Source organism: Rhinolophus hipposideros (genome assembly GCF_964194185.1).
Source record: "Rhinolophus hipposideros genome assembly, chromosome: 20".
NCBI classification, from domain to species: Eukaryota; Metazoa; Chordata; class Mammalia; order Chiroptera; family Rhinolophidae; genus Rhinolophus; species Rhinolophus hipposideros.
In genome coordinates this window covers 23,048,506-23,173,750 of record NC_138066.1, presented here as the reverse complement: position 1 = coordinate 23,173,750, position 125,245 = coordinate 23,048,506, and the positions used below count along the sequence as shown (strand labels likewise).

At 47.2% G+C, this 125,245-nt stretch overlaps 6 protein-coding genes across 33 annotated transcripts; 5 read left to right on the top strand and 1 right to left on the bottom strand.

The window, feature by feature from the left end:
• Positions 1 to 3,731: 3,731 nt before the first annotated feature.
• On the top strand, positions 3,732 to 16,906 carry ZNHIT3 (zinc finger HIT-type containing 3). Of its 4 annotated transcripts, none has more exons than XM_081029859.1 (9): positions 3,732 to 4,266; positions 4,593 to 4,889; positions 5,526 to 5,869; positions 6,875 to 6,987; positions 11,107 to 11,324; positions 11,433 to 11,464; positions 13,420 to 13,506; positions 14,500 to 14,583; positions 16,379 to 16,906. In XM_081029859.1, the coding sequence occupies exons 5-9, from the start codon at positions 11,239 to 11,241 to the stop codon at positions 16,558 to 16,560; spliced, it is 471 nt and encodes a 156-aa protein (XP_080885985.1). In that variant the 5' UTR covers positions 3,732 to 4,266; positions 4,593 to 4,889; positions 5,526 to 5,869; positions 6,875 to 6,987; positions 11,107 to 11,238; the 3' UTR covers positions 16,561 to 16,906. The 4 variants fall into 4 exon arrangements, with proteins under 4 accessions (XP_080885985.1, XP_080885986.1, XP_080885984.1 ...); XM_081029860.1 differs by having other exon boundaries at positions 4,148 to 4,266; positions 4,593 to 4,697; XM_081029858.1 differs by lacking the exon at positions 3,732 to 4,266 and adding an exon at positions 8,054 to 8,247 and having other exon boundaries at positions 4,822 to 6,987.
• On the bottom strand, positions 16,767 to 48,474 carry MYO19 (myosin XIX). 8 transcript variants are annotated; one of them, XR_013992050.1, is made up of 27 exons: positions 48,267 to 48,474; positions 47,460 to 47,615; positions 46,124 to 46,274; positions 42,968 to 43,106; positions 42,482 to 42,630; positions 40,848 to 40,961; positions 35,199 to 35,331; positions 34,485 to 34,554; positions 33,847 to 33,949; positions 33,139 to 33,235; positions 32,922 to 32,998; positions 31,491 to 31,581; positions 30,870 to 31,041; positions 29,145 to 29,218; positions 28,280 to 28,401; positions 27,969 to 28,082; positions 27,547 to 27,723; positions 27,041 to 27,193; positions 25,884 to 25,991; positions 24,870 to 24,940; positions 23,054 to 23,154; positions 21,880 to 22,074; positions 21,205 to 21,371; positions 20,975 to 21,104; positions 19,265 to 19,350; positions 18,527 to 18,829; positions 16,768 to 17,605 (listed from the first exon to the last, which is right to left on the bottom strand). XR_013992050.1 is itself a non-coding variant. In XM_081029844.1 (26 exons), the coding sequence occupies exons 3-26, from the start codon at positions 46,133 to 46,135 to the stop codon at positions 17,477 to 17,479; spliced, it is 2,892 nt and encodes a 963-aa protein (XP_080885970.1). In that variant the 5' UTR covers positions 46,136 to 46,274; positions 47,460 to 47,615; positions 48,267 to 48,474; the 3' UTR covers positions 16,767 to 17,476. The 8 variants fall into 8 exon arrangements, 4 of the variants coding, with proteins under 4 accessions (XP_080885970.1, XP_080885971.1, XP_080885972.1 ...); XR_013992051.1 differs by having other exon boundaries at positions 21,880 to 21,984; XR_013992052.1 differs by having other exon boundaries at positions 21,880 to 21,928.
• Positions 48,475 to 54,915, top strand: PIGW (phosphatidylinositol glycan anchor biosynthesis class W). 5 transcript variants are annotated; one of them, XM_081029855.1, is made up of 3 exons: positions 49,401 to 49,504; positions 49,623 to 49,681; positions 49,937 to 54,909. In XM_081029855.1, exon 3 carries the CDS (start codon positions 49,949 to 49,951, stop codon positions 51,458 to 51,460), a length of 1,512 nt encoding a protein of 503 aa, XP_080885981.1. In that variant the 5' UTR covers positions 49,401 to 49,504; positions 49,623 to 49,681; positions 49,937 to 49,948; the 3' UTR covers positions 51,461 to 54,909. The 5 variants fall into 5 exon arrangements, with proteins under 5 accessions (XP_080885980.1, XP_080885983.1, XP_080885979.1 ...); XM_081029854.1 differs by lacking the exons at positions 49,401 to 49,504; positions 49,623 to 49,681 and adding an exon at positions 48,475 to 48,626 and having other exon boundaries at positions 49,937 to 54,915; XM_081029857.1 differs by lacking the exons at positions 49,401 to 49,504; positions 49,623 to 49,681 and adding an exon at positions 48,887 to 49,139.
• On the top strand, positions 48,490 to 85,703 carry GGNBP2 (gametogenetin binding protein 2). Of its 5 annotated transcripts, XM_081029852.1 has the most exons (15): positions 48,531 to 48,626; positions 57,045 to 57,240; positions 63,886 to 63,966; positions 65,258 to 65,511; positions 67,698 to 67,796; positions 71,890 to 72,015; positions 72,107 to 72,220; positions 76,922 to 77,131; positions 78,225 to 78,399; positions 79,508 to 79,702; positions 81,735 to 81,882; positions 82,254 to 82,379; positions 82,462 to 82,610; positions 83,157 to 83,405; positions 84,456 to 85,703. In XM_081029852.1, the coding sequence occupies exons 1-15, from the start codon at positions 48,580 to 48,582 to the stop codon at positions 84,657 to 84,659; spliced, it is 2,373 nt and encodes a 790-aa protein (XP_080885978.1). In that variant the 5' UTR covers positions 48,531 to 48,579; the 3' UTR covers positions 84,660 to 85,703. The 5 variants fall into 5 exon arrangements, with proteins under 5 accessions (XP_080885974.1, XP_080885978.1, XP_080885976.1 ...); XM_081029848.1 differs by lacking the exon at positions 71,890 to 72,015 and having other exon boundaries at positions 48,490 to 48,626; XM_081029850.1 differs by lacking the exons at positions 48,531 to 48,626; positions 71,890 to 72,015 and adding an exon at positions 56,352 to 56,531 and having other exon boundaries at positions 76,922 to 77,125.
• Positions 85,704 to 87,164: 1,461 nt separating this feature from the next.
• On the top strand, positions 87,165 to 95,353 carry DHRS11 (dehydrogenase/reductase 11). Of its 7 annotated transcripts, none has more exons than XM_081029838.1 (7): positions 87,175 to 87,459; positions 90,109 to 90,318; positions 92,677 to 92,771; positions 93,436 to 93,565; positions 94,213 to 94,305; positions 94,522 to 94,587; positions 94,713 to 95,352. In XM_081029838.1, exons 1-7 carry the CDS (start codon positions 87,313 to 87,315, stop codon positions 94,752 to 94,754), a joined length of 783 nt encoding a protein of 260 aa, XP_080885964.1. In that variant the 5' UTR covers positions 87,175 to 87,312; the 3' UTR covers positions 94,755 to 95,352. The 7 variants fall into 7 exon arrangements, with proteins under 7 accessions (XP_080885963.1, XP_080885964.1, XP_080885959.1 ...); XM_081029833.1 differs by having other exon boundaries at positions 92,632 to 92,771; XM_081029837.1 differs by lacking the exon at positions 94,213 to 94,305 and having other exon boundaries at positions 87,165 to 87,459; positions 94,713 to 95,353.
• Positions 95,354 to 96,164: 811 nt separating this feature from the next.
• Positions 96,165 to 102,307, top strand: MRM1 (mitochondrial rRNA methyltransferase 1). Of its 4 annotated transcripts, XM_081029828.1 has the most exons (8): positions 96,263 to 96,948; positions 97,146 to 97,239; positions 98,929 to 99,061; positions 99,163 to 99,282; positions 99,494 to 99,655; positions 100,250 to 100,407; positions 100,521 to 100,550; positions 101,228 to 102,307. In XM_081029828.1, exons 1-8 carry the CDS (start codon positions 96,386 to 96,388, stop codon positions 101,486 to 101,488), a joined length of 1,521 nt encoding a protein of 506 aa, XP_080885954.1. In that variant the 5' UTR covers positions 96,263 to 96,385; the 3' UTR covers positions 101,489 to 102,307. The 4 variants fall into 4 exon arrangements, with proteins under 4 accessions (XP_080885956.1, XP_080885954.1, XP_080885955.1 ...); XM_081029830.1 differs by lacking the exon at positions 100,521 to 100,550 and having other exon boundaries at positions 96,165 to 96,948; positions 101,730 to 102,307; XM_081029829.1 differs by lacking the exon at positions 101,228 to 102,307 and having other exon boundaries at positions 100,250 to 100,599.
• Positions 102,308 to 125,245: the final 22,938 nt, after the last annotated feature.

Here is a 125,245-nt window from a genome sequence, read left to right as displayed (position 1 = left end):
ATGGATGAAGTGGAGAACAGGGAACAGGAAGGAGGTTGTTGGAGTGAGCTGAACACTGGAAGTTGGTCTTTGAACTTTCTCTGGGGCTTTAGTGACTGTCCTAAGCTTTCTCTGCCCCTCTGTCTTCCCGTCTGTCTGTTTACTAATATCCAATTTGTCTGCCTCTTGGGATCACTACCGTGTTTCCCCTGAAATAAGACTGGGTCTTATATTAATTTTTGCTCCAAAAAGCACGTTAGGGCTTATGTTCAGGGCATGTCATCCTGAAAAATCATGCTAGGGCTTATTTTCCGGTTAGGTCAGGGAAACACGGCATGACATTAGTCATTTATCTATTGCCATGGCGGCTACAATATGGGGCTCATCTGTGGGGGTGGGGTGGGTTTAACCTTCTCATCTCGTGGAGAACTGCCCATTCTTGTCCCTCAACGCTTTGTCCCTTCAAGGGGCTGAGCAGCATTGCCTATCTTCAGACACTCATCCAGGGTGCACCAGCAGCCACCCTGGATGAGGAGAAGGGGCAGGCTTCAAGAGTCCAGCCACGTGATTCACTATGCACTCCTTTGCCTCGACTGGTACCTCATCTCTCTCCCCCCGAACTGAGGCTTGGCTGATGTTAAGGAGGCATGACAGGGTCCTGTGCTGCCATGATGGTCACCTGTGAGATTCTGGGACAAGGCAGAGCATGGTGGGTCCAGGGTGGGCTTGGTCCTGGGCACCAGTGCAGCCCCCTGGCTCCTCTTTCTGGTGCCCTACCAGCCCCTCTTCACTGGACAAGTTTCTGCCCCAGGAGCTACACCCAGCTTCTTCATGCTGCCCATCATGATTATGCTCAACTTGCTGGGCAACTGTCATTTACTCCTTCAAGGGCATGATTCTGGATTCCAAGTTGCAGACTCCTTCACTGGGGAGAGCTGATTTCCCCGCCTGCCTGGACATTAGGTAGCGGGAAGCAGGTGTAGGCATCCGTGGAAGTTGGGGGCCATCCAGAGTGGGGGGAGAGGCATCTTTACTGTGGGGAAAGTGTATGGGAGGAATTCCAGGGATTGTCTCACCAAGCCCGTTGAGGTAGCAGGGCCTGCTGGGTTTGGATGCAGGTGAGAAGTTGCATTCCTGGAAAGTAACTGGACCCTCCCCAGGTCCCCACACAACTCATAGGACAGGTCAGAAGGGGGCAGTGGAGATGCCCATAGTGTGTGAATGATGACTGGTCCCAGAATGAAACACAGAAATTCCTGTGTACTGTTCACTGTCCTGGGCCACGTGGACCTTGGACAAACATTGGTCCACCTTGGGCCTCCTCAGGGAAGCTCAGATATCCGAGGCAATTCCAATTTAAACCTGCTGAGACAGACAAGCACCCTTGAGAATTATTAGGCCAGTCTGGACTATTCCAAGGTTGGGAATGGCATCCGCAAGGTGGGGCTGCGCTGTGTTCTCCGGCGGCAGGGCCCAGGACGCTTCAGCACCACGGGCTGGACAGCGCCTTGGGGTTGGCGGGAGGTGCCATATAGGGATAACTGGCCTAACCTCACAGCCAGAGCTTCTCAAGGGCGTGTGGGTTCCGGGGTGGGCCTTGAGCCTGCGGCGGGCCAGGTACCCTTGTCCTAGTGCGGCCCGGAGGTGACCCGACAAAGGAGGGGAGGCATTTAGAGACTGCGCAATTTGTGGCTCTCGGAGGGCGAGAGCAGGAGCGCACGTAGGAAGAAGAATACTTCACAGGTTGGGATCCCTTCAGGGGGCCGGGTTGAGGCTACAGGTAACGCCCCATCTCCGGAGTCTGACTGCTCAAGACCAGTCACAACCCCCCTGTCGGGACTTATCTCTGACCAGTCCATGTCCCAAGACTCCAGGACTCAGAACCTCCTGGGTTGGGTCTGCCCAGCTCGGGGGGAGCGGGGACGCTCATTATGCGCCCCACTCCCTTGGTGTGGAGGTCACTGGGCAGGTCACTGCACTGGTCTGTGCCCTGCTCGGTTTCCCTACCTCCACCCCAAGGAAAGGCACCAGATGGGCTTCTTCCCACCGCCCCGGCACCCACTCAGTGCCGGGAACCCAGTAAAAGCAGCTCCGTAATTATATGTGGGGACCAGTTTCTTCTTTCTTTCCTCAGCGAGGATTGCCTGGGCTGGAAAGCAGGGCGGGAGCGCAGGTTCCTGCACTAGGCAAGGCTGGTGGCGCTGCCAGGCGTGTGTCACATGACCCAGCCACCCGCGCCAATCTGCATTAGTGAGCGTGGGGACTGACATTGGCTGGGTGCCGGCCACGGAAGCCGCGCCTCGGGTTCACTATAGCGCTGGGCTGCAGGCCCAGAGAGGGACTGCGAACCGCCCTAAGCCACATAGCAAGGCAGGGGCTTTGGGAAGTGTGGGGCTGTGGTCGTCTGTGGTGCTTCTCTGCTCCCAGCTGGAGCTGTGCGAAGGGATGGACACAGTCAACTGAGGGCTCCGAAAGTAAAGTGAAATAAAGGAGAAATGAGTGGGGGAGGAGGGAGAGACAGAGACAGAAATAATCTCAAAAGGTGCAGGCAAACCAAACTTCCTTCAGTTGCCTGAGCCGGTGTCCGGGACTGAGATGGAAGGCCCGTCTGCTGGGCCCTGATCTTAAAAGCGTAGGTGTTTCTCCAGGCCATAGGGTGTTTGAGAGTTGTTTTTAAAGTAATTTCTGACTTTGGTGCTGCCTTCAGAATGAGGAAGGAAGAAAAATAGTGTATTCAAACCTTTACAGTAATGCTGGCACCACTGCAGGGGCAGGTTGCTAATAGCACTAGTAATAACACCTTTATTTTTCTCATTTTTCTGTTTGAAGCTGAAATGATTAACAGCTGGTTCCTGGTCAACTCGGAAACACACCCAGAGGCTGCACACGGCTGCCCTCGCCACCAAGCATGGCAGAATGGAGAGTATCTGACTGTCCAGCAAGGAGAGTAAAGGAGGGAGACTTGGCTGAATTTTCTTTCTTTATAGAAATAAAAGTTCTCTGGGCTGAGGACAGTATACCTGAAATGTACGAATGCCATAAAAAGACAGGACTGGTAGCAGTAAAATAATAGTCGTATTTGTGCAGTGCTTAATAGTTTACAACAATGTCCGTACTCCTCACTGTATTTCTCAAACTGAAACACTGCCGCTCAGCTCCAGCCTCAGTCTGTGAGGAATCACTACAGGTGATTTCATCCTGTTTCCATGCAGAATGAAAACAATGCTCACCTTTATACGTGCTACCTCAGAACTGTCATGAAGATGAAATGAGCTACACAAGGGTTGAACACTGTTACTATCTCCCCGCTGAAAAATCAAATCCACTGACCACCAATGTCAGTTGATGACATGATTGAGGTGAGGGCTGGAGACCCACTCAGTCCGCCAAGTCTCCAGCCCTGTGGAGGGCCAGTAGACGAGGTGCTCTGTAAACACCTGCTCACGTGAATCCCCTGTGCTTTCAGCGTGGGCAGGAATTGCCAGCACTGCCGGAAACCCGCATGGAAGTTTCTGAAGGGCAGAAATGGGCCATGCCCTTGCTATGAATGTTCAAGACCTCTTTTGTGGCACTGAGAGGGGCTGGTTTCAGAGCCTGGTGAGGAAAGAGTGAGGATAGAAGATACACAACGGAAACACTTTTAACAAAGCTGCTAAATTATTGACATTATGAAGGCTGAGGCATGAGGAAAACATTCCTTTTCTTAACTAGGCTGGGAACTAAACTTTTGAACTTTCCAGTCCTATGTCAATGCCTGGGCATTTATTTACCTGTGGATAACTCTCTGATTACCCCCAAAGGACTCGGGACATGCCCATCCTTCAAACCACTGGCATCTATCATCCAGATCACCTAGTATCTGACTAATGACCATCCTGGACCAACCTGAGGGCTAAGAATGCAGGACTGGTTATTCCCAAGGATGTGGCTTTTACTATAAGAACTCAACTGTTTTTTCTTTTTGGGAACACTTCTGGGTTTTTGCTTAACGGTGTTTCCAGTTTGCCAAGTCCAAGACCCTTCATCATTTATTTCCAGCAAAGCCTCCAGACTCTTTGAATTCATTTGATACTGGCAACGTGCATGACCCCCAGGAGGTATTAAAGGCTGGCTGGGTGACTGGGGTGACAGCCCACTAGTAACGTGAGCTGGGAGGAGCCCCCGGCAGCAGCAAGGTGACCCAGGCCAAAGGCAGCCTCCCACCGAGGCCCAGCTCAGGGGAACGGACAGCTCTGGCCAGGCCCAGGGAGACCCAGAGCCATGACTGAGAAGGCTCCTGCCAGCAGGGTGCGTCCCTCACCCCCTAAACCACCCTCTGCCTCCCGCCCCTATTTTTCTTGTCCTGAATGATGCCTTTAGGCTGCTCTCTACTATCACCCCTGAGGACACGTGATCCCACACCTGGTGCTCAAGCCTAAGGAAGCTGCTCCCTCGTGAAGCCTTGGTTCTCGACTCCCTGCCCCAGCCCAAGTCCCCTCTCCTCTTTCCTTTCAACTTATTCTATTTGAAACCCGTTTCGAGGTTGGTTTGTTTGAAGTCAACCAACCCACCTTCGTTTTCCATTGGCTTTTTTGTTTTTGCAGTGACAGCTGATCTTATTTGTTTCTCCACAGGATGAGTTTCAGGATTGCACTGCTCTGGAAGAAACAGAAAGTTCAGGAGCACATCACGTCCGTTTTGGTGACAAGGCTGCACCTCCCCTCTGAGCCCGCATCTAGGTGGGAGCATGTGCAGGAGTAAGGGATGTGGAGATGGATGTGGAAGAATATCAACGATCGAAATCCAGGCCACTATAAGGGAAAGCATAAGATCAAACTGAGACCGGCAGAAGACAGGTCAAAGGAGGCAAAGCTGCTGTCTTCCCAAAGGGAAAGAAGGGGTCACAGGTCCCAACTCCAAAGCCTACTATGGTAGACGACGTTAAAACTTAAGCCTTGAGAAGAATCCTCTTTGGTTTAAACCCTGCCCTCCAGACCCACTGTCTGCAGTGTTATCTCCTCCATGTCTCTTCTGGGCGGATTCTCTGCCTTCCAGGCCCACTCGGGTGGTTATAACGTCCCCATGGTTTGCATGAGAGTGGCTCTCTGCTTGGGCCCTGTGACTGTGCTGGGTCTGTGCTGCGTGCGTGTGTGTGTGTGTGTGTGTGTGTGTGTGTGTGTATGAGGTGGGGGCACCCCTGAGGCATGAGTGGGAGCATTCTGGCCCACTGAACCGGAGAGACAGCCATGCCCTTTGAAACTGTTGTGTCCTGAGGGCCCTTGTACTCGGGGCTGCGGTGGGAGTGGCAGCCCTAAGGATCTCTGAACAGCTGTCAGGATCACTCTTCCATAGTCTAGAAGAATAGTGCCTGGCTTCTGCTGAGATGGCTGACCCACACTAAGCTGATCAAGTGGTTCCTTGGCCACACCATTTGTGTTCTCAGTTTTTGCGATGTGGTTAGGCTGAGAGTCCTTTACGTCCTGCTTCGTTTTTGCTCAGCAGTTTTAGTTTCTGCTTCCCTTTTAACAATTCTTTCTTTAAGTCATTTCTCTGTTCTTGCATTTCAGTATAAGCAGTCACGAGGAACCAAGCCACACCTTCAACACTTTGCTGAGCAATCTCTTCAGCTGAACCTCCAGTTTCATCACTTGCAAGATCTACCTTCCACAAAACACTGGAACACAAACACAAGTCAGCCAAGATCTTTGCCATTGTACAACAAGGATCGCCTTTGTGGACATGAGAACATCCAAACCTGAATTGTTATAATAGTTTATCTGAGCTAAACTGACAACATGCCAGGAAGCAAAGTCTCAATGCTCAGGAGAAAGACAGTTTTGCAGTTCCTTTTGTACATTTAGAATTAAGGAGGGAACATAAGAAAGACAATGTTGAGGTGGGAGAAAGCAAGGTAAGGATAGTTAACAAAATTATGTGCTCCCTTGAGGGTGGTTATCCCTCTGTGGAGTCTGAAAAAAGAGAATTACTTCTGGCATTACAAAGGTATGTTAACCTAGATGCACAAAAACAATGGACAGGGCTTGCTGAAGGCAAAGAGAAACCTTTTTATAGGGGTGTCACTGCCCACCATGACCTGCCCAGTTAGGAATTTTATGATCAGGTCACCCTTTGAGGTTACTTTCAGTCACCGAGCTTGTACATACCCCCTTTTTTGTCCACACCTTTTCTCCAGTTTCCAGTAATGTGTTCCTCAATTCCATTTGAGACCTCGTCAGAATGGCCTTTACCATCCATATTTCTACCAACTTTCTGTTAAGGATTACCCATGTATTCTCTAAGACAATTGGGGCTTTCTCCATAGCTCTCCTCTCCTGAGCTCTCCCCAGAATCACTTTGTAAGGTCCATTTACGGCAACATAGACTTTTTCTAGCATGTATCTCAAAATTCTCCTGGCCTCTCCCCATTACCCAGTTCTAAAGCCTCTTTCATATTTTTAGCCATTTGTTACAGCAGCGCCTCACTCCTTGTATCAGTTTCTTTCTTAGTCCACTTGGGCTCCTATAACAAAAATACCATCAAATGGGTGGCTTACACAACAAACATTTATGTCTCACTGCCCTGGAGGGTGGGAAGTCCAAGATCAAGGAGCTGGCAGATTCAGTGTCTGGTCAGAGTCTGTCCCCGGTGCATAGCTGGCTGCCTTCTCACTGTATCCTCACAGGGAAGGAGGGTAGGGAAGTGCCCTTGGGGGTCTCTCTATTAAGGGCTCCACCCTCCTGACCTAATCACTTCCCAATGGCTAATTTTAGCCATTCTAGTATACGTGTGTTAGGTAGAAGGTAGAAAATGTAGGAGGAGGAGGGATGGGAGGGGGTCCCATAGTGCCTACAGAAAAAGCCCATAACTAGCTTTGATTAACTGCCTCCAGTCACGTGTCTATTTTTACAACAACAGGTGACAAGAGGTGGTCTGGAGCAAAATAAGGATCTGAGTCAATAGACCTCCAACCATCTTAGGAGGTCACGCCCTCCCGTGGAAGAGCATGCATCACTTTTCCCGCCAAATCAGTAAGTAACTCCCTCACCCCACCCAGCAGACTATAAATCCTCAGGGACAAGGGCTCTCTCTCTCTCTCTCTGGCCCTCTAGCTCTCTGGCCTTCCAGCACTCTTGCCCTCGCTCTCTCCTCCTTTCTCTTGCTCTCTCCTCCCTCTGCCCCTCTGCCCCGCGCTCTGCCTCAGCTAGGCCTGTTCTCTTCCCTGAGAATGTATCACTAATACTGGGGACCTAGGCTTCTCTCTCTCTCTCTCTCTCTCTCTCCTCCCCTCTCCCCAACCTTGGCTCCCCAACCTTTTCCCCAAGAATGTTATCACTAATACTGGGAGCCTGTGTCTCTCTATCACCTTGGCTAGGCCTGTTCTCTTCCCTAAGAATGTATCACTAATAAACTGTGCTTGCATATTAATCAGATTGCTGACCTTTGATTCTTCACTGTGTTGGCAAAAAGACCCAAGACTCCCGTAACATGTGTAGTGATTTCATAACGTGATTTTAATTTCCATCTGGAATCATTTTCCTTTTGCCTGAATAACTTTCTTGGGAAGATCTGCTGGTGAAGAATTCTTATGGTTTCTGTTTGTCTCAAAGGTCTTTATTTTGTTTTTAGTTTTAAAAGATGGGGAAGGAAACTTGGGGTCCCTGAGCAGAGTTCCTATGCATCTCTGCCATGTGGGAGCTGGAGATGAGTTAAGAGGTTTGTCCAAAGCCTTGGCTCCACTCCTACTCCACATGGGACCCTTAGAGGCCTCTTGGAGAATCTGGTTCCTGATTCCTTTGATCTCTGTCCTATGTGGATTTGCAAGTGGGAGAAGGTATGAGAAAAGAAAAGTGTGGGGTTGTGGGTGGTAGGGTGAATCTATTCATGAAACAATGGTGACCTTTATTGTCTACTCTCCCAGTAGTTGTGGGACAGTGGATAATGCAATTATTCTCTATCCCTTTTGTTTGGAAGTTCTTTTTGAAGTCTAACTGTAGGTCAAACTGTGATTGTCTAGAGCTGGAGAAAATGTCATTTCATGACTATAAAATAGCATGTGGAGAGTTGGAAACCAATTACTTGCGTCCACTCCACCAGAACCTCAGGCCTCCTTTGACTCCGACCAGCAACCTCACACACCTGAACATCTGAACTACCAGAGGAGAAATGGAAGAGAGCAGACGAGAACATAGCAATAGGTCCCCTAAACCCCATCGTGCACACTAGTGGTGCTGGCCCTGAGTCCCCCGTGGCCTGGGGACGGATGGAGGTGTTAGAGTTGCAGATATAAGGTGAGATTTGGCAAGGCAGCACAGAGAGCCCAATGTCGTCAACCCCCGGCCTCTGATAGTTCAACATGTAACCTATGTGGGTTGATTAGATTGATTGTCTGCCCCGTCATTGCATCGGGGGGAAGGGGCAGGGCAGTGGCGCATGCCCTAGTTAGGAACCCAAAAGCTTCCAAAGTGTGGTTAAACTTTCATCAGGCTAATGTGGGTGGCCAGCTTCCAGCTGGATCTCCACTCCTTGGGGCTGCCAGGAAGAGTGGGGCAATGGGCGCTAGGGAACTGCCCCTAGGCAGTCAGTTGCATTTGGAGCCCTTGCGGGAGTGGGCCTTGCTTTCGTGGAGGCCTATGGTCGCCTGTTTCCGCACAGCGCTCTTTCCCACTGCCTGGCCATGTTCACAGGGAGGGCCAGCGCCTGGACTTACTCATGCCTGCACGGGGAGACAGCCTTGTCTCCCACGCAAGGTCTGTACCAGCGTGGCTACACCAAGGCCAAGCTCAGCCTGAAGCGCCCTCTGGCGGTGCTGGGCACCGGGCCCGGGCGTCCCCGCGCATCTCCAGGCTTTGGAGTTGGCCCCAAGCTCCGCTCACCTGGAATGCTCTGGACAGCGCCTGCCAGGTGTCAGAGCTCTGATAACCATTCCGTCTCTATCATTATCTTGCCTCTCTCCAGGTCTGGCTCTGTGCCTCAGGCTGACGCTAAGGAGACATGAGGCAACCTTAGACAGTTGCTAGGACGGGCATGGTGGGGGTCCAGGGAGAGCCAGGGGGCCGTCATGAGTGGGTGCATCAGTGTGGACCTCTAGTTGCTGGGCCTGGAGTCATACCTGTCTTCCTTCTCGGAACTAGCCACTGTCCAGAGGATTTGGACTGGGCTTGCCTAGCTTCTTAGAGTTCCCAACCTCATTGCCATCACAGCTGAGCCACCTCCTCTCCTGGAAATTGGAGCAGCAGGGGTGTGGCTATCCATGGAAGCTGGCTGTCTCCCAGAGTAGAGGGAGGGCTATGTTTACTCCATGGAATATGTATGGGAGGAACTCTGAGAATTTTTTCTTTTTTCTGGAGTCACCATTTTTGGACCTGAAGGTAGGGGAGTCAGCGTGGTTTGGATGTGGGTGGGGTGTGGTTGAGTCCAGAAAATTGTGGAGACACTCCATGGCCTCAGCCTCCAAACACAAGTCACAGGAAAAGTCTGGAGCAGGCACTGGTGATGTCCATAGTGGGCAAATTTCTACTGGAGCCAGACAGGGCATGGGATTCAAGAATGGCCTGACAAGTCACTGACCTTCTCTGGCCTATCCAGATAAGCATGGACCTTCTGGGATGATTCTGGTTCAAACCAGCATTGTCACAACTGTTGAGGAAAACAAGGAACGCTGTAGATTATTGGGTCAGTGTGGATGCTTGGATTTCGGCTTGGGTCCTGGTTGGAGGTTGGAGGCAGGGGCAGCTGCATGCCAGGGCAGGTAGAGAGCCAAAGGAGCCAGTGCTGCTTCAGCATGGAGGACTAGAGAGTGTCCTCTGGACAGTCTGGTAAAGCTAGAGGAGGGATGGCTAGTTGCCTGATGCCCAACCCCACCCAGCACAGGTCACAGAGGCTGACAGCAGAACCCTTTCAGAGAATCCTGAGCTCCTGTACCCTGGCTTTGAGGGACTTGGAGCCTAGGACCTGCGCTCATGGGATTGGGACCAGAGTTCCAGGAGAGTTACAGAAATGTTGAGATATCATGTAAATAACTTTTCGTAGCACTTTGTACATGGTCTCTTCTCTGCCTCACAGCAGCTCAGGAAAGTAGGCCTAAATGTTCACTCTAATAGATGAAGGAGCTCAGAGAGGGTAACCAATCTCTCCAAGTCACACAGCCAAGGAGAGATTTGAGCTAAGACTCAAATGGCGGCCTTGGTTGTAGCAGATTCATCCCACAGATGACAGTCTGGTGGCCCCGTAGAGTGGTGGGATCCTGAGGGTTGATGGGCCAACACAAAGAGAGAGGCATTTAGGGTGAGGGTGACTGATAGCCCAAAGAGGGCACTGCTCATGTAGGGTGGGAGCCCTGATTACGCTTGCCCATGCTCAGGGATTCAAGGAAGAGCAGAGCTCCCAATAAAACGTGACTTTGTCTATTCCTAAAGCCTGAGTTGGCATTCAAGGCCCATCACACTTCACCTATCTGGATTCATTAGGCCAGGATCCCCACTTTTGGACCAGAAGCCTCTTCCATGGGTAATCTATCCCCCTCAGGGCTGGGATTAGCGTGAGGCAAGTGAGGAACCTAGTGTGCAAAATGTAAGAAGGCAGCTCACTCTCGGGGTCATGCAAGTGCAGGCTAGCACCACATTACCTTAAGACTGAGTCTCTTCCCTCTCACCTCTCTCTCTGCCTTCACTCTAAGCCTTAAGCTTCCAGGGGGGCAGAGACAGCCTCTGCTAATCTCCAGGTGTCCCCAGCCCAGTATCTGGGCAGTGGAGGGCTCACAGTTGGAGCTAAATGGACGTTTGTCAGTGGCCAAGCCTCATCTTTCTCTTCTGTGACAAAAAATGGCCTCAGCTGGGAAGGGCACGTGTGTTTCACGTGATCTAACCCATTCTAGTTCGGCCAGTGTTTGGACTTCTCATTTGCTAGAGGTAAACAAACGAGATGTGTTGGAAGAACCCAATGTCGGTCCAAGAGTCATAAAGTCCAAGCCAGAAGGTAAATGACATTTACATGAGGGTCAACAGAACTGAAAAGCAACGATGACTTGCTTGAAGTCACATGGCCGCGTAGGGACAGGGACAGGGATAGGGCTCCACAACAAGTTCTAGTGACCTAATTTGATGCAGCTACTGGATGCACATCGAGTGTATCGACTTTCTCCTTATCAGGCCTGGAACAATGAGCAGGATCAATCAATTGCTTTTGCCTGCGAGTTAGTGCTGCGCGCTGATTGGTCCTGGTTAAGGAAGCGGAAGAAAAGGCGCGCGTGCAGTGAGTGGAAGCGAGGCCGGTGAGAGATCATGGCGTCGCTCAATTGTAGCAGCGTGGTCTGCGTGATATGCTTGGAAAAGCCCAATTACCGCTGTCCCACCTGCCGCGTGCCCTAGTGAGTGCCGGGGATCACGGGGGGGGGAGGGCAACAGGAAGGCGGGGGTTGCGGGAGGGTCCTCGCGGCTTTCGGGACTGACGCAGCCTGTGGGTTCTGTTGTTACAGCTGCTCCGTGACCTGTTTCCGGAACCACAAAGGTAAGGTCCCCGCGTCCCAGCCTCAGCCCCGGGCCCTCTCCGCGTGCGGCGCAGCCCACGTGTCCCGCCGCGGTCTCGGGGACGTGGGTCCCTCAGGCCGCGCTCCCTCCCGGCCTTGCGCCCGAACCTGCCAGATCCCCGGGGGGACCTCTGCCTGCGAAGGCTTCTTCGGATTTTGAACAATCAAAACCTTTCTCCTGCTCCGCCTTCGACGTACCGTCCCTTTGTCTTCTTTAAAAATAGTCGACCGATATTTCCGGAAAAGCCTACCCCAGCTGTTTCTTCATCTTAGTGTTCCGACGCTGCCCCTCACCATTTGGCAGGTTCACAAAACCGTTTTTTTTTTAAATGTCCTGTTAGAAACAATAAGGAGCAGTGCGCTTCGCTGTTAATGTCAAGTGTACTTTTTATTTTATTTTTTATTGGGGAACAGTGTTTCTCGAGGGCCCATCAGCTCCAAGTCGTCCTTCAGTCTCCTTGTGGAGGCGCAGCTCAGCTCCAAGTCCGCGTCCAGTCTTAGTTGCAGGGGGCGCAGCCCACCATCCATGCGGGAATTGAACCCGAAACCTTGTTCAGAGCTCATGCCCTATAACGAACTGAGCCATCCGGCTGCCCCTCAAGTGTACATTTGATTAATGACGCTCCAATCTGATGCCTCTTCTCAACCCTCAGAGCCCTGCCCCACAGCCTCCTGATTGGTTGACGCTTACAGTTCCTTGCTTGTTGTTTGCCTCTCGTTCCATCCCCTCCAGTCTCTGGTTCACAGCACCTCCAACCCCACGCGCTTTTTTTTCTAACATCTCTGGAGCATTTCAAAAAGAAACCTTTCAACTAAAGATAGGAAAGAGCTAGAACTGGAAATCGGGTTGAGGAGCTGGGTACGAAACACTTCCTCTTATTCCTGCAGCCCAATGAGGGCCCTCTCAGAACCCCTAGGGTAGTCGCCAGTGAGCTCGTGGCTGTATGGCCCTGCTTCTGCCACGGGGAATTGTCTGAAATGTAAATCTGAGCAATTCACTCCCTTGTTGAAAACTCCAGTCTCCCTGGCAGAGGAGGTCAGTGGTTCTTAACCCGGATGTTGCCCTCCCTAGGGAGATAGGTTTTCACAGTGTTTTTGTTACAGTAGCTGAGGAGGGGTCCCTGGTCCTTCTGGTTATTGGTATTCTAATATCCTCCAGTGTGAGACTGTCCTACACCATTAAAGACCTTTCCACCCTGAATACAGTAGTACCCTTGCTGAGAGATACCTGTCTTGGGAAGAAAGGTGAACCTGCTGTATATGGCATTGTTTTGTTCCTGCTTTCTCCACTTGGGCCCCAGCCACCTGCCAGAGCTGCCCTGCCAATCAGCTGGCAGTTGCTCATCACCATCTCCTTGCACCCAACCCTGTTTCAAGGGTCCTGTCCAGCCATAGACCTTTCCCTCTGCCAGGGATGCTCTTTCTGCTTGGCAGCGCTTCCCCGTCCAGGACTCTTCTTGGGCGTGTCTCCAGGCCCTCGCAGGTGACTTAGGTCAGCAAACCCTTCACATCCGTCTCTCGCTGTCATCCGTAAGACTAAACCCCTTTGAAGTGGGCCTGATGACTTTCATCTGTGTATTCCCAGGGAGCATGTGGTACATGCACATTGGTGTCTGAAACTGCTGAGAAGATAGTTTGATGCTAATTGAAGTCATTGTGCCACTTAATTGTTAATGAAAGCCCTGTGAGATTAGACAGACAAGGAAGGATGGGGACAGGTCCTAGGGGCCCATGATGTCTTTTGCCAGGTTCAGCGTTGCTTTTTTTTGTTATACTGCCCCTTTTTTTGATCTCTCACTTCCTCTACATCCAGTTCCACCCCACCCACATCCCTTACTCCTGCACATGCTCCCACCTAGATGCGGGCTCAGAGGGGAGGTGCAGCCTTGTCACCAAAACGGACGTGATGTGCTCCTGAACTTTCTGTTTCTTCCAGAGCAGTGCAATCCTGAAACTCATCCTGTGGAGAAACAAATAAGATCAGCTGTCACTGCAAAAACTAAAAAGCCGATGGAAAACAAAGGTGGGTTGGTTGACTTCAAACAAACCAACCTCGAAACGGGTTTCAAATAGAATAAGTTGAAAGGAAAGAGGAGAGGGGACTTGGGCTGGGGCAGGGAGTCGAGAACCAAGGCTTCACGAGGCAGCAGCTTCCTTAGGCTTGAGCACCAGGTGTGGGATCACGTGTCCTCAGGGGTGATAGTAGAGAGCAGCCTGAAGGCATCATTCAGGACAAGAAAAATAGGGGCGGGAGGCAGCGGGTGGTTTAGGGGGTGAGGGACGCACCCTGCTGGCAGGAGCCTTCTCAGTCATGGCTCTGGGTCTCCCTGGGCCTGGCCAGAGCTGTCCGTTCCCCTGAGCTGGGCCTCGGTGGGAGGCTGCCTTTGGCCTGGGTCACCTTGCTGCTGCGGGGGGCTCCTCCCAGCTCACGTTACTAGTGGGCTGTCACCCCAGCCACCCAGCCAGCCTTTAATACCTCCTGGGGGTCATGTACCTTGCCAGGCTCTGAAAGCAGCTCCTCCTGGTGCCACCCAACAGGTCTTACACACTCCTAGTAAGGGGATAGCCCCTTTCTGCTCTTTGAGAAACTTTGTTGGGTTCAGACAATGCCAGTGATTTCTGCCTGTACTGAAAGCATAGGGAGTTCATGTTAGCAGGTTTTTATAGAGCACACCTAGCATATTGGCCCATCAAAGAGCTGGAGCCATGGTGAGGGAGGGGGCTCAATAAGAATTGGCACAATCAGGCTCCAAGCCCCCAAACCACAGGGCAACATACTGAGTGAGTGTGTGAACACTAGGCTGCACGTGTGGTGTTCTTTCACTTCCCTTTCCTGAGAGAGGCATGTTGGTATAGTCACAAGTTCCAGAGAAGAGGTTATTTTTGTTTATTTTATCTAGACCTACTTGCATCCCTGTTGCTGTCATCTGTGTGCACATTTTAGCTATTGGAGTAGTTAAAATCTGGCACCTGGGCTCGCTTTAATAAGCAGTCGATTGCATTATATACTCCTCAGATGATGACGACGACTCGATAGCTGATTTTCTCAATAGCGATGAGGAAGAGGACAGAGTTTCTTTGCAGAATTTGAAGAATTTAGGTAAGTCGTGCTGTGCTTATTCTTTGTCAGCCATTGAGATACATTTAATCTTTTGTATAGAATGTGATTTTTTAAAAATTTATTGGGGTGACAGTTGTTAGTGAAATTACATAGATTTCAGGTGTACAATTCTGTATTACATCATCTATAAATCCCATTGTGTGCTCACCACCCAGAGTCAGTTCTCCTTCCATCACCATATATTTCATCCCCCTTACCCTCATCACCCACCCCCCAACCCCCTTACCCTCTGGTAACCACTAAGCTATTGTCTGTGTCTATGAGTTTTTGTTTCTCATTTGTTTGTCTTGTTCTTTTGTTGTTTCTGGTTTATATACCATATATCAGTGAAATCATAGGGTTCTCTGCTTTTTCTGTCTGACTTATTTCACGTAGCATTTATACTCTCAAGATCCATCCATGTTGTCACAAATAGTCCTATTTCATCTTTTCTTACCGCCAAATAGTATTCCATGGTGTATATGTACCACAGCTTCTTTATCCATTCATCTATCGAAGGACACTTTGGTTGTTTCCATGTCTTGGCCACCGTAAACAAAGCTGCAATGAACATTGGAGCACACGTGTCTTTATGGATAAATGTTTTCAGATTTTTTGGGTAGATACCCAGGAGAGGCATTGCTGGGTCATATGATAATTCTATTCGTAATTTCTTGAGGAACCTCCACACTGCCTTCCATAGCTGCTGCACCAGTCTGCATTCCCACCACCAGTGTATGAGGGAGAATGTGATTTTTAAAGTTATTCAGTACTTGAATATGGCATGCGGAGCCCTTCCTCTGGCCACATGAATTCATAAACAACACTTCAGCCTGCCTATGGGGCCGTTCTCTTTGCCTGGCATCATACTGGCTTTGTGGGTTTGCAAAATTCTCCTTCAAGGCTTGATTTGAGTTTTCGTTCCTCATTTAAACTTTTGACCTTTTGACTGTAAGACCCTTTTTCAGCTTCCTATGGTGCCTTGTAATATACCACTCACCAGATTTTATGGTAATTTGTATCCCTCACCAATTTGTAGGGGAGAGACCTGCATTTATTCCCATGTTTCTAGTGCTCAGTTCATGGTCCAGCCATTAATGCAGACTGGGTAATCCCTGGACATAGTTTTAGAGGGATTCAGGTGTTAATAATACCTAGCATTTTTGTAGGACTGCTCAGTCAGGCCCAATAGCAGTTCTGTTACCTGTATAATTACTGGGCCAGGGTAGTTCCTACAGGTGGGCATTATTTTCATTCCCATTTCACAGTCAGCATGACAGGTGGTGCTTTGCACCCAGTCCCACGGCAATGATTAGATTGAGGTTGGAGCTGAGCTGGGACAGGTGTGAACAATTCTGTAAATTGGAAAGCATCATAGATGTGAGTGTCAGGTGACTGCCACCTGTCCTGCTTTGTGCTGGAGCCTCATTTAGAGTATTTGGTATAACTGTCCTCACTACTGAGAACCTTCACATCTGTAAAGAAAGAAATCATGGCAACAGGCTAACGCTGTTCTCTGTATTTGTGCTAGTAAAATACTTTTTCTTAGCTGAAATGGCATAAAGTTACAATATTTACAAAGACACCAAGAACAGGAGTGTGATAGCATTTAACTTGGAAATCATTTGCTGCTGATCTCACCCTGCTTATGTGAAACATTGGGGTTAATTTGTGGGTTTAAAGGTTAAGTGGATGCAGCATCCTTCATGTTGGTTGTATTTGAAACATTTAGCTTTCAACCATCTCCATCTCTTCGCACTTGAACTCAGATTGCGTTTCTTTCTTAATGTTTAAGGGGAGTCTGCAGCTTTAAGAAGCTTACTGCTTAATCCACATCTCAGACAGCTGATGGTCAGCCTGGATCAGGGGGACAACAAGGCCAAGCTCATGAGAGCCTGCATGCAGGAGCCCCTGTTTGTGGAGTTTGCTGACTGCTGTTTAAGGATCGTGGAACCACCCCAGAATGAGGAGTTTTAAGATGGATTATGTTGCTGCTTGATCAGGCATGTGTTTGACTCTCAGAACCTGCCAGCTGGTTGGTGCCCTAAGCAAGGGCGGTGATTTCCAGGACCAGACCAGCTGCTGGAGGGTAGGTCACGCAAGGCTTCACCCCCATCGCCGTGGGGCTCAGTGTTAGGCAGACGGGGGTACTCAAGGTGGCAAATGCTTTATGGAGAGAAACTTGACATTCAAATGGTTGTTTTTATTTATTTTTGGTAGTTAAGGTAAATACCATAAATGATATAGTTTATCAAGTTTCACACCCATTGGAGTTAAAACTTGTGCAGTGTTTCTAGTTACTAAATAAAACCAAGATATGGTGGTTCTGTGGTACATGGCATTGTTCATCATCCTTGGTTCAATATCTAATTGTTTGAAATTAATCAACATATTAAATAGTAAAGTTTTGTTCCTTTTTAAGGAGCTAAATGCAAAATTTCCCCCAGCCAAAATCTTAAGAGCTGATTTCAAGCTGACTTCCCGTTCCCTTTGTGGGGAAATGGTGGGGGTCGCCCCACTGTAGTGATGGACAGTCCTCAATCCTGTTTGATTAGAGTTGGATCAGCAAAGGTAGTTAAAATGGGAATTTCTTGATGGCCCTGATGTTTCTTAACCCTGGTTTGGTAACAGCTAATCCTGACACCTGTGAGTGCTTGAGATGAGATTGGAGCCCTGGGCCCACTGGTGGATTCACGGCTGCAGCCCTGGTTTTCAGGCAGGCGGGAGCCATTGCTCTCACACGGACCTGGAGTCTTGGAGTCGCTGTGGGAATAGTTTGGCAGCTGTGTGTTGATTAAATGTCATTGGCAAGGTAGCTGGCAAGAAAAGGCCTTGTAGAAACAAAGGCGCCATGGATCATCCAGCCAGGGTAAGGACAGAAGGTGAGAAGAGATCACACGTGGCCCAGTTTGTGTCTTTCCAGCAGAATCTGATTAAAGCCAGTAACACTGTAGGACGAAGGGTCAGGGCAGATGTCAGCATAGCGCAGTGGAGACTTTCTGCAGTGAAATTTTATCGAGCCCTAGGGAGAGAGAGAGGCAGTTAAGCCGAGTTCCCAGGACAGCCAGGGCCTAAAGGTACTTCCCAGAGCGAATGCTAGGAATCTAGGGAGATGGGGCCAGGTGAGGACTGGCAGGAGCGTCACGGCAGCAGCAGGATTGAATTAATCAACATCTTTTTCTCCTTATTCTAAAACATTGGCAAAGTCCAAAGTAGTATTAAAATATAAAAGTTCACATCCATTCTGTGTGAGACAGACGAGGAAATACCCCACTTAGGAGTATCACCTGTCAGTCTTGTGACTGCTTAAAGTTGGCAGATCAGACATTTACATTTCTGTTTATACTCGGGCTAGCCTGCGTGTGGTCGTGGCAGATTTTCCCCAGATCAGGGCCTGTAGTAATTCCTCTGGTACGGAAATGCAGTATTTCCTTCTACCTTGTCAGTCACTCAGTCCTTGAGTATTCGCCTGTTTTATATGCTGGCTGGCTTTTTCCCTGGCGCCCATAATATTAAAACAGAGCACTGGGACTACTGACTCCCCTGCTTGTCATTCCCACAGCTGGAAACGGAGATAAACCAAGTGACACAATTTGAGGAATACATGGTGTCAAATCCAGTGCCATTGGAGGGGATACACGGTCATCACAACCCAAATTTTTTGAAAGTAGGACTAATTAAAAGGAGATGCTAGAACATTTAGAAGCAGTTTTTAAAAAGGGAGAAAGGGCTCTGGAAAATTCTTTTTTGTAATGATGGCACTAATCCAGGCCTGCAGCCAGGTGAGAAGCTCAGGCTTCTGGTTTCCTGAGCAGGGAGGGTTAGGACTGCTCTTGTCCTCCTGCTGTGGACTCGGGCTTTGCCTCCTACCTCCCACAGTGGGGTGTGGGGGACCCAGTGCTGTTGTGGGCGGGACCGCCATCCACCCCATCACACGACTTACCTGAGGCAGCGCCCGGATGGACGTGACTCCAGCTTGTTCTTGTGCTGTCTGGACGGGGTAACTACTGGGGCCGCTGCTGGGGAGCTGGAGGCAGGCCCAGACCACCAGTTTCCTCTGAAAGCCACGTACCCCCACGGCCGCGTTGGCCAGGACCAGTCCCAGGGGCCAGAGGCGGATTATTGCCCCCAGTAGCTGGGTCTGTGCCTGTGGCAGCGGGAAGGCACTTAGGGAACGGGGAGCTTGAGACAAGTATTTTTCTTCCACACCATCCAGTTCGTTAGAAGCAAGAAAGGCCATTCTGATCTTAAAAAGAGAACATCACTTTATAGCTATCAATTTATTAACTTTCTCAATGGAAACCAAAATTCTCAGTAAGTCAGCTTAACAAGGTGAACTGCAGGGCACCTGGCCGCGAACAGCTGGATGCCTTAGCTCGACTAGCTGTGCGGTAGCACTTTCTACCCAAGGCAGCTGTGCTTAGGCCGTCCGTGTGCTACGTTAGTAGCCTTCCTGAGACCTAATAGACACAGTGTCAAGTTCACTCCTTTAACACGTACAGTTCCACGGTTTTTACTGTGTTCCCAGAGTTGCTCAGGTCACTGCAGTGTGGTGTCATGCCTTTTCTATACAAGAGGAGCACGAGGCCACCCATTTTGCAGAGGCAGGGCCCGCATCCCAGCCTGGTCCATCTGGTACCAAAACCTCCACTGCCAACCCTGACTTAAGTCAGATACTTACTCTCCACTTGTGCCACGCGCGCTTGATGACCGTGGCAGCTGTGTGCAGCCTCTGGATGTGTTTCCGAGTTAACCAGGAACGAATGGCTAAGGGGTTTGCCCCAAACAGTAGAGAGAGTAAAATGTCGTTAGAGCTCTTGGTGACCGACACCGCAGCAACACCAGAGCTGCTGTAAAAGTTTGAAACAGTCTTTTTTCCGTGAATGGCGACCTTGTGCCCCTCTATACTAAAGTCAACGCACAGCAGAATTGGCTCTGAAAACCCCCGACTGCCCAGACTTGGAGGTAACTAGACATTGAAGGACAGCTGGGAGCAGGGTCACCTCCCACCTCAGGCTTAGTCTGGGACAACACCCAGGGAACGAGAGGGGTCCGAATTGTCTGCATCTTTTTAAATTACTTCTAGTTTTTGGGAAATCCTTGCTTAGGAATCCATGAATGACATCACCATACACCGCCATGCCGCTAAAGGTAATAACTACTAGATGGTGGACTGATCATGTGACAGTTTGAAATTTCAGCATTTTCTGATTCTTTTTAGTACAATCATACTCAGAAAAAGGGCTGTTCCATTAAATACGAATATATTTGTGTGGGGACAGAGGCCCAGAGAGCAGTTTCCAGGCTCGGCCTCATGTGGACAGGAGCTGGCTCGGGTAGTAGATGGCCGTCAGCTGTGACTCGTTGGCCGTCAGCTGTTGCCGGTGAGCCACTGGCCGCGGATAGAATTGCGGCGGCTGCGCTAGCAAGCGCGGACTGCAGTTAGCACGGGGTTGGTTGGCAGAGAAGCGACAGCAAATTGCGCATCATGTAGCTCCTACTTCCTGTGTCTCGCCCGGCCGCCAGTGAGAATATAGTGGTGTGACTCCCCTACCTATGGCTCCGTGGATGTTCCTTTTTGGCCTCACCGTGTCCTGCGTTCTTATGCGGGGAGTGGGAGCTTAGACCCCGCCTGACACCCTGCATGACAATTTGGATTCTAGAAAACCCAAAAGTGTAAAGATATATAAAAGTCACCTATTATCTCACCAACTCAGATAGTTCTACGGTATTTCCTTACCCAATTTTTTCATGCTTACAAACAAGCACACCTTATGCAGGTGGCATCACCCTCGATGTGTAGTTTAAAATGCTCTTTTGAAGAGTATTAAGACACTCTTCAAAAAGACTTCCTCGCTACGTCGTAAGGATGGTCCACAATACAGCCATGACTCCACCACTGTTAGCTATTTGGGTGGTTTCTAGTATTTGTATTTTTAAAAATGAGACCGCTGTGGACATGGTTCATATATCTCTTCCTTTGATGAATCAAATCTTGTTGGTTTTTACCTTAAACTCATTACAAGCCCTTGAGCCCAGCAGGTAATGATTTGAGTTGTTATAAAGGGAAGGAAAGGTGGTATAAGTAGCTATGAAGGTCTGGGAAAGGGGAATTAAAGGCAAATGTTGACCCTCCACTACCTACAGAGCGCCCTTATTAGTGGTGTGACCTGGTTTTCACTGGACTGGCAAGAACTCGGGGTGAGGTGGACAGGGGCTTTGAATCCCAGCCCACCAGAGGGACATGCACCAACGTCTTGAGGCTGGGACACTGTGAGCTTTGGTATACCGGGACTCAGGGAGCAGCGTTTCAGAGGAAACGTATTACGTGGTGTCTGCAGTCGTTGACAGCCTGGCATGAGGGCTGTGTAGCTCAGAGACCCACTCCTACCTGCCTGGAGGAGCACAGCTGCCTGCCTCTGCCTCTCCTGCTTGCGCTGCTGGTGTCGCCTCCAGCTGCCCTGGATGCAGCGGGCACACTGGTCCAGCACCTGGGCGCGCCCGTGTTCCAGAAGCTCCAGCTGGGAGAAGGGGTGTCCACTGAGGTCCTCAGCCTCACCTCCCCCTGCCCTGAGCACAGCTGGCTTCTGTCATCTCTGCTCTCATCCCAGCCCAGCTTACCGTGGAGTCAGTCATGAACACCTTGGTCCTGCCGCAGTGCACCGAGGCTGGCGTGGCCTCAGCTGGGCCACCAGGTGTGGCTGCTGCCCGAGTTAGAGCTGGCAGAGAGTGCAAGATGTCCTGGAGTAGAGGTTGCAGTGTGGGCGCCTCGGCATGTGGAGACCATTCTAGGGGAGGGGAGACGGGTCCCATCAGTGCTTCGTCATCTACATACTTCTGTGGCCTTAAGAAACTAGTTCTGGGCTCCCCAACATTCCACAGGCTTCTTCCCTATTCTTGCCTCTAACCATTCTGACCTTGCTTTTTTTGCGGGAGAACAGAGGCAGCCCCCCTATTGTCCGTAAGGCGTCTGACTATTCTGAGGAGTCTTGGCAGTGTCACTGGCTGTGCCCTGGACTGGCCTGCAGCCTCCATTCTGTGGGTCCCTTGGGCAGGGTGAGGGTGGCAAACGTCACCTCCTGCCTGGACTCCAACCTGGAATCCCACGCTGCTCAGCCAGCATTTGTTTCCAAGGCCCCAAACAGGGCAGCTGGGTCACCCCCTCCACCCGACCCCTTACTCCCCAACACGGATGGGAAGAGGGAAAACAAATGCTAGGTCCATGGGGGCGCCGCGGGTTCCCCTGCCGGCCCTTCTGCATCTCACAGGGCTGATTCCTGTAGAAGGAGCATTTACCTGAGGACTCTGAGCACCTTTAGCTGCCCAGGGCCTCGCTGGAGACAGGCTGCCAAAGAAGACGCCGCAGACGAGAAACAGCAGAATCAACCAGGGGCCCGGGGACTTGGGAAAGAGGCATAGAGCAGGAGAGCAGACCATGGAGAGCGCAGGAGAAAGTGGGGAGAGAGGGTGAAAGGAAAGTGACAGAAGTGCCTAAGAGGGGAAAAACAGCAGAATTGTCCCGGCTGGGTCTGGTGGGCCCCAGGGTAAGGATACACGGATGGGGCGGGGAGCAGCTGCCTCTGGGCCAGGGGGGTGCTCGGCACCCCATCCTTGGCCTCTTTTCCCTCCATCTGTACTGGGGGCTTGTCACTCACTGCCACACCCTCGGTAATAGACACATGCCCACAACCCCCAAATCAGGGCCGTAGGCCAGACCTCTCCTTTGAGATCAAAGCTTGCCAAGTGCCCCGGCAGAGTTCAGCAGCTTCCCAGACCTCTTTTTCCCACTGGCCAAGGACATTATTTATTTAAATAATTATTTAAATTAATTTCCTCCTTTCCTCTACCTCTACGTCTAATCAGATGCTTGCCCGATCTAACCAGTTTCTTCCCAATATTTCCTATGCCCATATCTTCTAGCTTCTATCTACTCCAGCCAACTTAACAGCCCTGGCCTACCACATGGTCCCCAGTGGTCTCCAGAAAGCATGAGGCTGACATCACTCCCTTCTTCCCTACCATCTACCCAGAGAAAAAAGTCAGCTTCCATGACTGGGCCCCACTTGTCACTCCAGCCTCACCTCCCTCCGTTCTCTGCCCTTATGAGCCGGCAACAGTGAATGGCCTAGAGTTCTCTCATACAGTGCTGTCTCCTGCCTGTAGGCCTCTTCAGATTACTTCTGTCATGTGGAGTGCACTTCACCTGGCTAATCCCATCTGTCCTCAGATACCACCTCTTCCAGGAAGCCTTCCCTGATTGATATCCCCAACACCACCCACAGCATCCTGTTCCTACTATCTGCCTCTGCCTTTCCACTTTCCCCAGTCTTTTTTGAGTCTGTTTCCCCATCCACCAAGAACCATGGGCTGTATTTTATTTACATCTGAACCCCCAGCCCTGAGATAACCCAGGGTAGGTGCTCAGTAGATTGTGGCTGAACAAATGACTTAACAAGTGGTCCCCACTCACCTGAGCGCCCTTCATCAGATGGGTTGTGAGGAGCCGGGGATATGCGAGGACGGAGCCTTCTCAGTAATTCATATCGTTCCACAAAGTTCTGGTGAGAGACCCTGGAAGCCAAAGTAGGTGGAAGAAGAGAATGAAGTGACTTCATTCGTGAGCCAGGCACAATGGTTGGGGTGCCACAGGGGTTTCTGTATTTAATCTCAACAGCCCAGCGAGGTGCTGTCCTGACTGCCCACTGAGTGGACACGGCGGTAGTTCTGGAGAGATTACTAGGGTCACTCAACAGGAAGCCCAGGAGACATTTTAAACCGGGTCTGCCCTTCCTCAGCCTTGGTCTACCAAAACACAACGTCTCGTCCTTTTAGTAGGGGATTTGCATGCTGCCTCCTCCCAGAGGGGCATGCAGGCCTCTGGCCTGGACAACTGGGTCACTCCTACTTCGCACTCATGCTCGGCGCTCTGACCCCACAGCCTCCTCTACTTCCTCCTGATTTCTTTGCTCCCCTTCACGGCAACACTTCTCTAAACAGCTGGTGACATTTGATATCTATACTTTCTCCTCTGAGTCTGGCTTCTGTCCCCAACACTGCACCAGTGTGGCTCTCGTCATAGCCATCAGCAAACACCATGCCCCCAAACCCTGAGGTCAGGGCTCTGACCGGCGTCTGGGTAGCAGGTGCCCAGCTGACCCCTCTCCCTCGCAGAGTTCTCTCTCAGCCTCCGGGACACCATGATCCTGGCTTCTTCGAGTGATCGTTGCTGGTTTCTCATCACCCCCCTGCCCCCGCCTCAAAATGTGAGCATTCCTCAGGATGGCCTGACCCCTTTTCTCCCCCCTGGGATTTTCTCCTTGTTCATGGTGTTAGACCCTCCAGTTCTCAGATCTGCTGAGCACCAAGCCTGTCTCAGCTGTTTGCAAACCCAACCCTCCCACCCTCCAACCTGGGCCTTCCCTGACCATCCCATCTCAAGGAACTGTTCCCCGATTCATCCATTTGCCTCCGACAGAAGCCTGGAAGTTGCTTCTGCAGTCTGGAAGTTGACTGCTCCCCTGCCCTGTATCCCACGGTCAATCAATCCACAGTCCTCTTTCTGTCACAAGCCGTACTCTCATTTTACCCACTTCTCTCCATGTTTCACTGCTGTCACCCTCGTCTGGGACACCATCTTGCCTGTACACCTGCAACAACCTTCTCACTCATCTCCCTTTTCTCCTGACCCTACATCCCACTTTTACAAGGCAGCTATGGAATATGAATGAGAGCACAGCACCCCCAGCCCATAACATCCAGTGGCTCTCCCAGCACTCAGGACAGGCTGCAGAGTCCTTGCCGGCCCGCCCCTCTTTCCCTTCCTCCCAGTTCTCTGTGCTCCAGTCACTTTAGCGCCTCACAGTTCCTAACCTGGGATGCTCTCCTGCCCTCACCCCCAAATCTTCCCAAGTTGGCTGCTTCCTTCCCACAGGCCCAAGCTGCTCAGAGGGCCCCTCCCTGACCAGCCCAAGGATCCCCTTCACTGTTAGTTTACGTAAGAGCATGTTTTGTTTCTTCCCCAGCACTGATTATACTTCTTGTTTCCACTGGGATGTATGCCCCAAGAGGGCAGAGACCCACTGTCCTTATTCACTGATACATACCAGAAACAGTGCCTAGTACAAAACAGTGCACAGAAAGTCAATGGATAAATGGAAAACAGCCTCTTAAGTTGCAGGTGGACATCTGCAGACCTGCCTCTTTCTCGTCTCTAAATCCTGCTCTTGTTGGGCCTGAGTCCCGAGCTCCACCCTGGCTCTGCCCGCTGCGGTGACGGGCCCACTCACCGGATGGGGAAGCCGGCAGCACTGATATGGATGGTCTCCACGAGGCCACAGGCCTCTAGCTGGCTCAGGACCTGCCAGGGCGGGGAAACAGGGTGGGGACAGGCAGCATGGGGCCAGCAGGCCAGAAATGCCACTCCTTCTGTGGCCCTTCCAGCGTGGACCTGTAGGCTCTTCTGAGGCTCAGCAGATGGAGGTATATGCTCCGGGGCCAGGAGAACTCAAGGGACCGCGAGAAATAGCTCCCTGCTAGAAAGAGTCCCAGTGGCCCCAGGCAGGTCCCCTGACCGATGCTTCAGGTGCAGCTGAGGCGGGGTCCTGGCTCTGTCTCACCACTCCCAGCAGTGCAGAGGCTCTCTGCTTCATAATGCAGCCCAACCCAATTTCTCTCTTTAGTTTTATTTTTTGCAGGCAATCAAGTGTGTCACAGCTGAGAGGCAGAGGAGGTTATATTGTGAAGATTCTTCTGGGACCTGAAGCAAGGTCTTTACCACAGAGCAGAGCAGTCCTGGCTATAAACCCTGAGACCACATCTACCAGCTGACTATGGGACACTTCAGTATCGTTCAGCACTCACAGCTCATCACGTCCCTCAGAGCCCGGTACCCTGAGCTAACACCAGCTGCTGGCCAGAGTGCTTTTTTGCAAATTAAAAAATATCTATACACCTTTAGTCAGAAACAGCCGCACTGTGCATGTACTGTAAGGTGCCACGGACTTTCAGCTAATCACAAAAGACACCCACTCCTGTGGGTAGTTTCAGACTCTCATCAGGGCACATGGCTTGGTATGCAGGCAGCAAGATGCACTGGAGCCCCTCCTTGCCTCCTTGGCTAGGTCTCTGTGCAGTGCACAGACTACCCAACCGTCCATGACTGTCCTGCCAGAGCTGGGGGACAATGTCCGGCCCAGCTACGTGACTCCCTCCATTTGGAGCAGCCATCCTGCCCTTAACCCCGTCAGGGCCGTGGCCAGGTAGAGCTCTCTGCAAAGCAGCATTGGCCCTGTGTGAATTACCTCTTCCCGGAGGAAGGTCTGTGCCCTGCCCTGGCCGTTGGGCTTGATGCAGCGAATGTAGTGGGGCGTCGTGCCGTGCAGGACCTGCAGAAGCTGCTCCAGGGAGGCCTGTAGGGGTGAGTACGGGGTCAGGCAGGCAGTGGAGCTGCCTGGGCGCGCCCACGGGGCCCTGGTTAGAGACTGTCAAACACCTCGCGCAGCCCTCCCAGCCCCAAGACCAGCATTCTCGTGTGCCTGGGAGCACTATCGGAGGTGCTCACTGGGGGTGCCCAAAACACACTCCTCATGCCCTCCCACGGCTCCTCACCTCTCCTCCCGGGGCCTTCCTTTCCTGACCTGTGACCCTCCACCTGCTTAAGTCTCCCTGCATCTGGTCTCAGCCTCCCCGCCCCTCACCTACCCTCCTCACCAGAGCAGTCTTCCTAGAGGAGCACAGTCTCAGAACCCCTGCCATTCATTCAGGTGACAGCTAAGTAACAGTTCATTAAGCCCGTCCTGTGTGCAGGAAGCTGTGACACGTGCAGGCGGCTGCTGTCTCATAGCTGACGGTCTAACAAGCCACACAGACATTGGACGGGCACCACCCGTGGTGTGTCTGAGGCTGGGCAGGAAAGCGCTAATCTGACCTGGGCTCCCCTGGCTGCCTCCTCAAGGAGGTGACCATAGCGCAGAGGTTTGAAGGCGTTGAAGGACTACACGAAGAAGAGGGACTGAGGGTGGAGCTGAAGGGGCCGTGGGGAGGAGCAGAATGTACACGGGCTGAGACAGCAGGCAGCTCAAGGTACTGGAGGACATGACAAATCTGCTCTAGCCGAGGACAGAGTTGAAGCAGGAAGCTGGAGCAGTGGGAATGGGCCAGGTCACAGAGTTCACGTAACTATTGCTCTTCCACAATCCCGCTATCAGCAATGGGCGACAGACCCCACTGTGCCACCCACAGGCCCCTAGGCTTCCCGTTGTGGCTATTACACTGACAGTCTGTTTCCTATGTCTGCCTCTCCCACAGGACTGTCAACTCCATGTGGACCCAGATCACGTCTACTTAACGCCATCAATGCTCCCCAGTAAACAGCACCAATCCTGGGAGGTGGCAGGTAAGCATTTGAGATTGATAATAATCCAAGCACCTCACATCACGTCAGCACCACCAAACCCACCTTGAACTTGGACACCACAGTCAACACAGGGACCCTGCTCTGGCCAGAGGGCTCCTCCTGGGACGTCTCTTCAGGGTCAGCAGGAAACAGCACCTTGAGCAGAGGGTCCTGGGATTGCTGCAGGAGCCTGGTCAGCTCAGGGGGGACAGGGTCCTATTGGGAAAAGAAAGGGGCAGCAGGTGAGGGTAGGTGGAGTGCTACCAGGGCTGTCCACAGGCTTGCCCGCCTCCTCATGCAGGCCCCAGATGGAGGGCTTTTAGCGGAGGGTGGGGTCCAAGTCTGAGAGACAAGCAGGTCCACTGGACACTTAGAAACCAGGAGACCCAGTGTGACGTGGGTCATTTCTGGGCAGGTCATGCCTGATGAGCAGAGACCCATGAGGTGACCCTGGATTCTGGGAGGGTGTTCAGGAGGGAGGACGCAGAGCAGGAAGCTCCCATGTACGGGCAGTGATGGCTCAGCATCTCCTGTACCGAGAGCCCCCAGGAGCCACGGCCCAGCCTCACCTTGTTCTTCTCCACCAGGCCTGCGGTGTGGTACCGCACAGGCCCCGCATAATGCACCACAATGAAGCTGGGTTCCGGGCTGAGCTTGTTGTGGCCCAGGCAGGGGCTGCCTGCCAGAGCACTCTCAATGCGTGTCTGGAGCTGGGCTGCGCTGCTGGGCCGGTTAAGGCGGCATTCCTGTGTGGGACAGGATGGGCAATCGCCCACAAAAGTGAGAGGGGCTCACCACAGTGGCCACCCCATGGCCCCCATGGCAGCAGAGTTGTCACACAGGCATGACAGTGACCCTGAGAGGGAAGGAGTATAGGGATTAGCAAACCCATTTGGCAGATGGAGTAACAGAGACAAAGGATAGTTTTCAAAGCCCCAGAAAAGGCCAAAGCCCAACTTTGGTGTTCAGCACACTGGGGGACCCTCCCCACCTCATTTATAAGGGAGCAGATGCTGATGGGGCTCCCCTCGATGAGATCCAGACAGGTCTGGTTGTCCTGGTAGTTGACAAATGACCACTCCAGGCCCTCAACTGCGTATTCCTCCTAGGGGCAAAGTGGGGGTGGGGGACAGGAGAAGGCAGCTATGGTCTGGGCCCAGAAGGGCCATCCCATGGCCTGCCTGCACCACAGCAAATTCCAGAACAGCATCAGAGGAGGGACTAACAGCTCCTGGTCAGGGCCTGGGGGGCTAGGAAGGAACAGAAGAGGCAGGGGAGCTGGCCCACCCGCCACCCCCTCACCTGCTGCGCCCTGAGGTAATGAGCCACGAAGTGCTGCTGCAGCTTCTCGTTGGCGTAGTTGATGCACAACTGTTCCAGGCTGTTGTCGGGAAAGGACTCAAATCCGTACACATCCAGCAGGCCTGCAAGGATGAGGGAGAAGCCATGGGGCCACTGCAGGGAGCAGGTAGGGGTCGGGGGGGCCCAGGGTGAAGAAGCCTCATCCTTGGCAGCCGGGGGATGTGGCTGAGCATGATGCCCACAGCAGCCAGAGCACCCCACTTCACCCCAGGGAGCCCATCTCTACCTCACACCCCCTCAGAACTCAGCAGGAAGAAAGGCCGAGTAAGGTGCAAGGGGCGGCCCAGGGCACCAGGTCCTTATGAGTCTGAATTCTCTGGCCCTAGTGAGCCCCTCCTGAGAGGGAACCAGGTCCCAGGGAACATTTTTGTGTCCCAGTTGGGAACACCTGGGTCTCCTCAGCCCAGTTGGTGTCTAGAATTCTACCATTCTGTGGGCAAACTTCACTGGTGTCTGTGAGCTTCACTTCCTCCCCTACCCGACTGTCCCACCCAGGTGCCAACGATGTTGTCATGTCCCTCACGTCCTCCTAATCTAGCTCTTTGACCCATCCCCACTACTCTCCTGAGACTGGAGCTGGGTCTCTGGGGAGAGAAGGGGCGCCATCTCAGTCTGCCAGGAGAGCTACGGGTGGGTCAGATGTGGGCACTGGGGAGCACAGAGATGTCCTCGCCCAAATGGTGACGGGCGAATGAGGAGATGGGGGAGCAGAGAAGGGAAAAGAACTGCCCCGAGTCACCCAGTGGACCCAGGGCTCCCCGTTCTTTTTCTGAGGCGTGCCCCTGGCAGGGAGAGCCCCTGTTACCTATGAAAGTGGTCCAGGAGTTGGGGTCTGCGCAGATGCTGCTGTTGATCACCGATACCAGCCAGTCAAATAGCCTGTTGGGTGCGGGAAGAGTGGACTCTAGTGAGAGGGGGTCAGGCTGAGCCGAGGGGTGGCAACATGGCTCCTTCAGCCAGGGCTCCACACCCTGGAGGGCCTGCCCAGTCAAGGCCTCTGGTTTCCCACCTACGACAAACGCAGGCTATGGTTGTACATGTTCTCAGGTACACAAAAAGCTGTCCCGCCCAGCAGGACTGAGCACAGGGCCAGCTAGACTCTGGGGCTAGACGGAGTGGTCTGCCTGTCACAGGCCCCGACAGCCAGCTGATGTCTTGACTAGAAGGGGCTGGGAGGGCCTGGATGGGATTTGTAGAGAACTGAGTTCATTAGACTCCACTGCAAAACCCGACCTGCGGAGCCCAGCATTCGAGGCCCTGTCGCCCCCCTCACCCCCCACTTAGTCCCACACAAATGGGTCCCGTCAACTGGGGCCAACAATGGCTTCTTGCACTCTGGAACCATCCCCACCTCAAGATGAGGTAGTAACTGTACAACATGGAGACACTATTAAGGGGTTCCAACTTCCTTACAGTTTTTCTTAAAGTAATTGCTTCGCAAGTTTTCTCAGTTCCGTAAATGATTTGTTTTCACAACAGGGGCTTCAAATACCCATTTGAGGTACTAAAGATGAGTGACCTGGTGATGTTCACTGTGTATAAAATGTTCTATGATTAGAGGCTCACTCTGTGATCGTTACACTTTATCTGCTCATTTTGAAATCGCTCGATACAAAGGCTTTAAAAATCTTTGGCTGGAAATTCTGAGCTGAAATTAGCTGAGGCAGTGGGACCTGACTCTCCTGCTGACCTGAGTTCAGTCTGAGCCCAGCTGCCCTAGGCCATTTGCAACTCGGAGGATCTTACTCCCTCAGCAGTGCTCCTCAGGCTCCTGACTCTGTGGGAAGTTCAGGGGGACCCTCTCCCCAGATGCCCAAGTTCCCATAAGCACATGCACACACACATACACACATGTTCTGTCCCATAATTTCAAAGGATTCTGGGCCCCTTGACTCCCTTACAGGGCACCCTCAAGGTTCTCAGAACCCAGGGGATGGAGATGCCCATATAACCTGCCAGGAAAAGGCCAGGACCCCCACCTTCACCCTGTTCTGGGCTCCCACTTGCTGCAGCACACTGTGTTGCTCGAGACTGGATTGAGCTTTTGGCTCTGTCATCTATCACATTCCCCAGGTGACTACAAAGAGCCTGAGTACAAGGAGACAGAGGAGCCCATTCACCCATGGGTCTGAACCTGGAACTGTGAGGGCCCCAGAATGCCTCTGGGGAGAGCTAGGCAGGCTTTCCTCACTTACTGCCAAGGTCAAGGCAGGCTCCTGTACTTTAATAATGAGCTGAATCTAGGCCAGGCTGTGGCAACTTCCCCATGCAGAGTACTCCGGAATTAAGGCCAAGGGCCTTGCTCGGGAAAACCCCAGGAGCCAATCCCTGCTGTCCTCAAAGGGGAGCAAGGAGAGAAACCCGTCTGCTTTATCTGGCAGCCCTCAGCCTGGGCCTATTATTGCATGATGGGGTCTGGTTCAACAAACAAGTCAGAGGATTTAGAATTTGTCCCACTCGTGGCAGTGTGGACTGGGACACAGAAGTTGGGAGGAGCACTTGGGAGGAGGGCAGGGCCCAGCTTGCTCACCGTGCGTAGACCAGTTTGGCCAGACAGTCTCTGCGCGTGTCACACTCAGCTTGGGAGCAGGGCTTCCGGAACACCTGCTGCTGCCTGCCTGCCCTGATGGTTCTGATCTGCAGTGTCTCCAGCAGTGGGTCTTCTGGGAGCCACAGAAGCGAGGCCGATGTCCTGAAAGAACCTGGGAGGGACAAATCACCTTCCATCCAAATAGCCCTCTTCACAAAGCGCTGGCAAGTCATTGCAGTGGAACCATGACCCACCCAAATGGACAGAGGAAACCTCGGTTCTGGTGGGCGAAGTGACTTGCCAAAGGCAGAGACAGGATTTGAACCCAGGACTTCTGTATCCCAGTCCACACTGCCATGAATGGGACAAATTATAAATCCTCTGACTTGTTTGTTCATCTGTAAAATGGGGACGATGCTGCCTGCTCACCAGAGATGGGGTGAGGAGTAACTTATCCAGGGCAGGGCCCTACAGCTGATGGGTTAATCAAGGGCATCAATTCCAAATCTCACCCTCTGGCCTCCCATCCAATCCCACCAATGTTGGCTATTTTCTGGGCTGGGCCTGCCCTGTGCCCTGGGTATGTGACCTCAGGTGCAGCCACCCCACCCCCGCCCTCACACTTGGCATCGTCCATCAGTTGGCAGGGCTGGGCTTCGTCCCCGGAGTCAGCAAACCGGATGTTGCCGAGGTGCAGCAGTCCAGCTAGGACCTAAGGGAGCGGGAGAAAGGAGGACACACAAATGGGCACCGTCTCAAGGGCCTGAGCCTAGCCTGGGATGGGCCTCTTGCTGAATGTAATCATATCGGGATAAATAAGAGCAGCTCCCAATTACTGCCCACTTAATACGAGACTCGGCCAGACACAGTTCTATACACGTTACATGCATCATTTTGTTTGCGTTTTTCAAAATCAGTGAGGCATGTGCCGTGATGATGCCCATGACAGATGAGAAAGGAGAGGTTAAATGAGAACCCAGTCAGTCTGACTTCTGATGCCTCCCAGGGGGACCCCGCTCCTGTTACTTGTGGAGCAGGCTTACTTCTGTGACTGGTGGGGCTTGGCTTGGGGTTCCCTTTGGCCCTTTCTCAGCATTCTTGGGCTTCTGATGGCCCAGCCTGGGGGTGGATCTGTGACCTTGGTCTCTGTACAGTGGGGGCCCCCAGGGGCTGTAGAAAGAAGCCTGCTGTGCCCAATGGGCAGCATGGCTGAGGAAGAGGGTCATGTACCACCAAGCTGCACTCCTGTCCAGATGCCTAGTGCTGCCCACTTGTGCTGGCCAAGCGCTTGCCTGCTGGTGCCCATACTGGCCATGATCCCCTCCTGCCTGAGCAGCTTCCAGTTGGAGGTGGAGGTCACTTTCCACTGCACTGCCATCTTCCTGCAGGGGCTTCCCTGTCTCTGCTGCCAGCCTATCCCTATTTACGGGTGGGGAGGTGATGGGGCAGGGAGTAGTCAGCCCCGTCAGCAAAGACAGATGGGAGAAGGGAGGCCATTACTGGGGCTGTGAGGGGCCCAGCTGACCTGGGTCAGCTGTGTCCTGAGAGGAGGGGAAAGAAGGTGGGAGGTTGGAATTGCTGTATGGTACAAACTCTATCTGTATCACTTAGGCTGTCTGACTTTGGGCAGGTCACTTTACCTCTAGTTTTCTCAAGTGTAAAATGGAAATAATCTCTAAACAGGACTATTGAAAAAACCAAGTAATCTAAGAAGTGTAAACTTGATTTTGCTTGATAATGCTGCAACTTGTGGCAGCATTATTCCTCTGTTCTGATGAGTACAGCACTAGCTGACGAGGCACCTTGCCCTCGGAGCTCTGTCAATCACCGCTCTATGTTCTGCATGCCAGCACTCTGTGCTCCATGCTCTGGCACCCTGATGCCCTGGGTCCAGCTCAGCAGCACAGAGAGGCGGCCGACCTTTTGGAGTCTGCACAGTGGGGCCCACGGTCCTAGGTCCTCAGGAAAAGACCTACAAGTTCAGAGAAGGGCCCTACGAAAAGGGCTGCCTGTCACCTCTGCCTAAGACAAGTGCACAGCTTTTCTCCTGACCTTAAAGATGTTGTTCTGGGTGGGGGCATTGATGCCCAAATGAAGCATGGCCTCTCTGGTCACCTCGAAACAATCCTCTGAAAAGGAATGCAAGTCACTGCCCAGTGTTAGGACCAGAGGTCAGCAGGGGCAGTGAGGGGTGAGGGAGGCAGGCCCTGGGCAGAGGGTGGGGGGTGCTGCTGGGCCAACCCACGGTGCTGGGTTAAGGTCCCCCTACCTTCCAAGGTCTTCTCTGGGTTGGGCAGCCAGGAGAAGGCGGCTCCCTCCGGGAGGTGCCACTGGAGCCTCTCATCTGCGTTGGCTCCTTTGCAGATCTGTGAGGGGGGGACAGGTGGCTGGACTAGGGGTGCAAGGGAAGCCCAGGCCTGCATAGGCCTGACATTGGGATGAGGCGTGAGACATGGCAGTGGCATCACAAGGCTGACAGGTTCCTTTAACCAGGCAGACACGAGGTCAAAAGCAGCGGTGCACAGCTCTGGGTGTCTCCAACCTGATGTAAAGCACCCCACTGAGGAGGCCGGTGGTCTGATGAGGAAAGCACAACTCCTGTCTGGGGTACCCCCAGGCCCATTCTGAGAACAGGGAGACATACTATCTATGCATGGGGGACCCCCCAGTCTGATGGAAGGAGCACAGCTCTGGGGAAGTCTTCATTCTGTTGGAGGCGACAGTTGGCATCTGAAGGAGAGCCCTCAGTAACTTCCGGGCTGATAGAAGAGGTAAAACACATGCCCAGGCTAAAACCATCCCAGGAGCCAAGGTCCAGGGTGAGGTAGTGTGGCTCCAAATTTGCAGGAATAAGTGGGAGCATGACTGAAGGCCAGGTGAAGACACAGGCATGAGGCATGGGTTAGGGCAGGGGGTCTGGAGGTACCGCCCATCTCCGCCCAGCATCTGGGCAGCTGTGGGCCCCCCTGGCACTGACCTGGTAGAAGATGTGGAAGTTCCTCTCACTGGAGGCCTGGGAGGCCACGCGCGTTTTCTCTAGGAGGTAGGTCTGGACTGCAGCTCCAGTCATCTGCTGGGTCCTGGGTACAAGCAGGCCAGAGCCCACTCATTCCGTAGGCATTTATTAGGCACTTCCTGTGTGCCAGACTGCAACCTTGCACCTCCCCACCCTACACAAGCGCTTTCACTCAGCCAGTGGGGGTCATGAGGTTTAGGTCCTTGGGTGGTCTGGTCCTTCCCCTGCAACCAGCTCAGCTGGGCAGGGCCAGGGCCTCTGTACCTCATTTTTTCCCATCCCAAGGCAGAAGCAGAAGCCCGGCTTCAAGGTTAGGGGTGTGGCCCAGAGAGGTGGCTGTTTAGGCAGAAGCCCCTAAGCAAGGCTAGAAGCCAGGAGGAATGCACGCACTGTGACAGGCACACGGCCGCAGGGTCCCTAAGGCTGGAGTAGCCATGCTTCTCTAGAGGTCACCCTCAGGGTTCACTGGTCCCGGTGAATCCCATTACAGGCATGCCAGGACAGGGCTCTGCCCCCGGGGGCACCCAGGCTGGAGACCCCTCGGCCACGTGCAGACTCCCTGTCTCCCCACCAGCAGGGTGGCAGGCAGCAGCAATTACCTGTTCAGCTGGAGCTGGATGAACTTTCCAAAGCGACTGCTGTTGTTATTCCTCAGGGTGCACGCGTTCCCTACAGATCACACCTCTGTTTGCACCACTCCCCTATGTTTACAGTCCTCAGAGGGCAAGGTGGCTGCAGGTCTGCTGGGGTGTCTATCCTCAAGTCACCTAAAGGCCCCTGTGTTAGTTTCCATGTCCCAGGGGACAGGACTAGGGAAAGGGCACTCAGGCTTCCAAAAGTGTGATTCAGGCGAGTTAGAACTTCCTGGCAATAAACTGAAATGAGCAAGCCTACGCAGCCAGGGACTGCCTTCTTTGAATGGAAAGGGTCAAAAACAAGCTGTCACTGCCGAGTTAGGCAGTAAGGCATAACATCTGGAGTCTCAACATGGACACTAATTGTTGTACGTCCCTAGCCAAGTCCCCTTCTTCTCCGAGCCATCAGGAAAGTGTACAGAAGGCCAGGATTTGGATTAGGTCCCTTCCAGCACCACTGTGAAATCTGCTGAGGCTAGAGGGAGGGGATGAGCGAGTGACGGTCCCGCTACTGCAAAGAGGCTAAGGGTACCTGGGAGGAGGTTGCGGGTCCAAGGCAGTGAAAAGTACACTCATCCTCCAGCCCCCAAAGATAGAGTCTCACTGCTCCTTCCCTTAAAAGGTGACAAATTCCAGAGGAAAGGGACTGAGGTACTGTGCAGAGGACATCAAGCTCACCAAAAGCTTCCATGACAGGGTTGGAGTTCAAGATTCGTTGCTCGATCCTCTCTGCAATCTTGTGGCTCTCCCAGGATGTGGGTGAGGCAGCCACCACAGCGTAGAACTTCATCAGGCAGCGGGACGTCCATGTCTGTGGCAGAAACAGCCCTGTGGGAGCTGTGTCCAAATTCCCTCCCACTTCTGAGACTGCCTGAGGGAACAGTGCCCGCTAGCAAGTACCCTCTTCTCCGCCATGCTTCTCCGTGGTGCTGACCAAATGGATGAATACTGAATTCCCAACTGTGTCCTTGGGTGAGGCGTTTCCCCCCTCTGTGAAATGGGGGTGCTCACCTCTGCTTCTAGCTCCAGAGGATATATTTAAGAAACAAGGGGGGCTGGGGCAGAGAAGGGACAATAGACCTGACCTGAGCAGGCTACTCAGTGTCTGAGGGCTCACAGTTAATGTGGATTACTCTGAGCTAAGGAGACTGTACATTTTCTTACCAATCCTATAGGTGCAGGGGCAATTATACCTGTTTTCAAAATGATGAAACTGAGCAATAGGAAAATTTTAAGTTTTATTGAAGATCTTATACCTAGTAAATTATAGGTCTCTGATTTATACCCAGGGTATCTAAAATTTTTACTGTATTTTTTTTAAACAGCTGAAATGAGATACATTTTCATTTTAATTTCCAGTTGTTTGTTGCTAGGACATAGAAATACAGTTGATTTTTTAAAATATATTAACTGTATCTGTCACCTTGCTAAACTCTCTATAAATCACTACAACTTTTTAGTTGTAGTAATAGCTGTGTTGTAAGTTTTCTTTTTGTACAGTGAAAAATTTTCATATTTAGAATTAGCCAGCTGGACTAGATGATCCCATTTTGTTGGCAACAGCCAAAGCATCATAGTCAGGAGCCAGTGGAACATACGCCTTCTTCTGTCCATCAGGCCTGACCAGGGTGCTGACCTTGGCCACGTCAATGTCGTAGAGCTTCTTCCCAGCCTGTTTGCTCTGGTGCTTGTTGGCCTTGACATCCACAGTGAACACACGTGTATTGTCTTCTACCTTCTTCATGGCCGACTCCGTAGTTAGGGGGAATGTGATGATGGCAAAGTCGTCAAGCACGTTTCTCCTGGGGGCGCTCTCCGAGGGCATGTGGGCTGCCTTCAGAGCCACAGTGTCTTGGGCCTTTGGAAGGTGGGTGACGTGTGGATCTCCTTTTACGTTGTGGCTGTGGACGCCTTTCGGCACTGCTCTCTTTGCCTCCAAAGCCTTTGCTTTGGCTCAGCTTTGGGGGTGGGGCAGGGGCTTCCTTCTTTGCTTCTGGCACAATCTTCATTAAAACGTTGTAAATTCTTTAGGTCTATGAGGTGGCAGATGGTTTCTCTCTGCTATTTTCTCAAAGAATTGTGTAGAATTATTAACATTACTTCCTTAAATACTTGGAAGAATTCACAAGTGAAGCCACTGGGCCTGGAGCTTTCTTTGTGGAAAGATTTTAAGCTATGACTTCAATTATTTTCATAAATACAGACTATTCCAGTTGTATGTTTTTTCTTGTGTGAGCTTCGGTAGTTCGTGCGTTTCAAAATCTCTCTCTATTCCATCTAAATTGTAGAATTTCTTGGAATAAAGTTGTTCATAATAATTTTTTATCAATTTTTTGGATCTTTATCTACAGACTGGTACTATGATGTCTATTTTATTTCTAACATTGGTAATTTTTATATTTTTCTGTCTTTAAATATGACTAGAGGGTTATTGATTTTATTAATCTTTCTAAAACATAGTCTTTGATTTCATTTATTTTCTTTATTATTTTTTTTGTCTTCTGTTTTACTGATTTTTCACTTTATTTCCTCCGTCTGCTTATTTTGGGTTTACCTTATTTTTCTCCCCTGCCCCTAGTTTCTTAAGATAGAAGCTCAGATCATTGATTGAGTTCTTTATTCTTTTCTAATATAAACATTTAATGCTTCAAATTTCCCTCTGGGCATTGCTTTTCTTTAAAGCATAAATTTTGATATTTTGTGCTTCCATTTTCATTCAGTTCAAATGATTTTCTAATATCCCTTGTGATTTCATCTTTGACCCCATAGGACATTTAGAAGGATATTGTTGAATTGAATTTGGGATTTTCCAGGTGCCTTTGTTATTTATTTCTAGTTTGATTCTGCTCGGGGTAGAGAATATAGATTGTATGATTTTATTCTTTTCAAATTGAGATTTGTTTTGTGGCTCGGAATATGCTCTATACTGGTAAATACTCCATGAAAAGAATGCTCAAATCTCAAACTGTAATTTTGATTTCATTTGATTTCATTTATTTCCTTTCAATTTTATCAGTTTTTACTTCATGTATTTTGAAACCATTATTAGGTATATACACATTTAGTATTATTTTCTCTTCTTGATGAATTCACCAATTTATCAATATGAAATGTCTTATCCTTAGTAGCATTCCTTGTTCTAAAACCTACTTTGTTCTATATTAATAAAACTACTTCAGTTTTCCTTTGATTAGTGTTGGAATGGAATATCTTTTCCCATTCTTTTACTTTTAATCTATCTATGTCTTTATGATTACATTGGGTTTCTTAAAGATATCATATAATTAAAAAAAATCCAATCTGACATTCTTTGTCTTTTAATTGGAGTGTTTAGTCCATTTACATTTAATCTAGTAATTACTATGGTTGGGTTTAATCTACCACCTTATTTTTGATTTGTTCTATGTGATCTTTGTTACTTTTTTCTTTCATTGCTTATAGTTGAATTTATTACTTTTATGATTCCATTGTATCTCCACAATAAACTGTTACTATTTTTGTCTTAGAGTGAACCATCTTTTAAATAGACAAAGAATAAGATTTTATATCTCCACTGCTCTTTTATTCCTTTGTATCAATCTAAGTATTCACCTGGTTTCATATTCCTTTGGCCTAAAGAACTTCCTTTAATATTTCTTATAGTAGAGATCTGCTGGCAATAAATTCCATCAACTTTTATGTGTCTGAAAAAGTCTTTATTTCACTTTCATTTTTGAAAGTTAGTTTTGCTGGTAATAGATATTTTCTTTCAGCATTTTAAAGATGTCACTATTATCTTTGAGCTTGCAGTTTTTGATAAGATGCTGACTGTCATTGTTATCTTTGTTTCTCTTTAGGTAATGTTTATTTTCCTGGCTTTCTTTAAGGTTTTTTCCTTATGTTTGGTTTGCAGCAATTTGACTATAATGTGTCTAAGTGTGTTTTCTTCCTTTCATCCTGTTTAGTGTTTCCTGAAATTCTAGGATCTGTGCTTGCCATCATTTGTTAATTTTGTAAGCTATTCCTTCTGACTCAGCTTCTCTCTTTCTCCTAGGACAGCAATTACAGGTATGGTAAACCATTTGATACCATCCACAGCTCTTGGATGTACTTTTTTGTTTTTCAATTTGGATTATTTCTATTGACCTACAGTCAAGTTCACTTATATATTCTTCTGCATGTCTAGACTGATACGCATGAAGGAAATGTTTATCATGTTTTAAATTTTTATCATTTTCATTTAACTCTTTGTAGTTTTCTATCTCTCTGATAAAGAGATCGGAAAAGTCTTTTATGGGGACACTGACAAACTCAAGAGAAAAATTATAAACATTCATGGTCCCACGCATTTAGAGAGCTACCTAGAGTGAGGCCTCCTGTCCATAAATAGTTGCTTAATGCCTTATTAAGTATGAACAGAAATTCAAGGATCATTAACTATTTGATAAACTTCTTTTGCATACATTTTTTTTTACATTCATGACAAGTATAACCACAAGTGGAGGAAAAGGAATGAGAAGGAAACAGAGTAATGCAAGGAGCAGAAGACAAGTAAAAATCATGAAATATCCTCAAAGACAAGAGAATATATTGAATCTATGAAATCAGAACAATATGCTGGGAGGGGGGCACAAATAATAGAGAACAAGAAAGAATTCTTAGAATTAAAATTGTTAGTAAAAATTCAAAAAAACTGAAAGGTTTTTTTAAAAAGGCCAAAAAGAAAAAAAAAAAGAATTGAAAGGTAGAGAGTATCTCCCAGAAGATTTGAACAAATTGCTAAGAGATGGAAGAATAGCTGAGAAAAATAAGAATACTAGACAATTAATGAAACTTCCTACTAAGAGCTCCAGAAAGAGAAAACAGAAGGGAGTAAATTATTAAATTATTAGATATAATAAAAAAAAACATTTCCCCAAACAAAAGCATGAGTTTCCAAGTTAAAGAGACCCACACATAGGTTCAAAACTGAAAAATAAAAAACTAACAATATAAGCATGTCATTTAGAAATATAATGCAAACATTCAAATAAACTGCTAAAAGATGTGAAAGTAGCCAGAGAGGGAATAGTGTTGAGAGATACGGGGCAGGATTGCTGTTTTTCTTTGTAAGCCTTGTAGTATTGCTCGATTTTCCATATATGTAACTATGCTGCTATTTGTTAAAAATATATTTTAAAGACATACTACCAGGCTCAGCTCACAACCACAACGGTTGCTTAATAATGGGTTACTGAGTTCTGGTTGCATGGGTCTTGAGCAGGTCTAGCCTCAGCTCCCCAGAGCAACTGTGGGAGACAATGGGCTTCGTCCAGGAGCTGGGCATCTGCCACTGCACCTTGATATAGCTCTCGGAGCTCCCCTCTTCACCCAGTGCAAGCCCTCATCTCTGCAGCTTACTGTCTTCATCTGGTTCCTTGTTTGTCTTGCCCAGTGTAGTCAGAGTCCCCTGAAAGTTGGATGTTGCATTTTTCATCTCCGTTCCTCCCCCCGCCATTCCTCAGTGACTAGCCCAGGGCCTAGAACCAGGCAGGTACTCAGTGCTCAGCAATTCTCTCATATGTGAGTGTAGGCAGAGGGGGTTAATGGTCTGCAGACTCCCTTGCGAAGGTAAAAGTTTTGTGGAAAGGTCAGTGTGGCTGGGTGAGGCTTGGAAAAAACGTGGTGAGACCTGGGCCAGTAGCCTCCTCTGACCAGCTGTGCAACCTCTCCTCCATCCTTGTGCAACACTCGGTCTCCCCTGCTGTGGTTCTGCCACCCAGGGAGCCACATGACCACACCAGGAGCTTCTGGCCCAAAGCACTATCCTTGCCAGCATGGGCAACACAGAGGGGACAGGTGGCTTACTCTACTAAACCCTTTCCCACAAGTAACCCCATCTACCTTTAGAGTAGTACTGCTGTGTGCCAAGCCTGTGTGCACTGCTTCATTGAACTCTCATAGAAGTCCAATGAGTTGGGTCTCCCCTCCTTGCTGTTTTACAGGTAAAAGAACTGAGGTTTGCTGAAGCTAAGTATCTTTCTGATTGTACTTCACCACTAGGCTGGAATCCCCAATAGCTGACTTTTGTTTCCAATGCAGTCAGTGCTGGGCGAGACCTCTGATGAGAAAATGAAGGTTTGGGGAGCAAAGTATCTCACCCAGAGTTACATGAGAGCTGGTGGAAGAGCCTGGACTGGAATCTGTCTCTTGACTTCCTTTCCAGCTTGCCCACTGCACACCGACTCCCTACTTGAGCCAGCCTGGGAATGACCAGGTAGTAAATGACTCCATGATGAAAGACACCCCTGCCTCTCTGCCCACCCAGCCAGTCACGAAGTTGACAGGATGGGAAAGGAGCCCTCCTACCTTTCCAGCACCACTCTCTCCACTGACAACAATAGACTGGTTGACTGGCTCGATCAGGCTCTTGACATTCCTGTAGGTCTGCTCACCCACACCGAAGATGTGGGGCTTCAGTTTCTGAAACATCAAGGGGTGAAAGGTCACCTGAGGGAATGCCTGTCTTCAAGGAGTGGTTGGTCCAATGCTGGCTGAGAGGGGAAGGCTGCCAATAGCAGTGCCAGGAGGCTTCCTCTAGAAAAATTTCCTGGATGTAACAAGGTTAGGTCCAACTGCGGGACCCCCACGGTGCCTTTACCCACTCATCTCCTCTCAGTCCGGAAGCAGTGCTGGCCTTGAACACTTTATCCTCCCATCTTATCTTAGCGGAATAGTCTTATTCTGCTCTTTATTATTTTATGTTATTGTACTTTGCAGTTTGCAAAGAACTTTCAAGTTACTGCCTAAAAAGTCTGTGCATTAGCTGGATAGCTAATCCTATTTTATAGACAAGACATCTGAGGTTCAGAGGGGTTAAATAACCTTACCAAGGCCACTCAGCAAGAAAGTGCAAACATGTGATTTCAATCCCAAGGCTACTGTTCTTTCCATCACCAAATATTAGTTGTCCTTAATGTGCTGGGCATCGAGCTGGGCACTGGGGAAGCAGAGAGGACTGTGACATGGTTTTTGCCTTTGGGGAGGCAGACAGTCAGTGAGATATGGGCTCTCAGGACAGCATTCACATGGTCTCCACTTGGACATTAAAACATGCGTGAGTTTCTGGAGCGCCAGGCCATCTGCACAGTGCCGAGCCAGCCTAGCACTGCCCACCCAGCAGTGATCACTCACCTACCCACAGCTTCCTGAAGGGAGAAGGCGCAGTTCGGGATGCTGTCAGAGCTGTCCCTCTTTCCATCTGCTCTTGCTTCCAGTTCCCTCTCACCTAGGCCTCCAGCTGCTCTCCCTGCCTCGTCTCATCTTCCAGTACACAACTCCCCCCACTTCCAGAGTATCTCCACAGTGGGCTCTGTTCAGTCCCACCTCCACGCCTGGTGAAGAAGCTTTGTACTCTCTCTGCCTGCTGAAGTGCTTCTGAGCCTTCACCACGAGCCTCAGCTCTCTCTTCCTGCCTCATTGGCCTCATACTGCCTTTCTCCCAACGGCCCCCTCCCACCAGCAAGTCTGGTTTTGCCTCTCCCTGAACACACCATCCACTTTAATACCAACCAGTCTATTTCACGCCTGCACCCCCCCCTCCAATTTATTCCTCTCAGTAGAGAGGAACATGTGCTACATTTTCTAGGGCGATCCTTATTACATGTAATTTTATTCTTTTCCAAAAAAATGGTTTTTAAATACACAAATACACGTTTTAAATCCTTTCCTAATAATAAATTCACAAATAAGGAAAAACATACTTTGTCCTCTGTCCCTATTTTAGGTTCCAAACTCAGTTAAACAATTACTGATTTATTTAGCTCCCATTTTGCATCACTGTCATCTGTTCAAAATTCCTTGAGCTCCTGGTGGGCAGGACTGTGGCACCAGCTTTTAAACGACTGCACAGCTGGCGAATAGATGGATAAAGACAGGGAAACTGCAAGGAGGCTTAGGGGAGGCAGGAGAGCCCTGGGGCCCAGGAAGTGGCTGAGTCTTACCTGGGGCTGAGGAGCAGCATGGTACTCTCTCATCAGCTCTGGCGAGTAGAGCTGAGGGACAGGCTTGAAGGGGTTCAGAGCCACCAGGGTGCAGCCAGCATTGGTGTAGAATGTGTCTGCCATGTACCGGGCCTGCAAACACCTCAGGACTGAGGCAGAGGTGCCTTTAGCAAGTTCGGCACTAATGTAGACACAGCACACATAGACACCCGCCTAACACTGCTCCCCCTGCAATTAGCCAAGAGCTATTACATCCCAGCAGCTCCCCGATGAATAGGTACAAGATCTAATTAAGATGAGCACCAAATCTGGAGCAAAATCTGTGCTGGGGAGCCCCGGTGCAGCTGCCAGGCAGGTCTGGAGCAGCTCACCTGGCTCCAGGTCAGGATTCCTGCCCTGGTCTGGCCAGGGGAAGCTGTGCTGACTACCCACACAGCACCTCCACCCTCTTGGAGACGGCACTCTTGAGGAGAGAGAGGCCCATACCTGTCTCCAGAGTCACAGGATTCACCTTGGTGAGGTCATCCAGCAGGTGCAGTGGGGCCTCCCGGCCCAGGAACTCCTGCAGGTCTTCTCTAAGGGGTTTCCTGCCATGGGCATCAGGGTTTGAACTGTGGCCATTCACCTGGGAGGGAATAACAGAGCCAGGAGAGCTGGGACTCAGATCAGCTGGCAGCTATGTAGAGGTGGAGGCCTGTACAGTAGAAAGAGAACAGGCCTCCAGTATCATAGTCTGGTTGGGTTCAAATTTCAGTTCTGCCACTTACTAGACCTGTGAGCCTGGGTAAGGTACTTAACCTCTCTGAGCCACGGTTTATTTGTGAATAAAGGAAAATAAAACCAGTTCACAGGGCTCTTGGGAAGAGATATACAAAGCACTTAGTCCATGACTGGCACACAATATGTACTCGATAAATCAATAAATGCTATCCCCTTCTATGCTATGAGCTCCAGCTTCCAGGTTGGCCAGCTGCTAGTCTTACTGGGCCTGGCAGGGGTAGTGGGCCCCAGAGTGGGGGGCTGCTATAAGAGTTATCACAAAGGAAAAGAACCATAGGTGGGCCTTTTTTGAAAGAAACTATTCAACTCGAGATGAAAAAGTAGTCCCATGCCTTCATCACCTGCCTCTTGGGGCTAAATTTAGGCTGGCTAATTACAGTTAGTTTCCTCTGCCCTGGGTCTACTTGAGAGGAAGCCTGGCTCAGAAGTCAGATGAGGTCAAGAATGGCACCAAGGGGAAACTTCTCCCTTGCCCATGCTGGATGCCAACGCTTTCCACGTATTCTCCCCATATTTCTCCTGTTGTCTCCCTGGGGGCTGTAGGGAAGTTGGGGTGGGGAGTAGAAGACAGCAACCTGGCTGAAATCTGCTTTTGGAGGAAGGGAATCTGTGATATAACATGTGGGTTTCCAATGAGACTAGTGAACCCTACAAGTTAAAACAACTCAAGCCATATAGCAAGTGTCATCTGAGAGGCCCAGTAACAAGTTTCTTTCCAAAGATGTTGCCTTTTTTCTGAACTTGAGCCCACCATAATGCAAAAGGCAGGCTCTCGGCCTCCAGGATAAGTGCTGAGGTCAGAGCATAGCTGGATCCACGCAAATCCCTCTGCTCTGCGTTGTGTGTCGGGGAATCACTCACAAACCCGGCCATAACTGATGAACAACTCTGATGCAACCAGAGAGGCAGCTGAGTATTATGGTCAAGAGCCTGGACTTGAAAGCTAGTTTGCCTGGGTTTGAATCCTGATTCCACCACTTACTAGTTGTATAATCTTATGTAAGCTTCTTAATCTTTTGGCCTCAATTTTCCTCATCTGTAAAATGGAAATGGTGGTAGCACCTCATAAGATACTAATAAGCACATAAAGCATTTTAAAAAGGCCCCTGGCATATGCCCCCAAAAGTTAGTTATTATTCTTTTAAAAACGGCTGTGTATGTATTTATTTAGTTTAATTATTTAAGTGTGTTTTTCCAGGACCCATCAGCTCCAAGTCAAGTAGCTGTTTCAATCAAGTTATGGAGGGCACAGCTCGCAGTGGCCCATGTGGGGATTGAACCGGCAACCTTGTTAAGAGCACCGTGCTCTAACCAACTGAGCTGACTGGCCGCCCCAAAGCAGCTGTTTTAATTAGACAACATGTATCAAGGGCCTTAAAACTACCTATGTTCCTTAAGCCTGCAATTCTGCTTCTAGAAAATGGTCCCATGTAAAGGCCCTAAGAATGTTCAGTGTATACAGAGCCATTTGTACTTACAAAAAATTGAAAACCCAAATTTCCAAACAGTAGATAGCTTACAGTGCATCCTTACAATGGAATAAAACAGGTTACAAAAAGTATGATACCTTTAAAAATATGTATTTAGATAAGAAAAATCTAGGATATTCTCTAAAATGTTGGTTATCTCTGGATAGTACACTTATGGGTAATTTTAGTGTTCTTTTTGCTTATATATATTTTCTACATTGCTTGTAATAAATGTGACCTTGAATAAGTCACTTAACATCTCCAAACCTCATATCCAAAATGGGGACATAATAGCATTGTATGTATAATACCGTATCTCTCTCAAGGACTAAATAAAATTATATGTGTAAAATGCCCACTACATAGCAAGAGCTCCACATAGAGTAGCTGCTATGGTTATGAACATTACTGCTTTTTAAATAAGAAACAAACAAGTTAAAAACGAACAATAAAAAGTCCAAAGCAGACATTTATCCTCCCTGCTTCTCTCTAGCCCTCAAGCCTGTTTCATGAGCCAAAAGGCTGGAAGAAGGTCAAGCTGCAGTGTCACCATGGCTCCCTTGAGGCTGGCTGGCCTCACACTCAGTCATCCTGCTGAATCTCACACACTTACCTGCCTAGGACTCCACTAGACCATGTGCTCCTTGAGAATAGGTATTATCTTAAACATCTGCCTCACCCCAGTGCCTGGCAACACTTAGTAAATAAAAACTCAGCAATTATCTATTGGCATTCTCTCTGGACCAAGGGCTGCGTGTGAAGGATGACATGGGTATGAGATAAGGCTGCACAGTGAAGGGTGATTTGGAATCCTGCAGGGGCCCCAGTAGCCTTTACAGAGAGGCAAAGATCTAGAGTAAGGGCAGGTTTCACATCCCAATAGCAACCCCCCAGGCACCCTATCCATTCATCCGAATCCTTCTCCCTTTTTTTTTGCAGAGGCTGACCTCCTTTTCTGGACTGCTTATTTTCCTTCTTCATTTGGCTAATTCGTATTTATTCTTTAGGGCTCAGCTTCAAGGAACACCTCCTTTTGGAAGCCCCAGGTTTCCACTGTGCCTTAAAAATTCAGGATGGCAGGAACAGCTCTCAGGACTTTCTCAGTGGTTCAGGCTTGTGAGGTCACCAAAGTGTCCTCAGGATTCCCTTGCCCATCCCAGGGAAAAGAGCTAAAAAACCACAACAGGAGAGAATCAAATCAGGTGTCAGGAAGAGCGTCCTGACAACAAGTGAAAGGCACTGGAATAACTATCTGAAGAGAGAAAAGCAGAAATCCTTTAAGGCGTCTTTCCCCTTGTTCCAGGTCGGGGCAGTGAAACTTCATTCAGAAGCGGAAGAAGGTAAGGTGCCTCAGGTGCTTTAGGACCTGGGTTACCTAAGGGTGAGGTTTCACCTGCTGGAGCATCCTGCCTCAGGGTGGTCAGCCAGGGTTCTGGTCACAGGCACGAGGAGTGCTATCCACCTGGTCTTGGCGGCACAGGCTGGGGCATGGGTCCAGCAAAGGGCTCAGTTCTGGAGGAATCTGAGGAAGGTCACTCGAGAGCCTGTGGCATGGAAGAGAAGACAAGGGCCAAAACAGGTGAGGGCGTCAAGCAGGAGGAACCAAAATGAGAAGCAGAGTAAGCCTGGGCAGAGAGGGAGAGTCTTTCCTGTCCCCTGCCAGTTGGGGAACGGGAAACTTTTATGAGAGGTTCTGGAGGCTCCCTGGGCTCCTCCAGGGCTAATTTTATAGTGGGGTTTTTGGTGGGGCTACAAATCTCCTGGGTCACTGTGACGTGAAAGATGAAGGTACTGGAAGACAGAAGCCTCGTGCTCTCTCCTCTCCACTAGACAGAAATGTCCTATTTTAGTATAGCCAGTGGTTGGTGGGGAGCGGGGCTGGAGTCAACTCGGTGTTCCAGGAAAGCTGTTGTGTGGGAGGGACATCACAGCTCAGTCATTCACTGGCAAGTCACATCACCTTCCTGGCCCACTTTGATTCTTCATCTGGAAAATGGAGATAATCTAACTCACAAGGAGTGGCTGTGAAGGTCAATGAGGTCACGGATTGAAAGCACCCCACAAACTACAAATCTGAATATTTACTCAGAGGAGATTATTAGTAGTACAACAAACAATATTTGGGGAGCACTAATCAGGTAAAACTCTCCAGTGTCAAATTTAAGAAGGTGACGATTTCAGAGGAGGGGACTCTGTCTGAAGAGAGTGGGTGCTATGAAGCTGGACCTAGGCCAATCTCTGAGAAACTGTTAAGTGACCTTCAGACTCAGAATTTCCCAGGCCTCACGCTGTCCCAGCAAAGAGGGATGAGAATGAGGTGTTTGTAATGGATTAATCCTGGTGGAGACTTGGATTAATCTTGCGGCTCTGAATACATCTAGCCTTTGAAAGAACTCAGGGATAGGCAGTCTAGGGATACTGGACAATGGGTAATTCAGGCAGAGAAGGGCATAGGACAGTGTTGAACACATTCACCCTGGACACTGACTGTATCCTGTCCAAGGGACAGTCATGCGGAGGGCTCTGGAAACTCAAGGAGAACAAAACTCCCTCAACTGGAAGCTCATCTTAGAGAGGACCAGAGCGGGAGCATGATAAACGCGGTTAGAATCCAAAGCCCATATCCCCTCAGACTCATCACTAGAGCTCACTTTATTTCCTTTTTTGCAAAACGGAATACTAACATCCAGACCTCACAACGCAGGGTTCAGGCTCAAATGGGGGAGTACCTGTGAGAGCGCTCTGTAAATGTTGGTTATTGCATGCAACGTCAGCTCCCAGCCAGAGTCAAGTCAGATCAGAGCGGTTTCCTCCAGTCCTCCCACCTCCTGCTTGCAGTCGGCTTCGCGGTTACCAGCCAAGAAGTTCTGGAAAGGGTGTGACCGCTGTGGGCAGGAGGGAGACGGTAATGAACAGAGGAAACACCAAGTCAAGACAAGCAGCAACCTGATCACCAGCTCCTCCCCCCCCAGCCTCAGGTTCCTTCTCGGCTCAGCGGACAGCGGGAGCGCAGAGGAGGAGCCGGGGAAGGGTCCTGAGAGCCCAGCAGGCCCCGCCCGAGGTTCCCCGAGGGGAACGGGGACTCCCGGTCCCGACCAGGCGCCCGCGGGGCCACGGGCTGGGATGCCGCTCCTGAAGCACCTGGCACAGGGAGAGAGTGTCCTTCCCGGGAAGGTGGACGTGACCCCCGCCAAGGGCACGGCTGCCCTGACGTCTCCGGGGCCAGCCGCCCCCTAGGTAGGGCCAGGAGGGGGGCAGGAGCGGGGACCCAACCTGCCGGCTGGGATCTGCCAGCCGGGACGCCCCCCACGAGCCTCCAGCAAGGGGGAGAGGGGGAGGCTGACCAGGAAAGGTCCTTGTTCTGAGCCAGGACGGCAGCGGGGCTGTCTCCTCCAGGAATCCGAGAGGGTCCAAAAGGAAAGGGAAAGGGCAGGGGAAGATGCCCCTTTCTTCCTCAGCGCTCCGGGGGCCACCCGGCCCCTCCTGCCCCTTGTGAGCCGCAAAGGGCTCAGACCGGCGCTGGGGGTGGCACTCACCGGTCTCCCGGCCCGAGACGCCCAGCGTGCGGACCCGCCCGGCCCGACTGGAGAAGAGGACGGACCGGGTGAGGCGGCGGGAAGCGCCCCGGGAGGGAAGAGGAGGGGCGCGAGCGAGGCCCGGGGAGAAAACCCAGACTGCGGGCTCACACCCGGCCGCCGCCGCTCGGCTAAGTGGCCGGGAGCCGGGCGGCTCCTCCCCGGGGGCGGGGCGCGCACGGGCGGCGCGGGGTGCACGTGGCCCGCCGGGGACGCCGGGACCCGGAGTGCGGGGCTCGACGTGCGACCAAATGTTCCGTGAGCCTGGGATCAGATGGGGGTGACCGGGGGTCCTCCGGTGTTCCGGCGGGAGCACGGCAGGTAGGGCTTCCTGGGGCTCCGGAAACCTCACTGGGCCACGGGGTCTTTCTCGGGACGCCGCGGCTGAGTGTTGCGCCGGGCCCTCTGACCCCGCCACAGTGACGGGGTCGGAGGCGCGTGGCGCGCGCCTTGTCTGCCCCGGGCTCCTCTGACGGGCCGTTCTGCGGCCAGTACGGGAGAGGACTCGGGCTGGGCGAGCCATGATAGAGACGGCGTGGGGAGCCGGCGGGACGGGGAAAGCAGAGCCACCCTGGGCCAGGGGCGCGCAGCCGGCCGGCCCGGAAGCGCAGGCCGCCCCGCGTCGGCCGGAAGCGCGGCCAGGGAGGCGGAAGCTGCTGCTCCCGCGCTGGGCCGCGGCGGCGGCGGCGGGGACCGGGCGGCCCAGCCACCGTGTACCGCCCTCTGCCAGGGCGCCGGGACCGGCTGGAGCGCGGCGCGTATAAGGACCCGGCGCGGCCGTGGGGAAGGACTCATTTAAAGGCCAGCCGATTCGGATCGGTTTGTTATCGTGAGGTATTGTTGCTGGGCCCGGACAGGCCATCACGTATGCATTCATCTGTTCAATATGGTTTTTGTTTGGCCAACAAATGTGTTTTTCCTGTGTGCCACTTTTCAGACATCGACGTGTGACAGAGGGGCGTTTATATCCTTTTAAAACAACACCAGTAGTGTGTGCCACACGCCCCATCCCCCGCCCCTCCATGATTGGTGCTTTCTGCCTGCCTACACCCAACAGTGAGATCGGGCTGGCTGTCAGGGGACGCGACGCTGGGGCGCGGGAGATTCCCGGGAGACCCAAACTTTGTACTGGAGGCAGTACATTCAGAGGCTGGACAGAAATCGAGGCCTCCAGCTCCAATGTGTACTTAATCCGACATGTACTTAAGTAACTTTTCTGTGCTTGCCCCTCTCCCCGCTCTTAGATTTGACTTGTCATTAGTTACGTGCATTCAATTTTCATTACATAATCTTAACATATGCTGCGTTCTCTAATAGGACTTTCTGTTCGACTGTGATTCCGTTCTCAGGGTTTATATCCCAAATGCACTTTCTTTGTGAGTCTGCCTTATACTGAAAATAGCTAAAGTTTTTTAACCAACAATTTCATACTATTAGTGTAACATTCTTATGTATTAGTATTAGGCATCTTTCCACAATCCTTGGAATGGGGATCCCAAGTCCTAGGTTCTGCTCTGAAACCTAAGAATAAGAGTAACGTCAAGTGAGATACACACACACACACACACACACACTAATTCCACAAGAATGTTGCTTTCCACAAATCCATTCCTTTGCTCTTGTTATCACAGGAAGAAGAAAAAATGTCACAAAAGCAGATGAAAGAAGCTTTTGTCAGTAACCACAATGGAACCAGCGTGTTGGAAATTACCCAGGGCTTGTGCTTACCTGCACTCTGTATCCTGTGCAGAGGGCTGCTGATTGTTCTCTCACAGCACTTGTGTTTTTCTTCACATACCTGGAGATCTCGATTCTTCATTGACTTTGTTTTCCTAATACTTCCCCTGGTGATCACTTTGACCATTTTGTCTTCATTTGTCTTTCTTGAGCACCTCGCTGTAATTATCTTTGGGGCAGGGCTATTCTATCAAATATACTGCAGGAGAACTTGCTTTGCCAGAATGCCTGTCCAAAAAATCCTTGAAAAATTCTTAAAAACCAGTGTAGAATCAGAATACATTCCAGCCATCTCCTGTTTCCGTGTAATTAACAGTGCATTTACTGCTGTTGCTATTTTGGCTGTGGACTTCCCACTTTTTCCCAGAAGATATGCCAAAACCGAGCTCTATGGGACAGGAGCAATGGATTTTGGAGTAGGAGGCTTTGTTTTTGGGGCTGCAATGGTTTGTCCAGAGATTAGGAGAAAATGTATGGAAGGGTCCAGATTTTACTATCTTACAAAGTCATTATACTCTGTGTGGCCATTAGTCTTCCTAGGAATAGGACGATTAGTCATTATAAAATCCATAGGCTATCAAGAACATTTAACTGAGTATGGAGTTCACTGGAACTTTTTCTTTACCTTAGTAGTTGTGAAATTGATAACATCACTGCTTTTGATTTTTTTCCCCCTGAATAAATCCTGGATTGTGGCCGTGAGCATTACTGTCTTATACCAGCTAGCCCTTGACTTTACCCCACTGAAAAGGTTGATTTTGTATGGCACTGATGGCAGTGGCACAAGGATTGGTTTATTAAATGCTAACCGAGAAGGAATATTCTCTACCTTGGGGTATGTGGCAATACACATGGCTGGTGTGCAGACAGGATCGTATGTGCTTAAAAAAAGATCACATATTAAAGACTGGATAAAAGTAGCATGTTGTATTCTACTGACAGCTGTTAGCCTCTTTATATCTCTTTATGTGGTTCAGGTAAATGTAGAAGTAGTATCTCGAAGAATGGCCAATTTAGCCTTTTGTATTTGGATAGTTGCTTCTAGCCTGATCCTTCTTAGCAGTTTATTACTGGGTGATATAATTTTGAGTTTTGCCAAGTTTCTAATCCAAGGGGCTGTAGTACCATGTTCTTGGAAACTGATCCAGTCGCCTGCTACAAATAAAAAGCATTCAGAATCTGTAGTTTCTGAAGCTGAAAGAAAGGAACCCAGTTTTTGTCTAATCACAGCTATGAACAGAAATCAGTTGATTTTTTTCTTGCTGTCAAATGTAACAACTGGCCTGATCAACATGTTGGTAGATACATTGCACAGCAGTACCTTGTGGGCCTTATTTGTGCTCAATCTCTATATGTTTACCAACTGTTTAATTGTATATGTGCTACACTTGCAAGATAAGACTGTAAAATTTCGGTGATCACTAGGGGTAGGATGTATCTGTGTTTGAGCAATATTAATGAGGAAGAATATTAAATGTGAAGAAAATGGGCTTTTGGCAATCCAGTGTTAACTATATTTTATTATAAAATTGTTTCAATCCTCTATAAGCGTAGTGATGCTTAATATTTTAATGTATCTCAATACTATGTAAAACCAATGGAGAAGAAACAAAGTCCCTGACTTGTTAGAAATTCTATTTATTAAATTTCAGTATTTTAAAGATACTTGTGCTTATAGTTGGGACACTGGAAGATTGGAGCATGGGAAGGAAGGTTTTTACTTTCCATCTTATACCATTCTGTATTTTTTATTGTATGTATTTTAATATTTACATGAAAACATCTCTGAATTGTGGGATTGTCAACAATTCTTTACTGCGCAATTTTAATCTTTTATAAAAACCTAAATATGAGAAAGCAAGTGTTTAAATTTATGGCATGTGGTCTAACTGATCTGCTGCTGCTTGTCAGTAACTGCTCCTTCATCCTTTTCGAGGTCATAAATATCAGTGAGTTTATGTCTCAACAGTTAGACATTGAATCATAACTTAAAAGGACAAAAATGTTTTTCCACCTCCAATTATGTGTTTTTCCACCTCCAATTATGACAGTCATAAAAGAGAAAGCTAATGAAATATTCATAAAAACAAAAATTAGTAAAAAAGACCATTCTGACTTAATTCTACTTTACAGAAGAGAGAGACCATTCAACAAAGATTTATTGAGCTCCAATGTACCAGGCACAGGTGCCGGAGAAACAACAGAAAATAAGACGAAGTGCCGGAGAAACAACAGAAAATAAGACGAAGTCCCTGCATTAAGGGGATTACATTTTAACTTGTGAACATTTCTTTCCCTTTAAAAAAATGTTAGCGGGGAAAATGTCTTTTTTTTTTTCAATTTTATTGGGGAATATTGGGGGACAGTGTGTTTCTCCAGGGCCGATCAGCTCCAAGTAGTTGTCCTTCAATCTAATTGTGGAGGGAGCAGCTCAACTCTAAGTCCAGTCGCCGTTTTTCAGTCTTTAGTTGCAAGGGGCGCAGCCCACCATCCCATACGGGAATTGAACTGGCAACCTTGTTGAGAGGTCGCACTCTAACCAAAATTGTCTATTTTTGATAGTGTAACCACACATGAACTTTATTTCTTTAGCATGCATTCTGCTTTCACCCAAGCTAACTTTGTTTAGCAAGATAGAACTATAACTCACTTGCATTCTTTCCCCCAGATGCTTCTATCTGTACACATACACTGTATGTCTGCTTCTTTTAACCATTAAGCCCTTAGGACATTAGGTCTGGGTCAGAGTCAAACTCCAGAGTAAAGCTTCAGGTCTATCGTCCATGACCAAGATACAATAACCAAACCTCAAACTAGAATAAAATTTTAGTCAAAGATAACACCTTGGCCTTAGTTATGTTTCAGGTCCAGCATCATGAAAGCAGAACGGTCCCATGGACTACACCCCTGGGAACTGGACCGAACAATGCTATGGCTGACACCAGGACCTGAAGCCCATGATCAATTGCTCCCTGCCTTAGCCCCGACCAATCAGTAGAGCCTGTGACCCCAACTGCTATTGTAACCATGATTCATGATTTTTCCCTTACACGAGTGTAACCTAACTGCTAGGGGCCTTCAGGAATCCAGGTTGTTGAAAGCATGAGCTCACTTGTGTCTCTGGGTTTGGCGCCAACTCCTTAAACCTTTACTTTCTTTGCTGCAAACGCCTGCTCCAGTCTTTTTTGGCTCGGATGTGCACAGGCAAGTGGACCCTTTGAGTCTATGGTAACAATAGATAACACAGAACTTCCCACTGTCAGCCCAATTTACAGACTTGGACAACTGAGGTAATTTAAATACAGTAACAGCTGTTGATTGTATTACCACATAAAACAAGGTGGTTAATATAGTGAAAATTCTGATTAACTCATCTTTTCAACTATCAATATTTGAGGATAGAAAAGAAAAGGAAAAAGGAATATCGTATTTCCCCGGAAATAAGACCGGGTCCTTTATTAATTTTTCCTCCTAAAGACACATTAGGCAAGTTTAGGGGATGAAGACGCATTAATGTTTAGGGGATGTCATCCTGAAAAATCATGCTAGGGCTTATTTTCCAGTTAGGTCTTATTTTCGGGGAAACACAGTATAATCTGATCTAGGACTTATCCGATCTATGACCTTCAGAAAGTGAGTCATTTCCATGATTTTAATTTTACACAATTATAAACTGGGGATACCTACCACATATGTGTCAATAGCTTTTGTGTTTAGAAGATGACAACCTAGGGGCGGCCGGTTAGCTCAGTTGGTTAGAGCGTGATGCTCTTAACAAGATTGCTGGTTCGATCCCCGTATGGGCCACTGTGAGCGGCAATCTAGCTCCACAACTAGATTGAAACAACTTGACTTGGAGCTGACGGGTCCTGGAAAAACACTTAAAATGAAGTTTAGAAGATGTCGACCAGTTTTATTTTTATTGAATATCAATGTCCAATGTTATGTAAAGCATACAAAAACATTTTACTCCCTAGGAATTTATGTATAGTTTATGAAGATAAATAAGGAATAAATCAGTACTCTCGAGATAAATGAGGAATAAATCAGTACTCTTCATTTTTTTAAATGGCTTAGAGAATACTCACATATCATTTATGCTTCATTTTTGGAGTTGGCTGTCATACATTGGGGACCTAAGATGAAGAATGGCATTTTGCTGATAATTTATCACATCTCCAACTGTTCTTTGTTAGGTACCAGGGAAGTGTCCTCTGTGGTTGATTGCTTTCTCTCTCCTGGCCTTTCAAATCCTTTGACCTTGCCCTTTACAATGCCAATACTGAAAATTTAAAATAGGCAATAACTGGCTTTTTTTATGTAGTAATCATTTTGTCAATTAGAGGTTAAGTTCTCTAAAGGCAGATACTTTGTCATTTGCTGCACTATTAATAATAGCTGAAGATAAAAAAAATAGCGATAGTGAAAATAAACAAGTGCCTTCTCTGCAACTAAGAAGATATAGTTGAAAACTCTAGAAATTGTTTTGCAATGAAATAATTTTCTAAACATTTTCCCTCAATATGATCTTTTGATTTTATATTTGTAGTACCAAAGAGCAACTTATCTAGCAAATTATCCACATTTTTAGCCTTATAAGTATATTGAATACCTATAGTATGTGAAACATTGTCCAAAGATACCAAACAGTGTGCCTCAGTGAACCTAAAAGACAAATCAAAATCAGGTAAAGTAATCTCAGATGGAAAGAGATTGCATGCTTTCCTCATTTTATTATGTTTTTATATTGAGTTTTATCATTTTACTATGTTTTATATCTGACTTCTTAGATTTAATTCTCCAGGATGAATGCTTTTCTTTGTTAGTACTTAGTGTGTACTCAGTAATAAAAGTTATCAAAATTAGCACCTATATATTGAGCTTGTCGTTTTCAATGTCCTTTACTAAACATAATCCAAGGAAAGTTTGAATAAAAGGATGTACATTAATTGACATAATCTTTATAGGAGCACCTCAGGATCTTAAAAGCCACAGTATTCTTTTTTGCTTAGGAGTGTTTTTACATAAAACACAAAGTTCTCTAAAAATGTCCAAATTTTGGCTATGCAGTCTAACCTGTCAGAAGTCACACACACACATCCCAGATGTCTACTGGATTTAAGCTAAGAATCACACTGTTCTCTCCTAACATGGCCAAAAGACAAATACTTACTGGATAATTACACCTTTGGGACTGAACTATGGTTCTTCCAGTTTATTATGTCACCTACCCTAACAGTGACCACATAATGTCATAAGTCAACATGGCTAAGGATGCACTATAGAGCTTTGTTGATGGGAATCTTGAAGACTTCATGTGATGACCAAAATACTTTTTAAAGGTCCGTATCACAGCTCTAGCCTATTCTATCAGGAAATACAGATCTGTCACCAGGATTAGTTAAGAGCAGCAAATGGATCTATCCTTAAAATCGTCAAGACTTTCCCTAGGCAAAATGCTTCCCAACAACTATTTTGGCTTTACAAACAGGCCTTCAAGGTAGGAACTGAGTACACGGTGGCACGCAGAGTGTAGATGAACTGTCTTCACAGCAGCTCCGCTTCTCCGGTGACAGGGAAGGGCCTTTGGCCAGAACCAGGACTTTGCACAAGGGACTCGGTGTCCTGTCTGAGTCCCAAAGTTAATATTAACTCAGCCCAAGAAGTTTCTCTGGCCGGGACGCATACGCAAGCCACTCTCCACATAGTCTTCTATTTGCCTCTAAGTGTAACAACGACAACAAAAAACTTTCAGCAGCTCAGTATTGTCGACCTTGGCGGGATCTCAACGCAGTCTCAGTTTGGGAGCCGCAACGCGGGTGGCTCCTGGTTAATGATGGTGTCAGGGAAAGCGGCGTCAAGTACCTGGAAACCAAGGCCCCTGTTTATCTCTCACAAATTCCGCAGATGCTCGTCTCCCCTTTCCTTCCGAAAGTCTCAGCTCCTCCCCACTTACCCAGATTCTCACTGGGTCTCGACCCTCCGTGGGCCCTGGGTCAGCTCGGCTCGGCTCCCTTCGCCCCTCGGACCTCGGAGAGCGATTTAAAGGCCCGCGCGAGGGGAAACGTAGGTTTAGGCCTACTCACTCTTCCCAGCAGCCCTCTTCCGATTTGAGTAGTTAATTCCCGAGAGGGAGAGGGTCACGGGTTCGAGATTGCCTGGGGGGGCAACCCACCCCGCCACCAGGGTTTCGAAAGCGGCAACTCTGGAGGCGCCGTCTGCAGTCTCGCGAGAGGAGGCGAGGCCCCGCCCCGCGCTCTCAGCTCCTCCCTGCCCCACCCTCCCCACGTCCCCCGCCCTCCCTCCCCCACTCCCGGTGGCGCGAGCGGCTGACTAAGCCAGAGAGGAAACGGCATTAGGAGCTGCGCTCCCGCCCAGGCCGGCCCTGACGCGGGCTTTGTCAGCCGGTAACGGGGAGCAGAGGTGGGGGTCAGGGAGGCGTCCACGAAAACGGTGAAGGTCAGAGCCGAGAGACCACCTCCTAGAAGGGTGAGAAAAGGGTCTGAGTCTCTTCCCCCTCGGACTCCGCAGAGCGGAGGCGGGGTCGACCCCTCCCAGGGGCGGGGTCGCGCTGGGCAACTGCTGCCCGGGGGGACTGACTGGGCGGGGCGCGGCCATAAAGGGGGAGAAAGGGGTCAGCTATGGACTGAGGGTTCCCCGGCGGCGGGAAGCGGGCAGTGGGCTGTTGAGCTGAGGCCTGGGGTGAGGTCCGGGAGCTGGGCCTCCGGTCACAGGCTGGGGAAGCCCCAGGGCTGGCGAGTCTCTTCCGCGTCTCCTTTGGACCCTGACGGGAGGCCGGCAGGGGTGGGGGCTGGGGTGGACGAGCGGCGCGAGGGGGCGGGTCCCCGCACCGTTCCGCGCTGATTGGCTGAGCGCGTGTGGAATCGGGTGATGGGAAACGCAGCCCGACTCGCCGGTCCCCTCAGCTCCTCGCCCTCCCCCCCGTGGCGAATGTGCTGCGCGGCGGCTGGTGCTTAAGCTCGCGACGTTTGGTTGTTGCAGGCAGGAGCTGGGAGGAGGCGGCAGCGGCAGCAGGAGCAGCAGCAGCGGCGGCGGCGGCAGCTGGGAGGAGGTGGTGACGGTGGCAACGGCAGCGTCGGGGACGATGGCGCGACTGGTGGCAGTGTGCAGGGACGGGGAAGAGGAGTTCCCCTTCGAGAGGAGGCAGATTCCCCTCTACATAGACGACACCCTCACGGTGAGCGGGCCGGGCCGGGCTGGGCTCGCCGCTCCCCTGGCAGCTGTTTCCCTCCTCCCCCTCCCCCAGGCCGAGCGCTGCGCACTGGAGAAAGAGTGTGTTGCAACTCCTAGGCGAGGCCTTTTCTCCGGCAGGCCCCACAAACTCGCCTTTGCAGGGGCTCGTTGGGTAACCTCGGCGGGCCTCTCGCCCAGCGCTCCGTACGCACTTGGAGCCCCTCTGCCCGGGCCTGCCCTCGTTGTCGAACCCTCTTCCTTTACCCTTTCGCTTTTGCCAAAGCACGCGAAAACCCTAGGAGAGGGGTTGAAGGATCTTGGCGTTTAGGGCCTACCCCTTACAGAAACCACCGACCCTCGAGGAGCCTTAATTATCTGAAATGTCGCAGCTACACTGCTACCTGTATATTGTCTGTCTTACTACTACAGTTCTCACTACAGAAGCATAAATACTGAGGGCCGAGTGACACGCTCTTGCACAGTAGAAATTCCACTAAAATGATTTGATTTCGCTGTAAATAGTCTCGTATTGTGTAGTACATTAGAACTCTTCGAAATGATGGTACTGCTAGGCCATGACTCTTCAAAAAAGGCTTTCTTGGCATTCTTTAGTTTACAGGTAGTTCCCCCCCCCCCTTTTTTTAAGGAAGCAAAATTATTGAATGTGTAAGAGCATTAGAAAAAGCTGATTGCTCATCTTGGGTGTCAAAACCCAGTTCTGGGTAGTTTTCCTTTTTAGATTTGGTGGTAAAGCATCACAAACCCTCTGCTCTGTGTTGCTGTAGTATTTCCTTTGAAAGGAAATGGCAGAAATTTGAATTCTGAACAGGAAATGAGTGCAGTTTCTTGCAACTATTTCTTAAGAAATGAACCTTTTGTGAATATCTTTTGAAATACTGCATTTTGATGATGCTAAAGCTCTAGGTTATACGTTTGTCTGTTTTGATAAAGTGTAACTAAGACTCTTCATCTTATCACCTTTGGCTTTTTGCTTTTCATAAGACAGTTGATCTGTTTCGTTCCTGATTTTCCCCCCCAAATATCTTTTTCAAATTTTATATAAAGTGCAAGTCATTGTAGAGATGCCACTCTATGCCTTTCTGTTTGCCAGTCTCAATTAAGAGTTGATTGAGCTGCAGTACTTTTAAAAGGATTAGAAGAGCTATTGAAGGACTTAATTTGCTAGAACTTTTTAAGTGACAGCATTTATAATAACCCAAGTGCATTTTTTGTTTTTCATGGAAAAAGGTAGAATGATTTGGCCTGACCTAAGGGAAATAGAATTATTTTGATGCATTAGAAAATACTTGGATCCCTTGGTTATGACTTTTGCACTTTAAAAAAAATATAATGGACTTGTGTTTCAAGTAGTTAAAAAAAACTAACACTAATCAAATTAAATGATGGATTTCTCAATTTGAAAACTCCTAATATGAGTTCATTTATCTATATTTCTCTTTCTAACACTCTTCACATAGTTTATGTTTATTGTCCCAGAAGAATGCCTTTGAAGTTAAAAAAAAATCCTTTGGGTTTGGACATAACTATTGAGTGGATAGTATCAAAGTATAGGGGAAATCAACATAAATTTGAGTATCTATAAAATTTTAATAGACACTGATTTCTCTCCTTGTGCCCAAATAACAGCTTTACATCTGTTATATAGCACTTTAAAATAGCCAACTTTTGGGGTGTTCTATTTTCTGTACAGTGATAGTAATTTCCAGAATTTTCCGTAAAAAAAGATGTAATCTTACTCTGTGAGTTGTTATTGTTATTTATTTATTCAGAGAAGTTGGGATTGGACTGAACCTGGTGGTTGTTTTGCTTTTATTGCATTGTGGACTTGTGGCCAAGGCAAGTAAAATTTAGGTTTACTTAATTTATCTCTCTCAAAAGAGCATTTTATTTAGGAAAAGGTGCAGTTTTTGTTTGCAAGGGTTTCATCACTAGGGAATGAGTGAGGCCATTTATTGTTTTACTTGGGACTTTTGCATAGTCATTGAATGCTGCTTAGTGAAAATTCTTGTCAAGAATGCATTAGACTTAGGGAAACAAGTTACTTTCAGAGTCATTCTACCAAATACTACTTGAAGAATGCAGAGCAAATACCTGTTGGGGAAGAGGGAGGGAAGAGCAGAGGTTTGTGTTCTTCAGTGGTCTGTTGGTGGTCCGTTGATAGTAGTGTATCATGGAAGTTACTGTTTGGTTTGGTATTTACTCTAGGGCCCATAGGTAATGCGTGAAGGAAACATTGTGTTGTCTTTATTTCCAGTAGTCTTAGAATCTTGGTAGCACCTAGATGTTAAGTCTAGTTAAAAAGTTTACAATCAGTTACAAATGTTTATTATTTTAGTAATAGAAACTGAAACCTCTAGCCTTAAACTGGAGATTTTAAATTGTATTTATTTGTAAAATGAAATTAAGAAGCCTGTACGTAGACTCTTTTATGTGGTATGTTGTATCCACATTTAAGAGACTCGGTGGTAGTTTCATGGGTTTGAATACTTGAGTATAATGCCGATCGATATAGGTGTATTTAAGAAAATGCCAAATAGGTAAGGTGGTAGAATATTTAGGAAAGTGGCATGCTGTATGGCCATAATGCTTTTGGGTGTTATTAGAATTGTAAAATAGCAGACGGACAGAAAACAGATTTTATTTTAGAGACATCTTTGAAGAATTACAATTTATAAGTGAATAATTCTTTTTTTTAAAAAAAGAATACAGTGAAACTATATAATCCTTATAAAATAATCTTGAAAGATAACCACAAAACAAAGAATTACTCTTACTCTTGCTTCGCAGAGATAACCAAGGATATACTAGCAGCATTTGGTATAATTCCAGTTACAGACACACACTTCGATGCAGAGTTGAAATGTATTCTCAACATTTCATATCTTGCTTTTTTTCACTAAATGTAATATTGAGAACATTTTCTTTTGTCATTTTTAAACAGCTTTAATGGTCATGTAATACTTTGTTGTGCAACATTCCATAATTTAATCATTCTTTGTTGGACATAGAGGAGGTTCTAGTTTTTGCTCTAAATACAATGCTATAAGAATATAAATAATGCATAAATCTTTGCATTACAATTTTTTTCCCCTTAGGCTTTGGAAGTACAATTACTGGATCGAAGGATAAGAACCTTTTATAAAGTTCTTGATACATACTGTCAAATTGCCACAGTATTTCTGGAACACAGTTTACCCTTCTAATTCAAACCAATGTAAATGGACTAGAAACTCTGCTAATGGTTTTTAACTGAGACTTTAAAAAAGGTGATAAATGGTAGCATATCCACTTGGGGATTAGGTGTTTAGCATTTGTTAAAAGTTTAGTTTTTAATGTTGCCTTTGAACTCTCAAATAATTTTACCAAAAGTAATAGATGTTACAAATAGCTGTGAGAATGAAGAAGTAAAGAACAAAAAGTTATTGTGTTTGTTATTTTGTAATTTGTTTTAATAAATGCAAACTTAATATTGTTGGTTAGAGCTTATGAGAATGCTCTAAAAAACAGATTGTTTGTGGTCAGGAGAAACCAGGACAGATACTTAAGAGTGAAAGTGGGTAATGGATTCAATAAACTTTATGAAGCAATAATTGCAGGACAATGACTCGTTCTATTTTTGGCTAGGTAGGGATAGGCAACCTCCTCATGAAGCCAAACACTAATGATTCCTCTGTGAAACCACACCTGAAATACTTTACATGACTGTCTTCCTTTGGTAACCTAGAATCTGAAGATTAAGTCAAGGAAGTGGTTTTAAAGAATGGAGAAAAAATAGCGCTAGTACCCTCTTTGTCTTCTTTTTCTTTTTTCCCTTTTCTTTATTGTCATCTCTCATTGTTAAGCTTATAGTGGTTGGCCAGAAAAGGCAAGGACAGAGGAATTTAGTGTGAATGCAGTTTCTAACCAGAGTGTTTCACAGAGAGAAAAGTAGGAGAGAAAATTTAGTATTATCCAAGCTACTGAAGTCCAGGAAAGACACAGTAATAGATCTTATCTTGACATTTATACTAGTTAGGTGAAACTGAAATGATCTGCAATGAGGGGTTTTTGTTTGTTTTTTTAAAATTTTAACCCTTGCTGACTTTCTAAAAAGGATCCCTAAAGTAGGTATTATTCACTAAATTATATACATATTTTAAAGGTCAGCTATCAGATCTCAATACATTAATCTGCTTTAATTATTAAAACAATAAAACATAGTTGTTCAAATAGTAATTCACCTTGTATACAGAGACAGAATTTAGGATTTCACTTATGAACCAGATAAGGGAGACCTTGACAGCTTTGATCTTAAAATAGTATGGGTAATTGTCTTAATTTTTTTTTTAATGGTGGCAATTGATAATGTGGTGAAATGGTGTATAGCAAGTGAAAATACAAATATAGGTGATAGTTGCTTAAATGGTAGATTTGGAGTGACTTGCAATGTTCTACTGAGTTACATGGCTTTGAAAGTTTATCTTACACCTTTTTTATGACCTGACAGTTAAATTTTTTGTGTGTGTTTTAAACCATGTAGTGATTCCAGAAAGCATAATGCGAGTTAATTGTACTATTAACTATTTTTATTCATCAGTTTTCATTAGCCAGTATTTATACCAGGATTATTAAATTTTTTAAAAAAAATTTCAGTAGATTCCATTAAATAGGCTAAATTTTATGGGCAATATGGATCATTAGATATTTTGCTCACTTATTTCAGTCATTCTCACCAATTTATTTAGAGCTAAATTATTAAAGTGGGCTAGTAGCTAGTTTTACTTCGTACTATTGGTAGAGTTAATATATGAAACTGCTTAGCACAATGCCTCGTATATATGAAGCTACATTAAATATCTTTGTTGTTACTACCACCACTCTTTGGAGATATTAATAAGAAGACTATGAGAGGGAAAACTAGAGAAAGGTTGACAAACCTGAAAAATTGGACAATTTATTCTTGAAACTGTGAGATTTGGACATATAGCCTATAAGTATGGAAGAAGAAACTTCCAGAACAGTAAAAGTTATTGAGATGAAAGCATGTCTCTGAACATGGTATAATGTATATAGAATTGGAAGCAAAGGACACTAACATTTCCCCCTGATAGTAAGTAGTATGTATGCATTGTAATAAATTTGGGTAAGAAAGGAACACATAAAGAAAAAAGTCATCTATCTTTTCATTGCCCAGAGATAACAACTTCTAATATGTATTTTGCTTTTCTGAAAGAAAATATACACATACAAACATTTGAATCATACTGTACATGCGGTTTTGGTTCTGTGAAATACACTGAGTCCTCTGGATTGTTAGGTCTGTGTTGGCATCACTGTCAGTCCTTAGCATCTGCCTCGTTTCTCTGCCTCACACATCCAGTGTTTTCCCATTATCAAATCAAAAAAGTCTTAATTGCTTACACTTGCCTTAGTTGTTCAGTCCTTAGTTTATTGTGAGAACAAGCATCTTTTAAGGCTCTCGTTTCTAATGTGGAGGGAAAAGAATGGTCACCTTCATTAAAGAAGCAGGTCTTTGTGGTTCTAGTTGGTGAAGGAGGAATCTTTTTAAGATCACATTCAACTGGGTGAGGTTTTTTTGGTATTTTGTTTTTGCCTCAATTGGGTGTCTTTATCCTAACTTCACTCTTTGGGTGTGTAGGAGTCTGTGGTCCTTGTCATGTTCATCTGGAAATAGAAGTTTGTTCTAGTACAGTATGTTTGATACCTTTAACAATGTTAAGATATAAATGTGTTACTTCATTTCATTGTTTTGAAGGCTAACTTTATTTTCATATTCTTAATGTCTCTAAAATTGTGTTGGTTCTTGCATTTGGTGACATTCTAGTTACAGTGGCTTTTTCCTAGTGGTACATAATTACGGTTGTTTTTAATATCAGTTGTGTCACAGAACAGTGAAATGTGCTAATTACTAATTCCCCATTATCTGACATCCTAAAACATCCTTAAACTTTTTTGTATTCCTACTCTTGTAGTGAATTTTTTTTTTTAGTGAATTTTGATAATTGAATATCTCAGTGTATCTTTTATGTTCATAATTAGAGCAGTCATTTACTTTGTGCCAGATACTGTCCTGAGTACTTCTCATATATACGTGATATGTGTATATTTGTGGTCATTCACATTATAAGATTTACTATATTCTGTAGTTAAGGAGAATAACTAAAAATGTCAGGGTATTTAACATAAAATACCATGTTATTTCACTTATTAAATGCTATTATTTCCCCATGCAAGAAACACTTTTAAATATACTTTAATTCTCGCAACCCACTCTGTGAGCGATAATAAAAATTATTACCTAATGTCATTTACAAATGAGGAAGCTGAAAATCAGGCAGGTTAAGTAACTTGCCCAGAGTTATGACATAGATTGTAAGTGGCAGAGCTGGGATTTGAACTCATGTCTGCTTGACTTCAGTGTTCTTGCTCCTAATGACTACACTGTTTCTGGCTTTAGAAACTTGTATAACTTGGATTCTTTTAAAACTTTTTTTGGCAGGAGTCAGGATGGCAGGTGGTGGAGATCTGGCTTTGGGGGTATATTTCTGTCCTAGGGGGTTATAAAATAGCCTGTATCATGTAGTTGAAGAAGATAAAATAATTGATTTTTATTCTTTTGTATATTAAGATGGTGATGGAATTTCCTGACAATGTGTTGAATCTCGATGGGCATCAAAATAATGGCGCACAACTAAAGCAGTTCATTCAGGTAATAGTTTTAAAATTCAGTATTTTAAATTTGTGTGTCTGTGTGTGTGTTTTAAAGAGTTATTTAAAATTTTAGCCATAAGATTAATTTTGTTTTACCTAGGGCTCTCTAGGTCTTAAGATTGCACTGAAATTGCTTTCTTTTACTATTGCTACAGTGAATATATTTATGTACCTGTCATGTGAAAGAGATTTGGTGGTGGTGTGTTATCATTTCACCTGTCTGTAAGGCTTTAATTTTTACCAGGTCATCTTTCTTGTTTTAAAAAGGTAAGGTATACAACTTTTCATTGAGAACTTGTTGGTTTTTTTTCTGTAGTAATTGTTTTATTCAAGTAAAAATAAAAAGTAATTCTGTATTGTGAACTTTCTGATTTTTATTTAATTCTTAAGCAATATGGTACTTTATAAGTACACCGTCTATAATCAAGATAATGGAAGATAAATTGTTACTTCAACATTCTGTTTCTACTTTTGGAGAAATTTTGAATGAATGGTTAATAGTAAATGTGAGAAAAATCCTTCTTAGGAGTTATTTTACTTTCCCATCTTTTTAGTAAAACTGGAAGTGTTAACTTGTAGTGTAACTGTAACTCCATCCAGGTAGAAGTTAGTTACTAGAGTTTTTTTGCCCATTTCTTTGCTGTTGTGGTTCTCAAGTCATTTTTCTACCTTGTCATAACCAACAGATAACATTCATATGCACCAGCCTATTAGTTCCTCACTGCAGGCTCCTATGTAGGTAACATAGGCCTTGTTCTCTCCCACTAATTCATAACACACCTGTCCATACCACACGTTGAGAATTGCTGCTCTACATGATCACCATCCTAACTTGACTCCTGTAGCTAAACATAGTGTGTTGTTGAAAGTTGAGAAGAAGACGTGATAAAGCTGCTTTGTGTCTATTCTTTTTTCTTTTCTTTCTTTCCTTTTGTTTTATTTTTAATTTTAAGCGAGAGTACTAAGCTTAATGCTCACTGAATAAGCACTAAATTTCTGGATGCAGGTATTCTTTTTTCTATGCTAGGGACATACTGCTTACCCCTGACATCCTAAGCAGAGCTTTCTATACCCTAGATTCTAGACCAGGGGGTTTGTAGAGCAAAGTCAGGGCAGCATGAACAAGGCCGACCATCTTGCCTTTCTGCCTCAGTTGCAGATAGAGATGGCAAACCCTGCCTAGATTGCACTTAATGCTCAAGGATAGCAACCAGACGTGGTAGTGAAAGAGTAATTTGATGTATTTCTCAAGGACTCTTTCTTCATTTTTCTTTCCCTCTTTCTCTCAGCGACATAGTATGCTTAAGCAGCAAGATCTAAGTATTGCCATGGTGGTGACATCACGTGAAGTCTTGAGTGCACTGTCTCAGCTCGTACCATGTGTTGGCTGTCGTCGCAGTGTGGAGCGCCTCTTTTCCCAACTTGTGGAGTCTGGAAATCCTGCCCTTGAACCCCTGACAGTTGGGCCGAAGGGAGTCCTATCTGTAACTCGAAGCTGCATGACTGATGCAAAGAAGCTTTATACATTATTTTATGTACATGGGTAAGTATAATCAATTAGGAAAAAATGAAGTTGTTAAAATTTTAAACTTGGATCAGTGGTAGCTTTTTCCCCTAAATTTGGTTGGGGCAAAGCTTGAGCCCAAATTCAACAATTTTATTGAGTAACTTCTCTGTGCCAGTAACTATAAAATATCTGTTTTTATGTGGAGAGAGGCAGACAGTAAGCAAATACGTATATAATTTGTCAGGTATGATAATTTACAAAGAAAAACTAGTAAGGCAGATAGAGAACGAGTGGGTAGAATTAATATGGAGGATAGTCAAGGAAGGCCTCTGATAAAATGACAGTGGTTATAGACTTGAATGAAGTAAGTGAGTGAATTAAGTAGATTATCTGGAGAAAAGCACAGAGAGCAGCAAGTATAAAGGTTCAAAGGTTGGAGTTTCCCTGGCATGTTTGAAGTACATCAAGGAAGTCATTGTGGCTGGAGCCAGATGAATGAAAAGAACAGTAATGATAAATGAGGTCAGAGGAGTAATAAAAGGCCCAATTATGTACCGTTTCCCCGAAAATAAGACCTAGTTGAACAATCATCCCTAATGCGTCTTTTGGAGCAAAAATTAATATAAGACCCAGGATTATATTAGACCCAGTATTATATTATATTATATTGTATTATATTATATAACATTACATTACATTATACTTATATTATACCCGGTCTTATAGTGAAATAAGACTGGGTCTTATATTAATTTTTGCTCCAAAAGATGCATTAGAGCTGATTGTCCGGCTAGGTCTTATTTTCAGTGCCATCCTGAGGTCTGTGTTTTTTTGTTTTTTGTTGTTGTTTTTTACATTCTGAAATGGGAAGATTTGGGAGGGTTTTGAGCAGAGAAGTGACGTGGTCTGACGTGAAGTTTGGCTCATTTAGACCTCTGTGTTGAGACTAAATGGATAGTGGAAGGGCAGAGAATCAAGAGGCTGTTTAGTAAAAGATAACAGTATGCAAAAGATAACAGTATGGTGGCCACAGAGGAGAAATGGTTAGTTCCTGGATGTATTTTGAAGAATGAGCCAATAGGATTTTTGGATTGATTGGAGGTAGAGTAGGGTATCAAGGATGATTCTCAGATTTGGGGTCTAAAGAATAGGACAAATAGTTTCCATTTATTGAGATGTGTAAGACTGGGAGGAGCAATTTTGCAGAGCTCACCTGTGGATGTGTTAAGTTTTAGATTCCAACTGGACATCCAAATAGAGTTCAGAGAGGTCTGGCCTAGGGATGTAAATTTGTGTCATTAGCATATATATAGTATTTATACATATATATGTATTTTATATAAAAATATATAGTACATGCACACACAAACAAGCGCACACACAATTTAAACCCATGAGGTAAGATATGATCACCACAGAGTGAGTCTAAATTGGAAGAGGTCCAAAGACCTAACCCTGCGCTTTCCTATTTAGAGTGGTAGAGACTTCAGATTTTTACTCTGCCTGCGAAAAGCTTTGGAGGGGTTTTGAACAGAGAAATAACAGTGATTGTCTAATCAAAAGATCACCTCAGCTGTTAAGTGAAGCCTTAGAATGTAAAGGCAAAGGGTGGAAGCAAGGCGACCATTTGGGAAGCCAGCTGTTGCAGTTGTCTAAGCTAGAGAGGCAATTAGGACAAGGGTAGTAATGGTGAAGGTGATGAGAAGTGATTTAATTCTGGATATATTTAAAAGTTAAGAGTTTATAGGCTTTGCTGATTAGTTGGATATAGGGTGTGGATATTAGCTGTATTTATTTCTATATTTGCATAAAATTTCTGTTGATGGCACCTCATCAAGGATAGTGTGTATTTAGGTAATGTTTGGACAAGGGAAGGTGGCTGAGAGTCTGGTAGCAATCAGTCATAAAATATTTGGGTGCCAGGCACATAGCTAGATAAAGTGCAGGTACAGGGATGAATGAGGCATGCAGTCTGGGGGAAAGGGTACTTTGAAAAGAGCAGGCCTTTCTCAATGTTTTAACAGACTCAGAATGAAATGGAAAGACAAGTGTATCAAGTGTAGACTCTTTTGGGTTAGAATTTGAGGAGAAAATTTCAAAGTAAGTGATGTGTCTGTAATACTTTAAATATGCTTCTCAGTAAAAGGCAGTAAACAGATATTTTGAAAATTTTAAAGAAAAATGAATATTAATCAAACCTTTAATGGTTTATTTTTAATTAGGTCCAAACTAAATGACATGATAGATGCTATTCCAAAAAGTAAAAAGAACAAGAGATGTCAGTTGCACTCCTTAGATACGCATAAACCAAAACCTTTGGGGTAAGTAGAATTGAATATCAGGATGCTTTGTCATTGTTAAGATTGTAAATGTTGATAATATTTAGTAAAAAAAAAAACAACACTGCTACTTATTTCATTAATGATTACATTTATAACAAAGGTCAAAATAAATATGATCCTACCTCTATAGGCCTTTCTGATACATATAGGGTCACAATACAGGTTTAATTTTTTTTTTTAAAGTTTTTTGTCCCCCTTATATAAAATATGTTTCAGAGGAAAGAGGTGGAGATCTTCATGGAAATTTATGTAACCAATATTAAGTTTTTCAAACTAGTTATATCATTCTTGGATGTATATAACAGTCATACCGTGTTTCCCCGAAAATAAGACCTCGCCGGCCCATCAGCTGTAATGCGTCTTTCAGAGCAAAAATTAACACAAGACCTGGTATTATATTAATATTATATTATATTACATCACATTTACTGTATTTATTATATTATGCCTGATATATCGTATTATATATCATATCATATTCTGTTAGACTTGGTCTTATAGTAAAATAAGACTGGGTCTTATATTAATTTTTGCTCCAAAAGATGCATTAGAGCTCATGGTCTGGCTAGGTCTTATTTTTTGGGGAAACACGGTAATATATAAATTGTTTTTCTTGTCTTTCTTTCTCTAGGTCCCCCTAATAACTTATCAAAGATTAGGAAAAGGCTTGAACCAGTTATCGCAGTGTTTATGTAACTAATGTGCAGTTTTCTTGGTTCCGTTTCTACAATGCCCAAGGCTGCTGTGGCCCCCATCTCCCAGCACGATGTCACAGTTGCCCTCTACAAAATTGTTTGGGGTTGTGGGTGGTAAGGAGAAACCATGAACTTGAAAGGGGTTTCTAAGAAGAAACTTTTGTTTTGGAGTGAAAGGGATGATGTAAAACTATATTTCTGAATTAATTTTAAAAGTTAGTTTTGAATGTCTCATTAATAGAGTTGACACCATTGTTGTATAGACATGTTCCTCCCTGATAAAAAGTCCTGATGACCAAGTGGTCATCAGTTAATAATCTATTAACAAGGCTGTTCTTATGTTTTCTATAGTCAGGAACAAAAATATTTTTTAACTTTATGATGAAAACTGGCAAACACGTAGAAAAATAGAAGGACTATACAAGGATCCCCCTTCACCCTTATACCTTCACACAGGTTCAGTAGTAGTTATCAAGATTTGCCATATTTCTTTAGTTTATCCACCTTTTTCTTTGCTGTAACATTTTATAGCAAGATTCAGGTATGTTGTTTTACTCCTACATGTTTCCACACATATCTCTAAATATATGGACATTTTCTTTCATAACGACAGTGCCATTTTAACACCTTACAAAATTAACTATAATAATCTTAATACCCAGTTCCTATTCAGATTTCCCCAACTGTCTCAAAAAAGTGTCTTTTTACATTATTTGTTATAATCAGGAGCCAAACGAGAACCGCACATTTCATATCTGAATGTGAGAGTGCTCTGAACCAGTAAAGCTGTGCACGACCTGAAGTGCTTATCTAAGGATAATTTTTCACAAACCTGATGTACAAATCTTGAGAGAATTCCTGACTTTGAATACAGATTCAATTGGGTTTTCTCATTAGACCACAGCCTTTCCCGAACGACCTATTGGCGAGAGCCTGGTAGTGTGATACCATAAGAAGCCTGCCTTCTGGGTTTTGTTCTGCATGTTCTTCTCTGAGGAACTCAAAAGCAACAGATACTCCAACATCGTCTACAACTGTGCTCCTTGCCACTTTCCTTCCAAGACCAGTCTTTCCACTTTTGCTCTCGATTCTCTCGTCTCTCATGTTCTCAATGACTTTGGGTCATCAGTTACCTACTTTCGTTAAATTGACATGCAGCTATGTTTCCCTATCTTTCAGCTTAAAAACAAAAAACAAACCTCCACAGACTTCACACATCCCCCTTCAACAGCAGCTCCACCACATGGGATGGCAGATGTTTTAGCAGGTGGTTTGATGAGTTATGGAACAGTATGAATGGAGTTAGTTGATCTTAAGGAATGTCTCCGAAGGTAGTTTCAGTAATCTCCACATGCCATGTGGAGAGCAGGCCAGGAAATACAGGCTGCTTAGCCAAGACTCCTTTCCTCCACTTGGGATGGTCACTGCCAGCGTATTCTACTGTGATTCTCCATTTTATATATTTTCACTGTTCCCTCATTTTTCTGTTTAGACTTTCTCCAGGGAAAGTATAATATAATTGATTAGGTTTCAGTCTAATCAATTACATTAATCCAGCTCAGCCTTCCTGAGAGTATTCTCATATCCAGGCAAATAAAGCCAGGTTTTTGTCTGGGAATAAGTTTGAGATCCAAAAGAAAGGTCTAGGCCAGAGTTACAGGCCTGTAGCTGATGATTGACAATTACCTGAGAATGATAAGATCACCAAGAGAAAGAGTAGAGTAGGAGAGAAGAATGATGAGGAATTCATTGTAATGGTAGAAAAGAAGAAGGTGGTAAAGAAACCTGAGAAAGAGCAGCCAGACAGGTAGAAGGAAGCCAAGGGAAAAGAGTGTTTCAGGAGGGTCTGGTTATCTGTGTTGAGTGCTGCTGAGTCATCAAGGACCTAAAAGTGTCCATTGGCTTTAGCAACACAGATCATTGGTGATCTTGAGCCGGCATGGTTGAGTGCAAGCTGAATCCAGATCAGAATGGGTAGAAAAGTGAATGTAGTGTAAGGCTGTAATGGATTAAGCTGTGAGTGCAAAGTATGAGAAAGTAAAACAAGTGGTAAGACTTCTTTTTCAGAAAGCTTCATCTTGAATGTGATATAAAGACATCGGTCTAGAGAGATTATGGATAAAATTTTGATTTGAGCTGTAGAAGTCTTTATAAAAGCTGTTTTTAGAATAACACTTTCATATCCTGATGATAGAACGATCATTCCCCAGATCTGATTTCATGAACTTTTCCTCAACTATGAGAACTTGAATTTGAGACTTTCTCAGCTTTAGGAGATTGAGAGTTATTCAGCTTTAGGAGGTTATGGATCACTCAAGCATATTTTTTTAAATTAATTTCAGGTGTGAAGCATATTTAGAACAAGAGGAAACATGGAAGCTGAGAATGGAGGGATGTAACATGGAAGGCAGAGCAGGAGTTGAGCTTTTGTTTCAAAAATAAGGAGCACTTAACTGTGGTGTGAGCACTTCTGAGGGGGAGTAGGGCGCTGAATTGTACTCGTGACCTTATACGGTGGACAGGGGGTGAGAAACACCTATTTAGCTATATAGAGTAAGTCAAGATTCAGAGGTTTCTCCACCTCTAGCAACTAAGGTAATGAGTTTCTAGAATTGTAGTGTGACCTACAGGAGAACAGGCAAGACAGTTGTTCAGAATCATGAAAGATCAAGAAGACTATCACTGAATGGAATGTAGACACACACTGCTCTTGGAATGCACATCTGTAACAAAGCAAAAGGCATGACCAGCACCACATTGAAATCTGTGGGGGAGGGAAAGTCTGGGAAGTTTTTAAAAAATTATTTGTATAGTACCTATTGCTTAGGCTGTGTAAAATGTTCATCTTAGTTGCTATTTTTAGTAAATATAAAAATTTACTTATAATTAGTTAATCTGTGGCTCTCTCAGTTACTTGTAAATGGGAAGGTAGATAAGAGTTTTGTTGTCATGGACTAGCTATAAAATCACATTGAGGAGATCAAAACGTGTTAATTTTCAACTTGTGGAATATTGATCCATGTTTATAGGTGGAAATATAATTTTACGCAGCCCTTTTGACTTTAAAACATTCTAAGTAGATTTGCTCATAAAATGCTTAGTACATTAACTAGTTGCTATCTTGATAAATCTAAATGTTAAATTATATCAGGTAAACTTAATAGTTGAGCAGAAGTTTTTATATAAAGATATGAGTACATGTTTAAATAACATTTTAATACGGTTAAAACGCATGTGTAATTATAGATATAAATTTGCAAACTTATCCTACTAATATCTTAATGTATTAAAGAGTTCATGATCTTAATAGAGACTATAGAAATTATTTCTTCAGATTATCTCAGTGTCACTAAGCTTTGTGCTATACTGTACTACAGTGAAGGGAGCAGTAGCAGTGTCAGTTCAGAGAAGTTAAGTACAGATAAGAGAAGTAGTGAAGACCACAGGAAGGACAGCAAGTGTAGGATCATTTTCCATTATGGACCTTTCCAGGGAACAGCCAGGTAAAATCAAGCAATCCTTTTCCTCTGCTTTTTTCAATGTTTTTACCCTTCTGTATTTCTCCTTCTCACTAATATTTGTTTCCTTCTGCAGAGGTTGTTGGATGGACGTGTGGGAACTAATGTCCCAAGAATGCAGGGATGAAGTAGTTTTAATTGACTCTAGTTGTCTTTTAGAAACACTAGAAACCTATCTGCGAAAACACAGGTAAGTGTAAAGCTCATCATGGTGTAGTTGAAAGGTGCTTTAGCCATCTGTCATCCAGACTGACCTCCTTCGTATAATAGTACTCCGGCCTTTCCATTAATACCTGGCACTGGGTGGAGCTTATTGTTAGGGCAGGCAGTTCCCTTATGGGACCACTCAGTATTAGCCTTCTTGTGTTGAGCCAGCATCTCCTCTTTTTGTAATCTTTACCTGTTGGTTCCAGGGCAGCCTTTCCAGAAACACAGAATGATGGAATCAAGTAAAGTGTACTTAATCACTTTGGAAACTCTAGTACTCCTTGTTTTTGTGATAGAAGCATTTCATGATGTCATTTTCAAAATTAAAGTTAAATTAGTAGCTTTCATTTAGTAATATTTTGAATTATTTCTTCTGTAATTATTTGTCAAGACCTAAAAATAGTGTTGGAATTGGTGTGCTTCATGTGCTATAAAAGTAACTTCAGATTTTTCTTTTTAGAATACTACTTTACAAAGGAATTTTCTAATTGTCATTAACATTTGGAAATTCGTAGGGAGGGAGAGTGCAGTAGGAAAGGAAACTGGTAAGGGAACCATCTAGAGGTGGCGTTCTTGGGGGGAGTTGTATTGTTTCAATATAAATTTGTCACATGTTGGGTTTGTGGTTATGTGTTCTTTGACCTTGGGACAAATATACACAATTACTTTGGGGATACTTCCAGAAAACGTGAATGATAAAAACTGGCATTAAGATTGGTGTTTGTATGGCAATGAATTAATGACTTAACCTGCATACTAAGTTTATTAGGTGTTTTTCTTTTTTCAATTATGAACTTTGTTAATTTGCTTTTTTGGTTGATGATACTCAAGATTATATCAATTATTTGGAGTTTTGGAGGGGGATTATATAGATGTGATACATATGTAAAGGTACATAGAGAAAGAATCCACTATGGATCCTCTTTCAGTATGAATTGATCCTTACATTCCACAGAATTGGTCCATCCAAAAGATAGCAGTTTTGAGTGATAAATTACTAGTTCCCAGAGCTGATGTTTTGGAGTTTTCTATAACGGTTGTAGGTATTTTCTGTGTTTTGGGGGCAATATTTTATATTATTTATAAGAAGGTGGAATCTACTTTATAAATATCTTTAGGGTGGGGAGAAGTACAATTAAGAGTAAGAGATTGCATTAAATCTAGATTCTACTGATTATAACTTTGTATATGTTACTTTTCTGTGCCTCAACTTTTTTTAAGACAAAAATGATAGTACTGATCTTATAGGACTTATTATAGGATTAATTTGTTGTGGGGATTGATGATACATAGCATGGCTTACTTAGAACAGTATCCGGCGGCACATAGTATAAACAACATTAGTGAATGTTTACATGCCAGATTTATAAATCCTTGTTATTCTTGTTTTAGGTACAGTTTGAGTTTTTGAGGTATAGTCCATTGAAAATGATTTCTAAATGTCTAAATAATGTACCTTTTTGGCACTTCTTACTTTAGTTAGTGGAGTTTTCTGAGCACTTTATAATAAAAACTTGCCAACACTAGCCAGTTAAGTATTATGGTATTTCATTACTATATTAGTAATGAGGTCTTGGGAAACTGAAATCTTTGCCTTATAAAAATATTTTTTAAATTTATGTGCAAGGTTACTTTTGAAAACAGGAAAAATTGCTTTCATTCTTAACAGCTTTCATATATTTAAAAATTGCTGTTTACTTATATTTATGTTACTTATAATTATATACAGTTAAATTAGTCTGAGGATTTAAAGCAGTAAAATATGGGGAAAATATTTTGAGTTTTATTATTGGTACTGTACGACATTTAAACATTGATTTACCAGAAAATATAAACGTAACTATTTATAACTTGAAAATGTGGAAGTAGTTGTTATTTCTGTGTCCATGTCCATTTCTCCTCCCAAGGGAAAGACTTTTAAAAAAAATTATTGTTAAAAAAACCCCCCATATACTATAAATTTATCCTCAACAGTTTTTAAATGTACATTACAGTAGTGTTAACTATATGTAAATCGTTATGAAACAGATTGCTGGAATTTTTTCATCTTGCATGACTAAAACTCCACCTATTGAACAACAACTCCCCTTTTACCCTTGTCCCCCATTCTCTGGCAACTACCGTTCTATTTTCTAGTTTTTTGAGTTCCATTACTGTAGATAGCTCACATAGGTGGAATTGTGCAGTATTTGCCTTTTTGTGATTGGCTTATTTCCATTAATGTAATGTCCCCAAAGTTTATCCATGTTGTAGTATGTGACAGAATTTCCTTGTTTCTTAAGACTGATTAATATTCCATTATGTGTATGTACCACATTCACTTGTCAATGGACATTTACGTTGCTTCCACATCTTGACTACTGTGAAAAATGCTGCAATGAACATGAATGTGCAAATACCTCTTTGAGAGCCTGTCTTCAGTTCTTTTGGATATACAACCAGAAGTGGGATTGCTCGATCCATATGTTAGTTCTATTTTTAATTTTTTGAGGAAATGCCATACTGGCAGCACCATTTTACAATCCCAACAGTGCACAAGGGTTTTAATTTCTCTGCATTCTTTGCCAACACTTTTTATTTGCTAATTTTTTTGCCAGTGTCTATACTAATGAGTATGAGGTGACATTGCATGGTTTTGATTTGCAGTTGCCTGATGATTAGTGGTATTGAGTATCTTTGTTCATATGCTTGTTAGCCTTTTGTTAGACTTTGGAGAGATGTCTACTCACATTCTTTGCCCATTTTTCAATTGGATTTTTGTTGTTGTTACTGAGTGGTAGGAGTTCTTTATGTATTCTGGATATTAACTCCTCATCCATTATATGGTTTGCAAATATTCCGTTGGTTGTCTTTCACTGTGTTGTTTGCTACACAGAAGTTTTTAAGTTTAATATCTGGTTTGTCTATTTTTGCTTCTGTTCCCTGTGTTTTTGAGGTCATATCTAAGAAATTATCACCTCTTTCAATGAAATTTTTCCTCTATGTTTTTTCCCCAGGAGTTTTACAGTTTCATTTCTTACTGTTTAGGTCTTTAACCCATTTTGAGTTAATTTTTGTATATTTCTGCATGTACTTTTGAAGCATTAGTGGAACAATTATTTCAATTGTTAACATTATCGCCTCTGTTTACCAAATGGACTGAGAATCTCTTAACATATTAATTTCAAGAAAAACAGTTATCTGCTATTGGGGCAGAAAGATGAGTGTATCAAACTAATACGTCTTGGGAAATAAGGCTGGCGATAGTAGGTAGGTAAGAGAGTAAGTCACTGAAGGCCTTAAGGAGTTTCAACTTTATGTGTAGACGGTGAGGAAGGTTTTTAAGCTGAGAGTGAGATAATCAGATTTGTTTAAAACAATTTATTTTGGTATGAGAGATGCATTAAAGCTAGGAAGAGTGGGAGCAAGGAAGCCAATTAAGAAGCTTTTAAAAAAACTGTCTAAGCAATTTAAAACAGAACAGAGAGAATTGAAAAGAAAGGATCTACAAGAGATGTAAGAAAGAATTGATACCAGTGGGCTCTGCCCTAAGTAGGGGACCTAAGGAGTTCGAATTAACTGAGGTTTCCATCCTGGGTAACTGTGTGAATGGTGGTGTTCTTAAACATGGATGGAGGGGAACACAGGCAAGGAACAGTGTTGCCCTTTGTTTTGGACAGTGAGTTTAACTTGCTGCCTCGTGGACCTGTGATGGCCCCCATTTTTCAGTATGGGTCTGGCCCTTAGGCAAAGGCTGTAGAGTCGAGAGACATGTTGGCTGAAAACATGGGCAAAGATGAGCTCACCTAGGGAGATGAATTTAAATCAAAGAGATAAAAATTTCCTCGTTCTAACATAGCTGATCGTCTGAGAGAAGCAGTTATTAATGTTACAAGCCTGGCTTTTTCACCAGACCAAGTTTTTCCTTGTTCCAGGAATTCGAAAATAAACCAGGCTTCTATTCTTTTTTTCTTTCTGGTTGAATAATGTTTGGTTTCTTAAAATTTTGTCATCCTCTACAATTTTCATGCTCTTCTATACTTTTGCCACTTAAGTTTAAACCACACCTATATGTATATGTTGTCTGTGTTATGACTGTGTATTGAAAAACATGCTTTTTTTTTTTGGAAGAAAGAATGTGACATTTTGGAAGCTATCAGTAAGCTAAGAATACATGTACTACTTTCCCACTCCCTTTGTTGCCCCCCCCACCCCCGACCCCATGCTTAACTAGTGGTAACATAAAATGTGGTAAAAATTTGAATCCAGGTTTACTGGCTGACAATGCCAACTATTTTCAGAGGCTAAAGGAAAGGGATCCTACAAATCAATGGTTTGTAGCCTCTGTTGTTTTATTTCTCACCTGTAAAAATAGCTTTTGAAGTGGAGATATGCTCGACCTTGGCAACTAATATTTTCTTGGCATGTATTTTATGAACTAACAAGTACGTGTTTGCTTCATTCTTTTAGGCACCTGTGCTTCTCTAGTTTAAAAATCATTTGCAAATGGAGATCTAGCTATACTCATGTAATCCCTAAGTTTGTGTTTACCTTACATGTGTATGTTTTTCATTGTGTATGTTTTTTATTGTGTATGGAGGCTTTGTTTTAATGCTGTAGGGGGAGGGGAGTGTCATCTAGCACACTGTGATATGCCTCATGAAATAATTACACAGCCAGTTCTTAATTTTGATCTTTTCAACAGGTTTTGCACTGATTGCAAAAATAAAGTCCTCCGAGCATACAATATCCTTATTGGTGAACTTGATTGCAGCAAAGAGAAGGGATACTGTGCTGCACTTTATGAAGGCTTGCGGTGCTGTCCACATGAACGACACATACACGTTTGCTGTGAAACAGACTTCATTGCGCATCTGTTGGGTCGTGCTGAGCCAGAGTTCGCAGGAGGGTATGAGTATGTAATTTGCTAGAACGGGCTATCTAGCGCTTTGCTTCATTTTATTACTGAAAGTTTATTTCCATCACCTTCTGCCTCAGTACCTATGATTTATGTATAAATTAAAGTGTGCCTGTAAAGATTTTGTTTTCTTTAAAATACACATTTCTTAGTTGACTTACGTAAAAATAGGGAGAAAGTGTTCTGTGGTGTTTGGTTCAGACCTCTCTGCTCCTTGTTGCTTGAAGTAGGCAGGCTTTTTTTGGCGTTCATTATTATAAATTGTCATTTTCATTTGAAAATGATTAAAAGGGATTTTTCCCCCCTCCATCCATGCATTTCCATGTTTAAATTTTGTTCATAATGGTGGTTTTTGCATAGGAAGTGATGCCTTAGCAGCAGGGGGTTAAGAATACTTTATTGAATGTAATTCATGAACTGTGTATATTATTACGAAATTACATAGGAATCTAAAATTTTATCTCTGGTTTTGTTGTGAAAATAAAATCAGAAAAAGTTGTTCATAGAATAAACTGAACCCATTTCCCTCTGTTTTGTGGGCCAACTCTCATTTAAGTGCCTATGTTCTGCTAGGCATTTAGAACACAAAGACTTCTTTTAGATCACTGATCACTAAAGTTCTATGTATGAACACTTCTACTAAAGACTGGCCCAGAGGGCTTTTGCTCTGATTGAATCATTTTAGCATTGCCTTTCTCTATTCCCCCTCAAAAAAAAACAAACAAAAAAACAAAAAATAAATAGGCGTTTGCTATAATTGGAAAATGAAAGAACTGTCATGCCTCTGAGCTGGACACTTATATGTGACTTCTCTATGCCCACAAAACCATCTCTTAGGGCCAGTTCCTGAATTACCTTGTTTTTACCAGTATTAGGGCTGAGTTCATCCTGCATGTGTATTTCTCATTGGTTATACATGTGTGCTTATGTATTTATACATTAATTGAGTTCAGATGTATAACCATCTTACTAGGTTGTTATTAGGTATGAAGATTGTGTTTAAAACCTGAACTTGCAGATAATGTTATCCATCTTTTACTGTTTTGGTTAAGATTATTAGAAATTATGTGTGACTTATTCTTTTTTACAGGCGAAGAGAAAGGCATGCTAAGACAATAGATATAGCTCAAGAAGAAGTTCTGACATGCCTGGGAATCCATCTTTATGAGAGACTGCATCGAATCTGGCAGAAGCTACGAGCAGAAGAGCAGACGTGGCAGATGCTCTTCTATCTTGGTGTTGACGCTTTACGCAAGAGTTTTGAGGTAAGAACAGTCAGTTGCTTTGGTGCCCACGCTTTCTTAGGCTATTGAACTGAGTCTTAAGGTAAGCCACCAGTCTGCCCTTGCCTCAGAGGGCTGCAGCCTATGGGTACAATGTCGTGGTTTCTGGAGGGTTGGAGAGGGTTGCCTGGGGAATTGGGATTCAGAAGAAGTTGGTGGATTTTTCGTTTTGGTTTTTTAGTTGGGTTACTCTGCTAGCCTTGGTGTTTTTTTTTAGACTTTCTTAGAGTAGAAAACTGAAGTTGATTATTTAACAAGATGCTGCTATGAAACAACTAATGAAAAGTTAAAAGGAGTTTCAAAATAAGTGGCAAAATTAGAAACCTGTAATGAGTCCCAGTTTGCCCGCTGATGTCCAGCGATGTAAAGTCAGTTCTTTGGAAATGCCATGACGTAAGAACTGCTTCTTAGAAGCACACCGAAGGCTCTTTATCATGCTGCTAATTGGGTTTAGTGCTTGTGATTTGGTAACAGTTTTCTCAGTTATACCCTATAGAATATAAAATTTTGGTTAGCTAGGGAATGTTTTGTTGTATCCCAGGGCATGATTGTAACTCTTTAACTGGTTCATCGTTCCATTTTGAAAATGGTATGAAAGCTACAAACCCTTTTTTCAGAAGCCCATCATGAACTTTAAGCACTGTTCTGAGGAATCTGAATACATTTGTACTAGTTCTTTCTGAACAGATTTCTTATTCCTTTTCTCTTTGTATATTTGTGTCTTCAAAAACTAGATCACCTAATGAGGTTAAAATCTTCTCATTGTGTGAAGAAATGAATGAATGTTTACTTGGCTGTGTTAAAATTCTGAAATTAGAAATTAGAATATTGCTGGTTTGGAGTAGGAGTGTGTATAAGTCTACCTTTCCCAAAGGGATTAGTTGTATATTTACTTCCTGAGTAGATTTGAAGACTCTGTCATCAATTAAGGCATTAAAATTTGAGATCCTTTGTGGGGACTGCGTGGCAAAATTACAGCATGAAATATCAGTTTCTGTGGGTGTGGTATTATTTGAAATTAACAAATGAGAATTTTCATAGAAAGTAAAGTTTTGACCGATATTCACTCTCAACTTTGTTTTTGTGATAGATGACTGTGGAAAAAGTGCAAGGTATTAGCCGATTGGAACAACTTTGTGAAGAATTTTCAGAGGAGGAACGAGTAAGAGAACTCAAGCAAGAAAAGAAACGCCAAAAACGGAAGAACAGACGAAAAAATAAATGTGTATGTGATATTCCTACTCCCTTACAGACAGCAGATGAAAAGGAAGTAAGCCAAGAGAAGGTAATAGTCTTTAAAATTGACTCATGAATATATAGTATTGCTTTTTGCTAAACTTTGGCATTTTTACCATGCTTTTTCCAGAATGCGAGCTCCTGCAGCTTGTATATTGGCTTTTTTCCTACTATAATCTGTATAAGCCAAACTTTTTTGTGTCATGTGTATGTTTTATAAAGACAACATTGGATACTTATCTTTTCCCTGACCTTAGTATGTTGTTAGTTCAAAGTCCAAATATGGAAAGTGAACTCCATGCGTGGCCTAGTGCAGTTCTCAACTGTTTGGTCTCAGGACCTCTGTGCACTCTTAAAAAAAGTAAGGTGCCCAATGAGCTCTTGTTTATGTGGATTATACTTATCAACACTTAAACTGTGTTAGAAATTAAAATGGAGAAATTTAAAATGATTAATTCTTTTAAAAATAATAACCTCATTACATGTTAACATGAATAACGTTTTTTGAAAAATAACTATTTTCAGAAGAAAAGGTGAGAGAAAGGGTGGCGTTATTTCATACTTCAGCAAATCTTTTTAATATTTGTCTTAAAAGAAATCAGGTGGATTCTTATATCTGCTTCTGCATTCAGTCTGTTTCCTAAAGTTACTTGGTTGAAACATGAAGAAAGTCACAGAGATATTTATGGTAGAAAAAGAGAGGAGTATTTTAATATAAACCTTTTCAGATAGTTGTGGATATTCTTCTTGGGCAGTACAACTCAACAAATGGTAGTTCTTTCTTATTGGGGAACAGTGTGTTTTTCTAGGACCCATCAGCTCCAAGTCAAGTCATTGTTTTCAATCTAGTTGTGGAGGGCACAGCTCACTGGCCCGTGCGGGAATTGAACCAGTGACGTTGGTGTTATGAGCACTGCGCTCTAACCAACTGAGCCAACCAGCCGCCCCAACAAATGGTAGTTCTTAAAGATCAGTTGCAGTGTGGAACCTGACACTTTGTCAATGACCTTTTCATACTGTTAAATTAAAATCCATTGGTCTGTCTTGCACTTTAAATAGATGTTCTACTCATGCATGATTTTGTAACACAATTTGGTTATTTGAAAGATACTGGTTCACTGAGTGTCTTCCCAGATTCTGACATTTCATTATATCATATTAGATAATCACGTAAAATCCACTACTGATCTCATTAGAAGGGTCTTTAAGTATTGGGAAGTTTCAAGCTAAGCTCATTGTGCTTACATATGCAAGTTTTCAAAATTCTGATTTTAATTTGAAAGTTTGAATATCATTGACAACAAATACTGTCCATTGTTTTCCTTTACTTCATTTTTCAGCAAGTGTCTTTTAAATATCCAAGTGTGGATAGCCATAGTTTGCCTCTTATTCTTTCTTTAAAGTGAAATTAACGTTCTAGGAAAAAAACAGCTAGATCAGCCTGCAACTCAAACAGTTGCACAGTTACTCTTCCTTGAGACAATCATTGTACTTTGGTGTGCAGCAAAAGTGCTTTAAGCATGCTGCCCATTTGTCACATAGAATATTAAAAAGACATCTGCTTATGGGTTGATACTTAATAAAATTAATGTTTTTATGCTTCAAAGACCTAAGTGAAATTCTATCTATCTATCAATTATCTATTTTCTGAGAGTGCTTCACAAATAAAGAACATAGTGACTATTAGTGCACTTTGGTTGCCACTGCCTTGATTTGTGCTAAAGCACTGGGAACTCTTTCCTCCATTAGCTTTTGTATGGTCAGTGTAAGTGTCAAAGTGAAAAAGGCAAATCACATCGTAGTACTATGATGAAAATAGTTGACCTAGGGAACCCCTAGGGCCAGCGGACCACGCTTTGAGAATCCTAGATTTACCTATCCTAGATTTACCTGATACCATTAACTCTTAACTTGCTCTCGTTAGTTCGTGGTCTTGAAGTGAATTAATAATTTTTCATGAGAATGGTTTTTTTTTGTTAATCTCATAATTCCTATCTAATTGGTTAATGTTAAGGAAATTAAGGTATAGCCATTATGGAGGTAAAACTTTTAAAACCATCTCTTAATATTGATCCCTACAGGAAACAGACTTCATAGAAAACAGCTGCAAAGCCTGTGGCAGCACTGAAGATGGTAATAGTTGTGTAGAAGTAATTGTTACCAATGAAAATACATCCTGTACCTGTCCTAGCAGCAGCAATCTTTTGGGGTCCCCTAAAATAAAGAAAGGTAAGTGAAAACAGTTTCTTTTTACAAAGTAACTCTTCAGTTAATTTTTTCTTTCTTTAAATGTATGAGCTTTGAGAGACGGTGTAACTTAGAATTTAGGAATTGCTTTATAGACCCAAGAATATCATATAATTTAGTCAGACACTTAATATTTTCTTTTTCTTTATGGTGTTTGAGTTATTGGTGTTTGAATTGTTAGTATTTGATAAGAAACAAAAAACTGTAAATCCCTAATCATATTTTCATTATTTAATTTACTTTCTACTTTCAGTAAGCCATCAATTTTGAAATTTTCTTGTGGTCCTCAGTTGGTTCTCTCTTTGTTTTAATATATTTATTGGTATGTTAATTGTCACTTACTTTATTCTCAGGCTTATCTCCACACTGTAATGGTAGTGACTGTGGATATTCATCTAGCATGGAAGGGAGTGAAACAGGTTCTCGAGAGGGTTCAGATGTTGCCTGCACTGAAGGCATTTGTAATCATGACGAACATGGTAGGTTCAGCTTAAGATTCCTAGTTATTTCTGCTACATGGCTGATGTAAGCACATAAATCAGAGACAATTGATTTCTGCAGGCGATGACTCCTGTGTTCATCACTGTGAAGACAAAGAGGATGATGGTGATAGTTGTGTTGAATGTTGGGCAAATTCCGAAGAGAACACCACCAAAGGAAAAAATAAAAAGAAGAAAAAGAAAAGCAAGATGTTGAAATGTGATGAACATGTAAGTGTCATAGCTTGCAATTCTTAAGCCTTTGCTATTGAGGGGAGAACAACCTATTTTCCGTGGTGTGGTTAAGTGTGCATCTCAGTGGCTAGGATTTTTTTCTTTTTTCTTTTAGAATGAGTAACTTATACAGTTCCATTGGTTGCTCATTGTATGTGTGTGTGTCTGTCTCTGTCTGTCTGGTGTGGTCATTTGTCTTAACAATCCATGAGAGTCATGAATCTAACTCGTTCTTTTCATAATATTTTTTAATGTATTAACTATGTAGTCTTGAGCAGTTTGCTTGATCTTAGTTTTCCCATCTGTAAAATGGAGATAAAGGTCCCTATCAGATTAGCTTCTGTGAAGATAAAATGAGATTATATTGATGGGTTAGCATAGTGTCTGGTATGTAGTAAGTGTCTAGTGAATTTCAGCTGCTGCTTTTATTTAGTATTCTTTTAAAAAATTTAAGACAACTGTCAGGGCATACTTTGTTCTTTAAAGAATACTTGCTATTATTTCCTGCCTTCTTATCTGGGAAATTCTTTGCTGTGGTTTCAGATCCAAAAGCTTGGAAGCTGTATTACAGATCCAGGTAATCGAGAGACCTCAGGAAATACCGTGCACACAGTGTTTCACCGTGACAAGACCAAAGACACACATCCTGAAAGCTGCTTCAGCTCTGAGAAGGGTGGGCAGCCACTGCCTTGGTTTGAGCATAGGAAAAATGTACCACAGTTTGCAGAACCTACAGAAACATCATTTGGTCCTGATTCTGGAAAAGGTGCCAAGAGCTTAGTTGAACTCCTTGTAAGTAAACCATGATGTCTTATTGTGAATAACTGATTGCTCATGGGGTAGATAGGGGAGGGGACAGTAATTTTGAGGTTTTAAAATTGGGAGTGCGGGAAAGCTTTTAAGAAACTAAGGGCAGTATTTCCTTATTTTTTTGGTGACTTCAGTTCTGTTCTTCCACTAGGGGATTTTGCAACTGCTCTGGAGCACATTTCCTTGTCCTCCTCTGTCTGAAGATAGAGACTAGTTGGGGGAGGGGGATAGAGTTAGCATTATGTCCAGGAGTCTGCCTCTTTGGAGAGGAGGGTTATTGTAAGCAAACTGCCTTTTATAGTAGCAATTTATAGTAGCCACCCTTCCAGACCAGGAAATAATATAGAATCTGAACTGGAGCCCACTTTCTACGTTACTTCTTGTAGGTGTTATATAGGGTAAAAGCATAATTGAACTTGGAAAACCTTTTATGATTGATTGCAATTCTTGATATTTGAAGTTTTACCTGATTCTGAGTGACCCAGTGCAGTTTGTGTGGGTCTTGGAAGAGGTGAAAAGAAGGATGGTGTCTTTTCTATAGTAATTAGGATCCTGATGGAACCAAATCCTTTAGAATACTAGTTTTTTCTTTTTTATATGGTTATAAAGTTTAATGATGTTGCTGTGTAACTCATTTCAAAAGTTAAGAAGATGTTACATTTTAATTTGTAGAGATAAAAGTTTCAACATGGGACTAGCTAGAGATAAGTCCGGTTATTTAAAATTTGGTAACTAGTAACCATCTCTAATTAGTCATTTTTTAAGGCAAAAGGTATGTTGGTACTCAGCGAGGTTCAGTCTTCTAGGACAAATTACAGATTTAGAGTTTCAAACTAAGTTGAGTTAGATTTTATTCTTGGTACTTTCTAAGACAGATGAAATGCTTATTCTGCAAACATTCCAAGTAAAGGCTTTATGTGACTGAATTGAAACAAAAAGCTAGATTACTTTAATTTTTAGCTGTCCTCCGTCAGCATAGCATTTTCCATTCTTAATTTAAGTCATAGTCTTAACTATTGTTTTAATTTGCAGGATGAGTCTGAATGTACTTCAGATGAGGAAATCTTTATCTCACAAGATGAAATACAGTCATTTATGGCTAATAACCAGTCTTTCTACAGCAATAGAGAACAATACCGACAGCATCTGAAGGAAAAATTTAATAAATACTGCCGCTTAAATGATCACAAGAGGCCCATTTGTAGTGGTTGGTTGACAACGGCTGGAGCAAATTAAATAAATAAAATAGCTCTGTCTTTCAATGAAACACTCAAGATGACTACTGCGCCTTCTCTTTCAAAAAACTCTTAATTTAGTGACTTACAGCAAAATTTTATCTTAAATCAATGTGATTCATTCTTGTTTTGGGAGACGGTGGAGGTAACCTCATTAGTTTGTTCTTTCTTCAGGCTTGTGTCTTTAGTTGCGTGGCTGCGCAGGCCTGCCATATGATTTAAGCCATCTCTTTTCATTAAATGTTTCTCTTCCTGTGAGACTTACTAAAGCAACTTAGTGGCAAAAAGTAATGTTGTACTTATACTTCTGTACAGAAATGACAATGAGCTGAATATATGGTTTTACAAAGTAGACATCCACTTGCAAAATGTTTGGATGTAATGTTAAAGCGCAATGTGCAAAATTTAAAATAAAGAATATTTATTAATACGCATAGAAAAATTCGGTGTACATGTTTCTACTTAATGTGTGGCAGTATTTTAATATTTGCCACTTGTGGACTTGATACTTGGCTAGTGTTGATGTTAGAATGAAGAGCAAATGAGGATAGAGATATAGATCGTTGAAGACAAAATTCTTAACCTTGATCAGAATTGACAATCAAGAAAAGCAGTTTTCACTCTTTTGTTTTGATAGAATAAAATTGCTGTGATACCTTTAAATACTGGCTAGCATCTTTTTCATGAGACTTTTAGTTGCTATTATTGAAAGTTCCCTGATACATAACACAAAGCACATTAAATTCAGAGGTTGATATTGAACTAGAAGAATGAAAACAAAACTTGGCAGAATTTCAAGCAAGGGTTGCCTGATAAGTAATTACTCAGTGGGTAGAATTGGAATCGGAAAGCTGCACTGAGAGCTAACCACATTGCGGACTGTGCAAGTGCATGTTCCTTATCTGGTTTTCAACAAAGTCACTATGGCATTAGTTTACTTCTTTCACAAGCTCTCTGAATTACTGAAGGAGAGATTCCCCCATGAGTAGCCTTTGGCTGCCATTTACAAGGTTGGGTCAATAGTTCAATAAACACACGTGCTTAGAGCTTTGTGTCTGCATGTTGATAACACTTGGTGGGCAGCAGGCAGACCGAGGGGCATTCAGTACTTCTGTGCAGTGGGGATGGAGTGGGTTTCATGGGCTTTCTCTATCCCTTCATCAGATTTCTAATCAGATTTCAAGTGGGCAACAGCAGAAGCTTAGTGAGATTTGATTTTTGTAGTTGGTGGCATTTCTTTGATCCCCCTCCTGATCAGAAAAGTTGTCTTTTCAAATCTAAGTGTTGTATTGGGGCAGAGGTAAAATGAGTCATGATTCCTCTCTGACCCTTGTTTGCTTTCATCCTGGAATCCATTAAAAAATGAGTAAGGGCCTCCTAGAGTCCTTTGCTCTGGGCTCAACCCCTTCTCCACCACTGGTGCAGTCAAGTTTTCTCTTGAGATCCATAAAAGCAAGGGCTAGTTTTATTTGTAATCTTTGCCCTTGGGGCCAAATATGAGTGCTTGTTGAATAAAGAAGCTAGCTACATTCACAACTTATTCCATTGCTTGCAGTGAAGGGATTCCAGTAGTTATGCAGAGATGGTTTTTCTTTGGAAGGATGGCTATATTAATGCAGAAATGAGGCAGTTTTCAGTGCTTTGATGAAATACATCCTAAGTGGTGAGAGAGCAAAGTGAGCAAAACCAACAACCCAACGAAGAGACAAAAGGGAGAATGGAGTGAAGGCAGATTAGGAACACATCCCCTGGTCTGAGACTAGACTGCTTGTGGTCCAAACCATGCTTCATTCCTTTCTTAGTATAGTCATTTATAAAGCAAAGGTATTAATAGGTATCTCATAGGGTTGTGCATATTAATACATTTAAAGTGCTTAAAAATGCCCTCACACAGTAAATGCTCAATAAATGTTAGCTGTTGCTTTCATCTTTGGTGTAGATGGTGATATATTTGCCCAACGAGAGTGGGAGGGTCCGGGACATTTGGAGAAAGGCCACTGGGATAGAATCCGTCCCCTAGGACACGTGTTGGGGATATTTTCATTTTTAACCGTCACTTCTCCTTGGTTAGTAGGGTTGAGAGTCCCTCCCAAGGTCACCCAGTGTTGAAGGCTGAGGCAGTCAGTCTTTGAGCTGAATCCTTCCGATCAGCCACTGGCTGATTTAGTAGGGCGTTGGAGTCACCTTAACCTTAATTTCTTTTCTGGCCTTAAGGGTCAGGAACAGGAAAGGGCTACTGAGCAAGAGGCAAGGGTATGTGCCTCCTCGGGTCTGGAGCAAGTTCCGGCTGAATCTTGGTTTCCCTGCTTCAAGGGAAAGCTCACCAGGAAAGCAGGACCACAAGCCCCCAGGACCCTTAGGCTCCTGCCGGCACCGCAGAAGGAGCAGGTCCCCTGCCCCGGGGGCGGGGCCGGAAGGGGTGGGGCCGTGTCCGCGCGGCGGGCCAGGGGGCGGGGCCGCCAGGCTGCAGCCTTCCTCCCGCCGGAAGTGGCGGATTCCGGAGGATAGGAGGGTGGAGGCGTGGCTCGGACCGGAGCCGGGCGGGGGCTGCCGCCGCGGCGACAAGAGAGCGGCTAATCCCCTGCGACCTGGGGCGGAGCTCCGCTGTCCAAGTGCCCAGCTCGCCGAACGAGGTGGGCGGGCGACTCGGGACCATGGCCAGGGCTGGCATGGAGCGGTGGCGAGACCGGCTAGCACTGGTGACGGGAGCCTCGGGGGGCATCGGCGCCGCCGTGGTCCGAGCCCTGGTCCAGCAGGGACTGAAGGTGGTGGGTTGTGCCCGCACCGTGGGCAGCATAGAGGTAAGGCCTAGCTTCGGAGCAGGTCGCTTTGGGGGGCGTCGTTTCCGCTGGGGTTGGGTCTGGGTGGGGGAGGGGTAGTGGCTGGAGTCAGGCGGTGAGGCTGCCCTCACTTGCCTGCCACCCCAGGGCCATTTGCAACGGGCTCGGGGGCCTAGTAGGGGTGGCCGTTTTGATCTCTTAGGGCAGGTCTTTACCTTCGCTTTTTAAAGTGCCGTCTTTTAAGGAGCCTTTTCCCCTGACAGCCCCTACTCCAGTGTACCAAATCTCTGACTTTAAGGCATCTTTCTCCCTCTCTCCTACGTTCCTGCCCAGGTTGAGGTCAGGGACTAGCTAGGTAGCCAGGGAGAAGGAAAGAACGTTTTCTGGCCTCGGTGCCTAAAGTTGGCTACTGGGTTGCTTCTTCTCATCCCCAGACCTAGCCCACAAAGCCAAGCAAAGTGGCTGTCCAGCCAAATGAGCAGGAGCTCGAGGTTTTAATGATGATCGTTCTTTACCCAGGTCTGAGGGTGGGGTTACGGTGTAAGTGGAGCTTTTCTGAAGAGGCTAATCCCTCATCCGCCCCCACTCCAAAGCTGAGGGTTAACCCCCTACCCAGTGGGCATAAGGGAGTGACAGTGGGATATTCACAGGTAGACCTTTCTCCAATTTCACCGTCTTTAGGTGGGACCGAGTAGGTGAAATCGGGCATTAAACATGTGAACCCTGAGGGGACAAAACAATGTGAAACTGAAACTCCTGGTTTTTCTCTTTAACGTGGGGTTGGGAGCTGAGCTGTGAGCAACAAGGGTTCAAAGACAAGTTGACCATGATGGAGCATGGAGGAAGAAGAGAAATTTCCATCATAGGTCATTGGATTTGCCTGGCAAGATCACTCTCGGGTTGGGCTGGTGCTTAGCTGCAGGACATTGTATCAACCACTACTCAGGCAAAGAGTATGGAGGCCTTGGGTGGGGGCAGAGGGAGAAGGTGTGCAGGAAGGAGGGCTGTCCCCTCCCCTGCTGACCAAAGGTATACTTTATAGCCTCCTAACTAGTCCCAAGGTCACCTGGCTACACCATTGCGCCACACTGCCCCTCCCTTTCTCCTATCCTGAGTTGTTCAGGAGCCTTGGAGCCCAGAGGGATCAGGCCAGGGCTTAGACCACTGGATTCCCTAATTCTGAAGCCACTCGTGTCTTCTCTTCCTACTCTCCCACCCCAAACTAGCCAGGAAAAGGGGTCCCTGACTCCCAGGGGAATCCCCAAGCTGATCACTTCGCCCCATGCTGACTCCTATAATGAGGGGAGAATGCCTCCGCTGTGAGGGGACTGATTTCAGGTCATTTTTGAGGACAGATGAGGACAGGTAGGGCAATGAGAAGGTAGTGACAGGGAGAAACATATCCTCAGCCCCTCCATTCTGGCTTTCCTGCGGTGGAGCTTTGAGTCTGGAGGAGGAAGGGAAAAGTTGCCTGCCAGGGGTGGGGAGAATTCCAGGTTTCTTTGACCACAGTCTGCTTTTATTGACTGATATTAAAACAGTTTGAGTTCTGGCTTCCTACAGAGAGAATCCCTATTTCCTGAGGTGGTCTTGAGTAGGTAAAATTGGATGAAGGGGGTCGCTTCTGAGTCCCAGACCATACTATACCTTTTGAACTCTTGGAAAGTTAAAGCAGAAAAGCATTTCCTAGGTCACCTGATCCAGCCCTTCATTCCCAGTTTGTTTGGGGAGAGGGAGGGCTCCAGGCCAGGGTGGCTGGCCAAGCTGGCTTTCCTCCAGGGCACCCCACACTCCCCAGCGCTCTCCTTCCCAGACATGCACATACGCGTGGTCACCTTCACAGGTTCAGGTGCCCGGTCACTGGCCTCCAAGGCCACAAAGTGCGTTTCTTTCTGCTTCTGAATGTCAGCTTTCTTCACAGCCATCTCTCGGTGGCTCTGCTTTCTCAGGGCTTTTTCTCTCAGGGTTCTTCAGTATGGTGAGGGCCCTGGTGATGTACGGGGATCTGAGTTGCCTCATAGTTTTCAGAGAAACTTTGGGGTGGAAGGTGGAGCACTAAGGGACGGACAGAGAGAATCTGTCCTGACTTCCTGACCCTTCCTCTAGGCAGAGCAAGGAGAGACTGTCAGTCGGGCTCAACTGAAAAGTATGTGTGAGAACTCTAAGCCCCTGGCTGCAATTTGTGGCAGGAGGGTGATAGTTCAGATATAAGCCCTTCTGGGAGGGATTGGAGGAGGCAATGGAGCTGATGGAGATAACAGCTCGAGGCCCTAACATAACCAGCTCAGTGACTCTTGGCACTGGTGGGAGAAGCATGGGGTGCGGTGAGAGGTGCATCTTACCTATGAGCAGAGAAGGTGTTCCTATTGAGAGAGGCAGAAAATAAATATCACACCATTCCCAGGATCTTCCTTTGGCCCCCTCAGAGCTCCAGCCCCTTCTTAGTACTGAAAACTCGAGCTCATCCGTAAGGTTCCTCCATTTCCCCTCGCTTGCTCAGGGAGTGCTCTCATCCCCTGGACTTTGACCAAAGAGGACGAGCTTTGGGGATGGGCAGTCCCAACATCTTCGTGACTGAAAGGTGGACGCCAAAGGAGGGAGGTTGTCTCTGGCTGGGGAGGTGTGGGAGTGAGCGGCTCACTCCAGTTAGACCCCTGTTGGGTTTCATAGGAGCTGGCTGCTGAATGTAAGAGTGCAGGCTACCCCGGGACTTTGATCCCCTACAGATGTGACCTGTCAAATGAAGAGGACATCCTGTCCATGTTCTCGGCTATCCGCTGCCAGCACAGCGGTGTGGACATCTGCATCAATAACGCTGGGTTGGCCCGGCCTGACACCCTGCTCTCAGGCAGCACCAGCGGTTGGAAGGACATGTTCAATGTAAGGGGCTGCGGGCCTGGAATGGGTGGCTGGGAGGAGAGCAGGGAGCCAGGGGCTTGTGCACCAGAGCGCTGCTCCGGATAGGACATCTCGCAAGAGGGAGCTCTGGGTTCCCACCATGGAGCACCTTCACTGTCCCCGTGTTTCTTTCCCTACCAGTGGGATTGTGAGTGGATGGATAGCTATACCTTTTCATTCTTTTTTCCTTTGAGCCCGTTTAAGAACTGGGTACAGTTCTTCAAGTCTAGACTTATTTCCCTCTATTGGAAGAGAAATGGGTGGGAGGAAAGAACTGCTGTTTATTGAATGTCCCCCGATGTTAGCACTGTGTCAAGTGCTTGGAAACATGGTCTTATGGGAAGAAAAGGAACAAAGAGACAGGAGGCGATGGTCTCACCCAGCCCTGCCAGTAACTATGTGGCGTCAGGCAAGTAGTGACCCTCTCTGAGCTTCAGTCTTGTCACATCTAATTGGGACGAACACACCAATACCATCAATATCTGGGGTCAGAAACTCCAATGTCCCCTGGGGCCAGGTAGGTTCATAAATGAGTGAGGCAGGTCGGGTGGGATCAGTGGTAAGTGGAGAGCACACTGCCTTGTCTGGGGGCAGCCACTGCTGAAGTCTAGCGTTGTTGCTGTAGGGTAGTGTGGCCAGAATTTTTGGTTTCTTTGAGAGGAATGGGGATCCAAGGTTTTATGTGACATCCTTCCCCTCCCCGTCACCCCCCCATTCATCAAAACCTCAGCTCCACAATGGCAAGGGTTTTTATCTGTTTTATTCTATTAATAGCCTCAGCCTGTAAACACTCAATAGATTATTTTTTTGAATGAATGAAACCTTCCCATACATGTTGAAAGTGAATTTAAAATGTTTTATGACTATGTGTGAATCAGACACAGCCTATGGATTTTCAACTTCTGGACGGTGTTATGGGGCAATCTTAGGGTATGAAAGTATTCTGAGAAGCTGAAAACAGTATGTAAATGGGATGTGTCTTTTCCCCTACAATTCTTTTCATATCTGCTCACAGTAGCTTTTAGCACCTAACAGGTGCTTGGGCCTCGAAATGAATAGGGAACATTGAAACAATGAACAGTGAAAATGAAGCACTACTCCTGCCCTCAGAGCCTTCTGGGAGATCTGAGTTGTGGTCTTTACCTGCAGTAGGTGGGTCTCTAAACCAGGACCTCAACTTGCCCATCTGTAAAATGAGGGACTTATATTGAATCCCTAAGGCCCCTTTCAGCTTGAACATTACGTAATTCTATTAGGATCATCCTATGAGGCATCTTCTCCACTCCCAGCCCTAACCCTCCAGACCTAGATTTCCTCCCCTGATGCCAAGGGACCTGTTGCTCCTACTCCATCTATTCTCAGGACCTGAGCTCTCTGCCTCACAAACTCACAGTGCTTAGAGGAGCAGAAACGGCTGGATGCCTCCTGTGTCCTTGTGCCATGACTGCTGAAGCAGGTTCACACTGAGGGTGTTCTGTCCTGATGCCTGGCTCTGACACCTGATAAAGAGCACAACATCTAATCTCCCAGCTTGTCCCCTGTCTTCTGGAGAGGCGAGACAGGAGGACCTGCTGAAAGCCTTATCTCTGCTTGTCCTGGGGGAGTCTAAGGGGTGGGGCTGGCCAGGAGCTTTAGAGCAGAGATACTTCTTCAGACCTTGAAAGGGGGGAATTTGGGGTCACCTCTGCCACAAGTAGGAGTGGGCAGGGGCCAAGGAAGGCAGGAAGACCCCGTGCCTTTGGGAGGTCCCCAGCCATTCAGTGACAAGTTACCCGACCCTCTAAAGGGTCTCTGTGCCTCGTCTTGTCGATGGAACACAAGTTAAAGGAGGGAGGCTCAGGCCTTTTCTTCTCCATAGGGAGCGGACAGGAAAGGAGCAGAGAGGAGCTGGGTAAGGTGAGGAGAGGCTAGGGTCTGTGCTGGAGGAGAGACATTTTTAAATCCATTTTAGGAAGGATTTTAGGCTGTTTAGGAGAGAGCAGGGCCAGAGACATTGTCCCAGAGAGAGCAGGGTATTTGGGGAAGAAAAGCAGATGGTTCCCTAAGGCAGAGGTTCTACTGTTTACAGAGCAAAGAGCCAAGACAGGGAAGGTTCCTGAATCATGGGTGAGTTTAGGGGATTTCCATTTCTGTTTGCAGGGAGAGGAGCTGCCTCTGCCGTCAGCTGGTGCTGGTGGCTTTAGGGGGAGGAGCACCTAAGGCAAGGTGCCCTGGGTCCATTGTTGGCCTCTGCTAGGACCTGGACAGTGCTCCCTCCCCATCCCCCGGGTTGTCTTGGCTCCCTCACCTGCTCAGATGGACCCATGCTGGAGACACCCCATTGCCCTCCCTGGCCTGCAGGTGAATGTGTTGGCTCTCAGCATCTGCACACGGGAAGCCTACCAGTCCATGAAGGAGCGGAAGGTGGACGACGGGCACATCATCAACATCAACAGGTGAGGCAGGTGGCCGAGGGCTAGAGCAGATCACCACTCACCCTCCGAGCTGGGTGACCTGCTGCAGCTCATGGTACCTCTTTGGCCTGTTTCCTTGGTGATACAATAGGGATATAATACTCAGTTAACACCCAAATAGTATGATTATGGTGAGGGAAAGAATAGCGTATGTCAAGTGCCACCCCTAGTTGGCTGGAATGAGTGGCTCAGCCCCTTCTTTTTGCAGCTGAAGCCTGGGGGCTCTCCTGGCACTGAGGTTTTCTATTCCTCAGGCCCTGGAATGAACCCCACCTCATCGTACAAAGAAAGGCGACACAGTATCATTGGGTAGCTCCCAGTCTGAGCAGGGAGACATGGCCTCTGCCCCCAGAGATCTCCCAGTAGAACCATACCCGTAAATAGGCGGATGAAATTGAGGGGATTTTGACAGCATGCATGACCAGGAGAATGGACTCTGTGGTCCGCAGAGGGAAGACTGCTAAACGAGTAGGGAGCTGCTGAAATAACAAGCTAGATTCATGGGCTGCAAGGATGGCCTCTCAAGGTCGTCTGTACAAGGCTTCCCTGCGGCATCTAGGTGATGTGGTTGCCTGGCCCAGCAGAGGGCATTGCTGGTCCCCCTGGAGCATCACTCACTTCTCTCTCCTTCCCTCCCTCGACTCAGCATGTCTGGCCACCGAGTGGTACCCCAGTCTGTGGCCCATTTCTATAGTGCTACCAAGTATGCCGTCACTGCACTGACAGAGGGACTGAGGCAAGAGCTTCGGGAGGCCCAGACCCACATCCGAGCCACGGTGAGGGTGTGGCCTGGCCCTGCTGGGGACCCTCCCCACCCCCCATACACACTGCCCAGGGATGTCTGTCCGGGGTGTGCGGCTTACCGTAGAACCCCTGGGAGTGTACTGGGCACAGAACTCCTGGCTCTGCCACTACTTGTGTGGCCCTGCTCAGTACTTGTTTCACTGACTTTGAAGTGGGAGGGGACTGGCCTGAATGGAACATGGTGGGGTGAGACTGAGGGAAAGCAAAGGATTGTGGTAAGCCAGGTGCATAACGGCTGGAAACCAGGATTCTGGGCTCTTCCCTTGAAGGCCAAATGACCTCGGGCAACTCACTAAACTTCTCTAAGCCTCGGTCTTCTCATTGGTTAAATAGAGATGATAATATCTATCAGGTTATGAGTTTTTTTTGAGACACCATTTTGTAAAATATTTACCTGACTTATAGTAAGGGCTCTGTAGATGGTAGAGACCATTGTGATAATTGCCAGTGGCAGCTTTGGAGGGAGGAGGCAGCTAATGGACATGGGGCAGCCATCACTGTGACACTGGGGCCCTGTGGCTTCCATCCTTTCCCTCCAATCTCCCCAAGGCCTGGCCTCTGATTGGGGTGGGGGTGGGGCAAAGCTCAGCTCCTGAGCAGGCCCTCTCTGTTGGCCCAGTGCATCTCTCCAGGACTGGTGGAGACACAATTCGCCTTCAAACTCCATGACAAGGACCCTGAGAAGGCAGCTGCCACCTATGAACACATAAAGGTGGGGCCTCCCTCTGGGCCTGATGGAGCCACTCACACTAAATGAAGGCAGAGGGAAGGGAACCCTGGCCTTCAGACCCCACCTTTCTAGCCAGCCCGTCACCCCTCCTGGAGGGTTGGGATGGGAATGTGGATGCTGGAGAGGACCCCAGTGGTGGGAGGGAACTTAGAGCCATTCTGCTTTCATCTCAACCCCTCTTTCCCCTGCTGCTCTCAGTGTCTCAAACCCGAAGATGTGGCCGAGGCTGTCATCTATGTGCTCAGCGCACCCCCACATGTCCAGGTAAGTTTGGCCTTGGCTGTTCACATGCTGCAGAAGCCCAACCATCCCCAGAGGAGGACAGCAGGGAGGCCTTGAGGGCGTCGGGGAGAGTGTCCTGGCTGCCTCAAGCCTTGTGCCTTCTGCAGATTGGAGACATCCAGATGAGGCCCACGGAGCAGGTGACCTAGTTTCCTGTGGGGAGCTCCCCCTTCCCTCCCCGACCCTCAAGGTTTGGTTCCTGCTTCTGGACTGTAGGTGTTAATTTCTGGACTCCTGGATTCCAGTTCCTCTCCCCACCCTCGCCAGGGCTTATAAAATTTGTTTGAGGTTTTTTCATCTTGTCAAATTGTTTCTACCACAAATGTGAAAAGTGGGCTGGGGAGAGAAGGTAGTGTCCCTAATTGTTTTACCTGTTGACTTGTTCTTGGTCCCCTTCTTGGGCTCCTTGGCCTTTTTCTGTCCTTGGTCTTTTCCCTTTGACCTGGGAAAGGGAGCGTGGCCAAAAGGGGGGCTTCTCCCTATCTTCTTACATCCCCCCACCTGTTGCTCGGGGATGAGGTGGCGGAGAGCCCCTCACCTGTCCGAATGGTTATTGAGGGCTCTACACTTACTGCTCAGCCTGCCCCGCGGCCCCTTCTCTTCCCCTGTCCCAGTGCTCCAAGCCCAATTGTGGCTTCTCAGCCCCCAGCTGGGTTGTCACTCTGACAGTGGCAGCAGAATGTCGGCGTGCCTCCCAAGTGAATTTCACTATAATAATTATTAAAAAAGAAAAATCGCAATAACCTACCTTGGCTTCAGGAGTGCCTTTCTATTCTTCCTCCTCCTCTGTGGTCAGGGATGGTTGTGTCTCAGAATTTCTTCCAGGTGAGTGGGAAAGTGGGTAGATTTAGGGCCTCACTCTTGCAGGGTCGATTACCTTACGTAGCAGATGTGGATTTGGGTTGGGTCTTGAAAATGGGTAGGAGTTTGCCAGCCTGAAAAGAAGACAACAGGTTGTGCAAGGCTCAGAGGCCCGAAAGAGGACGCAGTGTTGTAGGGACAGCACAGAACTTAGTGCATGAGTGAGATGGGGCTGAACAGATGGCTCCTGAATGCATCCCTGGGAGTCTGCGAGCCATTACCTGTGGGCCAAGAGCATCAGTGGCTTGTCAGCAGGCGCAGGCCAGGCAGAAAGTTGTCATCTAGAGAATCAGGAAGTTGTTGCTGGGTTCTGCTAACTGGAGCTGTGGGTTTGACAAGACAGTGGAGGTGCGGAGGAGGGGCTGGAAGCAGGAGAAGCTTCTGAGGAAAATCACCAGCATCCGGTGCTGGACTGGAAGTGGGGAGGGAAGCACCACCAGTGACCTGGTTCAACACATCCCCTTAAAGTGACCTTTGCTGGTGCCTGGGTGAATGCGACGCTCCAACCTCCTGGAACCCCGAAGGGCACAGGATGAAGCCTGTGGCAGGGTCAGCTCTGCGCTGATCACCGCCTCCCGCCTCCCGCCTGCCGTGGTGCGGTGGGCGCTGCTCAGCCTGCCCCGCAGGCGGCGCTGTAGGGACGGCCTGGCGGCCGGGCATGCGCGGTGCGTCGCCGGGCACGGGGCGGGGCCGCCCGTACCCGGAAGTGGAGCAGCCCACGTGGGAGTCGGGGAGCGGGCGGTGGTGGTTCGGCTACCTAGTTCCAGGCAATCTTGGACTGGGGAGTCAGGGTGGTTCTTTCCTCATTCTGAGGAGACGGGGTGGGGGCAGCCGTGGGGTATCCTTAACCCGTTTTGGGGATCGGTGGGTGCCCCGTGGGGAGTGACCGCTTCTGAGGACGCAGCAAGGGCCATCGGCCATGTCGCTACTCTTGGCCCTCAGGGGCGCGACCTGGCTTCGCTTCGGTCACCTCTTGGCGCGTCATTTCTCCCAAGGGGCGCGGCGTGGGGGGCGGCCCGGTGGGGAGGAGCTAAGCCGCTTGCGACTAGATGACCTGGCACCGACCCCGCGGTCCGCGGGGGGATTGGAACTCCTGTTTGGCTTGTCCCCGTGTCTCCTGGCTCTGCGGGCTGCCCGCCGCCGCGTGGCCCGGCTCCTGCTCCAGGCCGGCAGGTCTGGGCTGCAAGGGGAGCGGGCCGAGCTTCTCCGCGCGGCTGAGGCGCGCGACATCCCAGTGCTGCGGCCCAGACGGCGGAAGCTGGACGCCCTGTGCCGCCACCAGGTCCACCAGGGCGTCTGCATGGAGGTGAGCCCGCTGCGGCCCCGGCCCTGGACCGAGGCTGGGGACGCGAGGCCAGGAGACGACCCCCAACAGTTATGGCTCGTTCTCGAAGGGCTCCAGGATCCCCGGAATCTTGGGGCCGTGCTGCGCTCCGCTTACTTCCTCGGAGTGGATCAAGTCATCACCAGCCGGAGAAACAGGCACGGACGTCCCTGAACCCCATGTGCCCCAATTTCGAGGCGCAGCCGAGTGCCTGAGCACCTTGACCCTTTGGTGATCCCTCAGGCAGGCCTCCCTAGCGCCAGAATTCTCATCCCTAACCCTGGGGGTCGGGGGAGGATAGGGCACCGAGCTTGACATTCTCCAGCTTCATACGTGGCTTGGGGTAACTTTACAGCTGCCCACTCACTCCGGTCGTCAGCAAGGCCAGCGCGGGGTCTATGGAGGTGATGGACGTGTTCTCCACTGATGACCTGGATGGCTTTTTACAGGTGAGGGGGTGGGAGTCGTAAAGGAACAGAAATAAGCTAAGTTCAGCCTTTCCAAGGGCACACAGCTAGACGCTCACTGGGGGGAGGGGAAGAAAGGGGGCATGTTGGCAGCAATTCCTACATCCTTCTAAATCCTTTTGGTAAAGGAAGGATCCCAAAGTTTTTTAAACCACAAGTGGAGCAGAATCTGAAGTTAAGGACTTTTAGTGTTATTCCCTTTACTGCACTCCTTCCCCAGGAATACCTCTTTGCCCCTCCTGCAAGCCTACCACTGTGCCTCATTGCCTACTAAGTCGGTCTTCAGTAAGTGTTTAGCTGGGCGGAGCTGGTGGACAGGAATCCTGGGTTCCTCCAGTAGGGGCCCAGCTTGACTCTTTGAACAGTGACTAGTCTATGCCTTTCCCATCTTCTCTCTCACAAAACAAAAAACAAACTCCCACAAAAACAGAAAACTCATCATCACCAAAAACCTTATTTTGGGGGGCAAACCTAAGTATAGAACCCCCTCTCCTGGTGCATGCTTCTGTCCTCAGCTGTGCTTCCCGTGCTGGACACAAGGGGTCAGTATAGCCCCACGTTTGACGGTTCCCCTGACCATCCCTCACGTCTCCCACGCCTCAGTCCTTGGATCTCTTTTCTGTATATATTCATTTCTTTTTTTGTGTCATCCAGTCTCATGGCTTTAAATGCCATCTATATTTGAATGCCTCCCAAGTGTATATCCTAGCCCGGATCTTGCTGCTAACCCAAGAGTCACATATTTAGTTGCCTACTTAACAGCTCTCTTTTGCTGTCTAAGGGGCGTTTTAGACTGAACATTTCCAAAGCCCAGCACGTGTTCCTTCTGCAGACTCACCCAGCTCAGCCAACAGCATCTCCGTCCCTTCAGCTGTTTAGGCCAAAACCTTGGCGTCATCCTCGATTCTTTCTGCTCTCATCCCCCGTGTCTCACCAGTCAACGCATCCTTGTGGTTTTACCATGAAGTTATTTCCGTATTCTCACCATTTCTTAACGTCTCCACTGCTACCACTCTGATGCAAGCCACCATCACCTCTTGCCGGTATTATTGTGGAAACTTCCTAACTGATCTCCTTGCTCCTGCTGTTGGCTCTCAACACAGCAGGCAGAGCGATCCTGTCGCAACGTGACGTCAGACCATGTTACTTTCCTGCTCAGAACCTTTCAAAGCCGTTGCATTTCTCTCAGAGAATAAGCCAGAGTCCTTCCAGTGGCCTTTGAGGCTCTACCTTATGTGGCCCCTTGTTCCTTCTCCTGTCTCAATGGCTCCCTTCCCACTGGCCACCTTGCTATTCTGCTGTTCCTCACGCATGCCAGGTAAGCAGCCACCTCTCAGCCTTTGCACTTGCTGATCCCTGCCTAGAATATTCTTTCCCCAGATGTCTACACAGTGCTCCCTCATCTCCTTGACGTCTGTACTCAAAAGTCACTCCAGTGAGGCCCTCCCTGACCGCCCTTCCGTGATGCTGGGATTTTGGCCTGTTTTGTTCACCATCCTATATATACCCAGTGCCTGGAATAGAGCCTGCCCGTTCCCAGCGCTGAATAACTTGACCGAATTGAATGGCTCAGCAAGGGAATGAATATATGGCACGGTCGGCCTCCTCCTCGACCAGAGCTCTCAGGAAAGTTTGGTGAGCTAGAACATGATTTCTTTTTCTCCCTTTTAGGCCAAAGCCCGGCAGGGCTGGCTGGTGGCTGGCACGGTGGGCTGCCCCGGGCCTGAGATTTCCAGGTCGTCTGGGATCCCCATCGTTAGTTGCTTGGAGTTCCTCTGGGACCAGCCTACTCTCCTAGTGCTAGGTAGGTAGCTGTCCCCACTTTTCTGTGCTCAGACGTGCATTTTCTGAGCGCCTGTGGGTTCAGCTGGGGCATCCCTAATCCTCTGCCCTCATGCCCTGCAGGGAACGAGGGCTCTGGCCTATCCCAGGAGGTGCAGGCCTCCTGCCAGCTTCTCCTCACCATCCTGCCTGGCCGGCAGCTGCCCCCTGGACTGGAGTCCTTGAATGTCTCCGTGGCTGCAGGTGAGTCTACTCTCCCCTCACTGCTTCTGATCACGGGTGTGTAGCTATTTCATCCTAAACAGGTTTCTCGAGCTTTCTGTATCGCAGTTGCTTTTTGTGCCAAATAAGGAAAACATTCTTTTGAGGGTGAAATGAGGGAGCACGTGGCACCTGGCCCTTCCTCTTCTCGGTTCTCTCTCTTCCCCACGTCCTTCTGTCTGTCTGTCTGCAGGAATTCTTCTTCACTCCATTTGTAGCCAGAGGAAGGGTGTCTCCGAAGAGAAGAAGAGAGGACAACTTCTCCAAGGCCCCCGGGGACCCTCAGCCACATCTGAAGAGCCCACAGTGGCACAGCACCCAGGACTGTCCGCAGGGTCAGAGAAAGAGAGGCAAGGTGGGGGCTGACATGGACTGTTCAAGATTGTGTGCGGGAGGGCAGGAGGTGGGTTGCACCTACATCCACGTGTTCCAGTGTCCTGGAGTCTCTTGCCTGAGTGTGCACCCAGGCCCTGCTTCTTAATCCCCATCTAGGGGGGATGGACACCTTTGGACCTTTGCGGTGGAGACCAGAGGAAGTTCAGTTTCCTGTTTCGAGTTTGGATTTGCAGTTGGAGATGGCAGCCCATTCATTTCTAGACTGTGCTAGCTCAGAGGGTCTGTTTACTCCCAGGTCCTGCCTGGACGTCAAGGGGAAGTCTAGACACCAGAAGGGAATCGGACAGTCCAGTCCAGGAATCCTATTCCTCTTGAACCAGTGTGAGAATGGAGAGGGAGGCCTGTGGCCTCTCTCTGGGGCCGACAGGTGCGAATCCCAGCTCAAACCCTGACCCATGGCAGCGCCTCCTTGAGCACGTGGCTTCATCTTTACGTGCCTGGGGGCCCTTATGTGCACCTCCCTCACTGGGCTGTAGTGATAACCAAATCAGACATCGCCTGGTATCCACCAGGCCCTCAACCAGTGGGCCGTTCTGTCCGATTCCTCCACTAGGTGGCAGCCTCACTCTTTGGTCTCGGAAAGCTCTGGTAGTCACCTGGGGAGATTCCTTGCTGTGGGCCCCAAGAGGCAAAGGGAAGACTGGCAGACACCTCCCCATCCCACTAGCCCTCCAGTCCACCTCCCGCACCACCACCACCACCACCATTCTGGTGAGTCTTCAGTCCACGTCTCCGGAAGGAAGCAGTGAGTCGAGCCCGGGCCTTTGATTCTGGGAGGGTTGCTGCTGAATATACCATCGACCGACTTGGTGCTCCTCCCCCAGGGTCCCTCAGATGGAGCAGAAGCCACCAGTGTGAGTAGTTTAGGACAATCTTGGCTACACATTGGAACCGCCTGGTCAGCTTTAGGAACCAGCTTATCCTGGGACCCACCCCAGAAAGTGTGCACCCCAGAAATTGGTCAGGGTGCAGCCTGGGCATCAGGATTTTTAAAGTCCCCCCGCCCTCCCATGGGTCTAATGTGCAGCCCAGGCTGAGGTCACTGGGTGTGTCACTCTGAGGGCTGTTGACGTTCTGGGCTGGATAATGCTCTGCTGTCCCTTGTAGGATGTTTACGGCGTCCCTGGCCGCTACCCACAAGATGCCAGTAGCACCTCCTCCCTCCGTAGTTGTGACAACCAAAAATCTCTCCAGACATTGCCAAGTGTCCCCTACGGGACATAACCACCCCTAGTTGAGAACCACTTCCTGGAGCATGGATCTGGAGGAGAGCAACCCTAAGTTGAAATCCTGACTGCTGTGTGACCTTGGGCAAGTTCTTTTCCCGCCCGAGCCTCAGTCCCCTCGTAGGCGTAGGGGGACCGTCCTACCTTTCTGGGTTGGCGGGAGTATACAGAGGGCAATAGGAACGCAGTGCCTCACATATAGAAGGTGCTCAGTAAATGCTACTGCCCTCATCTCTGTGGGGTGGATTTATCTTGGAATTCTCAAGGTGATGCCAATTTAGAAAGGCATTCAATTTGCTTAAAAGGGGCCGAGGATTGCTTTCAAGTCAAAGTTTTTCCTCAAGAAAGGAAGAAAGCCTTTCATAAACTCTACAGATCACCGCCACGTCGGTCCCCTTGAGCTGGCTGTCCCCGACTGGCACTCGGGCTCTGACGTCCACTGGCATGTGTCAACCTTGCACATACCACGCTGCTTCCCCCACCCCTGCCTCGCTCTTGGCAGAGAGCCTAGTGTGCTTTTGAACCTTGGCTGCCCCTTAGAGTCATGGGGTCAGAGAGGGGGGTAGCTTTTAATATTCCAGCTGCCCAGAGGCACCAGACCGATAAAATCAAAATCTCTGGGGAAGGAGCCAGGTACCAGCATTTCTCAGAGCTCCCCGGTTGAGGCCAGTGTGCAGCCAGGTTCAGGAATCACTGGCCCTGGAAACCACCCACTCTTGTCCAAGAAACCTTCCAGATCATTGACACCCTTGCTTTTGAGCACATGTCTGAAAGCACACACCAAGCAACCTGTCGTCTGTCCCTAAGATTCTTTAGAAGATGCTGGTTCCAGCCCTGGCTCCATGACTTCCTACCTAGATGGCTTCTCAGTCTCCTGTCTGTAAAATGGGGATAGTGCCATCAACACCTGCTCCAGCTACCTGCTCCCCAACGAGGAAGTAGTAAAAATAAAATAAGTGTATCAGTGAAAAGTGTTCTGTAAACTAAAGCACTGTGCACCCAGGACTAGCACACAAAAGTACAAACCTGGATGTGATGGTTTAGTTAATGTGTCCACTTGACTGGGCCATAGGGTACCCCACTATTTGGTCAGGCATTCTGGGTCTGTGTGAGGGTGTTTCAGGATGACCTTACCATTTAAATTGGTAGGCTGAGGAAAGCAGATTGCCCTCCTTAATGTAGATGGGCCTTGAGTAGAACAAAAAGCCTGACCGTTGGCCTTTGGAACTGAATCGGGCTGTTCCTGAGTCTTGAGATGGAAACCAAATCATCCGCTCTCCTGGGTCTCCAGCTGGCACACTCACCCTGCAGAATTCACGACTTGTCAGTTCCATAATCTCATGAGCCACTCTTTAATAAATAAATAAGTAGGTAAGTGTGTATGTATACGTGTGTATCTAGTTCTTAATGGTTTCTGTTTGTCTGGAGAACCCAGACTAACAGACGTGATGACAATGAAGTCTGGTATCCTGGTGTTCCCTCCATGTGGGGGTACAGGATTGAGCTCTGCTCTCTAGGACCAAACTCAGCATGGAAAGGAGAAGTTGGGGTTGGGGGCACTCGCGGTCCAGGGCCCGTCTCCTGCCCACCCACTCTTCCGTGGTGTCTGGAACCCTGTCTGACCTGCTTTGGCCATGCCGTTTATCAGCTTTCTGGGTCCCCGTGGTCTGGGCCATCTAGAGGGGCCACTCTCCTGGGCTCAGCCAGGCACAGGGGCCTCCTCGCTGCTTTACGCCCTGGGGATCAGGCTGGACGGCCTCTGGGAGGACAGGTTCACTTGAACCAAAGGGAACTGAAACTAATCACCTGCCTACACAGTTATGTCATGGAAACCAGCCATTCCCAAGACAGCACCCTAAGGCCAAGGATGAGGTCTGAGTCTCCTTGGAGTGGCCTGGGGTGCCTGCCACACAGACACTACTCAGTCAATAAGTGTGGGTAAATACGCGGCTGGGGTGGCTGTGACGGGAGGGCAGGTGCCCAGCCCCTGTAGGGTAGTGCCAGGATGAAGCCCGAGGGGGGAACAAATGGTGAAGAACGTGACCCTGCCTATTAGCAGTTTGCTTTGAGTTCCAACGCTGCCTTGCCCGTGGTGGAAATGGGGACATGTCCCTTAACTTTTCCAAGTCATGGTTTCCCTCCTCTGAAATGGGGACACAATAGTGTCCACTCCGAAGGATCACGGTGCAGATTGAATGAGACCATGCATGTAAAGCCCTCAGCGATGCCAGGAGGAGGATGGCAGCTGTTCTCACAGCAGCGGGCGTCAGACCTCGAGGTCAGGGCACCAGGCTCTGCTCCTACCAACCCGCCCTCAATTTTCCCACAGGCTCTAGGGCCCCCTTCAGCTGCAACACGCAATGATTTACCGCAGAGAACCACTGGGGAGTGTTCGGGTGGGGAGGGTTTTGAAATAACATTTTCAGAATCCTTTGTCAGGGCTCCCTGGCCAAGATGGGAAGGGTCTCAGAAAGTTTGGGGGCTATTTCTAGAGCAGCTGAATTGTGATCAGCCTTCCTGTTCCCCTCCAGAGCTGGAATTTTTTTTGTCAGGAGGCTAAAATTGCCAGCTTCCTCCCCCAGGCTGGGGGCCTAAACTAGATACCCGCTCCCACTCCTGCAGGGCCAGGTCGCCAGGGAGCCCCACAGTTTGTAAATGTAATCAACCTTGAGGTCTCTGGCACCCACAGGTGCAATTAGCATGCCCATCTGCTAATCCCTGATTAATGATGTTTACAAACATGGGACTGCACTCGAGCTGCTCACCCCTCCCTCCCAGCCAGGAGGCAGGGGTCTTCCTAGCATCCCCCCATTACTTCAGTCCTCGCCAGCCAACACCCCTCTCCTGCCCCTTCCTAGGCAATGGGCAGAGCTGTAGGTCCCTCTTTGGAGCCCCGTGGCCCGACTTTCATTGCACACATTGCACATGGCACTGCAAGGCTAGTGGTAGGGCTGGGGTCTTGCTCGTCCTTCTTTCCAACTCTGGAACTTTTAGGACACATGGTGGGCTGCGTGCTTTCCTTTAGTCATCATACCAGCTCCAGTCCTGGGGCCACACACAAACCTCCCTTCGTGGAGGTGTGTGCCCACCCCTATTCCGTCCAGGGTTGGGCTCCCAGACCTGTCCCCAGATGGGAACAGGTCCACCATCACCACCACCCACACCCCCACTTCCGCCTTCCTGCCGAGGACCTCAGTAGGTCAGAGGCATAGTGGCAAAAGCATTAATGCAGACTTCTGGGGCGGCCTGTTAGCTCAGTTGGTTAGAGCGCAGGGCTCTTAACACCAAGGTCGCCATTTCGATCCCCACATGGGCGAGTGTGAGCTGCGCCCTCCACAACTAGATTGAAACAACCACTTACTTGGAGCTGATGGGTCCTGGAAAAACACTTAAAACAACAACAAAAACAGACTGCAGACTACTGAGTCGGACAGTAATAGATCCAAATGTAACCGTTTGGCCATCAGGCCAGTCATGTAACCTGATTGAAATTCAGTTTCTTCATCTGTAAAATGGAGATAAGAATGGGACCTACTACATAGGTTATTGTGAGGATTAATGATGTATGAAAAGGATTTAGTACAGTGCCTGGAATACAGTAGGTGCTCAATAAATATGAGTTTTTTATTGCAGCGAAAATGATGATGATAATGATGAAAGGAGGAGGCATCTGAAGCTACAAAGATACCCAAGGACGTCCCCTTCTCCCCTCACCCCCCTCTCTGGAGAGAAGGCAGGTCCCAGCTCATTACTGGTGGGGGTTGGGTGGAGGTGTCAGATTAGAATCACTCCTGGGTCTGTTCACAGCTTCCCTGTTTCATTAACACCTCCCTGGTGGTCTTCAGCTCATCCTGCTGGGGGAGGTGCTCCAGAAAGTTCTAACTGCCTGCTCCCAGGCCCAGAGCTCCTCACTCCTAGGTTTGTGCTCAGAACCCACATAGAGAGGGGAGAAGTGGCCACGGCCAGGAAGATGTCACTGTCTCCTACCCCCAGGGTCTTGGAGGCCTGGACAGGTGGCATAGCACCCCTCCCCCATCCACCTCATCCAGACGTTCCAGCCCCCCCACCCCCACTGCTTCCCAATCTGGCCACTTCCATTTTTTCAAATCAGTGTGAATAGCCCAGTTTTGGGTTCCAGTCCTGGATGAACCGCTTCCTAGCTGGATGACCTAAGGCAAGTCTCTTACCTCTAGGATACTCAGCTGCTGTAAACTGATACCACACCTAAGGGGAGCACAGTGTAAACTGTAAACTCTAAATCATGGCAGCCATTGTTGTTATCTTACAAACGCCACAACTGCTCTCACAATTCTTTTTTTAAACCGCAGAACCTTATTTGGCCAACTGGGGTGGGGGAGCAGGGCCAGAGCCCCAAGGACCATTTGCGCGTTCAGAGAAGCAGGAATGGGCATGAGCTAGCTCTGTGGCACTTAATTGTCCCCGTTTCTTCCCCAGACTGGGAGACCAAGTGGGGCTGGTCCTTGAATTAGGACCAGGAGATTTATACTTCGGGCTTTTCGAAGGCTGCTTCTAAACAAGGTTCTCCTCCACTACACTCCAAGAAGGATTCTTATGGAAATGCCTTGTCCTTCGCCCTGCAGTGCCCTCTCTGTCACAATATTCTATTTCCGAGGACACCCTTCACCAGCTGTGGTGGGTCAGGGAGGAGGGGCTGGGCCTAGCCGGCCCCTCCTGCCCCAGCCCACTGCCAGCTGGCTGAACTTGGCCCCTTATGCTTTCTCCCTCATCTCTGCAGTCCCGTCCTTCTCAGGCTCCCTCCTGGCTTTTTTGCTGAAGTTTGTGGGTATCAGAAGGGAGACTCCATGAAAAGTGGCACCTTCCATGGTTTATCTGCAAGCTTAAAAAAAAAATGTCAATGGGCTGAACAGTTTAAAAAGAAGAAACGAAGGCAGAAATCAGCAGATGAGGGAGGCGGTCAGGTCAGACAGTGGGCTTGTTCCCTTCTGGCAAGTAGCCGTACTGGCCCCCTGCCCCCTACAACTTTCCCTAGACCCCCACAGGCCTCTGCAGACACCGAAGCCCCATTTCCTTCCTCTAGACTATCAAGGCAGGAATTACCTTGACTCATTTTATATTCCCAGGTCCCAGCACAGGGCCAGGCACATCCTGGGTGTTTAAAAAATGATGAATGATCAACTCAACAAATGGGTCCTGAGCCTGGAGACTCATTGCCTTCCCCTCCTCTGTAGTGAGTTAAAGGGGCAAATCTCTCGGCACATTTCCAGCTGGCACTGACCTTCCACTTTCCAAGGAGGCAGTACACAAATGATCCCCCAGCCACAGCTGCTCTTGATTCTGTGCAACAAAGGAGCTAACGGAGCGCGGAGGGGATGCTGGGTTAGAACCCCTCAGCTCTCACCCTGCTGAGGCCCATCTGCATGCAGGCCTCACACAGATGCCTCTGCTATCGACGGAGCTACTAGCCATAGGCCAGGCACTGCGAGGGGCTGGCTCTTGTTTAAATCAGAGCCCTGGGACCAACACACATACTTACGTGGTGGGTATGGGGTCCGGAAGCTGTGTGCTTGGAGCAGGGAGATGATGATAGCATTGATATTTATTTTGTAATACTTACTATGTGCTGACAGGTCTACCTACCTAGTCCTTTTTAATGTTTATGTTTTGGGGTAGGCACTGTTACCACCTGTGGCTAAGAGATAAGAAACTGAGGCTCAGAGGGGTTGAGTAACTTGCCCAAGGCCGCGCTGCGGTAATCAGAAGGGTTTGGGAGGGAGGAGAGAAGACGGAGGGTGGGCAGCTGGGATTGGAAGAAGGGAACCTCTGTTCCAAGCATCAGCTGGGAGGCTGGCTGCTGAGGGGGCCAAGCCAGACCTGCACACGGCCCCCCTCCCCATGCAGTACCCAGTACCACCCCCCTCTCTCTCCTCATTCCTCTCCTACATCATTGTGACACGCTGTCAGTAGGGCATCCCAGTGGACGGGGGTGGAGACACCTCCGCCAGCTCCCCACTCAGCTGTGGGTGGTATGCCCAGGTGGGGAGGCCGGAAGTGACAGCTCAGGGCCACTGTGGGATGCAGCAAAGGGCCTCGACTCCCAGAGGCACCAGACATGGGTTTCAATTCTGCCTCTGCTCCCACCTCTAAAGGCTCAGGCCTTGGTCAAGTATTTTAACCTCTGAGCTTAGTTTCTTCCCTGTAAAATGGTGCCCCAAACCTCTTCCACAGGGTTGTGCTGGGCTTGAGAGAAGGTGCCTTTGGTACGCGGTAGGCCTTCAAGAATGCTTCCTTGCCTGCCTCTTCCCTTTTTCTCAGGGGCCTCCCTGTGTCTGCTGCCTCTTTGCCTTTCCTGGTTGGAGGTCTGGGGCCTCCCCTCCCTCTCCGCTCTCTCTCTTTTTTCTGATTATCTCCTGTCTGCCTGCTGTGGCCGGGTCCCTTGGGGCTCCCTGCTGCCGCTCCCTTTCAGGGGCTGTGTCACGTCACCCTGTCTGGCCCTTTCCTTGCTCCTGATACCCCAGGGGCTGATCAATGGCAGCTGCTGGTTATAGATTAGGGTGGGCACCCAAGTGTGGCTGCTGGGGGCCAATATTGACAGATAGAATTGGTGCCCAGACTGGATGGAACGGCAGTTGGGGCTCCTGGGGCTGCTGGGGAATTGGGGCTCCCTCCTCTCTTGCCAGGATCTGAGACTGGGAGTCCTTAAAGCTGCAGATCCTGCTAGGGATGGGAGTGGTGTGGGTGGAGGGCAGACAGTCTCTGAGGACAGAAGACCAAGGCTTAGCGCATGCTGTCATTTAACAAGGATTTATTGGGCACCTACTTTATGCCAGCTGGGAATACAGCAGTGGGCTAGTCAGCAGGAATCAATGATTTAATGCTCACAGCAGCCCTGTGAGTTAGATTCTGTCATTACCCTGTTGTAGAGCTGGGGAGACTGAGGCTTGGAGCATTTGGCAACTTGCTCCAAGTCAGGCAGCTCGGAAAGTGTAGAGCTGGGACTCAAATCCAATTCTGTCTAACTCCAAAATCATTGCTTTTTCCTTTTTTTTGGTTATCATCATAACCATCTTTAAGTATACAGTTCAGTAGTTAAGTATATTCACATTGTTGTGTAACGGATCTGCAGACCTTTTTCATCTTACAAAACTGAAACTCTATACCCGTTAAACAAGTCCCCGTTCCTCTCCCCTAGCCCCTGACAACCACCATTCTATTTTCTATTTCTATGACTGTGACAACTTTAGATACTCATGTAAGTGGAATCATATATAGTGTTTGTCTTTTTATGACTGGCTTATTTCATTTAGCATAATGTCTTCAAGGTTCATCCATGTTGTAGCATGTGAAAGGATTTCCTTCCTTTTTAAGGCTAATATTCCATTGTATGTACATACCACATTTTGTTTATCCATTCATTGATTGATGGACACTTGGGTGGCTTCCATCTCTTGGCTACTGTTGCAATGAACATGGGTGTGCAAATATCTCAGATCCTGTTTTCAGTTCTTTTGGATATATACCTAGAAGTGCAATTGCTGGATCATAAGGTAGTTCTATTTTTAAATTTTGGAGGAATTGCCATACTGTTTGCCATAGTGGCTGCACCATTGTACAATCCCACCAGTTGTGTACAGAGGTTCTAATTTCTCCACATTCTCACCAATATTTGTTGTTTTAATCTTTATTAAATGTATTGGGGTGACTTTGGTTAGTAAAATTATATAGGTGTCAAGTGTGCATTACTGTAATACATCTATAATTGCGTTGTACGTTCACCACCCAGAGTCAGTTCTCCTTCCATCACCATATGTATGACCCCCTTGACCCTCTTCTATCGTGTTTCCCCCAAAATAAGACCAGGTCTTAGATCGTATTTTCCCCAAAATAAGACCGGGTCTCATATTAATTTTTGCTCCAAAGATGCACTAGGGCGTATTTTCAGGGGATGTCTTATTTTTTCATGTACAACAATCTACATTTATTCAAACACAGTCATGTCATCTTCCTCTGGAACATCGTCATAACGTACTAAATGCGTCCATCTGGCTGACGATCTTCACTGGGGCTTATTTTTGGGGAAACACGGTACCATTTCCCCTCCCCCCTTACCCTCTGGTAACCACTAAACTGTTGTCTGTATCTAGGAGTTTTTTTGTTTGTTTGTTTGTTTGTTTTATTTTTTTATTTTTATTTATTTATTTTTTTGTTGAGAGCCCACTGGCCCATGTGGGAATCGAACCGGCAGCCTTCGGAGTTAGGAGCATGGAGCTCTAACCGCCTGAGCCACCGGGCCGGCCTGTATCTAGGAGTTTTTGTTTGTTTGTTTGTCTTGTTTGTTTGTTGCTTTCAGTTTCATATCCCACATAGCAGTGAAGTCATACGGTTCTTGACTTCCTCTGCCTGACTTGTTTTGCTCGGCATGATAATCTCAGGATCCATCCATGTTGTCGCAAATCTCAATATTTCATCTTTTCTTATGGCCAAGTAATATTCCATGGTATATATGTACCACATCTTCATTATCCAATCATCTATCGCAGGACACTTTGGTTATTTCCAGGTCTTGGCCACCGTGAATAAAGCTATAATGAACATAGGGGTACAGATATCTTTATGGATACATGTATTTAGGTTTTTTGGATAGATACCCAGGAGAGGGATTGCTGAGTTGTATGGTAAATTAAGAATAGAATTACTGTTTTCTGTTTTTATGATAGTGAGGAGTTATCTCATTGTGGTTTTGATATGCGTTTCCCTAGTGATTAGTGATGTTGGGCATCTTTTCATATGCTTGTTGGCCATTGCATATCATCCTGGGAGAAATGTTTTTCAAGTCCTTTGCCCAATTTTTATCAGGTTATTTGTTTTTTGTTGTTGTTGAGTTGTAGTTCTTTATGTATGCTGGATAGTATCCCCATGTGGGATAACGATTTGCAAATATTTTCTCCTATTCTGTAGGTTGCCTTTTCACTCTGTTCATTGTGTCCTCTGATGCACAGAAATTTTAAATGTTGACGTAGTTTCATTCATGTTTTTTCTTTTGTCGCCTGTGTTTTTGAGAAATCGTTGCCAAGCCCATCCAAAATGGTTGCTTTTAACCCTCCTCTCTGCTATCAACAATTCTGCTGACAGCTTTGGGTGGGTGGGAAGAAATTGGGTAGGGCAGTTTGCAACAGTTGAGGGAATGAGGAAGTGTTTAGGCAGGTGAGTGGTAGCCCCGTAGGTGGTGGGGATGGTGGGGCGGTGTGGGTAGTGGCCGTGGTATTAGAATTACAGAGGGGCTCTCATGGGGCAGAGCAGTGACCCGGAGGTCAGGATGGGGACTAGTGGGAGGCTCAGGATGCCAGATAGCAGCTCATGCTAACAGGATTCCAGAGGTTGAATGGGGTACTTTAAGGGTAGTGAGCTCCCTGTCACTGGAGGAGTGAAAGCACTCAGATGACCATGCAGGTAGGACGTTGCATAGGTGCTTCAGGCGGAGGATATTAAGGTTGGGTTTATGGCGTCTGGTCCCTTCCATATTCAGTAAGGAGGGAGAGAGCTCAAAGCTTCAGCCAGTGGGGTGGGTGGGCAGGATTGCAGCTGACAAGTGTCCCCTCCTCTGTGCCTGGGGAAGTCTTGAGATTTGGGGTGGAGCCATGGAGGAGATTCCCTGGGTTCCTGTTGTCCTGGAGCCTGAACCCAAGCTCTGACCCCGGTGGCCCAAGGATCCTGGAGCCCTGGGCTGGGAGAGGTGGAGAGAGATGGAGGTGTGGCTCCTCACCGCCTGTGAGGCGCTGCTTGCGAGCAGAATGAAGGAAACTCAGAATTAGAGCCTGGCAGCCCTTGGTTCAGGTGCTGGGTGGCTTTGGGCAGTTTCTTTAACTTCCCTGATCCTCATTTTCCTCATCTGAGAAAGGAGCCATGTCCTCTCATGCAGGGTTTTCTGCAGAATGACAATAACAGGTGCCCAGAGCCTGGCAGGTGCCCAGCACGCTGCACTGATCAGAGTTAACCCCCTGAGAACTGCCTCTCACCACCCTCCCCGCCAATAACCCTGAGTCAGCTGCATGGCCCCCCACCTGCTGGTGGCCACCTGGCCCCGGCCAGCCTCTCTCACCTGGGTGGACCTCATTCCTTCTGAGGAGCGGGAATTCAGACTCCTGGATCCAGAACCCAGCTCAGCCATGGCAGACACCCAAGCTGGCCTTGTGGGTGGGGCTGGATGGCATCGTGATATCCTGTCTGTTGGTCCTCTGTCCCTGCCTGGCCCTGCTGGCCCTGGAGCTTCCTCACTCTTGGTTGCCCAGTTCCTCCCAGCCCTGCAACTTGTGTCCTGGATCAACTCCTCACACACTGCACACAGAGACCCTCCTATATCACCCCCAACCCGGCTCATTGTGGAGAAAATAAAATCTCATTAAAGGCCATTGATTTTCCTCCAGATTTGCTGTGAGTATGCTTTGAGTCTCTTTGGTATTACTGCCTGTTCCCACCTGCAGCCCCTCAACCACGACTGTATCTTTGCCAGGGAAGTACAGGGGCACTAGGCTGGCAGGCAGTGTGGGGGGCAGGAGGATGGAGCAGCTACCTGCTGGAGCCCCCAGCCCACTCTGGCCCCTCAGTGTGGCAAGAGTCTGGATATGCCACTGATTTCTGGGGAGTAAGCATTTCCCTGTCCCCATCTCCTACAGGATTTGGGCAGAGGAGTGTGTGTTGCTGTGTGTGTGTGTGTCTTTGTGTGTCAGTGTCTGATTGTGTGTCTCTGAATGTCCACGGGTGTTAGTGGTGTGTCTCTGTGCATATGTGTCTGTATATGTGTGTGTATCTAAGTGTGTGCGCACATGTGTGTGTATTTGCACGAATGCAGTGCGGGGTGGGGGGCTTGGTTTGCAGTTAATGTCTGGAAGGGGCTGGATTGGGGATAAACCCAAGATACAGTTCTCTTCCCAAGGGCCAAGGTCTCGGTGGAGCTCTGGAGGGGCCCAGGGTTCTCTGCCCTCTTCTATCCACCTCTGCTGCCCCTTTTTCATCTTGAAAGTGGCCACCTTGCTGACTTTGTTGGGGTGTTAGATTTAGGGTTTGGGGGCTGGTGGAAAAGTTTCACAACTTGATGTTGGGGTGAACTCCTTTCCCATCTCCCGTCTGAACTAAGACCCAGGGGGCTGTGTTTAGAGTTGAACGGACATGTATTCACCTGTGAGTCTGGAGAGCGTGGGTTAGGAGAGAAGATTGGGTGGTGAGGGTGCCGGGGAGGGGGTGTGGCATGGAGGGCATTTTGGTCTGCTTGGGCCATATTCCTAGCGTAATGTCAAACATCAAGGTCAGCCTTAATGGGGAAAATGTCACAAACAGGGGCCCATTGGCTTTCGTGGGGTGAAGTGGCTGTAGGCCAGGCCACTCTAGCCCACCTGCCAGGACTAGAGGTCAGCTGTGGTTCTGTGGACTGGCCTTCTAAGCCCTGGGACCCTGCTGAGAGGCCCTAGGAAGCAGCCTTGATCACAGATTTGGGGGTGGGATGGTCTTTCAATGTGCGGCCTCAGTGAAGCCTTGCCTGCTACCCCTGTCCTAGCCCTGAACAGCCATGTCATGTAAACTCATGGATGTGCATGTGTGTTCTCTCCACAGCTTCTGCCGGGGAGCTGCGAGCGGCTCTCTGGGTTCTGGGGACAGGCCAGATTTATGGCGCTGGGAGAAATATTTAGGCCTGAGACAGTTTGGTTGTGTTAATTATGGAAATCTAAAGATAATCTATATTTAATGCTGAATTTTGTCAAATTTGCTAAAGAATTAGGAGAGCATGTGCAAACAGTGACACTTCAATGAAGAACAAGGTGCAATTAAACTCTGAAATTTACAGTGGAATAATTGGAGAGCATGACAAATATAGTTATCAGTGGCAACTAATTAGGGGTCTGCTCGAGGTTTCTGGGCTTGATTAATCTTGCCTGGATGCTAATAAGTTATGCTGGGCAGCTGGTACCATTTGTCCCCTCCTTCTTTCCACCCTCCTGCAGAGCACTTTGGGGGGGAGGTGAGGATATGACCCATTCTGTCCATCCCTTTGTACAGCCTGGTGTGAAGGGGAGGAAGGGCGTACCATGGTTCCTATACTGAGACCCTCACCCCAACTAAGGATGGCGTGAACACCCTGAGCTGCCCCTACTCAGGCATCCTGGGGTCTCCCTGGTTGGTAAGTTCTTCTTGGTGTCTCACTTGAGCCTTGTTGGGACTGGGGGAGAGAAGATTGGAAACTGAGTTTTAGGGTCTAGCTGAGTCTCAGTGGATCAGATTTGTTCCCGGGCTGTGATGTAGTAGTCCGACTCCCATCTCCAGGCCTTGTGGGAAGGGACTCTGAAAGCCGCTGCTCTGATCCAAGGCAGATCCCATGCACACCCTTCCCTGGCCAGATGCCCCCTCCTCTTTCCCTCTCAGGTCTCTGCTAATCTTCCTTGCTGCTGACTGTGGCCAAGCCTTAGCTCTTTGATTAAAGTTTAGGCCTGAGCTGATGCTATTACCTCGCTGGAGTGTGGCCAGCACCCTGAGTGTTGTTGCCAGGCCGGGCTGTGAAACTAGAGCCCATCTCCTTCCCTTCTCTGTCTCCTGTCCCTGGAGCTTTCCTCACACCTGCTGCCCTTGTCTCCCTTGAGGGGCCCTCCCTTATGGAAAGGGTCTCTGTGACTCGCCAAGAGGAGGGCGTGACCCTTCAAGAACTCTCCCCTTCACCGCCCACCTTTCCTCAGAAGTTCTCCTGACTGCCGGGTCCCCCACCTGGAGTCCCCTATGGCAGTGGGACATGGACCCCACCCTGAGCAGCCCCCCTTCTATCTCCTGCCTTTGCTTAATGTCATTTGGCACAAGATATGGAGACTGATTAGCAGCCTCCAGTGAGGTGGGTGAATCTAAAATGGGAAGTTAGATGAACTGCTTTTTTTGCGAATGTGTTAGATACACCAGAACTCTTAAAGCAGGAGCATGTGTGAGTGTGTGTGTCATAGGAGGCTGGGACCCTGATGTGGCTGGTGGAGAGGACTGCTGGGAGGGGCTGTAGGAGGGGGAGGGGGCCTCCGAATGCCTCCCATGGTGTCTGAGCCGAATGGTGCTCCTCTTGGGAGAAGGGGGCGTTGCTTCTTTGAGGCCTCCGTTTTTCTTCCTGCGTGGGCCTGGGGAGCTTTGGGGTCAGACACACCTGGGCTGTGTCCCAGCCTTGAGGTGCGGGGCTGTTCCCAACCATGTCAAATCTTGGTTTCCTTCTTGTGGAACAGGGATAATTACTTCAGGGCACTTGTCCTCGAGGTCACCAGGACCTTGGTAAAGGGCTGGGAGCTGAGCAGGCCCTCAGTACATGGGGCTCCCTCTTCCCCTCCCTTCCAGTCAGCCCCGCTTCTCTTTCCGGGCACTTGCATACCTTTCTAATCAATGCTAGGGCCCTGACTGGAAGGGGGTTGGCATGAGAACCGGAGCCCAGAGCTTCACCCTCCCTGTCACCTGCCTCGAACCTGGAACCACACAGCTCCAGGCCTGATGTGCAGTGGTAAAAATGGGCTTGTGAGGGCTCCAGCCAGGCCTCCAGGTGTTGCTATTCTTAATGAGTAACAGTGTGCCCGGAGGAAGTGGCTCCCATAGCTTTCTTACCTCCATTCTCTCTACAAACAATATGCCTAAAATGCAAATCAGATCCTATCCTGCCATTGCTCTGAAACCTTCAATGGCTCTGGGTTGCCTTCAGGATAAAGCTTCTTACACTTCTTAGCCTCACGGTGGAAGCTATCTACAGTTTGCCCGAGTCTGGTTCCTACTTGCTCTTGGGCCTCTTGAAATCCCTTTGCTCCCCACCCCTCCAAACTCCCTCAGCACCTGACAGTCTAAAGGCTTTTAGTGAGGCAGTTTCCACAGTCTAAAATGCCTTCTCTCCTGCTCCCATCCCCAGGTCCACCTTCCGGGAGACCCACCTTAGGTCTCACCACCTCCAAAACCTCCCCTGATGCTCCCAGGCACATGTAATCCTGCCTCCACCCCCATCTGAATTCCCTCCTATTGCATCATTGTTCCTTGTGGCTGTGTCACACTCCCCCACCCAGAGGGTGACAGATGCTGTGGGCACAAGCAAAGAGGATCCCCCTAGCATTGGCTGCACCCCTCCTTGGGCCTGCCTTTATTGTGCTGTCTTCTGGACTATGAGGTTGGAGGATTTGGGGTTGGGGTGATTTGTTCCCTTCTCTGCAGAGCTAATACCCTTTGAGATTTAGGTGAAATTTACAGAGCTAGCTTCTTCCGTTCATACACTGTAGCAAGTTGACCAGTCACCATTGGCATCCTGGGTCCCCAGAGTCGGGCTTACTTGGCCCATTTTACAGAGGGAGAAACATGTCTAGGCCATTGCTTAGTCTTGCAGAGACTGGCCAGTCACTGGTGCAGAATGCATTGGGTAAATTGAAGTTTGGAGCAAATTTGCTGAGTGAGGGTGATGAGGCCTGGGAGGGTAAGTTGGAACTCAAACCCAGCCCTCTCTGTCTTCTATGTTAGCAATTTTTCCTCCACACTGGTTTTTCTGATGCATCAAGACCCTGGTCTACTCCCGCCCTGTCATTGTCACAGCCCTGGCTCTGAGGTGACTGCACATGGTGCCTGAGGCTTCACACTCCAGCCCTCAAATCCTCAAGTGCTGTGTGTCTGTGGATAGATTACTAGCCCCTCTGAGCCACAGCTTCCTGTAAAATGGTCAGCAGATGCTTGGTCCCTTCTTTGCAGGGTTATTATGGGATAAAATGAGATGATGGATGCAGAGACCCCTCTCCCCTACAATGGACCCCCTGTGAGCTTGTTACCCCAGGGACTCTTGGTTCGTCACTTGGAGATGGGAGGGGGAATACAAACACCCTCAGGTCTTGTTCAGCCCTTCTCTGGGGGAAAAAGAGAGAGCTGGGGATCTCCTTTCTCAGGAGCCTCCAGCCTTTGCTGCTGCTGGAAGTGAGCAGGTTCCGTCGCCATGGCAACGCGGGCAGGCGGCCTGCAGGCCTTCCATGCCAGTGCCTTGACCTCACTTAGGATGATTACCTTTTGGCAAATAAAATAATTGCGTTAATAAAGAGACTGTTCTCTCCCTCACCCCCCACCCCGCTTGGCCTGTTCCGCATCCCCACCCAGGAGGAAAGAGTTTCCCTCTCCCAATTACCCCTGGCCCCTGGATGCCTTCCTCTTAAATAAGTTGTTGACTGAGACCCCGACTGGGTTTTAATTTTTGCCAGTTTTAACTGTCTCCCACCCTCCCTACCCCAATGTCTGTTGAAGTTGCATGATTTCGATAATACGTAGTGCTTTTCCTGTCTTCCTTTGACACGGCTTTGAACACCCATTGGGCCTCTTGAGCTATTGTAATAATAAATTCTATTTATTGAGGGCCTGCTGTGTGTTACACCCTTTACAAGTATCCTAAAAATGTCCTATCTTTAATCCCTATAACAGCTGTGCAAGTCAGGAGCTTCAATACCACTTTACAGAGGAGGAGACTGAGCCACCGAGAGAAAAAATGTTTGTTTTGACAGGGCTACACACCTGGGGTGGTCCTGCCTCTGGTCTGGAGAATGGGCTCTCCTACCAGGGCGCGGCCATTTGGCCTGGACATTTAGTTCAGCTGCTGCGTGATATATACTCATTACTGGCTCAGCACTGGGCTGGGCTTGCAGAGAGGAGCAGGCTCTTCTGGGTGGGAGGAAGAGATGGACATAGCCATCGAAAATGGACATGCAAGATGCAGTGAGACCAGTGCTCTGAGACCAAGAAAACGATGGAGACCCAGCTGGAGGTGCTGTGGTAGCAGATAGTACCACAGCGACCTTGAGCGGGAGGTGGAGGAAGCTGGCAGTTACGGAGCCTCCGGTAAGTGGCTGACCCTTTGCTGAGTGTCTCACGTGTTATCTCACATGATACTCATTACAACCACATTTTACAGATGAGAAAAGTAAGGCTCAGAACGCTTAGGCAAATTTTTCAAGGTCACACAGCTGACACGGAGCAAGGATTTAAAGCCTGATTTGCCTGGCCTCTCTGCCCAGGTTCAGGGCTCGTTTTACTTCATCAGGCTGCCTGCCAGGTCATGAGGGAGAGAGGAACAGACAGACAGGGCGGGAGAAAACCATGAAATGAGTACAGGCTGTGCACACGGGGTGGGGCTTCTTGGATGTCTAACGGTGCCTTAGCCACATTTCATTATTTGAGGCTCTTGCTAACAATTGACTTGCCAAAGAGGGCTCGCCAAAACTGTGGTTAACTTGGGAAATTTACTTTTTACCAATGAACACACAATAATCCACTGTGATGAGGCTATTTGAAAGCTCATTTTAAGCCTTCCAAATAATCGTTAAGTCAGGGTTTTGCAGGCAGCACCATCCTGTGATAGGTCAAAGCTTTCACATGGTGAGGGCCTATCGTCACTGGATGGGGTCTGTCTGTGACTGCAGGAATAATGTCACCTGGACATACTGTCAGCAGTCTGGATTTGAGGCCTTGGTAAATATGAGTCCCAGGCTAGAGACGCTAGCTCATCTTCACCCCTACCCCGGGTGAGAGGCCCTGCCCCACGCAAAGCGACTGCCCACGGCAGGACCAGGCAGGGGCTGCTGTTCCCGCCTGTTACACTAGGTGGCGCTCTGATATTGCTCAATCTTTTGAGCAGCTGCCTGTAGTTGGCCAGGGTTGGGTGGGAGTGACGTGGAGGGGAAGGCCGCCTCACTGGACGTGGCCCCTGGGGCTAGGGTTAGGAGAGGGGGCACTGGAGATGTCAGAAGTCAGGCTTCGGGTCAGGACCACTGTTCCTCCCACTCATGATTCCTGGTCATGGGCTCCAAGCAGTGGGGGCTAAACAGTAGCAGATGGAGGGACAAGAGACCAGAGGTGCTGTGTCGGAGTAGAGGTGAGGAGGGGAGGGCAGACCTGCCTAGTAGTGTGTGGGTGACCCTGAACCAGGTGAGGGAATGTCCTCTCGTTGACCATTAAAGCCCAGGGTTGTAAACCCAGGGCCCACCTGGAGGTGGGGCTTGCCCACTTACCTGACCTTGGGCCCCTGGGCAGGTAAGAGGCTGGGGAGGGGGAGGTATGGGTAATGCCTCCAGCTCTTATTAAAGGAAGTTTTGGGAGCTATCTGTGAGGGAACGTCTTTGCTCTAAGAGCAAGACGCAGGCACAGGACCCGAAAGCCTTGGATTCTTGTCCCTGTTCAGCTGTGTCCTAGTCACATGACTGTGGGTAAGTCCCTCAGACCTCTGCTTCATTCTCTGTGAAATGGGGATAATCCTGAGAGTTGTTCAGGAGCTTAAGTGAGATCATGCATGCAAAGGCATTCAGTACGCTGACATGAGGCCTCACTTTGTCACTTTGCAGAAATGGCATCTTCTGTCTCTTCCCTGCCTGCGGGCCCAGTAACTTCTGTTTTATTAACTGATTAATGCCTGGGGGTGGAGGAAGCTAGAGATGGCAGTATTCCAAAGGGGCCTTCAAAACCTCACCCTATGGGGGACCATTCCCGAGAGAGCCCTGCCCTTATATTTCAGCATTTTCCCTGTTTAGAAAAGCACACCTTGGAGCTGGGTTTGACCACACACTTGTCCTGTGTCTCAGCCCCTGCAGGCCCCTTTCTGCATGTCTGGGGCGCTATGGGACCTAGAGAGAAAGGGGAACCCCAGCATGCCCTTGGGGTAGAAGGAAGTAGAGGGGCAGAACTGCTCAGGGCCTCTTTTCCAGTAGTCTGCTTGCCTACTTCCCTTATATCTGATACAGGTAGGGAAACTGAGGGAAGGGGGAACCATTGGTACAAACCACAAATCCCTGAATGCTGGTAGGTGTAGGGAGTGAGATGATGAATTGACTTGCCAGCATCCTTCGGGCATCTGGAAGTCTGTTACCCTGAACTCCCAGGGGAGAGGTGTCAAATGGTTGGCTGGAGACATGCAAGGAGCTAGAAGAGAGAAGGGCAGGAATGGTCTGGGAGGAGTAAGTCAAGGGCAAGGACAGTGGGGCAGATGTATTCAGTAGAAATATTCTGCAAATGTTTAGTGAGTACTTTATGTGGGCCAGGCACCTTTAGGTGTTGGGACAAATAAGGTCCCCACACTGGGGGAAGGTCCATAGAGTCAGGCTGCTTGGGGCTTGACTCCAAGCGACCTCTCCAAATCGCCTAATATCTCTAAGTCCCTGTTTCCTCATCTGTAAAATGGGATAACAGTTGTCTTCTCATGGGACTGTTGTGAATGTTAGATGCATGGGGAGTGCTTAGCACCGGGCCTGGCATTGAATCAATGTGAACCACTGTGGGTTTTGTCAGGGTTATTATGATCACTAGTTCTGGAGAGTGCGACCTTGACAAAATTGCTCATCCTCCTTGAACCTTGGGTTCCTCATCTAAGAAATGGGTTCATCACCTCTGTCCTGCCCAACTCACAGGACTCTGTTGTGAGGTTTAAACCAGTTAATATGATGCATGGGGAAGGGCCAGTTTAAGTTGTGGGTGTGTGTACCAATGGCCCCTGCATTTGTGCTCCATCTATCCTGCAGGTGGCCTGAGCTCAGGTAAGCTGTCTGATGGGTGTGTGGTGCCTGGCAGTTCCTGTCAGGATGTGCATTCCTGGGGCCTTGGGACTGGAACTGAGGCAGAGGTGTGGAATTGAGGACCAGGCTGAGAAGTGCAGCATTTCCAAAGACCTGGGGAAGTCAAGAAATGCATCTCAGAAACTGAGTTAGAATGAACTCTTCTCCATAGCCCAGCTCTGGGCTGGGAGCTGGGCAGAGCTGTCTGCTGAGGTCAGGGGACCCTCTCTCCCCTCTGTGAGCATCTTCTTCCTGGTGAACCTCCCCCCGCCACCACCAACTTCTCCCTTCAGGCCTAATTCTTGCGGCTAAGCTACAGAACAACATAGGAACAGATTATACAGGGAGACTCAATCCCAGAGGGTTCTGATGGCTGTACTTCCCTAGGGGATGGGTATCACATTGGCTCCTGTGCTGATGAGAAGGTTTACAGTCACCTCCATTACTGCTCATTAATGCCTGGGGCTCCCCAACTCCCATTCACCCCACCTGCCCAACCAGCTGGCTGAGTGGTGGAGCCAGCCAGGGTTCAGCTTGGACAGAGGCTGAAAAAGCAAAGAACTGGGAGAGGGGCCTGCCATCTGGGAGACTTAGGATTGGGGGCAGCTCCCTCTCCTTCAGGACGAGAGCTGTAGGAGGCAATGTGATAGCAGGAAGAGCATGGGGGTTGGGGTCAACCAGCCTGGGTTCCCATCCTCTAGTAGCTGTGGGTGTCCCGGGCAAGATGGGATGGTACTAGGACTTACTCTGTAGAGTGGATGTGCAACTTTCATGGGATAACCTGTGTGAGGTACCCCCGGCTATGCATTCAAGCTTCAGAATAGGGTCAGTTAACTGGGATTTGGGCAATTTTGTAGCTTCCCTTCCTCCTGCCTCAACTGCTTAGCTCATTGATTGATTGATTAGGTGAATGGCATCGTGGGAATGAGCAAGATGCCATTCAGTTGGGGGATAGAGTGTGAGCAGAAAATCCCAGAGTCTATTTCCTGTCCAGTATAGCAGAGAAGAAAAAGAGCTCTTCTAGCTGGGGGAGTCTAGGAAGGCCTCATAAAAGAGGGGGTGATAGTAAACTAGGTTTCTCAGATGGCTCTGACTGACTGACAGGTGGAGAAAGGGAAAGGGGTACCTGGTGGCAGGAATGGTGTGGGCACAGGCCTGGAGGTGGAAAGGCTGGGCACACATCCATGAAACTGCAAATAGGCTCCTTTCCTAGCGCAAAGGGTGAGAGAGATAAAACTGAAAGGAAGTTGTCCCAAATTCCTGGATTATTCAAACAAAAGTGGAATGCACTGGGAAGAGAGTAGGAGGCTGAATTATCTGCATACTTATGAAAATGTTCTTTCAAATCCCTGGACTTGATCTGCTCCCTCAGGGTGGCCCACGTCCCTCGTCCTTCCCCTCCAGAATGACAGGCTTAAAAATTGACAGCGAAGGAAAATGTTCCCCGAAGAACATCCCTTTCCTTTCTTCATCCTCCTCCCCGTCAGCTTCACATTGTGTCCTTAACCCCATTCCCAGTCCTCAGAGAAAGAAGGTGGTGTAGGAGGAAGATTGGTGGGGGCAGGCGGTCCCCACACTGTCCTTAGGTACTAAGGAGGGATGGCCTGTGTTGCAGGTGTCCAGGGCCGTGGTTCAGCCTTGGGTCCCCAGGGCAGATAAACGTGGGGGAGGATCCTGTTCTCTGCCAGAAATACTCAAATCAAATGACTTACATTAAACCGGGCTTACAACCCCCTTCATTCTTCCTGGATACCAAAGGAAGGAGATGGGCTTTGGGCAGCAGAGATCCAAGAAAAAGAGAGGGGAGGAGCGGGGGCAAGAGGAAGGGGAGGAGGAGAAGGAGGTGGCAGAGCTGCTTATTTTATTTTCTTGTTCCTGGACCAGGCTGGCAGGGCCTGTCCCTAACTGACAGTAAGCAGGAGGCAAGAACACGGGTTCAGGGAGGAGAAAATTTGGGCCCTTTTCCCTCTCCGCTCTGACTCTATCTGCCTCTCTCTCCTCTGTGTTAACAAGAAAACTCCCAGGTGACTTTTTGGTCTCCTCTGTGCTCCCTGTGAGCTGCCCGGGGTGGTGATCGTTTTCATTCCTTCCCATTTTAGGCTGAGCTTGGGATTTCTTGTGCCCAGTTACTGAGTGTGGCTTTGGTCCTCTTTGGGGGATCAACAATGGATGGAGAGCCCACATTTCACTGTCCCTTCATTCTTCCAGAGCCTCGCTGGTCCTCAGTGGGCCACCAATCCTCGAGCTCCAGAGCTCCTCCTCCCAAACCAAGTCCTGTCCTTTTTCTTAAATGCACTTACTCCAAAAAGGACCTAAAGAACTTTAATTTCTAAACATTCACATTCCGATGAATTCTTTCTGGATTTTACTGCCTTCAAGGGCATTTTTGCTGCTGAGTACCTGGAAGGTCCTAGGCACTGTGTCCTGACAGCCTTCCCACAACACTGGGATTTCCTTTTACAGATGGAACGACCGAGGTGCATACATCGCATTACCTACCAAGTCCATATTTGAACCCTGCGCTGGTTCAAAGAAATCCTGACGATTTCTTCCCTGCGCTGGTACAGGGCTCTGTCCCCAGGACAGCATACCCCACTCCCCTTCCTCTGGGTTCCCTGCTCTCACCTAACATCCATTCACACAGACATTTTCAGGGTAGCAGAACCCAGTCTTGTCATTTTCATGGCCACATGGTGTCCCGTCATGTTAATGGATTGTCACCTTGTTTGGTCACTCCCTCATTGTTGGGTATGTGAGGCTAATTTCTTACTGCAATAAATGCAACTGCTGTATTTTATTCAAGTTTCATGGTTTTCCTCATCCCCAGTACATTTCACAAGTAGGTTCAGGAGTGGCTGCCAGGGCTCTGCCAGGGGCGGGGGGCGGTCAATACTTGGTGTCATGATCAATGCAGAGATGGATGGCAATCACCTCCTGGGGCAGATCTGGGTTCACCTCCACCCAGAAGAGATTACAGCGAGGTTTGGAAGCTGGCATGTCGGTGCGGTGTAAATTCTGTGTGTGCACGCATGGCCTAGCTTGGCCCACTTCCCCAACACACAACACAGCTCATCTCAGCATTACCAGAGCTACCACCACATCAAAAACCAAGGGCTGATGTGACCCAGAGTATAAATCTGCCTCAAACATTGGCCGGGGAACTTCACATTAGCCACGTGGCCAATGTTATCAACAGCTGGCTTAACACAGAAAGCTAATACATTTCCCAAAACAGGTAGCAAGATTTAGAGACTGAACATGGTTAAATGGCATGACCATAAAGTTCAGTCTTTAGCCATAATATGTCTGTTTAGAGTAACGCATACATTTTATGAACAAAGCGGGTAATTTGAGAAAAAGGATCAACTATAGGAAGAATGCCTTATTTCAGTTCCAGTGGAAGGGCAGTTGGTGGTTCAGGTGGTGAATTCGGTTGGGAAGATGGCCCTCTGGGGGCCCTCTTGTGAGCTGGCAAGGGATGGAAGCAGAGGGTATTGGTCACTGTGGAGGGACGAGGAAAGGACAGATCTTCCCTATCCAGGAGGAGGTGAAGGCACAGAGCAGGAAGGGACGTGCCTGGGGTCAGGATTGGATTCCTGTGGAGTTCCAAGCATCTGAGCCAAGCTGCCTCCTGGTTTTTCAAAGCATGGATATTAATAAGGGTGATTAGTAATCATGACGTGTGAATAATAAGGGGATGGTTAATTGTCCTGGTTATGATGAACAGCAGTCACTGGGAGAGGGTGGGGGAGTTGGGACCCCCCCAACACACACAGACGCGCGCGCACACACACACACACACACACACACTTGTGAACTGCTCTTGGCTGCTGCTTATGAGACCACAGAGACAGCAAGCTAGAGGGATATTGGTATTTTTTAAAATTGAACCTAATAAGACAGAATTTTAAAATTCATTTATAATTTCCTTTCATATAATTATAAAAGGACACATGTTCCTAGTAGAAAATTTGGAAAATACAGAAATATTAGGGAAGGAAACAAAAACCACTATAAATATTTTGGTGTAACTCTTTCTGGTCTCCTATGTGTCTGTAAATGTAGCCATAAATTATATTTAAAACACAACATAATTAGGATTATATTCTGCATGGTATTTGGTAACTTGTTTTTTTATTTTATTTTTTTAACTTACAAATACTTCATGTACACTTCTCCATTAAATAGTCTTTGATTTTTTAACGAGGGGAACAATATTTGGGACAAGGGGAAGCTCACCGGAAAAGAAGTCCATCTTTTCCAGCCTCCTCCTTGAAGAGACCGGGGGTCTTCAGAACTATAGGAGGGACATATTGGGATGGGGCAGAGTAGCTCAGTGGGTCCCTGTGGATCAGAAAGTGTGGCAAGTAAGCAGGCAGGGCTGCTTCAGAATCTGAGCTTCATGGAGGAAAGTATCTTCTGAAAACATGTTTAGTTTTTGTTTTTGTTTTCACTCTCAGTGGAGATTAGACAATAGTCAGACCCTTCCTTGGGCACAACTACGTAGAGCCCAATGCCAGTATTAGTATGTGGTCCTGGAGACATTTTGAACTCATCTGAGCCTCACTCAGTTTTCCTCTACTGAGTAGAGGAAACAGCCCCTCCTGGAGGGCAATCACCAAGGGCTGAGACACAAGCTCATTTAGGGAGTTGAAGACTATTGACTCTGGGGCTCCCATCAAGCGGAAAGAGAGCAAACCGCCAGGTTATGGAGAGGGGACCACCTGTGTGACCTGAGGGAAGTCCATCCTCTCTTTGGGACTGGCTTTCCTCATGTGGAAATTGCAGAAGTACACTCAGCAATGTCTAGTATCCTTAGAGCTTCTGGTTCTAAACTCCAACTTCCTCTGATAGGCAGAGCTGAATCGTGCTATAAGATCTTCTGGCCACCTGGCCAGTGACAGGGTGAGGGAAGGTCAATAATGCCACTGCCTCAGGAGCCCTGTTGTTGGGAAGAAGGTTACAACTGCAGCCACATGCCCTCTGTGCCTTGGTTAGGCCACTGTGGAGAGAACAATGTCTGGTTTGATGGCAATGAGAGATTGAGTGTTTTATCTTTCCTAAAAATGGGAAAGAAATCACACGACAGTGAGTGTTGGCCTGACCTCAAGGAGTTTCCCAGACATACAAGAGGCCTCAGCTCCACGGAGCTCTGACGCCAGCTACTTCTGCCTTTGCATTGCTTGGCACCCTCAGCATTTATGGACTGGTAGGGGCACCATAGGGACATCGGCACTTGCACACTTGTCATTTTGTTAGTATTCTTATGTAATTTTCATTCACTCCTTAATTCATCCACTCAATATATGAGAAGGACCCATTATCTGTTTCATGTGTAGCATTTCCACTACCTACAAGCTCTGCGATCACGGGCAAGGTGCTTCACCTTTCTGTCCTCAATGTCCTCATCTATAAAATGGGGCTGTTATAATGACGGCACCTAGCTCATAGTGTTGATGGGAGGAGTGAAATGAAACAGTAAATTTAAAGTGTGTTTCAAACAATGCCTGGAACATAGTCGGTACTCAATAACTATTATCTATCATCATTCATCATCATTACTGCTACTACTCCTGTTATGTGGCAGGCGCTGTGGATAAAGAAACGACTGAGACCCAGTTCTTGCTCTCAGGGAAGGCAAAGTCAGCTGCAATCAGCCCTTAGGTCTGGACAATGTGCTCTGGGAGCACAAAGAAGAGAGTGCCTCCTTCTGGGTGAGTAGGATTTTGACAGGCAGCTTCTCCACCCCTTCCCTCCTTCCCGCCGTGACTCCCCAAGATGTGC

What these genes read in the sequence shown, in the direction of transcription:
- MRM1 (XM_081029828.1), top strand. Translation starts at nt 96,386, where the DNA reads ATGTCGCTACTCTTGGCCCTCAGGGGCGCGACCTGGCTTCGCTTCGGT. An exon ending in GCCTACTCTCCTAGTGCTAG is followed by an intron (nt 99,062 to 99,162) that starts GTAGGTAGCTGT and finishes CATGCCCTGCAG; the next exon opens with GGAACGAGGGCTCTGGCCTA. An exon ending in CCACCACCACCACCATTCTG is followed by an intron (nt 100,408 to 100,520) that starts GTGAGTCTTCAG and finishes CTCCTCCCCCAG; the next exon opens with GGTCCCTCAGATGGAGCAGA.
- DHRS11 (XM_081029832.1), top strand. Translation starts at nt 87,313, where the DNA reads ATGGCCAGGGCTGGCATGGAGCGGTGGCGAGACCGGCTAGCACTGGTG. An exon ending in GCACCGTGGGCAGCATAGAG is followed by an intron (nt 87,460 to 90,108) that starts GTAAGGCCTAGC and finishes TGGGTTTCATAG; the next exon opens with GAGCTGGCTGCTGAATGTAA. An exon ending in AGACCCACATCCGAGCCACG is followed by an intron (nt 93,566 to 94,212) that starts GTGAGGGTGTGG and finishes CTGTTGGCCCAG; the next exon opens with TGCATCTCTCCAGGACTGGT.
- PIGW (XM_081029853.1), top strand. Translation starts at nt 49,214, where the DNA reads ATGTGTTTTTCCTGTGTGCCACTTTTCAGACATCGACGTGTGACAGAG. An exon ending in ATGTGTACTTAATCCGACAT is followed by an intron (nt 49,505 to 49,936) that starts GTACTTAAGTAA and finishes TTGTTATCACAG; the next exon opens with GAAGAAGAAAAAATGTCACA.
- ZNHIT3 (XM_081029859.1), top strand. Translation starts at nt 11,239, where the DNA reads ATGGCGTCGCTCAATTGTAGCAGCGTGGTCTGCGTGATATGCTTGGAA. An exon ending in AAAGCCGATGGAAAACAAAG is followed by an intron (nt 13,507 to 14,499) that starts GTGGGTTGGTTG and finishes TATACTCCTCAG; the next exon opens with ATGATGACGACGACTCGATA. An exon ending in GCAGAATTTGAAGAATTTAG is followed by an intron (nt 14,584 to 16,378) that starts GTAAGTCGTGCT and finishes TTAATGTTTAAG; the next exon opens with GGGAGTCTGCAGCTTTAAGA.
- MYO19 (XM_081029844.1), bottom strand. An exon ending in TCCTGTGACTCTGGAGACAG is followed by an intron (nt 42,631 to 42,967) that starts GTATGGGCCTCT and finishes CCTCTGCCTCAG; the next exon opens with TCCTGAGGTGTTTGCAGGCC. An exon ending in ATTACCTCAGGGCGCAGCAG is followed by an intron (nt 28,083 to 28,279) that starts GTGAGGGGGTGG and finishes CTTTGCCCCTAG; the next exon opens with GAGGAATACGCAGTTGAGGG.
- GGNBP2 (XM_081029852.1), top strand. Translation starts at nt 48,580, where the DNA reads ATGGGGGTGACCGGGGGTCCTCCGGTGTTCCGGCGGGAGCACGGCAG. An exon ending in ACCTATCTGCGAAAACACAG is followed by an intron (nt 72,221 to 76,921) that starts GTAAGTGTAAAG and finishes TCTTTTCAACAG; the next exon opens with GTTTTGCACTGATTGCAAAA. An exon ending in TTGTAATCATGACGAACATG is followed by an intron (nt 82,380 to 82,461) that starts GTAGGTTCAGCT and finishes TGATTTCTGCAG; the next exon opens with GCGATGACTCCTGTGTTCAT.